The sequence below is a fragment of the Somniosus microcephalus genome, chromosome 8, assembly GCF_052327205.1.
Source record: "Somniosus microcephalus isolate GS21.2 chromosome 8, FLI_Smic_1.0, whole genome shotgun sequence".
NCBI classification, from domain to species: domain Eukaryota; kingdom Metazoa; phylum Chordata; class Chondrichthyes; order Squaliformes; family Somniosidae; genus Somniosus; species Somniosus microcephalus.
The window spans coordinates 237379458-237523636 of record NC_140994.1 but is presented as its reverse complement, the minus strand read 5'-3'; the positions used below and the strand labels follow the sequence as shown (position 1 = coordinate 237523636).

The following is a 144179-nucleotide window of genomic DNA, read 5'->3' as shown; positions in this document are numbered from 1 at the left end:
CCTCACCTTTCACCCCACCAGCCTCCACATTCAAAGGATCCTCCTCCGCCATTTCCACCACCTTCAGCGTGATCCCACCACCAAACACATCTTTCCCTCACCTCCCCTTTCAGCATTCTGAAGGGACTGCTCCCTCCGCCGACACCCTGGTCCACTCCTCTATCACCCCCAACATCCCTTTCCCTTCGCCCGGCACCTTCCCGTGCAAGAGCAAGAGATGCAACACCTGCCCTTTTACCTCCTCCCTTCCCACTGTCCAGGGCCCCAAACACTCCTTCCAGGTGAAACAGCGATTTACTTGTACTTCTTGCAATTTAGTATACTGTATTCACTGCTCATGATGTGGTCTCCTCAACATTGGGGAGACCAAACGCAGATTGGGTGACCTCTTTGCGGAACACCTCCGTTCAGTCTGTAAGGGTGACCCCGAGCTTCCAGTCGCCTGTCACTTTAATTCTCCGCTCCACTCCCACTCTGACCTCTCCATCCTCGGCCTCTTACAATGTTCCAATGAAGCTTAACGTAAGCTCGAGGAACAGCACCTCATCTTTCGATTAGGCATTTTACAGCCTGCCGGACTCAACATCGAGTTCAATAATTACAGACCATAAGCTCTGCCCCTATCTTTTTTTCATTTTTTTTCTCTCTCACATGGCAGCTGTCGATCATTCTGCCAGTGCCATTTACACTTCATCTAGAGTCATCTTTTGTTTCTTAACTTGTCCCATTACCATCTCCTTTTGCCTTGCACCATCATCCCTTTTGTCTCTTAATCTCTCCTGCCTTCCACCCTATCACAGACCTTCCCTTTTGTTCTTTCCTCCCCTCCCCCCTCTCCCTGCCCCTACACTTGCTTAAAAACCTGTTACATCTCCAACATTTTCCAGTTCTGACGAAGGGTCATCGACCTGAAATGTTAGCTCTGTTTCTCTCTCCACCGATGCTGCCTGACCTGCTGAGCATTTCCAGCATTTTCTCTTTTTATTTCAGATTTCCAGCATCTGCAGTATTTTGCTTTTGTATTATTGATGATTTAGGTTATTGCTTGAAGTTCCAATTTTCTCTGAGTCTCAAACGTGCTTCAGAGTCACGCTTTAAGAACATGTAGCCTTTCTCTTTTTAAATTTACAACAATGTGTAATAAATTGTGATGGGAATGGTATCTCCAGTTTGCAGTTAGGCTTTTTAGTTGGTCTTATAAAGAGGGTTTATTTAGCTGAAGTAACTGAGGCTAACATTCAGAGCTTTTGTACGATCCCAGTCAAGCGGCCTTTGTAGTAATTCATTTGAATGGTAAGGAACTGCACTAATGAGGTTTTTCTGTGCGAGGGATTCAGTTCCTCGCATACTTCAGTGCGAAATAGGTAATTGTTTGCAAGCTGTCTACCTCCTCTGCTGCTGCTGGAAGCATTACATCAGAGGAGCATTGCTTTTTACTGTACACCAGTGTCCTCTGTCAGCAGCTGTCTGCCTGCTATCTGTTTATCTGACAGTTTTCATTTGGAGCCATGGGTCCAGGTATAGGTGTGAAGAAGTAACTAGCAGTGCACTTTCTGTGTCTGAATGATTGAACATCTAAAATGCTGCGGAGTGCTCGTCAGGTTTGTGATCTGTGACAATTATTTGGCTGTCTTTAGTCATTGCCTGACACGCAGGAAGTTCTCAATTACCTCCCAATAATAATGTCCAAAACGAGACTAGAGATGTATAGAATATGCAGACAGAATTTTTAACCTGCTCTGGTAAAGAAAAGATTTATTTAGTTGACTGATTGACGTGTGAATTTGGAAATGGGGTGAGATCAACGGTAAATGCTTGTTGTGTATTTAATTTGAACAGGTACAGCACCAGTGAATGTGATGGGATTCAGATCCTGGCACATTTCAGTGCAAATAGTGTCATCAGAACTCCCTTAAAGTAAATGCCAGCACAGCAGCTACAGATATACAGCCACATGTGCAGTGTTACCAGCTGCAGGCACACTGGTACGAGCTGTACACGCATTGTTGGAGGCATATCACCACATATATATGTGCTTAAGATATACTGACAGATGTGCTAGCAAAGGTGTTATTATTTAATCAGAGCTGAGCCCCAGGCCATCAGTTATCAAAGCCAACGAGCTGAGTGCTGGCAGATACAAGACTGCTCCTTTTATACTTTTAATAGTTACGCATTTGTTTACATTTACCTATCCACAGTCCTCTTAAATTAGGAAACTGATTCCCGTCTCAGACAAAACTCAAACCAGTTATACAAGCAAATAGAATGACGAACCATATAATGAAAACAAGTTAGAGAAGCATTGGTTAAAACTGTACACTACTCTGATCAGATCACATCGCAATTGCTCGGTCCAGTACTGGTCACCAAGGGAAACATTGAAGCCCTGGAGGTGACGCAGATGACAGAGGACTGAGTTGTGAGGGAAAGCTGGACAAACTTGGCTTTTTGTCCCCCTTATGCCTGTGAAGTGGCATAGCTAATGATCATCATCATCTCAACAGGTATACAGGATAGTGTGGCAGAGCCACCAAGGGTCTCAGAACAATTATTAATAATCCCTTTAACTACAGTATAGTGCAACCGCGGACTGCACCTTTAAACTGCCTGTTAACTGTAATGTATGGTGTTTTCCTGCACTCCACGTGATGACGTCATGATGCTGCTCACGTGACCACCAGTGGCGCGAAGAACGTGATGACGTCATGACGTCAGCTTCCAGAATCTTTCAGTAGTCGTCGAGTGCCCAGCAAGCTGTATAGACCTGTATACCGTTTCTCCTGTAGTTTCCCTGCTAACTTCGTTGTTCATTAAAACCTGTTGATTTGATTCATCAAGTCGAATACTTTATTCAGCTAGGAACCTCCGTTCCTACATTGGTGACCCCGATCTCGTCGGACAACTTTCGTCGAGGATGAACACGAACGCCGTCTCCCTTAAACTGCCGCAGTTCTGGGAACAGCAGCCAGCAGCATGGTTTTTCCAGGCAGAAGCACAGTTCGCTCTCCGGGAGGTCACAACGGATGCGACCCGTTATTATTACGTGGTTGCCGCTCTCGACAGTGCCACGGCCTCGCGGGTCATCAGCATCCTTGGAAGCCCACCGGAGGAGGGCAAGTACGAAGCGGTTAAAGCCCGTTTGCTACAGGTATTTGATCTTAATAAGTCGGAGCGGGCTCGCAAGCTTATTTCCATGCTCGGCCTCGGGGACTCAAAACCGTCAGAGCTGATGAGTCAAATGCTCACGCTGTTGGGTGCGGAACCCCAATGCTTTTTATTCCGTGAGCTTTTCCTCTGCCAGCTACCCGAACCGGTTCAGGCGGCATTGGCCAACACAGCCATCACAGACGGTGCTGAACTCGCTGCAGAGGCAGACAAGATATTTACTGTTACTCAGCAATGTTGTGCAGCCGCGAGGCGCTTTCCTCCCACGCGAGAGTAAGCCAGCCCGCCCCCAGCAGGATGGTGCGCGTACCACGCCCATTTTGACACCAAAGCTCGATGCTGCCGGCCTCCTTGCAGTTTCCCTCAAGAAAACAAACAAAAAAAAAAACTCCAACAAGCCTGCGTCCTCCCGGACGGATGACAAGGTCTAAAAAGCACAGCAAGTTAGCCATGGCGGCGGGCTCAGCGGGCAAACTCATTTATGTTACGGATTCCGTTACGGGCCGCCTGTTCCTGTGCGACACTGGATCACAGTGCAGCATCCTCCCAGCTTCAAAGCTGGACCTACTATCCAGCAGCCAAGGGCCTTCCCTCGTGGCAGTAAATGGCGCGGCCATGCGTACGTTCGGGAAACGGACGGTAAACTTAACCTTCGCCGGTCAACGTTTTGTCTGCGACTTTATTACAGCCAAGGTCTCACAGGCCATCCTGGGGGCCAATTTTTTCTGCGCCAACGGTCTGCTGGTCGACGTCCAACGCTGCCGGCTCATTAATGCGTCCACATTCCACGCAGTGCCCTGCCACCGCAGCACCGCCGTGTCCTGGTCGGTGGCCTGCACGGTTCCGTCGCAAGACGGCTTTACGCGCCTGCTCGGCGAATTCCCGGAGCTCACCAGGCCCACTTTTTCGGCTTCAAGCACACGGCACGGGGTGGAGCAGCATATCTCCATGACCGGAGCACCAGTTTACGCTCGGGTGCGGCGGTTAGAAGCCGGCAAGCTGGCAGCCGCAAAGGCTGAGTTCCAGACCATGGAGCGCCTCGGGATCATCCGGCGTTCGGACAGCCCTTGGTCTTCCCCACTGCACATAGCCCCCAAACCAGGCGGCAGATGGCGACCTTGCGGGGATTACAGACGCTTAAACGATGCCACGACACCGGACAGATACCCGATTCCCCACACCCAAGATTTTTCGGCTCATCTGGCTGGAAACGCTATATTTCCTAAAGTGGATCTCGTTCGTGGATATCACCAAGTTCCGGTGCACCCTCCAGACGTCCCCAAAACGGCAGTCATCACTCCGTTCGGCCTTTTTGAGTTCCTCCGCATGCCATTCGGTCTGAAAAATGCAGCTCAAGCATTCCAGCGTTTGATGGACTCTGTATTACGGGACCTACCCTTCATTTTTGTCTATTTGGACGACATCCTCATAGCCAGTAAGGATTCGACAGCTCACATGGCCAACTTACGTACACTTTTCGCCCGACTCAGCCAACACGGCCTTATTGTCAATCCAGCCAAATGCACGTTCGGAGTATCCTGCATTGATTTCCTGGGACACAGGATTACCCCAGAAGGCGCCGTTCCACTAGCCACCAAGGTAGAGGCAGTTACCGCACTCCCGCAGCCTCGCACGGTCAAATCCCTGCAAGAGTTCTTGGGGATGATAAATTTTTATCATTGTTTCGTCCCCAAAGCGGCCCGGTTGATGCAACCGCTGTACGAAGCACTAAAGGGAAAGTCGGGCAAGGGTGTTCTCACTTGGACACTGCAAATGGACCAGGCGTTCCGCGATACCAAGGCAGTGTTGGCAGACGCAACTATGCTGGCACACCCACGTCCGGGCGCGACTGTGGCCCTCACTACGGATACCTCCGACTACGCCATCGGAGCAGTTCAAGAGCAATGGGTCGACGGGGGTTGGCAGCCGTTAGCCTTTTTCAGCCGCCAACTGCGCAAGAACGAGCAAAAGTATAGCACTTTTGACAGAGAGCTGCTAGCCCTGTTTTTGGCCATCAGGCATTTCCGATTTCTCCTAGAAGGCCGCCTGTTCACTGCCTTCGTGGACCACAAGCCGCTCACCTTCGCTATGGCCAAAGCGGCGGAGCCTTGGTCAGCTCGGCAGCAGCGCCACCTCACGTTTATATCCGAATTCACGACGGATTTGCGGCACGTGTCGGGCAAGGATAATCTCGTGGCGGATTGCCTTTCCCGGGTCCCAGTCCAGGCAGTCCACCTGGGCATCGATTTCGTCGGACTGGCAGGGGATCAACTGGCAGACCCAGAAGTACAAGCGTTTAGGACCACGCCTTCCAGTTGGCAGGTTGCAGACGTGCCGTTTCAAGAGGCAGGAACCACACTCCTGTGCGACACATCCATGGGAGTGCCCCGGCCCATCGTGCCGGTCGAATGGTGCAAGAAGGTATTCCAGGCAATCCACGGGTTATCTCACCCAGGAATGCGGGCTTCTCAACGGCTAATGTCCCGCAAATTCGTTTGGAAAGGCATGCATCTGGACGTCCGGGACTGGACAAACAATTGCGTCGATTGCCAAAAGTCCAAAGTTCACCGTCACGTCAAGGCCCCGCTGGCAAACTTCCCGGTGCCTGAGCGCCGTTTCAACCATGTTCACGTGGATTTAGTAGGCCCCCTTCCCGGGTCACGTGGATTCACACACCTCCTGACAGTCGTAGACCGGACCACCAGGTGGCCAGAGGCGATTCCATTGGCTGCCACCACCGCAGCAGACGTAGCCAGGGCATTTCTTTCGTCGTGGGTAGCTCGTTTCGGGGTGCCATCGGACATCTCCTCGGACCGTGGTCCGCAATTCACCTCAGAGCTGTGGAACACAGTGGCACAAGGCCTGGGTACCAAGCTGCACCGTAACACCGCGTATCATCCGCAGGCGAATGGCCTGTGCGAAAGGTTTCATCGGCCCCTCAAAGCGTCCCTCCATGCCAGCCTGCGAGGACCCAACTGGGTGGATAGGCTCCCATGGGTGATGCTAGGCCTCCGGACAACACCAAAGGAGGATCTTCAGTCTTCATCGGCTGAGCTGGTTTATGGCCAGACACTCAGAGTGCCAGGTGACTTCCTACCTCCACACACCGAACCATGGTCTGCAACTCAACAGCTCCTACTGCATCAGGAGGCGGCTAGGAATTTCCGGCCCATCCCAACCTCGCAGCACGACCTGCAGAGGCCTCACTTTCCGACAGAGCTCATGAGTTCGGACTATGTCTTTATTCGGCAAGACGGTCACAGAGACCCACTCAAGCCGCCGTATACCGGACCCTTTCGTGTCATCTCATCAGGGGAAAAGTTCTTCACAGTCGAAGTCGGTGGAAAGTCTGATACTGTTTCGGTCGACCGGCTCAAACCAGCCCACCTGGATCGGACTGAGCCTGTCGTGGCTGCCCAGCCGCCTCGCCATGGCCAACCGCCGTTAGCCACCAGACCAGCTGTGCATCAACCCACCGTCGAACAGCCCGATTCGTCCTCCGACGCGCCTGCACCTCTGACCACCGTTTCTGCCTCGCCCAAGACGCCGCTTCTGTCGCAATCCGGCACTGGTTCTTCGAATAACGCCCCGTTTCCGTTGCCTGAGTTTCGCCGCCGTTCGACCAGGATCATTAAGCCTCCTACTCGGTTGACAATGTCTGTTAAAGTGGATTCTGGGGGGGCGCCTGTGGCAGAGCCACCAAGGGTCTCAGAACAATTATTAATAATCCCTTTAACTACAGTATAGTGCAACCGCGGACTGCACCTTTAAACTGCCTGTTAACTGTACTGTATGGTGTTTTCCTGCACTCCACGTGATGACGTCATGACGCTGCTCACGTGACCACCAGTGGCGCGAAGAACGTGATGACATCATGACATCAGCTTCCAGAATCTTCCAGTAGTCGTTGAGTGCCCAGCAAGCTGTATAGACCTGTATACCGTTTCTCCTGTAGTTTCCCTGCTAACTTCGTTGTTCATTAAAACCTGTTGATTTGATTCATCAAGTCGAATACTTTATTCAGCTAGGAGCCTCCGTTCCTACAATAGCAAATATTATAGAAAGCTTGACCTGGAATACGACTTCAAATTAAATCATAAAAAGGACAATGGACCAATGGTTCAAACAAGTGAAATGCAAATTCGGGACTGGTGTCAGGACGTTCTTCAAAGAGTGATCAATGTGGTATAGATTTTCAAGTAAGAAGATAGTGGAGGAAAAATCCTGGGATCATTTAAGAAACCTTAGATAATGTGACGGGGAAATTGTAGGTTCTTTCTGGGTGACCTAAGGTAGGCTGAATGCCTACCTCATCTGAATCTATCTTGTGATCTTGTGACATGGAACAGTCTCCAATGCCATTTGTGGGCATACTAAGCCATTCTAAAGGATATGGAGTACCCCTCAGTACCTTCCACAGCCTGTCTGAGCTCTGATAGAAGGATGTGCAAGTAGTCCACAGTTTATATGAGCTATTGCAGAGACATAACACTGCCACCAGTACGATAGCAAAATACTGCAGATGTTGGAAATCCGAAATAACAACAGAAAATGCTGGAAAAACTCAGCAGGTCAGGCAACATCCATGGAGAGAAATTTGAGTTGATGTTTTGGGTTGGACCCTTCTTCAAAACTTTTGAAGAAGGGTCCAACCCGAAACGTCAACTCAAATTTCTCTCCACGGATGTTGCCTGACCTGCTGAGTTTTTCCAGCATTTTCTGTTGTTATTACTGCCACCAGTACCATCGGCAGTCTACCTGAGTTATTGGACAGGCACATGCACTGCCACCAGTAACACCTGTATCCTCCCTGAGTTATTGGACCGGCACATGCACTGCCCCAGTACCACCTGTATCCTCCCTGAGTTATTGGACAGATCCATGCACTGCCCCAGTACCACCTGTATCCTCCCTGAGTTATTGGACAGATCCATGCACTGCCCCAGTATGACCTGCAGCCTTTCTGAGTTATTGGATAGATACATGAACTATCCCTAATGTCACCTGCAGCCAGTCTGAGCTAAAAACAAGGTTTGTGAACTGATTCCACTGCCACTTGCATGCTGACTGAATCATTGTACGTAGATGTGATGTTGCCCATAGCCATCTGGAGCTAACCTGAGCTATTTCACAGGAATATGAGTAAGCTCACAGGAAAGAGGGCACTGCCCATTGCTTTTCAATCTATTTAGAAAACTAAAATTCAGCCCCCATTTCACTTCTGTTATGTAGTGAATGAAATTACATCTCTGCTGGCAATATAACAGCTATTAGAGACGTGTGCAATAAGGGCACAGCAGTTATCATGGGTGACTTTAATCTACATATAGATTGGGCTAACCAAATTAGTAACAATACCGTGGAGGAGGAATTCCTGGAATGTATACGGGATGGTTTCCTGGACCAATATGTCGAGGAACCAACTAGAGATCAGGCCATCTTAGACTGGGTATTATGTAATGAAAAAGGATTAATTAGCAATATTGTTGTGCGAGGCCCCTTGGGGCGGAGCGATCATAATATGATAGAATTCTTCATTAAGATGGAGAGTGAAGTATTTGACTCAGAGACTAGGGTCCTGAATTTAAATAAAGGAAACTACAATGGTATGAGGTGCGAGTTGGCTAGGATGGATTGGGGAATGTTACTTAAAGGGTTGATGGTGGATAGGCAATGGCAAACATTTAAAGATCGCATGGATGAACTACAAAATTTGTTCATCCCTGTTTGGCATAAAAATAAAACAAAAAAGGTGACTCAACCATGGCTAACAAAGGAAATTAGGGATAGCAAAAGATCCAAGGAGAGGACATATAAATTGGCCAGAAAAAGCAGCAAACCTGAGGATTTGGAGCAGTTTAGGATTCAGCAAAGGAGGACAAAGGGATTAATTAAGAGGGGGGAAATAGAATATGAGAGTAAGCTTTCAGGGAACATAAAAACTGACTGTAAAAGCTTCTATAGATATGTGAAGAGAAAAAGATTGATGAAGTCATGCATAGGTCCCTTGCAGTCAGAATCAGAGGAATTTATAATGGGGAACAAAGAAATGGCAGACCAATTAAATACATATTTTGGTTCTGTCTTCACAAAGGAGGACGCAAATAACCTCCCAGAGATGTCGGGGAACATAAGGTCTAATGAGAGGGAGGAACTGAATGAAATCAGTATTTGTAGGGAAATGGTGTTAGGGAAATTGACGGGATTGAAGGCCGATAAATCCCCAGGGCCTGATAATCTACATCCTAGGGCACTTAAAGAAGTGGCCCTAGAAATAGTAGATGCATTGCTGGCCATCTTCCAAAATTCTATAGACTCTGGAACAGTTCCCATGGATTGGAGGGTAGCTAATGTAACCCCACTATTCAAAAAAGGTGGTAGAGAGAAAATGGGAAATTATAGACCGGTAAGCCTGATATCGGTAGTGGGGAAAATGCTAGAGTCCATTATAAAAGATGTAATAGCAGAACACTTGGAAAACAGTGACAGGATTTATTATGTCTGTGTATAATTGAGACACAGGCTGCAGGAGTTGGTTATAACAGGTCTTTACTGAGTGGAGACAACCTGGAACTACTATGCAAAAGTTACTACACAGGCTTATATACAGGGGTGGTCACTACTGGTACTGCAGTATACAGGGGCTGCAGAATATAGTTCCTTCTGCAAAGTACATACACTACAATTCCTCCCCTTTTAGCTAAACAGTACATAACATTCGATTAATAATTAAATAACATATTTACAGTTACAGTTGCTAGATACATTAGTTGAAGTTAAGCAATTATAAGTTCAGTCTTTGAGGAGGCTTCCTGATTCTGTCTGGATAACGCCACTTTGGGGTATCAGGTTCTTCTGGCAAAGTTGATTCGGGATCAACGTCGTTGTTTGGTTTGTCTGCTTCCAATATCACCGATTCTGAGGCAGATGCAATTGGTACTTTGGTTTCATCACCAGGTGTATCGGATCGTGGTGTGGAATTGACGTTTTCCAGTGACTCTAGAATCTGGTCAGCATGGCGTCTTACAATGCTCTCTCCAATGTCCACGGTATACATTAGAGGTCCTTGCCGTGTACAGATCGTTCCTGGCTACCATTTCTCTGTGCGGTAGTCCCGGGCCAAAACTGGTTGACCTATCTTAAAACTCCTGGTCGGCCTTTCATTCATATTCTGAAACTGCCTGTGCTCCACATCTCTTCTGATGTTTGGCTTAACCAAATCCAAGCGGCATCGTAGTCTTCAATTGAAGAACATCATGGCTGGAGTTTGGTTGGTAACCGCATGTGTCGCATTCCGGTAGGCAAACAAGAAGTTATCCACCTTGTGTTGTAGGGGTATGTCTTCATTACACATTGCCTTGATAGCCTTCTTGAATGTTTGAACGAACCTCTCAGCCAACCCATTGGTGGCTGGATGATATGGGGCGGATGTGTAATGCTTAACACCATTGTTCTTTAAGAACCTCCGGAACTCTTCAGACACAAACTGTGGTCCATTGTCGGAGCAAATCTGTTCAGGCAGCCCATTTCTGGCGAATATGGTTCGTAAGACTGTAATAGTTTTTCTGTGGTGGTTGAGGACATTTTTATTACCTCTGGCCACTTTGAATGTGCATCCACTGCAATTAAAAACATCGAGTCCATAAATGGACCAGCAAAATCAATGTGCACCCTTTGCCATGGAGGGCCACTCCCATGGATGTAGAGGGGCTTGTGGTGGGGCGTTTTGGACCTTCTGGCATCCTGTACAGCTCTTGGTCATCTCTTCAATTTCTCTATCGATCCCTGGCCACCACACAAACGCTCTGGCTAAGTTCTTCATTTTTACCCCTCCCAGATGACCCTCATGAAGCTCATTGAGCACTCTATCCTTCAATTTGGGTGGAATTACTACTCTGGATCCACACATCAAGGTTCCTCTGCACACTGACAGCTGTTCTCTTCTCGGCGAGAATGCTGGCAGCAGTGGTTCGCCATGTGCTGGCCATCCCTTCACCGTTAAATCATAGACCCAGGAGAGTGTCGGGTCATTTCGTGTTTCCTTTTCTATGTTTGCATTCGTCACAGGGAGACTTTCGACTATAGTCGAGTGGAATATCTCCACTGGATCCACTGCAGGTGCTTCTTCCACCGTCGGCAACGGTAGGCGCGACAATCCATCAGCATTCCCATGCTGTTTAGTTCCTTTGTACTCGATGTCATATTGGTGTGCCCCTAGGAAAAGGGACCACCTCTGTAGCTGTTGTGCTGTCATTATCGGTACGCCCTTCTGAGGGTTGAAAATGGAGACAAGAGGTTGATGATCAGTTAGTAGAGTAAATTTCTGACCGTGCAGGTAGTGATTGAACTTCTTCACCCCCCACACCAGGCTGAGGGCCTCTCTGTCAATCTGGGCGTAGTTACGCTCGGCTGAAGTTAACGAGCGTGACGCAAAAGCTATCGGCCTCTCTGAACCATCAAGGAATTTATGTGACAGTACCGCTCCAATGCCGTAGGGAGACGCGTCACACGCCAGTCTTATCGGTAGTGATGGGTTGTAGTGAGCCAATACTTCTCTTGAAGTGATTAGGTCCTTACTCTTCTGAAAGGCCCGCTTACATTCATTGCTCCATTTCCATGCTACTCCAGTTTGTAGTAGGGCGTTCAGTGGGTGCAGAATTGTGGACAAATTTGACAAAAACTTATGGTAGTTATTCACCAATCCGAGGAATGACCTCAGTTGCGACACATTTTCAGGCGCTGGAGCCTTAACTACCGCTTCAATTTTGTCAGGGGACTTATGTAATCCCTCTTCATCAATCACGTGGCCACAATACAATATCTGTTTCTTAAAAAACTCGCACTTGGGGCGATTGGCTCGTAGCCCATGTTCTCTTAGTCTAGTGAGCACCTGCTCTAGGTTGGCAAGGTGTTCACTCTCATCTTCACCTGTCACTAGGATGTCGTCCAAGTAACACTGAGTCCCCGGAATCCCTTGCAGGACTTGTTCCATCGCTCTTTGCCATATCGCCGGAGCTGATGCTACTCCGAATACCAGTCGATTATACTGGTAAAGACCTTTGTGAGTGTTTATCGTGAGATACTTCCTAGAGGATTCTTCAACCTCCATCTGCAAATATGCTTGTGCTAGGTCAATTTTTGTAAAACGCTTCCCTCCAGATAGTGAGGCGAAAATATCTTCTATCCTCGGGAGAGGATATTGTACTGTGTGAAGGACTGGGTTCACCGTCACCTTGAAGTCCCCACAGATGCGAACCTTCCTTGGCTCCTCAGACTTATTGTTTAACGTTTTCTTCATGACAGGAACAATGGGTGTCGCCCACTCGCTCCAGTCTACCTTAGATAACACGCCTGCATTCTCCAGATTCTCCAGCTCTGCCTCGACGGCTGGGTGAATTGCATATGGTACCGGTGTTGCTTTGAAAAACTTGGGAATTGCATTCTCTTCTATTTTTATCGAGGCGGTTACGCCTTTAAGAGTTCCCAGTTCTTGTTGAAATACCTCTTTGGCGTTAGCTAAGATTGTTGACAATCGTCCAGGAGTGACGTCGTCATCCTATTTACCAGCCACTGTCAGTGCCTGAATGGAGTGCCAGTCTAAACTTATCTTTCTGATCCATTCACGTCCCAATAACGGTGGTCCACCATCTTGCAGTATGTACAGATACAATTTCTGTATTTCCTTGCCGTTGTATTCGACAGGCACTCTTATTTTTCCTCTGGGGTATACTTTTTGCCCCGTATACATCTTCAAGACAATGGATGCCTCTTTCAAGGGTATGTGTGAGAATAGCCGCTCGTAGTCTCGTCGATTCATGATGGTCAGAGCTGATCCTGTATCCAATTCCATTTTGACTTGGGACCCTGCTATCGTGAGGGTGACCCAAATGGTTCGGTGATCCTCTTTTGCGATTACGTTGTGAAGTTTGAGACAGCTTAGTCTCTTGTTCCCGGATTCACTATCGCTCATCTGGTCTTCGGAACTACTGTCCGTCATCTTTTGTACTTTCCTGTACTGTTCCTTAGTAGCCTTTTTGTTGTCATTAGTCTTCTTCCCAGACCTGCAAACTCGTGCAATGTGTCCCATCTTTCCGCATTGCCTGCATATTTTGTCCTTGGACCAGCAGTCCTTCTGGTCATGGGTTGTTCTGCCACAGCGATAACATTTTTCAAATCCCCGTGTCATTTCGTGGGTGCCGTATTCCTGTGGCTTTTGCTGTATTTCCGCAGCTCCCCTTGCTGCTGCTTCGTACAATACTGCCATGCTGAAAGCCTTATCTAGCGTCAGCTCTTTCTCTGAGAGTAACCTCTTCTGGGTTCCTTCACTCAGGAGTCCACAGACAAATTTGTCCCATAGGGTATCTGCCAGTCCTGCTCCGAACTGGCAGTGTTTTGATAGCTTGCATAGTTCCGTAAGGTAATCAGCATTGCTCTCATCTTTATGCTGATTTCTCCTGTGGAATTTAAATCTTTCTGCTATCAGCAGCGGTGTAGGATTTAGGTGTTCCTGTAGGATATCAACAATTTCGTTAAAACTCTTCACCTTCGGTTTGGCTGGAGTAATCAGGTTCCGCAATAGGCCGTACGTTCTTGCGCCCATTAAGTTTAGTCGTACCGATGCCTTTTTCTCATCGGCTACTTCGTTTGCCTCGCAATATACCTCGACTCTTTCCACATACGTGGTCTATTGCATTATCGAAGGCAATGATATTGCCAGTCTTCGGCATCTTGGAAATCTAAGATGGCGCCTCCCGCGCTTTGCCTTCTTCCCCGATTTAACAAAATGGCGCCTCCCGTGCTTTGCCTTCTTCCCCGCTGGATTAAGATGGCGCCTCCCGCGCTTTCTGTCTTCTCCGCTGCTGCTAGCGCTGTTGCTGGCGTTTTATGCCTTGATGGTGATGCCCTATGGTCTTCGCGCACTTCCCCCCCGCGCTGCTGCTAACGCCGCTCTCTGCGGTTCCCGTGGCAAGCTGCAGCTCCTCGCGGCTTTCTGCGCTTCTAATTTTAATTATTTCCCCGTCGTCGTAGCAACCCTGCGGGACACTTGCCTCCCTCTTCTCGGGTCTGTACTCTGCCCGGCTTCGTAGCACCGGCCACGCCCTGTGTGCTCCACCCTCTCTCTCTCTCCTCTTCCCGACAACGCTGCTCGGCTCCGTTGAAAAGCAACCTGATCGAGCTCTAGACCGCCGCAGCCCAGGAAGGATCAGTGTACTACCTGCCACCAGCCCGATTAGCTGAAACACCATCGACAGGATAATCAAGCCCCGCTCTCGACAGCCTCTCCTGCAAATCTTCAACTCCGATGAATCAGAGGTGGATGCCCATGGTCGACGCCCGTTTCTTCTGTTCGTTTTATTATTATTATTTTTTTTTTCCTTCTGGCCTCGACCTCTGATAACTTCGCTTCAGGGATGGATCCCCATGAGGTGGTGCAGACTGTAGGTAAGTTCGGATCTGCTCGTCGCCAGTATTATGTCCGTGTATAATTGAGACACGGACTGCAGGAGTTGGTTATAACAGGTCTTTACTGAGTGGAGACAACCTGGAACTACTATGCAAAAGTTACTACACAGGCTTATATACAGGGGTGGTCACTACTGGTACTGCAGTATACAGGGGCTGCAGAATATAGTTCCTTCTGCAAAGTACATACACTACAGGATTGGACAAAGTCAACATGGAATTACAAAAGGTAAATCATGCTTGACTAATCTACTGGAATTTTTCGTGGATGTAACTGGTAGAATAGATAAGGGAGAACCAGTGGATGTGGTGTATTTGGACTTTCAGAAGGCTTTCGATAACGTCCCGCATAAGAGATTAGCGTGTAAATTTATAGCACATGGGATTGGGGGTAAGGTACTGACTTGGATAGAGAACTGGTTGGCAGACAGGAAGCAAAGAGTTGGAATAAACGGCTCTTTTTCCAAGTGGCAGGCAGTGACTAGTGGGGTACCGCAGGGATCAGTGCTAGGACCCCAGCTATTCACAATATATATAAATGATCTAGACGAGGGAACTAGATGTATTATCTTCAAGTTTGCAAATGACACAAAGCTGGGTGGGCGTGTATGCTGTGAGGAGGATGCTGAGAAACTCCAGTATGATTTGGACAGGTTGGGTGATTGGGCAGATGCAGTATAATGTGGATAAATGCGAGGTTATCCACTTTTGGTGGCAAAAACAGGAAGGTGGATTATTATCTGAACAGCAATAGATTGGGAGAAGGGGAAGTGCAACGAGATCTGGGTGTCCTTGTGCACCAGTCGCTGAAGGTAAGCATGTAGGTGCAGCAGGCGGTTAAGAAGCCAAATGGTATGTTGGCCTTCATAGCGAGAGGATTCGAGTACAGGAGCAAGGATGTCTTGCTGCAGTTGTACAGGGCCTTGGTGAGACCACACCTTGAGTATTGTGTGCAGTTTTGGTCGCCTTATCTGAGGAAGGATGTTCTTGCCATGGAGGGAGTGCAGTGAAGATTCACCAGACTGATGCCTGGGATGGCAGGAATGACGTATGAGGAGAGATTGGGTCGATTGGGCTTATATTTGCTGGAGTTTAGAAGAATGAGAGGGGATCTCATTGAAACTTATAAAATTCTAACAGGACTAGACAGACTAGATGCAGGAATGATGTTCCCGATGGCGGGGGAGCCCAGAACCAGGGGTCACAGTCTAAAGATAATGGGTAAGCCAGTTAGGACAGAGATGAGGAGGAATTTCTTCACCCAGAGTGGTGAACCTGTGGAATTCTCTACCACACTTTTGGTGGCGAAAACAGGAAGGTGGATTATTATCTGAACTGCAATAGATTGGGAGAAGGGGAAGTGCAACGAGACCTGGGTGTCCTTGTGCACCAGTCGCTGAAGGTAAGCATGCAGGTGCAGCAGGCGGTTGAGGCCAATTCATTAAATATATTCAAGAAGGAGTTAGATATAGTTCTTAAGGCTAAAGGGATCAAGGGATATGGGGAGAAAGCAGGGACAGGGTACTGAATTTGGATGATCAGCCATGATCTCATTAAATGCCGGAGCAGGCTCGAGGGGCCAAATGGCCTACTCCTGCTCCTATGTTCTATGTTTCTATGTATCTCCAGCCATGCAAACCATAGTCAAATCAGTTGGGCTGTGTTAAAGCTGAACCTCTTGGGAATTTAAATTGACATCAAGACCGATGAAAACCAATGAACACAGTATTAGGACACCTCAGCAAAGCCAAGATGTTGGCCCCAAGTGGAACTTGGGAAGGAACTCCTAAGGATTTGAAGTGACACAAGCTAACTCATAAGAACATAAGAAATAGGGGCAGGAATAGGCCGTTCAACCTCTTGCTCTGCCATTCAATAAGATCATGGCTGACCTTCCTCAACGCCACTTGCCTGCCCTATCCCCATATCCCTTGATTCCCTTAGTGTCCAAAAACCTATCGATCTCTGTCTTCACCCATCACCCCAGTGCTCGCTGACAGTTAAGCAATGCCACAATTTCAAAATTGTCATTCTTGTTTTCAAATCCCTCCATGGCCTCACCCCTTCCTATCTCTGTAATCTCATTCAACCCCACAACACCCCCCCAAGGTATCTGCGCTCCTCTAATTCTGCCCTCTTGAGCATCCCTGATTATGTGGCGTAACTCCTCATCTACAAATACTTGGTAGAGTTCTCATGATATCCTCCTAAATGCAGTAAGTCTCAGTAACTGCAGTTAACTTGGATTTTTATTAAGTTTAACCCATTTCTTTGTCAATTCATGAAGAGTCATTTTTATGTTAAAAATTGTTTATTATATAGTATTTTGAAGGACACATGCCTCCTGTTAGGCCACATTATTGTCTTTCTATCTACTTTTTCTCTTTCACATCATGTAGCTTTTACATTATTGAAGGCAGGGTAGGAAGCCTGCTCCTAGACCATGATCAATGCTGTCCTTGGTTGGCTACCAGCAAGCATGTGAAAGTTTCCTAGTGGGGCTGCCCCCTCCTTAAATGGAAGATGCCTGATGTCCACTTGCTGCTGGAGTTGTCCTACTGGTATGCCACTGAGCCATTACTAGCCTGACCTCCGCTCAGTATCTACCTGCAGCACAGTGGGAACACAGCACTGCCACCTTACACAATTATGTTTCTAATTCCTGATTATGTGGCTGTTCATCGTTACAGAATAGAAATCTTTACCTGGCTGGATTTTAAATATACTGCAGCACAAGCATAATTTCAGACTAATCTCATTCTCAATCTTAGAGCTAAATTTTGAGATAAGGCTGTCTTCATTTTGCATTGAAATTCTTCAAGCCAGTTATCATATTGTCTGAGAGCTGGTTCCGAAAAATAAACAGTGAGTGCTCTTGATAACAATGATAATAAATATCACAAGACTCTTCATTGTGCCTTCTACTCAGCCACTGCCTTACTTTATTATGACTATCACCCTCTCCTGTCTCTTGCAATCCCACTGTACCAGAGTGTGCAGGACAAAATTGTAAAAGAATATAAGGGAAAATTTTAGAGTATGAAAGAAGATTAGCAGGTAACATAAAGTGGAACCCAGAAATCTTTTATCAACATATCTATATATATAAAACAGTATGTCTCTCTGTCTGTCTGTCTGTCTGTCTCTCTGTCTGTTTTTCTGTCTGTCTGCCCGGCTATACAATCAAAAGTTATAGAGCGTACCTACACATATGTTATATCAAAAGAAAGCTTATCATTAGGGGACTCTCATAGGCGTATTTACTTTTTGGTCGGACAAAAATTGTGCCGACGGTATCCAAAAATCGTTCAAAATTCCGCTCATTATCCGCTCATTAGCATCGAGTGACGTGAAGGTTCATTGCGTGTGCGGGCGGGCCATCCTAGAGTCGAGTGACGTGACGATTGACCAATCCTACAGTTCAGTGACCTGACCATTGACCAATCGGTGCATGTGTGGGCGGGCCTAATGCTTCTGAGTTGAGGTGAGTGGCCGCCATCTTGATTCCAAACTCTTCATTTCTTTTTCCCACTTTCTGCGTGTTTCTTTTCAAATCTACATTTCCAGCAAAAAAAAGTTGCTTTTAAAACACAAATTCTTTTTAAAAAAAGTTAATTAATTTGTAAATCTTTTCTCTAACCTCTATAATTTTCCTACCTTTCACCGTTTTTGCAGGTAGGCCTCGAAGCCTGGGCCTCTGTTGCCCAGCGATTCCCGAGCTACGCACCTCCCGTCCCGCTCAACAAGCGGCCCGCGATCGCCGCCATCTTTCTAAAGGCTGGCGGCGCGGGACTGAGGTGAGCGTAGCCTTCACCGCCATCTTAGTAAAGGCGGGCGGGGCGGGAGTCAGCGCGCGCGTCAACGTCGGCCTGGAGCACGATCGAATCGGCGGTCTTGAAGCCGGCTCGGGCGGGGGGCGGGGCTCGGGAGGGCAGGAAGGGGGGGGTAAGGGTTACCCCGGCAACCGGGCCCGGCCCTCTCTCACAGCCTCAAGCCAGCTCATGCCCGTTCCCGGGGCTTGGCTCCAGCGCAGACCCAGCCGCAATCGGAAGTCTTGAAGCTGGCTCGGGAGGGCGGGGCTCGGGAGGGCGGGGAGCGGGGCTCGGGAGGGCGGGGGGCGGGGCTCGGGGGGGCAGGGGGCGGGTTACCCCGGCAACCAGGCCCGGCCGTCTCTCACAGCCTCAAGCCGGCTCACGCCCCTTCCCAGGGCTTGGCTCCATTTGCGGCCGTGGGCCACTCACCCTCTCTCTCTCCTTCCCTCTGTCTCTCTCTCCTCCCCCCCTCCCCACTTCCCCCTCCCCTCTCCCCCCTCCCTCCCCCCTTTCCCCTCCTCCCCCTCCCCCCGTTCCCACTCCCCCCTCTCCCCTCTCCCCCTCTCTCTCCCCCCTGCCTCACCCTCTCTCTCTCCCCCCTGCCTCCCCCTCTCTCTCTCCCCCTCTCTCTCTCCCCCTCTCTCTCTCATCCCGCCCTCCCCCTCTCTCTCTCCCCCCTCCCTCCCCTCTCTCTCCCCCCCTCCCTCCCCTCTCTCTCCCCCCTCCCTCCCTGTCTCTCTCTCCCCCCTCCCTCCCCCTCTCTCTCTCCCCCTCCCCCTCCCTCCCCCTCTCTCTCCCCCTCCCTCTCCCCCTCTCCCCCCTCCCTCCCCCTCTCTCTCTCCTCCCTCCCTCCCCTCTCTCTCTCCCCCTCCCTCCCCCTCTCTCTCTCCCCCTCCCTCCCCCTCTCTCTCTCCCCCTCTCTCTCTGCCCCTCCCTCCCCCTCTCTCCCCCTCCCTCCCCCTCTCTCCCCCCCTCTCTCTGCCCCTCCCTCCCCCTCTCTCTCTGCCCCCTCCCACCCCTTCTCTCCCTGCCCCCTCCCACCCCTTCTCTCCCTGCCCCCTCCCTCCCCGCCCCCTCCCTCCCCCTCTCTCCCGCCCCCTCCCTCCCCCTCTCTCCCCGCCCCCTCCCTCACCCTCTCTCCCTGCCCCCTCCCTCACCCTCTCTCTCTCCCCCTCTCTCTCTGCCCCTCTCTCCCCCTCTCTCTCTGCCCCTCCCTCCGCCTCTCTCTCTGCCCCCTCCCTCCCCCTCTCTCCCGCCCCCTCCCTCCCCCTCTCTCCCCGCCCCCTCCCTCACCCTCTCTCCCTGCCCCCTCCCTCACCCTCTCTCTCTCCCCCTCTCTCTCTGCCCCTCTCTCCCCCTCTCTCTCTGCCCCTCCCTCCGCCTCTCTCTCTGCCCCCTCCCTCCCCCTCTCTCCCCGTCCCCTCCCTCACCCTCTCTCCCCGCCCCCTCCCTCACCCTCTCTCCCTGCCCCCTCCCTCACACACTCTCCCCCTCTCTCTCTCCCCCTCTCTCTGTTCCCTCCCTCCCTCCCTCCTTCCCCCCTCCCTCCCCCTCTCTCTTGCCCCCTCCCTCCCCCTCTCTCTCCCCCTCCCTCCCCCTCTCTCTCTCTCCCCCTCTCTCTCTCCCCCTTTCTCTCTCTCCCCCCTCTCTCTCTCCCCCCAGTCTCTGTCTCCCCCCAGTCTCTCTCTCTCCCCAGTCTCTCTCTCTCTCTCTCCCCCCAGTCTCTCTCTCTCTCCCCCCGTCTCTCTCTCTCTTCTCCCCACAGTCTCTCTCTCTCTTCTCCCCCCAGTTGCTCTCTCTCTTCCCCCCAGTCGCTCTCTCTCTTCCCCCAGTCGCTCTCTCTCTTCCCCCCAGTCGCTCTCTCTCTTCCCCCCAGTCGCTCTCTCTCTTCCCCCAGTCGCTCTCTCTCTTCCCCAGTCGCTCTCTCTCTTCCCCCCAGTCGCTCTCTCTCTTCCCCCCAGTCGCTCTCTCTCTTCCCCCCAGTCGCTCTCTCTCTTCCCCCCGTCGCTCTCTCTCTTCCCCAGTCGCTCTCTCTCTTCCCCCCAGTCGCTCTCTCTCTTCCCCCCAGTCGCTCTCTCTCTTCCCCCCAGTCGCTCTCTCTCTTCCCCCCAGTCGCTCTCTCTCTTCCCCCCAGTCGCTCTCTCTCTCTCTTCCAACAACATGCCCTCAAAAAAGCCTCGGCACCGCCAGGCACTCCAGCTAGTATATTATATAATAACACACTGTGTGTTACTGGGTATAACACTCCTGTATATCTATCTTATATATACACACAGGCACGGTGGCATAGTGGTTAGCACTGTTGCCTCACAGCGCCAGGGACCCGGGTTCAAATCCGGCCTCGGGCGGCTGTCTGTATGGAGTTTGCACATTCTCCCTGTGTCTGCGTGGGTTTTCTCCGGGTGCTCCGGTTTCCTCCCACAGTCCAAAGATGTGCGGGTTAGGTTGATTTGGCTATGATAAATTGACCCTTAGTGTTAGGGGATTAAATACGTGGGGTTACGGGGATAGGGTGGGATATGTGTTGGTGCAGGCTCGATGGGCCGAAATGGCCTCTATCTGCACTGTGGGGATTCTGTGATTCTGTGTGATATAAACCGGTCTGTCTCCCTGTCTGTCTGTCTGTCTGGCTATACAATCAAAAGTTATAGAGCGTACCTACACATATGTTATATCGAAAGAAAGCTTATCATTAGGGGACTCTTGTAGGTGTATTTACTTTTTCGTCAGACAAAAATTGTTTGGACAGTATACAAAAAACTTTCAGAAATCCTCAAAAATCCACACATTAGCGGATGACTAATCCTACCTCTCATTACCGTTGAGTGACGTGCTGCTTCACCAATCCTACAGTTCACTGACCTGATGGTTGACCAATCAGTGCGTCACGGGCGGGTCCTAATCCTCCAGTCTCCCTAAACTTTGCCGCCATTTTTTCCATCCCCACAGGGACAGCAGCAGCAAAAGAAACCCCCACATTGTGCCTCCCGATCCTGCTCCCGCCCCGCCGGAGTGGCAGGTAAGTTAGCCTCACTCGGGCCGTGCCTCGCAACCACTCGGCCCGACACACACAGCGGTCGGGGGACCGGCAGCGGCCGGCCGTCAGCCGCGCGATCCCCGGTGGAGCTCAGCTCGGGTCCGTCTCGGCCCGACATCCCGGCCGCGCCTCAAGCGCTAAGCCCCGCATGGCCGCTATCACAACGGCACTGGGCCTCAGGCGCTAGGCAGGGAGAGGGGAGGGAGGGGGAGGGGAGAGACGGAGAGGACAGCACAGGGAGAGGGGAAGAGGGAGAGAGAGGGGGGACAGACAAGGGCAGGGAGACCGCGCGCCCCAAAATTGCCCTGGCAACGCCAGGCACCACTTGCTAGTAAAAGATAAATGGATAGTTAAAGGAATGGTGAGGCCGTTTAGGGCCAAAAAATAAATCTTCTTGTGGAGGCAGAGGGCATGACTCAGGTACTGAATGAATGCTTTGTATTCACAAAAGGTGATGAAGTTACTGTTGAAGTAGAGGAGAGGGGAGTACAGAAAGTGTGGTGGAATCAGGGTTATGGGGAAAAAGCTGGGGAGTGGGACTCATTGGATAGCTCTTTCAAAGAGCCGGCACAGGCACGACCGATTGAATGGCCTCCTTCTGTGCTGTAGGACAGTGTTTCTCAAACTGGGGTCCGTAGAGACTTTCCAGCGGGGTCCATGGCCAGAGGTAATTTCAAGCCTGCTCCTCTTTATAAAACTGACATCCATTCATTTCTTGTGAATTAATCTCAACAGCTGGGCCCACCTCCACACAGAGGCCCACAGCTCTCACTCGCTTTGCAACGAGCGCTCCCTCCCGGTCGAGCCAATTCCACTCACTGACGCCGCGATCCTGTGCCATCCTCCCAACACGTGATTAGAACGCCTGCGGGGCCCTTCATACGTGTGCCTGAACATGTTCACGCAAACACGTACAATCCCATGGTGCAGCTGTTACAGAACATGCCGGTGGGTCAGTATGGCGATGAGTCGTGCTTCCAGCAGCATCCCAGCACATACATGGGTGCTCGTGCCCTCGCTCACCTTGGCCGGCCTGCTGACAGCTTTAAAAATTGTCCAGCACTGAGTGGCTATTAGTGGTCATCTGCTGCTGCGGAGTACCCAGAATTAGTGTGAGAAGCAGGCACTGTAAGGATTTTCGGGGCTTCTTTTAACTGGTTTAAGGTAATCTACCTGGCCAGCAGTCTTTTTGCTGCTGCACTCTAAACCAATTTTAAAACAGCGGTTTTGAATCGCTACCCCTCCTTGGCCTAGAAATTCAGTCGCGTTTGCGCCCACTTATTGGCTATAGAGTGGTTTGCGCCGGAAGTTTTTTAGCGCCCGAAATTCAGTTGGTCCCTAACATCGGCGTTAGCCGGTAGCGCTGCGCCGGCACCGATGACGTCATCGGTGTGCGCAGCGCCCCGGTTCCAATGCTATTCCGTGCCGATGGCCAAATTCAGTTGCGGCCGCCTCGCCCGTAGCGGCCGCAAACAGCGTTTGAAAAACGGTGCCTTGCAGCTCCGAGAGGCCGGCGCATAAAGGTGGAGGGGCGGCCGGCCGCTTTCCCGGCGGCCACCTGGCCGCACCTCCCTCCCTGGACTCCTGCACCACCCCCCCCGCGGCATTGGTGTCTGCGACTCCCGCGAGCCCGGCACTTCTCCGTGGTGCCGGGCTCATTTGCCGGGGGAATCCAGCGGCGATCTCACGGCTGCAGGCAGCTCCTCCTTAAGAGAAGGAGGAGGCCTGCAGTACCCCAGCCTGCTGCACCGCATCGGGTGCCGCAGCGGCAGCTGGACGCCTGAAACTGACTTTCATCGCCCCAAACGAGGCGGCCAAACCCTGCAATAGCGCCCGCCTCCGTCTTGGGGCGGCGCAACTGAATTTCAGGCGGGCGCTACGGGAATCCGGGCGAGCGCAAAATTTCGGGCACTAAAGACCTGGCGCGGCAATACCGAATTTCTAGGCCCTTTAGTTCTGAGTGGAGGAACTTATAATTAATGATATTAAAACGGAACAAGTGGTTTGGATGAGAGCAAAAAATCAAGCTTTATTAACTAAAAGAAACTATAATCACAATATCAAACTATCCCACACGAACACAGTAAAATTGTAAAACTATATAACAGGGGGGTTGCAGACGGCAAAAACGAGGGATACAATGGCTACAATGTTATTTAAACAATCTTAGCAATTCCCTTAAATCACCATCCCCCCATAACTCCTGCTAGGTTGCCTTGTTGAGGAGCCAGAAACTCTGCTCACATGTGGTCCAGCGAAGAGAGAGAGAGAGAGAGAGAGAGAGAGCTCACCTATGGTCCCAGGAAGTCAAGAGAGCGAGAGCTGGCTTCAGCATCTATCTTTATACCTGGTGAGCCCCTCCCGTCCTGCCTTGCAGGCTGTGTGCAAAATTCCCCAAAGCTGTGATAGGCTAACTCAAAGTGGTTAGATTGAGTTAATGTGATTTTCAGAGCTCCCTGTGCTGAAACAAAAGGGGGATGCACTACTCTATTGTCCAGCGCTGGGTGATTTAAAAATCCATTCAAATCTTGAACGATACCCATTCAAGGTGCAAAAGTCTCTTCTGCAGTTTCCTTTGTATCCACTCGATATACAAACAAATGCTAATAGCATTCAGTTGCTTTGTAAACAAAGCATTGTCCTTTGTCTTCATTGAACCTTACTTCCAGACACAGAAAGCTGCATTCCAAGCCTCTTTTGTCATTCGGCCATGTGGTGTGACAGCCATTTTTATCCCTGGAAATTTAAAAGCACAACGCCCAGGGATTCTTTAATCAAAAAAATGAATCTTCAGAACTGTAAATTATTGCGAATTCTTACAGCACACCCATCTCACTGATATCTGTAAGTAAATACCTGTTTTCTTAAAGGCATTATTAAAACACTCTTTACATGTAGCACTTTCAAATTAAGAGTATTGTACAGTATTATAATTTAGATGGGGAGTTCATGATTACTAATCGATTTGAAAAGGGGTCCTTCAACCAAAAAAGTTTGCGAACCACTGCTGTAAGATTCTATGATTCGACCTTCCCCGGCTTTTCCCTTTCTCTTATCCTCCTAGTGCCCCGTCACCTTACTGCCTTGCTTTTTCCTCCTCCCATCTAGCTGCATGTACTCTTCCCACCCCTCCTCTCCTTTGCACCTGACCTTTCTCCCCTCCGACTCCAGAGACTTGAACACAAAAATCTAGGCTGACACTCCAGTGCAGTGCTGAGGGAGCGCTGCACTGTCGGAGGTGCCGTCTTTCGGATGAGACGTTAAACCGAGGTCCCGTCTGCTCTCTCAGGTGGACATAAAGGATCCCATGGCACTATTCCGAAGAAGAGCAGGGGAGTTATCCCCGGTGTCCTGGCCAATATTTATAGCTCAATCAATATAACAAAAACAGATTATCTGGTCATTATCACATTGCTGTTTGTTGGAGTTAACTGTGCGCAAATTGGCTGCCGCGTTTCCTGCATTACAACAGTGACTACAAAAGTACTTCATTGGCTGTAAAGTGCTTTGCGACGTCCAGTGGTCATGAAAGGTGCTATATAAATGCAAGTCTTTCTTTTCTTTTCCCATCTTGCCAATGACTTGTTTGCTAATATTTCATATTCTCATCCCCACTCTCTTACTTCACCTTCTCTCCCCACACCCACTACACTCTTCATTCCTCTATTCTCTATCACTTCCCGCTGATCACTATATTATTTATCCGAGGACCACCCCCTTGTCTCCTCACTGTCCTCCATAGTTTCTGTGAAGAAGAAAAATTTACTGCGTTGGAGTTAATCATTTTTGAACCCAACCTATTAAAAAATAAATGGAATAAATACAAGATATTGAAGATCTGTAATCAAAATAAAACCACATTTTATTGAATTTAATACAAAATTAAAAGAGAAACACTTTCTGTACAAACACATACAGAGGAAACAATATATTAAACACTGGCCGCACAAATAAAATACACCGTCATTACATTTTACTCAAATGGGGAGAAAGCACAACAGGTCTGCACAACTATAACAGGGAGGAATCTGGATACGCTACAATTTCGGTTTCCAATGTCAAAATCACATTAGAGTGTCGTTATATCATTGCAGTGTTCACACAGATCGGCAACCTTCTGGAAAGTTGTTCATTATACAGCGTGACCCTAGATAAGACTCTCTTTGATGTGCACGATTTGTGCATGAACCCTCACTAACACAGAATTAATTTGAAATCTCCCCTCCATAAGATGTATGACCCTAAAAGACACAGTCACCAAGTTATTTAACCGTGGCCCTTTAGCCCAATAGCCAAGTTTATATGTCACTCTTGGGGCAGAAAGTCATCGCAATCTCAAATGAAGACCGCTTTATACTCAATGCCATTCAACCCCAAGTTGGCCCAATGGTTTGACTGGAACGGAGGATAATGACAGTGAATGGTTCCACACCAGCGTGTCGCACAGTTCTGAGCGCTTGAGAAAGAGTGTACCATTATTACTTCACTGTTACTGACTGTTTGATTGTGGAGGTGTATAACATAACCAAGACTTGGCTCAATGTGTAATAAAACTGAAGATGTTGGTAATGGAACAGGAAACACTTGACAATATAAAATGAGCATTTCTGTTCAATCTGGATTCTAGACAGGATTTTATTTTGAAACGCAACAATGAAATTCTCACCAATAATTCTTCCGGTATTTAGAGAATGAGACCTCACTCTTTTCTCCAGTAATATACTGTTCAAAACATAACAAGAAGCTCATCAAAGAGGCGAGTCCTTGGCCTATAGTCCTCCAAGGTAGCATAAAGGTATTGATCCAGTACTGAGGCTAAAAAGAGGGCTCAGCCAACAAATACCTAGGAACGTGTAAATGCAGCTCGCTCTCCTGGCACAGTGCCAAGGTGGCAATTAGGCAAAGGAGAAAGTATTGCTTGTTTTTTTTTTTGTTTCAGTGTTGGAAAGAATGTTATGTTTAGTAATATTCTGATTAGATTTTTGATGACAAACTACTATTTCCCTTGTATGGGAGAGCTCATTTTAGTCCAGTATGACCCGTGGCAGGTGTGTTTTCTGTGGGACTCCTGTTCTTGGTTTTTCCCTGAACGGATATCAGATTCAGAGCCTCACACTGCCACCAATTCTCACCAGCTCCAGCACGCAGAAATATGCCTGCATTGCCCCAAACTATTGCTCGGAGATGAATTCTTCATGTGAATATAATTCTTTGCTTTAATAAGGACATCTGCCAGATGTCAGAAAACGTTCTTCACGCTGTTCACATTTGCATAAGACACTCGGGAGCCATTTTATAGAAATGGACTTCGGGCACAAAACGGGTTTGCTTCATCAAATCTCTATCCTTTTTAATTGGAAAGCTTGTTATTAAAAGAATTTTTGGGACTTCCCTGTATTTATCGTGCATTGAATAATTAGCGTTTCCGTTTGTGAATTGTGTGCTTAAAGAAATGGGGAATGGAACATTTTCTCTTTCAGGCAACAAATTCATTCCCTGGCCAGGTATAGCACAAGTAGATGTAGAGTAACGCTTATTGACTCTGGCGATGAAGATGGTGTCAGTTCCCATGTAAAATAACATATGAGTAACAGCTGCAATGTTATAAACACCCCTCCCACCCCACAACATGCTGAATTCAAACTGTGTCAGTGAAACATAACAAGTATCACGTTGGTTTTCATGGTATTTTCAGACGTGCATAACCATTAACACCAAATCCATTAGTAAACAGACTGCATACATAATATTGTCCACAGTCTCTCATTAATTCAATACTTTTATGGCTGGGGAGAGTTTACATTTGTGTTACTAAAAAGACTAGATTTTCACAATCTCACTAACATTACAATCATAAAAGTTACAATAATGTTTTTGTTTTCTCAAAGTCTTGCCCGTCTTTACCGTGGCATTTCGTCTGAATTTATCAACAGACATATGTCACCTCAGTGCTGCAGCCTTACTAATGCAATGTCAAAGTGTTGCTGCAGCATTCTTGTAGTGGTAGGGCTGCCAGTCTGGGGCATTGTTAATCAGCCCCGTTGTCCAGAGGGTGCCAAATCGACCATTCCACTTGTACCCACAATGAAATTGTTACAGTGGTCTTAGAGTGGGCATCAAATGGCTGTCAGTGGCCTTGAGCTGTCATAGTAGTGCATGATAGAGACATGAAAAAGTCTTCTCATTAAAACATCACCTCTTCACAGCTGCCATAGTCACTCTCCATCAGATCAGAGTCCTCGTAGCAGGTAGGCATGATGAGATGGGGCACCACAGCTTGCGAGTGCACGGGCCCGCAGTCTGCGTAGGATGGCTGGGCAACACTGAGGCGGACGTGAACCTTCTGGTAGCCGGGCTGCAGGGGAATGCCCGGGACCTGGGCTTTGAGCAGCTCTGCCGGGTAGTAGCTGATGGCAGTGTATTCATTCTGGCAACGAGTCGTCAGTAAAGCCGCCGGATCGCCGTCGGGAAAGTCCTCCAGGACCTGATCGTTGTACTGCGGAGGCAGGGGTGCCCGCTTGTTCCGTGCGGTACAGTGGTCCAGTGGGAACGGGAAGCCGTCGTATATGCTAAAATGTTCGTTGCCCATTGGACGTGGGAGATTCTCTTCCATTCCTTCATAGCGTGGATATTCCTGCATTCTTGGTGACTGGGACTGGGGAGGCCAGACCGGAGGATCGCCATGATAGACTGAAAAAAAAATAAAGTTCAAAGATTTTTGATGCACGATATTCAAACTACGTATAAATAATCAAGAGGCATCTTCGAAAGGAATAAACATGGTTCGTAGTGTTTTTTCTTCAGCTATATATTTTCTCCCTTCTGCTCAGTTTAGATCCAGCAACCCAACCCACCCCGATCCGAGGTTGGTGCTTAGGATGGGGATCCCTCATCAGCACAGTTCACCTCTGGTGGGGTGATCTGCAACCCTGGTGCTAACTTGTCTTTTCCTCCCACCAGTCTCCTGGGCCACTGCAGCCTGCTCCACTATGCCAGCTTTTCCTGCTTCTCCCTCTCCAACATAGCTGACCTGCTTGAACTATTCACACATTCTCTGGGTCTGGCACATGTCTTTTATTTGTCTAATTTCTCTCATCGTGCCTCCTTTTTGTCTTATGCTATTATCACCTCTGCTAGTTAGCCATCTCCTGCTCTCCACCTAATCACTTCGCAGCTCGTTCTTTCTCTTCCCTTGTGTATGCGTTCCTATCCTTCACTCATAGGACCATACTGCCCTCTGCAGGTTGATAACTGATAGTGCCTTCTACGGGGTGCCACCCGACAAGCTCAGACTACCCATCTTAACAGGCCCATAACTATCCGATAATAGTTACAAACTTCAGATCGACACTGTCCGATACATATTGCCAGTTCCCCTCTGAAGGATCTCAGCAAGATTTTTTTTCTCTTATTTTCCTGTTTCCTTTCTTCAATTTTTTAGGATTTCTTTTCATTTCATATTTTTATTTTTTTAGTTTTATGACTTGCCTATCCGTCTGATTTATTTTCTGCTTTATATCTTTTGTTTAATATTCTCCATTTGCTTCTGTCTTTATATTTATTTTTCCACTTCCTTTATTTTCTCCCTTTTGTTTATGCCAATGCTCTTCCATTCAAACAATCCATAAAGGAGGCTCCAATTCACTGGCAGGACCCGACCTGCAAGAAAGGTAACACCAAGCCCTGCGGAGCTAAAGGGAGTGTAATAATGGTGGAGCAACAGCTAAAGAACTGTCAAAAAAAATGCAGGCTGTTGTAAGTGCCCAATGGCTCAATGAGTTTATCATGTCGCTGTATCATACCCGAGGGTCCCGGTTGGACGTCTGGCCTGTCCAAACTTAAGATGATATCAGCTTGGATGGAACATAGGAACTGGAGCAGGCCATTCAGCCCCTCGAGCCTGTTCCGCCATTCGATTAGATCATGGCTGATCTGTATTTTAACTCCATCTACCCGCCTTGGTTCCAGCACCCTTAATACCCTTGCCTAACAAAAATCTATCAATCTCAGTTTCGAAATTTTAATTTGGCCTCGTCTCAATATCATTTTGGGGGAGACTGGTCCAGATTTCCACTACCCTTTGTGCGAAGGAATACTTCCTGACATCACCCCTGAACGGCCTAGCTCTAATTTTGATGTTATGCCTCCTTGTTCTGGACTCTCCCCTCCAGATGATCCAGTTTCTCTCTATCTACCCTATGATCCCCAATGGGAATGGGGTTGCTTGAACTGGCCTCATTATCACTGGTTTAAGGTGAGGAAAATTGGCCAGGGAACCTGCTCCCGATTGCTTTCTCATGACCCCTGGTGATTGTTGGTTAAGGACAATGTCAGGCTTAGTGTAATGCCCTTTTTTTTCAGTCAAACAGCCTACTAACATTCATTGTCAAGGCTCACACATGAATAATGGTTTTTGCGTGCGGTACTAGAGGCTGACTGGCACCTGTAAAATTATGAAAAATAAAAGGAGGATCCCGGCAGTGCTATACCACAGAGGGCTGTGTAGGGCAATAAGGGAAAATCACTCAAACACTGGGATGCACACACAGACAGGCCCCATTTTGTGCATGCACATAGTATTTTTTGTTAAACCCCAACATTTGGAAAAATGAACAACTTCACAATTACTAGGTGGCCGTCCACAAAATATTTAAAGACACAAGAGACAAGGATTAAAAGAAAAGAAACACAACACACCTTCAGTATAGGCCTCCTGAACCAGATTCATTTTTTTTCCTCAATAAAATTCCCCCAACTTACATCACCCAATAGAATAGGTACACGCCAGCAGAGTTCAAGGCGGTCATTTTCAACTTCGCCACCTAGGCGGTAACCTGGAGGAGTGTATTGTCCGCTCGTTGCTGAACGACGACCGGGCGGGTTCTATAATGGGCGGGTGAGCCACATGGTCAGGTTACCCCTCAGGTGGCGAGGTTAAAAATACCCCGTAATCCTTTTGTCCATTACTGGTCTCAAAGGCATTAGATACTCTTTGCCAATAGATACTCTTTGATGTTTAAATGCAGAGAGCAGAGACATGGGAACTGACTGTGATTGAATCCAGTTTTAGGAATCTCTGCTGCAGGTCAGGGCAGGTGTGATCTTCAAGGCTGTCAGGTACAGCAAGCATTTAAGGCCTCCCAGGAATCTAATTATTCTAAGGCACAATATAAAAATCAGAATTTAAAGGGAAACTGCCTTCATGAAAAAAGTATTTGGCAAACTTTTTTATTTGAGCAGAACCAAAAGAGTTGTGCACCATTTTAATCCATATAGATTGATGCATTTTTTTGCAAACAAACAAAAAAAGTTTTTTTCATGAAGTTGCATCCCTCTAATGTTTCTTTTTTTTAAATATTTGTTTTTGGGATGTAGGCACAGCTGGCAAGGCCGCATTTATTGGCCATACCTAGTTATCCTGAGAAATTGGCAGTGTGTCTCCTTCTTGAACCACTGCAGTCCTTGTAGTAATGGTGCTCCAACAATGGCGTTAGGTAGGGAATTCCAGGACATTGACTTAGTGACGATGACGGAATGGCCGTAAACGCCCATTCTATGCCCATTGGGACATTAAGGCCAATTTCAGTACTCTATTGCAGCTCTAGCTGAGATCAGGTAACTCAGCATACACTTGGCACCGAACCTGGAAATGTCCTGATCTGCATGGATCAGCTACAAACTGGATCAACTCTCTGAGCTGTTAGGAGACCCTGGGAAGAAGACTTCTGAAATAAATTTGAAATAATTATGCTGATAACTTGTTTAAGCCTTCACTCAGAGGCTTGTGAATTTTTTCACTCAGGGTTGTGAGTCTTTGGAATTCTCTACCCCAGAGGGCTGTGTCTGCTCAGTCGTTGAGTATATTCAAGGCTGAGATTTTTGGACTCTTAAGGGAATCAAGGGATATGGGGATAGTAGAGTTGGGGTCAAAGATCAGCCATGCTTTCATTAAATAGCGGAGCAGGCCCAAGGGGCCGTTGGCCTACTCCTGCTCCTATTGTTCTTAAGCCTCGATTAAATAAAAAGATCCCAAAGATAGAAAGCATTGATTGTTCTCACCCTCGTACTCGCACTCCCAGGTCGTTTTTGGTATAGATTCATTATCTGAGTTAGATGAGGGAGGAGGAGGAAGGTTTGGTGCCACACTGCACACGACGGTTGGCCTGCACTTACTGTGCGCCGGGCTGAATGTGTTGAGGTCCGGATGTCCCTGTGATCCGAATCCTTGGTAAGAATCTCTGTCCAAGTCATACACGGACCCCTTGAGAATGTTGAGTGGGATGAGTGCAGATGAATGCGTGTCACAGCAACTGTTCTTTGTCATGTCACTCTTCGACAGCTCGTTGCTGCCCAGGATGCTCAGGGGGGATTGTTTCTTCTTTTTGCACATGAACTTACGGAAGACGATGAACAGTGCAACTAAAATGCAGGCCACCAGCACCGCTACTGCTATTTCGATAATTTCATAGTGGCTGATGACTATCGGAGAGCTCCGCAAGTGCTCCTCCGGCAATGTCTCACACAATCTGCCAGTGTGTCCAGGCATGCAACTGCAGTTAAAGGAACCATGGACGTTCTCACAGCTCCCATTGTTCATGCAAGGCTGTGTCAGACATTCGTTGAAATCCTCTTCGCACCTGGGAATTCAAAGCAAACAACTGTTAGAAACGGTAATGGGGGGCGGGGGTCCACCCAATGGTTCAGATTTAAAGTCACTGTGTCTGAGACATACAGACAAAGGAACATCCCTAGTCCGTGCCAACCTCAGCCAGGATGGAGGTGGGCCACCGTGGTTGACGGCAGCTCCCCTAGGTTAGGGAAGGAAAAATGGATCGGGGTCTGTCCTCCTGATTGTTACATAGTGACCTCCGTTGGGTGTCGTGTGAGGACAGGATGATCTCGGCCATGATGTGCTCCACAGTTCAATAGAAACATTAACAGCAAAACCCACCAGAGAATAGCACCAAAGCCACTTGCGAATGGAGCCATCTCCAGATAATCCTGATTTATAAGACGTGTGGATAGAGAGCAAAGGAAATCAAATGAAACAACGGTTCCGGTGTCTTGACCACTCTGGAGGAGCCCTGCAGTACTCCCCCGAGCGAGTCTCGCTTTTCATTGTTGTGTGCTGCATGCTTCACAACCTTGCAATTATGAGGACCCAGCCATTGCCACTAGGGATTGGTGCACCACCTCAGGAGCAGGAAGAGGGAGAGGAGGAGGAGGAAGTGGAGGATGAAGAGGCGAATCAGCAGCAACAACGTGGGAGGGAGGCGCTCAATATAGATAAGGGAGTGAAAGGTTATGGGGAGTGGGCAGGGAAGTGGCTTTGAGCCCAAGATCAGCCAAGATCTTATTGAATGGTGGAGCAGGCTCGAGGGGCCAAGTGGCCTACTCCTGCTCCTATTTCTTATGTTCTTATGTACTTCACAGTAACAAAGTATAAATGAAAGAGTTTCAATTGATTTTCTTGAGTTATAAAGGTACTTATTAAAGGTAAGGAACATCTAGGGGCAGTGTCTTCTGTTCAGAGAATTCCTCCAGCTTTACATGCAAAATTATGTATATGATCAGTATTGAAATAACATTCAATTTTTATTCCTCATTTCTTGTCTGTTTACTTCAGAATCACTCTGGTGACATCAGTGACAATGGGTGTCATTGACGTACCTCCGGTGGGACAGAGATTAAAAGTAATGGATCTATATGAGGCAAAATATATAACATTAAGCACATGTGTGATTTATTATATATACGAGTTGATCTCCCGTTGCACTGTACACGGGGATTCAAGACCAAGTATAGCTTTCAGGAGAAGCAAAGTTAGAAGGCGGAGGCACAGACGTACTTAAATTCCCATTTTAAAGTAGTATATTCTGTCTTTATTTTTGTACAATGATAATTTATTGTTAATTAGCAAAATGTAGGGCAATTTGGGAAGAAGAGAAGTAGATTCTGTTGGAGGATAGGAGTTTCTCTGAAGTACAAGCGGACGAGCAGGGAGAAGGGTATAGGTTGTAATTACAACATGACAAGGTTACATAGGCAATTTTCATTATAAATGTGAACATAGGAATTTAACAACAGGACATATCTGATCTGTCCCTACCCAAAATTCATGTACTGAATCCTGTAGATTAACAAAATTTAGTTTATAGTTCAATGTTTACTCTCCTTTGGTAGTCTCATCATTTAGCACTGCTTTATATTGAATAATAATTTGCCATTTCTCAGTCCAACTTTCAAAACTATCTAGATCCCTCTGCACCTGACCAGCCTGCTAGAATTACAATGGCCCAGAAATTCGGGTCTCCACGGGTGAGTACGCGCGGGGTACTCACCCGTAAGCCCAATGAAAGTGCCGGTTTCCTGCATGCACTGCGCATGCGCGGGAAACCGGCACTTCCATTCCCCTGAACAAAGAGGTTAAGAGGTGGAACGCGTGCGCGGGAGAGGCCGCGCGTGCGCGGGAGAGGCCGCGCGTGCGCATCGACCTTAGTTTTTTTTTTACAGGTTTTCCCAGGAGGGTAAGTCTGCAGAATTTACACATATAAAAAGCAGGCGTAAGGCCTGCTTTTTACAAGGTAAGTGGTGAATTAATTAAAATTAAAACATTTTTTCCACAGGTTTATTATTTTTAAATACTTTAAAGAAAGGTAAGTTTATTTTTAGCCCCGTTAGAAAATAAAATTATTTTTTCCAAAAATTTAAATTATTGTTTAAAATAGTTATTTCATGTAATTTATAGTTTATTTTAAAAATGTGATGTTTTTAAAAAATTTATTTGAAGATTTAGTGATGTTTTGGGGCCTGTAGTATTCTAAGTTTTGACAGCTCTTCCTGTCAAACTTATGAATGGAGCATTCCCTGCTCCGATTGGCTCCCAATGGCCCACGTGATCCCAGGGGACGCATCGAACTAACTGCGCCCCTGGGATATGCAAGCACTGCATGCCGGCAGCTGGAGCAGGCCCAGGATCGGAATTCCACGGGGGCCCACAGCTCAATGGCCGGCGCGCTAGTTAAGTGCAGGTCGGGGGCTTGCACCCGTGGGAAGCCCCCGACCTGAATTTCTGGGCCATTGAATTTACAGCACAGAAACAGGCCATTCGGCCCAACAGGTCTGTGCCGGTGTCCACACAAGCCTCCTCCACCTTAATTTATCCCATCCTATCAACATATCCTTCTATTCCTTTCTCCCTCATGTACTTACCTAGCTTCCCCTTAAATGCATCTATGCTATTCTCCTCAACCACTCCATGTGGCAGCGATGCACATTCTTCCCACTCTGTGTAAAGAAATTTCTCTTAAATTCTTTATTTGATCTGTTGGTAACTATCTTACATTTATGCCTCCTTGTTCTGGACTCACCCTAAAGTGGACACAGTTTCTCCATGTCTGTCCTATTGAACCACTTCTTAATTTTAAAGGCCTCTATCGGGTCTTCACTTAAGTCTTCTCTTTTCCAGACAAAAGAGCCCGACCCTATTTAATTTTTCCTTTCAATTCTGGTAAAACTTGAAGTAATTTTTCAATTGAAGATAACAAATTTTAAAAGGAAAAAAAACGATTTGGTTTGCTGCCTTCTGTTGCAGCTGGTCCATATGAAAATATCTATAATATATTACAAATTTAATGTCTGCACGCACTTCCTGTCTACAAAATCTGATTGAGGTTGATAGGACCAGTAATTTTAAGTAGGTGTAGGACAGGCATTTAGTAAGATAATCAGTTGAGGGATATACGAAGGGAACTTTGCATGCTGAAATGTAGTGCTATGTTTCAAGCAATAAAGCAACAAGTGGCCTCAGACAAAAATGCCGCCTGAAGCCAGTTGCTGTGCGACTTGAACTTGGGTCCACTACAGTTTATGGTCCTTCTCATTGTTAATAAGGAGATGGAAGGAGCAGATGTAGGGAAGTGTGATCAGGTACTGTTTTTTTACCTTAGTCCTGAATATTCCTTTGTGCAGTTGCAGGTGTAGCCACTCTTTTCTGGGATGCAAGACCCATTATTTAAACAGGGACGTGAGAGGCAGGGATGATCGATTAGTTCACAGTGCACGCCAAGGATGTTCGCTGGACACTTGCAAACATATCCTGGATTTAAGACATAAAAGAATAATATTTATGTATTCTGTTATAACCATATACAATAACCTGCGCCATAGTCGCTTTCTCCCCTCCTTTTTCTGCCAATTTTACCTCATCCTTCTCCTCAAAAGTTTGGACTTCTACTAGGATATGGATCCAAAGGCATCACCCAAGCTGCCATTCTTCGTAGGTGAGCCTAGACAATGAATGTCAGCAGTTGATTCAACTAGGGCAGGGGTGTATTACTCACTGGATAAACATGCTGAACTATCAGGTGAATTTAAGAGTTGTCCTTTAACTCTACTGCAGCCAGGGTAAAATGCCCACCCAAAGATTTTGTTTGTGTCTTTTTCTGATGTGCTCATTACTCACCTCCAGATGGACTTTCAGTGCACATTCCCCCATTTTGACATGGTGCTTTCGAACATACTTCAATGAGGGGACAACAGGCTTCGATTCTTACAGATGTTTCAACCTCACTTGTTTCTTCATCTTTTGTGACGTTACCTCTCTGTAATCTAATGGAGCCAAGGCAGCCTTTGAAATCTCTGATGACTCGTCTGTGATTATTGGGTCCCAAGTTGTCCTCTTGAACTTTACCACCGAAGAACACAAAACGATTTCTGCGACATGTCTCTGACAGTGCAGCAGAGGCTATGTGCACTGTGTCTACCACCAGCTTTGCAGATATCTCAGTTACCTCAACTACAACTGAATGCCACAACCCATTGTTGACTGGTATGTTGTTCACTGACAAGACCCTACTCTTTCCATCACAGACATATGTGAACATCAGATCTCCATTGGTAATCTATAAAACATAATCAGAAGAGAGATTTAAAAAAGTGTTCCTGCCACAGTACACTCTACTAGGTTTCTGTAAATAATGATTCTGTCCATTTCTTTTTTGTTAATGTAGTACCTTCCATTCAGCCTCATCAGCCCTTCCCCATTCCATCGCCTAATTTCCAGTCTCATCATTTCCTCTCTTGTTTCAGCAGCGTTGCTCCTACTATCATCTCCTTTCTCACCATTTTCACTCTGCCATCAGTCACTCTCTTCAGTATATTGGTACTGTATTCCTCTCCATCCCTCTCCCTGGTCACTGTCTGAGGCTGAACCAGACAGTTCGCAATCTTGGTGTCCTATTTGACCCTGAGATGAGCTTCCGACCACATATCCGCTCCATCACCAAGACCGCCTACTTCCACCTCCGTAACATCGCCCGTCTCCGCCCCACCTCAGCTCATCTGCTGCGGAAACCCGCATCCATGCCTTTGTTACCTCTAGCCATGACTATTCCACTGCTCTCCTGGCTGCCCTCCCATCTTCCACCCTCCATAAACTTGAGCTTATCAAAAACTCTGTTGCCCGTATCCTAACTCACACCAAGTCCCGTTCACCCATCACCCCCTGTGCTCACTGCCCCGTATCCTAACTCGCACCAAGTCCCGTTCACCCATCACCCCTGTGCTCACTGCCCCGTATCCTAACTCGCACCAAGTCCCGTTCACCCATCACCCCTGTGCTCACTGACCTACCTTCCGGTCCAGCAATGCCTTGATTTTAAAATTCTCATCCTTGTTTTCAAATCCCTCCATGGCCTATCTCTGTTACCACCTCCCATCCTACAACCCCCCAAGAGGTCTGCGCACCTCCAATTCTGGCATCTTGATTTTCATCCCAGAGTTTCACCGCTCCACCATTGGCCGCCATGCCTTCAGCTGCCTAGGCCCTAGGCTCTGAAATTCCCTCCCTAAGCCTCTCCGCCTCTACCTCTCTTTCCTCCTTTAAGATGCTCCTTGAAATCTACCACTTTGACCAAGCTTTTGGTCACCTGTCCTAATATCTCCTTATGTGGCTCAGGACAAAGTTTGTTGGATAACACACCTCTGTAGCGCCATGAGAAGTTTTACTACATTAAAGGCGCTATATAAATGCAAGTTGTTGTTGTTGTGTCAGTCCTTCCCTCAGGTATCAACAACAGTCCTTCCCCAATTGGTCTTGCAGCTTTGATTACCTATTTCCTCCTTGGTTTCGCTGATCTCAGTGGCCCTTCCTGCTTGGTCACCTCAAGTTTGCCTCCAATCTCATTAGTGCACCCCTTCCCCAATAACACACTTAAGCTTCTTGACAGTGTTAATTTTGCTGACAGTAATTACACTGATAGTAACAGGGTTCTCAGGCATCCAATAATATAATTATTGATTATTATGCTATTTTATGTGGACATAGGAAACAATATCTAATTTTAGAATGAGAAAAGCAGACAGTCTGCCATTTGATGATTTATAACCAGCAGTGGGAACAACAATGAATAACCATCCAGTAACCGAGGATGCCACTCAGCCTGTGAAAGATGCTGTGCCACAAAACTAACACACATTTTTCTAGGCCTTGTGTCTGGGAGTGGGCAAGGACATGGCAAATGGAATATAATGTGGAGAAATGTGAAGTTATCCACTGTGGTAGGAAAAATAAAAAAGCAGAGTATTTTTTAAATGGTGAGAGATTGGGAAATGTTGGTGTTCAGAGGGACCTGGGTGTCCTTGTACACAAATCACTGAAAGTTAACTTGCAGGTAATTAGCAAGTTAACAGCAAACAATTAGGAAAGCAAATGGTATGTTGGCCTTTATTGCAAGAGGGTTTGAGTACAAGAGTAACGACGTCTTACTGCAATTATATAGGGCCCTGGTGAGACCACACCTGGAGTATTGTGTACAATTTTGATCTCCTTACCTAAGGAAGGATATACTTGCCATAGAGGGAGTGCAGTGAAGGTTCACCAGACTGATTCCTGGAATGGGGGGATTGTCCTATGAGGAAAGATTGAGTAGACTAGGCCTATATTCTCTAGAGTTTAGAAGAATGAGAGGTGATCTCATTGAAACATACAAAATTCTTACAGGGTTTGACAGGGAAGATGCAGGGAGGATGTTTCCCCTGGCTGGGGAGTCTAGAACCAGGGGTCACAGTCTCAGAATAAGGGGTTGGCCATTTAGGACTGAGATGAGGAGAAATTTCTTCACTCAGAGGGTGGTGAATCTTTGGAATTCTCTACCCCAGAGGGCTGTGGAGGCTCAGTCATTGAGTATATTCAAGACAGAGATCGATATATTTTTGGATATTAAGGGAATCAAGGGATATGGGGATAGTACAGGAAAGTGGAGTTGAGGTAGAAGATCAGCCATGATCTTATTGAATGATGTAGCAGGCTCGAGGGGCCGAATGGCCAACTCCTGCTCCTACTTCTTATGTTCTTATGTTCTTATGAAAGACTTCAGTTGCTACATTGAGTAAGGAGCAACAATCATAAGCATTAATCCCCAGAGTCTTGCCCTATAGTAAACTCAAAAATATAACAAAAATGAACTAAATAACCTGATTGCTACTCTTTATATACTGAACATGATTCAGTATCCATGGTTACAGAGCATCAAGGGGCTGCTGCTGAACCTTTGTACCTTCAATTGATGGAACAAATGTTCCATGAAATATTGTGTTGTGTCCATGTTGTGGTCAGGGTGGTGGCAATACACTCACATATTTTTGTGGTCAGGTGTTCTGTTCACGATGCTGCTTGTGAGGATTTCCTAGTACCTGTTAAACACGTAGCAAAGCCTCAAACCTAAACTAGATAGTTGCTTAATGACTACCTGGTGATTATCCTCTTCAGGAGGGAATGTGTGAGAAGCAGAACCTTGACCGATAGTTGAGATGGCTCTAAGATCACACATCCGTTGATGGATGTTGGAATTGAGTTTGCTCCAAGTGAGGAACTTGGTAATCTGATATCCGACCCAGGCAGATCTGCAGTACTCTTGGACACTGATGTTGAATGATCAGTCAGCCCAGCTCATCAATGGGACATGGAGGGGTAGACATCACCAGGTGTTGAGATTTTTTTCATGTGGCTTTAGATAACCATGCATAACCATGCATAACAGGGTAGAGTAGACCTGGCTGAGCAAATAGCAACAAGCTTAACATTGCTCCGTGTGGTTTATCTGCATGGCCTTTAGCTGGTTAAATATCAGCAGTTTCCCTGAAACACACATAGACTTTGTCCATAAGCTTTCATTCTTGCCAATTTGCACCTAAGTTAGTTGGAATTAGCTAAGTCAGGCATTAGATGGGGTTCTGCATGCATCAGAAACTCAACTGACCAAAACTCCCTATTCTGTCACAAAAAAATCTACAATTCAACTTTGTTGTTTGTCTGGCCTAATGTTTAAATGGTCATTGAATCCTAAGGAGATTGAATAGGTTGTGCTTTTACCTCAAGAAGACTGGAGTCAGTTCCATTGGTGTACATCACTACTGCCTCTGACTGGAGAGTCTGTATTCGGAAGCTGATCGTTGTGCTCACTGGATCTTCTTCACCCAGATAACGATACTTCATGTAGCTGTCACCAGTGAATCTCAGAGAAGAATCTGAAATATTAATAACTTCTTGACGCATCTTCATCTGACTCTGCTTTTAGTTGGTAAAATAACTTCATATCCAATAGCCGCAAATATAGAATACCATGACAACTACTAATCTAATATCTCCTCCAATAGACTTCCAGTCAATAAACTGAAATAAACTGATTCAATTAAATACAGTACATATTTGGCAAATTATGTTTAATTTGGAAAAGTGCAGTGTTATGCATGTGGGCGAGGTGAATGCTCAACATACATATACCCTTCAGGGTAAAACTTTAAAGAAGGTGGAGAAAGAAAGAGATCTAGATCTAGCATTCTAGTGCATACATCTCTAGAGGTACATGAGCAATGCCGTGAAGCGATAGCTAGAGCAAATACGGTGTTGGGGTGCATTCATAGGACAATTGATTATAAGACGAGAAATACTATTTTGTCCTTGTACAAGACTTGGTCAGGCCTCACTTGGAATATGGTTTTGGTCTCCTCACATGGTGGGTGATAGTGAGGCTTTGGAAAGGGTGCAGAGGAGGGCCACTAGACTAATTCAAGTATAAAGCATCTTAGCTATCAAGATAGTCTAAAGAGTTGGGACTCTACATTTTAGGGAAGTGTAGACTTACGGGTGATCTGATTGAGGTTTATAAGATGATGAAGGGAATAGATTGTGTTCTAGTTGACAGTTTATTCCAATTAAATAGGTTAGGGAGGACCACTGGTCACAAATGTAAGTTGTGTAAGGCCAGATCTAGGTTAAATGTCAGGAGCTGGTTCTTTTCCCAGACAGCAGTGGACCTCTGGAACAGGCTGATTCACTGAATTCCTTCAAGTGAGAACTGGACCCGTTTCTGGCTGGGGCGGAGATCACCTCTTACAGAGGTAGGTACTGCAGGGAATTCAGGGCCTTAGTGATCTCCTGGACTAGTTTTGATCGCCTAGATGGGTCGGAGAGGGATTTCCCAGATTCTTTTCCCCAAATTGGCCTGGGATTTTAATCAGATTTTTCACGGGCAACTATCTGCCCACGGAGGCCCTTTTCCCGGGCAGGCAGAGGATCTGTCAAGAGGATGCTTGACAGATTGCAAGTGCCGGTTTTTAGTGCATGCACTTTGCATGCCTGAAACTGGTACTTACGAGGCCCCAACGGGTGCGTACACACCTCGTATCCACCCGTGGGGGTCGGAATATCCAGCCCAATATGTTTCTCCCAAGACACGCTCACCATGGAGGAGTTTAATAAGCTCACACCAATATAATGTAACAAATCTAATTGGTGTTATCCAACACATAATCAACCTGTATTCTCTATCTGTTTCTTGCTTACCCTGGAGCAATCTTGCTGGCTCTATCTCACACTTGAGGTAGTTTCGCAGGCTCTATCTATCTGTATCTCATGCTTCTCTTGCATTAGTTTAATGGGCTTTACCCAAAATATAATTACAGTCTCGTGGGTTCTCTTTTACTCATGTTCACCATGTCTTGCACTACCAGTACAAGGTTAGTCAATCACCAAAACAGTTGAAAACCATGAACAACCTGCTCACATTAACCAACAGGAAATGTGCCTAGTATTACCGTGCTAGGAAACCAAATACGGACTGCAGCGGTTCAAGAAGGCGGCTCATCACCACCTTCTCAAGTGTATTTCGGGATGGGCAATAAATGCTGGCTTTGCCAGCAATGCCCACAACCCGTGAATGACTATTTTAAAAAAATCACAGCCCGATGACTCTAGATGTGTACAGCTTCTGACGAATGATCATGTCAGCTCATTGAAGCTAACAAAAAGATTTCGATCTTCAGTAAACCTCTAATCTGTATTGTTTATTTAGCTCAGGTGACACTTCAGGCTTTCTGACTCATAAGCAGATGAACATGGAATGAGAACGCTATTCTTAACTGTTCGCCAACTGAGAGGGGAGATGAGGAGATTTTTTTTTTACGCAGAGAGTTGTTATGATGTGGAATGCACTGCCTGAAAGGGTGGTGGAAGCAGATTTAATAGTAACTTTCAAAAGCGAATTGGATATAGAGTTGAAAAGGAAAAATCTGCAAAGCTATGGGGAAAGGGCACGGAGTGGGACTAATTTAATAGTTCTTTCAAAGAGCCGGCACAGGCACGATGGATCGAATGACCTCCTTTTGTGTTGTATGATTCTATGATTCTATATTGGAGCAATACAACTCTGAACTGGAAGGCAGTTACAGTACACTGACTGAAGGTTGAGCTGATCCTATAAATCTTTTGCTTTAAGGCTATCAACTAAATATTGCGAAGATCAAAGCCATTATCTTCAGTCCCCGCCATAAACTCCATTCCCTAGCAACTGACTCCATCCCTCTCCTGGGCAGTTGTCTGAGGCTGAACCAGGCTTTTCGCAACCTTGGTGTCATATTGGCCCCGAGATGCACTTCTGACTACACAGCCGCTCCATTACTAAGACCATCTATTTCCACCTCCTTAACATCACCCGACTCCACCCCTGCCTCAGTTCATCTGCTGCTGAAACCCTCACCCATGCCTTTGTTACCTCTAGACTTGACTATTCCAATGCTCTCCTGGCCAGCCTCCCATGTTCTACACTCTGTAAACTTCATGTCATCCAAAGCTCTGCTAGCCATGTCCTAACTCGCAACAAGTCCCGTTCACCCATCACCCATGTGCTAGCTGATCTACTTTGGCTCCCAGTTAAGCAACTCTTCGATTTTAAAATTCTCATCCTTGTATTCAAATCCTGTCATGGCCTCACCCCTCCCTATCTCTGTAATCTCCCTTTGAGATCTCTGTGTTCCTCCAATTCTGGCCTTTTGAGCATCCCCAATTTTAATTGCTCCACCATTGGCAGCCATGCCTTCAGCTGCCAAGGCCCTAAGCTCTGGAATTCCCTCCCTAAACCTCACCACCTCTCTTTCCTCCTTTAAGATGCTCCTTAAAACCTACATCTTTGGGGCCAAGCTTATGGTCATCTGCCCTAATAGGAACATTGGAACAGGAGTAGGCCTTTCAGCCCCTTGAGCTTGTTCCGCCATTCAATGAGATCATGGCTGATCTGTGACCTAACTCCATATATATCTTATGTGCATCTCACCTCCTTCCCATGACCCAGAGAATCAACTAAGATTCTTGTCTTTATCTTCAGATCCCTCCGTCTCCATATACAGGAAATTTTGTGTTATCCGGAGGCTAAATGTCCGGCAAGCTCGAGCCACCGGCAAAAATCAGGAGCCGTTTTGTTAGGTCAGCCTCTGCAAAGTCTCTCTGAAGCTGTTGCTAAGCTACAGAGACGCTACAGAGAGTACGGCTGACTGTTTAGAAGCTGTTGCTAAGCAACAGTGTTTGTTGCCAGATACAGAGCTGAAAAGCTCCGTATGCTTCAACATTAACGCTGGAGTGTCCGGCAGTTTTGAGGGAACGGCAACAGCTCGGTCCCGTCGGTGCCGGATAGCACAAAGGCCTAGAAATTCAGTTTGGGGCGCCCAGCTCGCCTGGGCGCCGGAATTACCGCTGCGCGCGGAGCCACTTGCGCCAGCGGGATATTCAGTTTCAGCGCCCCAAGTGGAAGCCGGCCGCTAAACAAGGGCTTCGGCGCCCCGCTTGGGGCGCTGAAACTGAATATCGGCGTGCAAAGTGCCGCAGCGCCACCCGCTGCGGCACGGCAGCCTGCGGTACTGCAGGCCTTCCTCTCATTCTTAAGGGGGAGGTGCCTGCAACAGCGCGATCCCCACTCGCGAGTGCCGGCAAATGAGCCCGGCACCAAGGAGAAGTGCCGGGCTCTCGGGAAACAGCCGGCAATGCCGCGGGGGGGGGGGGGGTGTAGGAGGCCGGGGACGGAGGTGCGGGCAGGCGGCCACCGAAAAAGCGGCCGGCCGCACCTCCACCTTAACTCGCCCCACTACCGGCACAGGTAGGCCCCTGTGTACCGGTCGCTGTTTGCGGCCGGCACGGAGGAGGCGGCAGCGACCAAATATGGCCAGCGGGGCGATAGCGGGGCGCTGCGCACATCGATGACGTCATCGGTGGCGGCGCAGCGCTACAGGCTAGCGCCCCACTAAATATCGCGGTAGGTTTGGACAGTGGCGCAAAAGCCCTCTTTGGGCGCAAACTGGTGGCGCAGGCCACTGAATTTCTAGGCCAAAGTTTCCTGTATATATATATATATATATATCTCCTTATGTGGCTCGGTGTCAAATTTTGTTTGATAACGCTCCTGTGAAGCACCTTGGGATGTTTTACTATATTAAAGGTGCTATATAAATACAAGTTGTTGTTAGCAGTCAGTATTTGGTTTCCTAGCACGATAACACAAGGGGTACTGGTTAGGCACATTTTCTGTTGGTTAATGTGAGCAGGTTGTTCATGGTTTTCAACTGTTTTGGTGATTGACTAACCTTGTACTGGTAGTGCAAGACATGGTGAACATGAGTAAAAGGGAACCCACGAGACTGTAATTATATTTTGGGTAAAGCCCATTAAACTAATGCAAGAGAAGCATGAGATACAGATAGATAGAGCCTGCGAAACTACCTCGAGTGTGAGATAGAGCCAGCAAGATTGCTATAGGGTAAGCAAGAAACAGATAGAGCAAAAGCAAAATACTGCGGTTGCTGGAAATCTGAAATAAAAACAGAAAATGCTGGAAATACTCAGCCGGTCAAGCAGCATCTATAGAGAGAGAAACAGAGTTAACGTTTCAGGTCGATGACCCTTTGTCAGAACAGATAGAGGATACATGTTGATTATGTTGGATAACACCAATTAGATTTGTTACATTATATTGGTGTGAGTGTAAAATGGAGAAAGCTTATTAAAGTCCTCCATGATGAGCATGTCTTGGGAAAAACTTAATAGACTTCTGCAGGATGAGCAGATAATTTATATAAACAACTTACATTGCTATAGTGCTCATTATGTCTCGGAGAGCTCTACAGGGCGGTGGATAGTGACTAGTGAACGAACTGATAAAGGTGGCAGGAAGGAGAGGGTGGGGAAGAGGGTTGGCACGGATAAAACCACAGTTGAAAAGAAGGGTCTTAAGGAGATATCTGAAGTCAGGGAGGGAGGTGGCAAGATGGATGGAGGGAGTTCCAGAGGACAGGGGCAATGTGGCTGAAGCAGCGGCAACTGATGGCGGAGTGGAGGGAGCAAGAGACAAGAAATAAGCCAGTGTTGAAGGGCCGGAGGTTGTGTTCAGGAACACAGAGCTGTTGGGAGATCATGGAGGTAGGGAGAGACAAGGCCATGGAGGGATTTGAAGATGACGACAAGAATCTTAGTTGATTCTCTGAGTCGCAGGGAATAGGTGAGAGGCAGCTGTTGTTTTAGAGATGTGAATATCACTTGTTTAGATATGCTACATAGCACAGATGGGACTGCGATAGATTGAATTGCACTGCACAACATGTAAAGGCAGTACATTAACCTGCTGATAAGATTAAGCATAAATCACTGATCAAAACCATTTTCAAAGAAGAATTGTGTGTGCACCTCTTGACATAAGGAGTGATATTTAAATTAATTTTGATGTCTGTTTAAATCATGTTAGCCATATTTTAAGATGCTTCTTTTTACTTTTGGGGCTCTCATAATGCTCAGTGGGTAAATACACTGTCTGGTATTGAACGGAATGATACAGATGTCCCAGGATCAGTTCCTGGGATATGCTGAGTTAGCTGCGGTGGTTGTAGAAGTCCTATAATTGACCTCAGGATCTCTGGAATACGGAAGGAACAAATCAATAGGGTTTCCTGCTCCTAATCACCACACAGGGAACCTAGCTACAAGATACATACATGTGTGGATATCAGGTGAGGACAGGCTCAGGCTCAACCATGGTGCCTCCCATGGGGAATATCCGCCTGCCATTCACCATCTGGGCTCATGCATGAGGAATCGCACTTGAGCGGGGTATCAGAGGGCTAACAGTACCTCAGCGCAAGTCGCCACCCAAAGAAAGAACGAACGAACAATCTTGCATTTGTACAACGCCTTTCACAAGCGTTGTATAAATTTGCATCCTAAGGCACTTAACAGCCAATTAAGCACTTTTTAAATTGTGGTCACTGTAATGTAGGCGAGCATGGCAGCCAATTTTCACACGATTCCACAAACAGGTAATCTGTTTTGGTGATGTTGGTCGAGGGATTAATGCCAGCCAGGACACTGGGAGAACTCCCTCAGTACTGCACTGAAGTGCCAGCTTAGATTGTGTGTTCAAGACTATGGAGCGGGGACTGAACCCACAACCTACTGAGCCCAGGCAGACACCTCCAGAAGAGGATCGAGAGAAAACTGGTTAAACACTTTGATTTAATGATCGTACAATGAAATCTTACCATTACATGAGCAGGCCTGATTGTGAATGTACCGGGGAACAATGAAGCTGAGAATAGCGGTGGTGTATGTTAATACATTTCCCATGTCCAGTTGAAATTTCCCTTGGCAGTGCTGTCGGGGACAGTTGTGATCGGAACAGCGGTGAACCGCCCTCTCTATCCGAATTTCATCCCACTTCTCCAAGTCCACAGCAGAGGAGGTGAGCTTCTGCTGCAGAACGTCAGGTTTATAAAAGGAGTCTTCTGATTCCTTTACGACCAGGAGCACGTCTAAGTTCGTGGAGCCTTGCGCTGGCTGCATGCTGATGAGCTCAATGCCTTTCTTGTTAACCTGGAGGAGGCTTGCCAGGGATCTCTGAAAGTTCCGCCAATGGTCGCTGATGAACTTCTCTGGCGTAACCTGCACCAGCTCCACCAGAACGGCATGGTCGAGTATGCCCGGTGTCACGCGCGTGACATGTACTTCCGCATCCACTGTGGTAATGAATTTTCGGTCAGTGACACTGACGTTGAACAGGTAGTGCCCCGCTTCTAAGGCGCGCCGTGCCAACACTTTGCCATCTGCGCTGCCAACGGAAAACACGTCATCTGTCATGAACCCCGGGACTGTGCTATAGGTAAGAGTGTCGTGAAGGTCAAGGTCCGTCGCGTGGATTTTTCCAACAAATCCTCCAGGGAACTTGCTGCTGGAGGTAACAATGAAGACTTGCAGCGGAAGCACAGATGGCGGGTACCGACTTTCCTTGATCACGCGAATGTTTATAAAAGACGAAGATGACAAAGGTGGCCGACCACTGTCTGTGACCTGAAGGAAGCAAAGGTTTTTTTTAAAATTACATTGCGTAACTTCGCGCTATCTTTTCTTTGCTGAAGGTATGCAGACAGGATTTAGTGAGAAAATATGCTGGATAACAGTTCTGGATCTGTTCCAATATGGGACAGTGCCCAAGTCTTTGAGGCTTTCATTTGCTAAGCCAGCAGACGTTTGTAATATCATACACCAGCCTTTAAGCCTCTCCCATTCTCAGTGCCTCAGTCTGTAGCAGTGTAGTTAAATGGATTATTAAAAGTATCAACCAAAGTCTTATTATACTTGTTATTGAAACAAGATGTTTGGAGCAGTTCATATCTGTAGTGTATGGAATAGTGCGCTCTAATGAGATCATTCATTATGCAAAGTTAGGGCAGTTGGTAAGTAGGGAGTCACATTAATGGTGCCATTGTTTGCTAATGTTGTAACAGTGCCAAGTGTCGGATTTGTCTGAACAGGTAGGAGGTATGCTGCTCCCTGCAGCAGAGGGAATTTTCAACTGTATCTTGGAGGATCTAATGGTGTAGGTGAGTAGCACTGCCAGAAGTGGAGATGTGTTGATGTTGACCAATGTTTATTCATCACCAGCAGTGTCAGACCATGAGGGCACATCATACAAGTCCTCCATTCTTAAATGCTGATATGATTAATTGGCACCCAACCTCACGTTCCTAAAGTTTCTTTTTTTACTTAAAAGTCAGTGCCGTAGGAGAGGATTAAGAGGAGCGCAAGGTGTTTTAGAAAGTTTACCTGGACCTGCAGAATGTATTGATCCCTCACTTTCTGTTGGAGGCGAGTCTGCGTTTTCAGCAGTCCCTGTTGGTCGATGTGAAAGTTGCCCCCCTCGTTGCCGGCTGCAATCGTGAAAAGGAATGGCGGCCCATTGGAGGTGGAGTCCCGGTCTATTACCAACAGTTGCAATACACTCGAGCCGATTGCCTCATTCTCCTGAGAAAGGAAAAACTGTTTTTAGTCTCTAAAACATTGACATAAGACTGCAAGGACTGTCCGTGTGGGATTATAAGTCACCATTACTTCAATAGTGATCAAGTTGTCACCCATTTAAAAGGTAACAAATGTGGCCCACTTTGGTCCACTCTCGTTTCACCAGAAATTTGGGGGAAATTTCATGTGCGCGCTGACCTCTGCATCTGATTCTCTGACCTGTGCTCCCATTGAGCAAGTCTGATCACATGGCTTAGTTCAGTGTGAGTTCAATTCTCCACATCCAGCTTACCAATTCCTTTCCCTTTTGATCTTGCCTCCCCATTTAATCTTCCAGTAAAAGAGTGACACTTTAATTCTAATTTATTTCCTGTACACAAGTTAGCTGTAAATTAGGCGCCCAGGTCCGTATTGGCAGACACACACCCTCAGTGTGAGAAGCTCAAAGTGAAGATCAGTTTTGAAACAAAGTGAAATCCAAAATGTCCAATACAGCTTGGAATGGAATTCACATTTGACCGTTTGTTGCTGCCTGTGAGAAGAGATGTTAGACTCTTTCCAAGAGGACTTGAATTGAACCTAGTTGACATCCTACAGGTGAAGAGCAGTAGTGGTCAAAGATGTCATTGTCGCTAACTGAACTGATCTTCTTTGCTCCAAACAAGCTGTGTGACAGCAAGAAAACTCAGCTTCCTACATTAGCCCAGCTTTAAAATGTCTGTGGAAAGCTATATTGTACCTAACATTAACTAGGTCAAATAATACAATTTGGCAACCTACACTGGCTCCTGATCTGGCAACGCCTCGATTTTGAAATTCTCATCCTTGTTTTCAAATTCCTCCATGGCCCTATCTCTGTAACCTCCTTCAGCCTTACAACCCTCTGAAATCTCTGCGCTTCTCCAATTCTGGCGTCTTGCACATCCCCGATTTTCATTGCTCCGCCATTGGTGGCCGTGCCTTCAGCTGCCGAGGCCCTTAGCTCTGGAATTCCCTCCCTAAACCTCTCCACTTCTCTCTACCTCCTTTAAGATGCTCCGTAAAACCTACGTCTTTGTTTAAGCTTTTGGTCACCTGTCCTAATATCTCTTTCTGTGGCTTGGTGTCAAATTTTGTTTGATAATCGCTCCTGTGCAGCGCCTTGGGATGCTTTACTACATTAAAGGTGGTATATAAATGCAAGCTGTTGTTGTTATTAGTATTTTGTTTGCAATAAGACACTTGTGTACACCCTTCTGCAAGGTCATGGCTCTGATCCATTCACACCTACCTGAATAACCACGCTGTAGTTGAACTGAAAGAACATAGGCGGGTTGTCGTTCACATCTAACACCTGGAGGCTCACAGCAGTGTCACTGAAAAGTGGAGGCACGCCATTGTCTGTAGCCCGGACTACCAAGGAGTAACTGGGTATCTGCAGAAGAGACATGGCATACGTCACGGGTCTTACTACAATTATAAAAATGTAACTTTAAGATACTTATATCAGTGTCAGCTGTGGATCAGTGGGTATTACTCTCGCTTCTGAGTCAGAAGGTTGTGGATTCAAGACCCATTCCAGAGACTTGAGCACATAAATCTAGGCTGACACTGCAGTGCAGTGCTGAGGGAGTGCTGCACTGTCAGAGGTGCCGTCTTTCAGTTGAGGCGTTAAACCGAGGCCCCGTCTGCCCTCTCAGCTGGATGTAAAAGATCCCATGGCACTATTTTGAAGAAGAGCAGGGGAGTTATCCCCGGTGTCCTAGCCAATATTTATCCCTCAATCAACATCACTAAAAACAGATTATCTGGTCATTATCACAATGCTGTTTGTGGGAGCTTGCTGTGCACAAATTGGCTGCTGCGTTTCCTACATTACAACAGTGACTACATTTCAAAAGTACTTTATTAGCTGTAAAGCACTCTGGGATGTCTGGTGGTCATGAAAGGCGCTATATAAATGGAATTCTTTCTTTCTTTACTCTTCTTAGGCAATCCCTCAGAACCGAGGATGACTTGCTTCCACATTAAAAATGAGTTCTCAGGTGACTGATGAGTCCAATGCGGGACCTACAGTCTCTGTCACAGGTGGGGCAGATGGTGGTTGAATGGGAGGGTGGGTGGGGTGCTTGGGTTGACGTGCGCTCCTTGCGCTGCCTGTGCTTGGCTTCCGCTTGCTCCCGGCGAAGAGACTCCAGGTGTTCGGCGCCTTCTCGGATGCTTCTTCTCCACTTTGTGCAGTCTTGGGCCAGGGATTCCCTGGTGTCAGTGGGGATGTTGCACTTTTTCAAGGAGGCTTTGAGGGTGTCCTTGAAGTGTTTCCTTTGCCCACCTGGGGCTCTCCTGCCGTGCCGGAGCTCCGAGTAGAGCGCTTGTTTTGGGAGTCTCGTATCGGGCATGCGGACAATGTGACCCGTCCATCAGAGCTGAGCGAGTGTGGTCAAAGCTTCGATGCTGGGGATGTTGGCCTGAGCAAGAACACTGACGTTGGTGCGCCTATCCTGCCAATGAATTTGCAGGATCTTGCGGAGGCAGTGTTGGTGGTACCTCTCCAGGGCTTTGAGGTGCCTGCTGTACATGGTCCATGTCTCTGAGGCATACAGCAGGGCGGGTATCACTGCTGCTCTATAGACCATGAGCTTAGTGCCGGGTTTGATGTCCTGGTCTTCAAACACTCTCTTCCTCAGGCGACCGAAGGCTGCACTGGCACACTGTTGGACTTCGTCATCGACGTCTGCCCTTGTTGACAGTAGGCTCCTGAGGTATGGAAAGTGGTCCATGTTGTCCAAGGCCTTGTCGTGGATTTTGATAATCAGGGGGCAGTACTGTGTGGTGGGGCAGGTTGGTAGAGGACCTTTGTCTTACGGATGTTTAGTGTAAGGCCCATGCTCTCATACGCTTCGGTGAAGGTGTTGACGATGGTTTGGAGTTCGACCTCCGAGTGAGCGCAGACGCAAGCCTACCATACTACCATTCTGCACATGTGACAGCAGATACAAAAAGAATCCTTTGGCGTTCACTGGGTGAATGCACTCTGTAGTGTGGTAATGTATCATATAGATACAGGAAGGTCCCAAGTTTTATCTTAAGTCTGTGCTGAGATAACAGTGGGAGAGGGGACGGATGTTAGAATTGGCCTCAACAACCCTGAGCTAGGGAGAGGAGAAAAAATCATCCAGCGTTCCCGGTCCTGATCCCTATCTGTTGACTACTGCTGGAGAGTGTTCATTTATGGACACTGATCCAGAAGCAAACTGAGCTAGTCTTTGATATTGCCAGCAGTCTAACAGCCTGGCAGCACTCACTGCCTAGGCGATGAAGCATGTGGCAGAACACTGGAGGCCTGCCAGAAACATAACCCTAGCATAAGAGTCCTTTGAGCGAAACATCAGTAAACTCTCCTTATGAATGGCCCGTATTTATTTCTTCCTAAAGTATGTAAACATCTGCTGCCATAATGACTGCAGAAGCCACAACCTTATCCACCCACAACAGTAACAAACGCAGGATGCCTTCAACAAGGACTTGAACAAAATGTCCTATGCATGGGGCTGTGTTCCATATCATGCTATTCTGAAGATATTGTTGGACCATGTCGTATTCTCAGGCAGCTTTAACAGATCCCAATTTTTGCCAACAGTATTTTGCAGCAGTTTTCAGGATGAAGGCTATTCACAAACTGTGGAATTCTGGAAAAGATACTCAGCTGTGCTTTTGCTGAATCATTGTGAACCTTTGAAATGAAGAAATAGAACCCCACCACAAATGACTGAGCAAGTGAGCTGTTCAGTAAACATGATTTTGGAGATCGGAAATCCAGGAACTTCCTACCACTGTTGCCGAACCAGTTCGCCAAAAAGGGACCTCTATCATTTTTGTCTGGTTATCATTTGAACCCAAGTTCTAGAGGTAGAAGAGTTTTCTCATCCACTGCGCTGCCCATTCTGATCAGGAAGGGTAATATACTTATCCACTGTGCCACCCATTGCCCCACTCATTCAATATGCCAATCAATCACCCCTGACAGGACAATGCCATCTATCCTCCTGAAAGGACAACAGTTTATCGACTGTATCTTCCAGTCCTTCTGTCACAGACTTTCTATTTACCTCTTCCCTGTCAAGGTGTTGTGATAACAAAATCTCCCCATTCTTTGAGTTTATAGTAAAATGCTGGTTAGGATCTCCACTCATTATTGAATAATGGATCCGGTTGTTTAGGGGTCCATCTCTGTCAGCAGCTGTCACCTAATGGAAACAGAAGGGAGAGAACAAGATCAGGGAGACATCCTGTCACATCTTATTGAACTAATAAATGATACTGCAGAGTATTCAGGTCTATCGGCCTAATGGCAGATTCTGTCTGGCATTCTAATTCTAACTCAGGCCAACCTGACATGATATCATAATTTTATTATTTAGGACGAGGGTCACAGAGTTTATTTGATTCCACAGTAGAGGGGTAACTTTAACAGAGTTTGAAAGCATTGCCATTGGCACAATAGATTGCCACTTGACCTCTGTGCAGTGAGTAGACGCAGAACATAGTTTTATGGGTTGCTCGTCAGTTCTTACATACCCACGCTGCATATAAGCTTGAGGCAGATGGGGAGGAGACAGTGTCTAACTGATTTATCACCAGGATGAATTGTGTAGCTATAACTTATCACTGATATTTTCAACCGCAGTTTCTTTTTCACTTCCCGGTCTGATTTCTATTTGGATCATAATGGAACAATAAAGGTTTTTCTTACTTACTTTAAGGACCAATTCCCCTAGTGGAGCATCCTCACTGATTTCAGCAGTGTGCACGCTGTGGCTGAACTTGGGCAGGTTATCGTTAACGTCTGTGACATTGATGATCACTGTCGTACTATCACTGAACAACGGTGTCCCTTTCCTGTTGCCATCAACTGACAGATAATACTCCTGGCAGGATTCATAGTCTAGGCTCCCATTCACATACATGGCTCCTACACATAGAGTTGGACATTGGTTTTACAAATGGATTAACTTCAATGGATTGCTTTATTGAAATAATTCAAATCTGTTTCAAGTCCTTTCTCCACTGCCCATCCATGATAAAGAACAAAATAATTTGGACATATAGAGAACCATTTCACATCTCTCAGGACTTCCTAAAGCACTTCAGATACAATGAATTATATCGAAGTGCAGACACTAAACGATGTAAGTGAATGCGGCATCTATTTTACACATGGCAAAGTCTCACAAACAGCAATGAGATAAATGGCCAACGAATCTACTTTTGGAGACCGTGTGAAGGAAGAATATTACCAGGACAACTCAATGTTTTTCTTCAAATAGTGCTATAGGATCATCTTTAATACCTGTTCGCTAATATGTCTAAAAGTTATTGTGGACTGTACAAGGTGGTCAACATGGTCAACTGGGTTATCAACACACATTTACATCCTTGGTTCAGGGTACACTGGTGGTCCACAGATATTATCTCTGTGTTTCTGTGGAATATGTGCCCAAGCCCTTGTTAAGCTATGGCCAATGATATTCTATCACAGCCAGCTCATGGCAGTTTTTCAGTCAAATTTTACGATCTACAGAGGTTACCCCTGGCCATGTTTAAAATCAGCCATCTGATCACTGATGCAATAAGGGCTTGTGCATTTTAATAATGTGTTGGACACACTGCATCTCAATATGACAAAAAAAAAACACTTTTGGTTGGTGCAAGTGTCATTGGAGCCAGTTTGAAAGCCACCCCAGAATCTGGCTTCAAACTTTGTTCTGGCTCAAATGGAAATGGTGGTAAGTGCTAGGAGAGCAAGTTCCTACCTATTGCTGGCACTAGGTTCTGATGCTGAATGTGAACTAACCTGAGATACTCCTTATGAAGCAGTGAACTGCTTCAGTATGCTTAAATATCCTTGTGGTACAGTGACAACCTCTTTAAGCCCATATACCAATCCATATACTTGTATGATACAATGCTCTTCAGTGTACCTGCATACATCGTAACAGAGTGAACTCCTTCTGTATACCCAATTCCCCATGAAATATGCAATCTCTCTATTCCACTGCAGAACTACATATCCATGAGCCCTTCATTTGTAGGTGTCCCTTGGACGTTAACAAGAGCAAATAACAAACTACCAGCAACCACCTGATATATGCCCAGCAAACCCTGTAGTATTTAAACAGTTGCTTTCATAACAGAACAGCAGGTTCGATTGCGGAGTAATAATATAATTCACAATACTGTTGGCTACATTATGACGATCATCAAACAGATTTTAAAACATGTAATTGTTACCTGTTTTGGAATCAATGCGAAACTTGCCATGCTCATTGCCATTCATAATGGTGTAAACAATCTGTGCAGTATTAGTGGCATCTCGTGTCAGTGCTGACACACTCAGTATCTGCAGCCCGTTGCTCACATCCTCTGGGATGGTGGCGACATACTCTCTTTGTATGAAGACAGGGATGAACTCTTCAATGCCTATGACTGAGACTACCACAGTGACAAATGAAGAGAGTCTCTGTGGAAGACCATGATCTGTGGCCTGAACTATGAGGTTAAAAGCTTTCTGCTGCTCCTTGTGTAAAGACTTTGCCAGATATATGACACCAGAGAGCTCATCGATGGAGAAGTGCTCATTCGCCGAGTCCACTAGGGAATACGTGACCTCCGAATTGAGACCTGTTGATGGGGAAAGCACAATTAGAAAAGAACAAGCGAAGCTATCCAGTCACAAAGTTTAAGCCAGGCAGGATATTGGAGAGCTAGGAAATCCCCCCTGTGTTGTGCACTCCATTCTGTACTGTGCACCAGTCGCTGAAGGTAAGCATGCAGGTGCAGCAGGCAGTTAAGAAGGCAAATGGTATGTTGGCCTTCGTAGCAAGAGGGTTCGAGTACAGGAACAAGGATGTCTTGCTGCAGTTGTACAGGGCCTTGGTGAGACCGCACCTTGAGTATTGTGTGCAGTTTTGGTCACCTTACCTGAGGAAGGACGTTCTTGCCATGGAAGGAGTGCAGCGAAGATTCACCAGGCTGATACCTGGGATGGCAGGAATGACGTATGAGGAGAGATTGTGTCGATTGGGCTTATACTCACTGGAGTTTAGAAGATTTAGAGGGGATCTCTTCGAAACCTATAAAATTCTGTCAGGTCTGGACAGACTAGATGCAGGAAGGATGTTTCTGATGGCCGGGGAGTCCAGAACCAGGGGTCATAGTCTAAGGATAAGGGGTAAGCTATTTAGGACTGAAATGAGGAGGAATTTCTTCACCCAGAGAGTGGGGAACCTGTGGAATTCTCTGCCACAGAGGGCGGTGGAGGCCAGTTCATTAATATATTCAAGAAAGAGTTGGATATGTTTCTTGAGGCTGAAGGGATCAAGGGATATGGGGAAAAGGCAGGGACAGGGTACTGAATTTGGATGATCAGCCATGATCACATTGAATGGCGGAGCAGGCTCAAAGGGCCAAATGGCCTACTCCTGCTCCTATCTTCTATGTTTCTATGTAACCCCTCAGAAGGCAAACTACTTCTATGCAACTTTATACTGCAGGGGCAGGGAGTCCACCTAAAGGCTTGAATCACATCCACACCTTCATTCCATGCAGCCAGCAGCTCCAATTCAGCAAATCCATCACATGTCTCCATTTAGGTATTGAACCTGCCACGTATAGCAACAACATATGATTGTAGGTTCAAGTCCCACTCCAGAGACTTGAGCACAAAAATCTAGGCTAATACTCCAGTGCAGTACTGAGGGAGTGCTGCACTGTCACAGGTGCCTGTTATAAATCTCATCATCATGAAGAAACAACTCATGAAATAACACTGGACGGCCAGCTGGTGGTGCCGTCCAAGGAGTATAAATACTCGGGCGTGGCCCAGCTTGCCCAGGGACATTTTGTAAGACAGGAACTAGTGAAGTACAACTAGACCTCCATGTTCTGAAACAAGTTGATTAAAGCCTTGCTTTATACTCGAACCAAGTGCGTAGTAAGTTTTATTATGGCAGTGCCGTCTTTCGGATGAGATGTTAAAGCAAGGCCCTGTCTGCCTTCTCAGATGGATGTAAAAGATCCCATGGCACTATTCGAAGACGAGCAGGGGAGTTATCCCCAGTGTCCTGGCCAATATATATCCCTCAATCAACATCACTAAAAAACAGATTATCTGGTCATTATCACATTGCTGTTTGTGGGAGCTTGCTGTGCACAAATTGGCTGCTGCGTTTCCTACATTACAACAGTGACTACACTTCAAAAAGTACTTCATTGGTTATAAAGTGCTTTGAGACATCCGGTGATCGTGAAAGGCGCTATATAAATGCAAGTCTTTCTTTTTACTTCAGGGGAGAGAAAACCCATACTTACACACCTACCCCAGGAGAAAAGCCTCCCACACATCTGCATACAGTGATAGAAGAACATTAACTCCCTTTTGTCACTAAATCCCTTGGGGAAAGAGATAGTGAACCCTTACCCTGTGCAATAAACCCTTCACACACATGTTTCTATCCCAGTGAATCTTCCCACAAGCTGCAAATCCTGCAAAATTTCAGATCTGGTAGAACACCAGATGGCATAGTGGTTAGCACTGTTGCATAGTGGTATAGTGGCATAGTGCAGCACGGTGGCATAGTGGTTAGCACTGTTGCCTCACAGCGCCAGGGACTCGGGTTCGAATCCGACCTCGGGTGACTGTCTGTGTGGAGTTTGCACATTTTCCCTGTGTTTGCGTGGGTTTTCTCCGGGTGCTCCGGTTTCCTCCCACAGTCCAAAGATGTGCAGGTTAGGTTGATTGGCTATGATAAATTGACCCTTAGTGTTAGGGGGATTAAAATATGTGGGGTTACGGGGATAGGGTGGGATATGTGTTGGTGTAGGGGTTACGGGGATTGGGTGGGATATGTGTCGGTGCAGGCTCGATGGGCCGAAATGGCCTCTATCTGCACTGTGGGGTTTCTGTGATTCTGTGAACATCCACTCCTAATAGTGCAGTCGGATCTTTCTGGGAAATAACATACTGCTTCAACCCCAGAGGCCATAAAGACACTGAAGAGCACTAGTGGTGTCAAATTGAGCTTGGTGTCCAGTGCAATGGAACATAAGCTTAGAATGCAGCTTGCCTAAACACAAGTTTAGATTCTGCACATTCAACCTGGAACCCAGCATGGCTGAATGTGAAATCTGGGGCTTGGCATAGCTGAATACAAGTTTGGGATACAGTGCAACCTAAATGCCATAATGGTATAACACAGCTGAATGTTAAACAATAACAGCAAAAAAATGCTAGAAGCACATAGCAGATCAGTCAGTGGAGAGAAGAGTTACATTTCAGGTGCAGATCCTTCTTTAAGATAGAAAAATAAGAGGTGGACAGGCATAGTAATGCAATCAGAAACATGGGAGGGAAAAATTACATATAAAATATATATGAGGAATCATGAGTGAAGTGATGTAACAGATCATAGGAACAATGACAGGAGGTAAAGACCCGTTGGTACATCGAGCCTGTCCCACACAATTGCTATATCTTGTGTATTACAGCTCCACCCCACCCGAAAACATGTAATCTCCTGGGAGAGGTGAAAAACCAGATAAAAAACCCAGGCAAATTTGGGGAAAAGAATCTGGAAAATTCCTCTTCAACTCATCTAGACGGTTGAAACTAGTCCAGGAGATCACCCTGGCCCTGAATTCTCTGAAGTACCTACCTTCTGTAAGAGGTGATCTCCGCCCCAGCCAGAAACAGGTCCAGCTCTCGCTTGAAGGAATTCAGTGAATCAGCGTCCACTGCACAAGACGGCAGCCTGTTGCAGAGGACCACTATTCTCTGCGGAAAGAACCAGCTCCTGACATCTAGCCTAGATCTGGCCTTATACAACTTAAATTTGTGACCACTGGTCCTCCCTAACCTATTTAATTGAAACAAACTGTCAACTGGAACACAATCTATTCCCTTCATTATCTTATAAACCTCAATCAGATCCCCCCATAGTCTACGCTTCTCTAATGTGTAAAGCCCCAACTCTTTTAGCCAATCTTGATAACTAAGATGCTTTAGACTCGGAATTAGCCTAGATCATCTCAGATCATCATTCCACTCATGATTCTTCTCGGTCTATATTTCTATATTGTGTGTGCATATGTTCAATATGAATGTCTGTCTCTTATTTTTCAACTCTGTAGAATGGTGCATACTTGAAACATTGGCTTGTGTGTTCTCTCCGCAGATGTTGGCCGGCCTGCTGAGTGTTTCTAGCACTTTCTGTGTCGTTTCAGATTTCCAGTATCTACCGTACTTTGCTTCTGTTAGCTGAATGCAAACTATGTGCCCAGGATAGCTAAACACTGGCTTCAAATACTGTACATTTGAATGTCGTGCTGACTTACAAAACCAAAAGTCAACCAAGATCAGTCACTTCTTTCACAAGTCAGTCACTTTCTTCAAAGAGTGACTTGCAGTGGGTGGATATCTGGGACCCTTAATCCAACACCAATACAACAGAAACATCAGACGCACTGCCTAGATTTACACGAAAACCACTACACACCATGGCTGTTTGCAAAATACTTACCAACATCGGGATCCCTGGCATGGACAACCGCCACAGGGGTTTTAACAGTAGTGTTATCAAAGACAGATACAGCATATTGAGATGCGGAGAATTTGGGAGGATTGTCATTCACATCCTGTAATGCAATGCTGATATCTGCCTCACAAAATAGGCCGCTCCCATCAGATGCTTTTGCAACCAGATTATACACAGCTTGACTCTCACGGTCCAAAGTGCCAATTGTCATCAGTTCCCCTGAGGCAGGCAATAAAAACAGGAGTTAGTACAATATAATCTGCCATTCAAATATTTAAACAGCTCCCCTGATGAGTCAAGTGAATTTATCTACTGAGTAGCCAAGCCATGCCAAACAGGAAGGTCCAAGGTTCAATCCCCAGTCGGTGTTGAGTTTAACTAACCACAGTTGGGGTAGTGTTTGGAGTGGTGACAATTGGCCTCAGGGCTCATGGGTTAGTGAGGGGAAACTCATGTCTGGATTCTCACTCCTAATTGCTATCCAGTTATCCTGTGGTTGACAGATAAGAACAGGATTGGGCTCAGTAGTGAGGCCTCTGTGCTTAGAAAGATGTGTAGTGCCAGAGGACTGGCGGATAGCTAACGTAACACTTATATTTAAGAAGGGAGATAGAACATGTCCAGGGAACTATAGGCCAGTCAGCTTAACATCAGTGGTAGGACAAATAATGGAATCCCTACTAAAGGAGAAAATAGAAGAACAACTAGAAGCCAAAAATATAATGGCCCAGAAATTCGAGTCGGGGGCTTGCCGCGCGTGTAAGCCCCCGATCTGCACTTACCCGACGCGCCGGCCGTTGAGCTTCAGGGACGCCTGGAATTGCTGTTTTAAAATGTTGACTCCCGGGCAGCGTCTGACGTCACGCCGCCCAGGAGTGCAGCCAGCGCGAAGCCTGTAGCGCGCTGTGCAACTGAGACACGCCCCTTGAGGTCTCAGTTTAATAGGACACGCCCCCAATGTCTCTCACAAGCTGCTAAGCATTTTTACATGCAAAGCAGCATTTTAAATAGGTTTTTGGTATTTTTATGAAGCTTTTGGTAACTTTTATAAACTTTTAAAAACGTTTACATTATTTTGAAGAATCTGAAGTAGTTTTAAACAGAATTAAAGCAATTTAAAGACTTTTAAAAGCCCTAAAAGAATTTTTTAAATTCCATTTATTTATTTAGCAATGTCGTCACCATACGTGTCTTCACACTGTTCCCTTTGGGGAACTGTATGAAGTGGTGGAAGGATTTATGGCCGTGATTAACGCTCATTCTGTGACCGTAACCATCTTTGAACCAGCCATTAGGGTGGTTAGTCCTATGGCGGGAGGGTTTTACAGGCTCCCACAAGCTATACAAGGAGGGGGGGCCACCCACACCCACGGACGCAAATATCCCACTGGATGTCAACCCAGAATTTAGAGCCGGAGCTCCGACTCCACTTGCCGGGACTGTCTGGAGCGGGGTTCGAAACCCTACCCCGTCTGGCCCAGCGGCGGGGATCCTACCACTACGCCAAAGGCCCAATCCCATTAGCAACGTGAAATGGCTGGAATGAGCACAATTCACGGCATTAAAAGAACTCACAATTGAACTGATGATGACCTCAGCAATCTCCTCAACGAGGTGGAGGCGCAGCGCCTGCTCATCATTGGTAATGAGAAGTCAAAGGCGCCGCAAAAAGGACAGATGATAGCTTGGTCTTTCAAGTGGCAGCATAGGGCTCCAGTCACGGGGAGGGAAAAGGCGCAGGAAACGTATGGGTGTCACCTTTTGCATGGAGTGGGCCTTTTGCGTAGCGGTAAGCATCCCCGCTGCTGGGCCAGAAGGAGTAGGGTTTCGAACCCCGCTCCAGACAGTCCCGGCAAGTGGAGTCGGAGCTCCAACTATAAATTCTGGGTGGACATCCAGCGGGATACTTGCGTCCGCGGGTGTGGGTGCGCCCCCCCCTCAGATGGGCTGTGGGAGCCCGTAAAACCCTCACGCCATAGGACTAACCACCCTAATGGCTGGTATGAAGATGGTTATGGTCACAGAAGGAGTGTTAACGTGGCCAGAAATCCTTCCACCACTTCATACAGTTCCCGAAAGGGAACAGTGTGAGGATACGTACGACGATGACCTCTTGCGCAATGCACCTACTTGGACCCTCAGTCGCAGATGCGAGGGGGCAAATCGTGCAATTGTTAAATTTTTAATTTTATTGACATGTAAAATGTTGGCCCAGTAATTCCCTTCCAAACGCGCGAGTACGGTCGGGGTACTTACGCGTCTGGCCGGAGGAAATGCCGGTTTTCAGCATGCACAGCGCATGCGGGGAAAACCAGCATTTCCTGTCCTCTGAACGAAGGGGTTCAGAGGCAGAACGCGTGCGACTGTACAGGCAGCGCGTGCGCAGTAAAATTCGCCGCTTTCATTCATGCTTTCAGTGAGGTCAAGTCCTTACAACGTACACATGAAAAAAGCATGAGTACAGTTGCTCCAGAGGCTGCGGAGGAAGATATTTCTTATCGTGGAGCTTCTTAAAGGCAATATTTTTGTTTGGGAAAGGGAGGAAAGTTATTTTAAGAAATGCTGAGGTAAGTTTTAAAGTTTATTTTCGTTTTTTAAAACGGGTTTTCAGTACTGTAGGTAGAAGGATCAATTGTGGCTATGTGAATTGAATTTGCTGTGTTTATTAAATGTGAAAATGACTCCAACATTTTTAAGAAAGAAACTTTTCATCAGTAATATATTCTTTTAAGTAATTATGTATGTATGTCTGTATATATTCCTTTGCGTGTATGTATATATTCCTTTGCTTATGTGTATGAATGTATGTATTTAATTATGACTTTCAGAGAAAGTAACTTATTGGAAAATCATAATTAAAAACATACATTCATACACATAAGTAAAGGAATATAAAACATACATACATATACGTAAAGGAATATATGCGGACATACATACATAATTACTTATTACTGATGAAAAGTTTCTTTCTTAAAAGTGTTGGAAATGTTACATTATTCATTTTAGAACACTCATTCTCACATTCAATTCACACAGCCACAATTGCTCCTTCTACCTGCCGTACTGAAAACCCGTTTAAAAAAAAAAATTTAAACTTTAAAACTAACCTCAGCATTTCTTAAAATAATTTTCCTCCCTTTCCCAAACAAAAATATTGCCTTTCAGAAGCTCCATGATAAAATATATCTTCCTCCGCAGCCTTGGAGCAACTTTACACATGCTTTTTTCAAGTGTAACTTGTAAGGACTTACCCTCACTGAATCCATGAATGAAATCGACGAAGTTCACTGTGCACGCGCTGCCTGTGCAGTCGCACGCGCTGTGCCTCTGAACCCCTTCGTTCAGAGGACTGGAAATGCCGGCGTTCCCCGCATGCACGGTGTTTCCTGAACGCCGGCATTTCATCCGGCCAGATGCGTGAGTACCCAGACCGTACTCACGCATTTGGACCCGAATTACTGGGCCATTAATGAATAGTCAACATGGATTTCAAGAAGGGAAAGTCTTCTTTGACCAACCTCACTGAATTTTTTGAAGAGGTAACAGGGAGAATAGACAACGGTAATGCAGTAGATATAATTTATCTAGATTTTCAAAAGGCCTTCGATAAAGTATCACATAATAGATTAATGAATAAGGTCAGAGAATATGGAGTAAGGGGACAAGTAGCAGATTGGATTGCTGGCTGGCTTCAAGACAGAAAGCAGAGAGTGGGAGTAAAGGGCAGCTATTCACAGTGGCAGAAGGTGGGTAGTGGTGTTCCACAAGGATCAATGCTGGGACCTCTGCTGTTCACAATTTATATTAACGATTTAGACTTTGGAATCAAAAACATAATTTCTAACTTTGTGGAGGATACCAAATTGGGGGGATAGTCAATACTGAGGAGGACTGCAACAAATTACAGGAGGACATTAATAAACTTGCAGAATGGACATATAATTGGCAAATGAAATTCAACACAGATAAATGTGAGGTATTACATTTTGGTAGGAAGAATAGGGAGGTCACTTATTACTTGGAGGGTGCGAGTCTGGGTGGGGTAGAGGAGTAAAGGGATCTCGGAGTACAAATACACAAATCACTAAAAGTAGTGATACAGGTTAACAAGGCCATAAAAAAAAGCAAACCAGGCACTAGGGTTTATTTGTAGAGGGACAGAATTGAAAAGTAGTGAAGTTATGCAAAACTTGTACTGAACCTTGGTTAGACCACACTTAGAGTACTGCGTACAATTCTGGTCGCCAAATTATAAAAAGGATATAGAGGCACTGGAGAGAAGATTTACAAGGATGATACCAGAAATGCGAGGGTATACCTTTCAGGAAAGGATGAACAGGCTGGGTCTCTTTTCGCTTGAAAAAAGAAGGCTGAGGGGTGACCTAATTGAGGTCTTTAAAATGATGAAAGGTTTTGATAGAGTAGATAGAGAGAGTGTTTCCACTTGTGGGGAAGAGCATAACTAGAGGCCATCAATATAAGATAGTCACCAAGAAATAAGAGAGAGAATTAGGAAGAAATTTCTTTACCCAGAGAGTGGTGAGAATGTGGAACAGTATAGATGCATTCAAGGGGAGACTAGATAAGCATATGAGGGAGAAGGGAAGAGAGGGTTATGCTGACCGAATTAGATGAGGAAAGACGGGAGGAGGCTCAAGTGGAGCATAAACACCAGCATGGACTGGTTGGGCCTGTTTCTGTGCCGTATATCCTATGTAATCCTATGTAAAAAAAAGCCCACTCAGGCTCACAGTCTAGGCTCACACATGAATAATGGGCACTTGGATGAGGTATCAGAGGGCAACCAGTGCTGTGGAACTATACCCTCGGCCATATTGAAAAGAGCGGAGGAAAGAAAATGGTGGAGAAAACTGGTGATAAACTAGAAGGCAATAACTCTTTAGTTAATTAACTACCACATCTCAGTGTCCAGCCACATTTTTCTTATTAACCAGGTTTTTGCTTGAGGCTTAACTGCCTGAATATTCTTCACTTTGCCCTGACTCTGTTCAGAATCTTTCTCTGTTTCAGTTTAACCATGTGACTGGAATTTTTACTTGCATTTATCCAAATTTTAGATACGCAGGTGACACAACTGGACAGTTCAATGCATTCAGACAGATGTGTGCACATTTGGAAAGAGAATTATTAGCCCTTTCATGCACAACAGGGGTTATTTTCCACAATATGACCACTTTTGATAAGACTTTTCACCAGTTTTGAGAAAAATATTTCAGGTGTATTCTCAGTGACACCATGCCACATGTATTTTTGCTGATGTTTTGCCATTGAAAGTTAAGATGTCCAATCAAAATTCAGGCAGCAGACAAAAATCATGACCACAACACACATAGGAGGAAATTGTAATTCTCCAAAGTGATTTTACGTTTTGTTGTAAAATTATTTGCCAAGTTACAAAGGATGTTCCTAGGCACGCAAACTAGAATACCTCATTAGTCAGGATCATTAATACATTTGAAGCATTGGGAATGATTTTCCACATTTGGAAATTCTTCCTATCGTAGAAACCACATCTGTAAAGTTCCATGCTCCACACGTTCATGCACTGGGAGCAAATATCACAAATGTATAATCTAGTGTTGTGTACAAGTTGGCAAGGTATTAGAAAAACACCAATTAAAGTTATTACTGAAGGTATTAATCCAATTAAGAGGGCCACGTGGCAGTTTCTGCAATTCTTCAGGAGCCTGAAAACCAGTCGCCTATAATTCCACCTCAGTGTCCGCTGAGGGGCTGAAGCTGAGACCCAGCAACCGCACAGCTGTACTGAAGTTTGTCCTGGGGCAGCTGCCATTATCCTGTTAAATTGGGAGTGAATCAAACTCCGTTTGCAAAAATGTCTGATTGCTGCCTATTTCAGTTGAGTAACAGACCCAATTAGAATATAACAGAGTTGAGTAGAACATAATAAAGCAGAATAGAAGCAACCAACAAGTCCATTAGCATTGTATTATGTTACGACCAGGATGGTAGAAGACAAACTAGTTGGACCTTGGTCTTTTTACATCCAGCAATTGCTATGTTCCTATCCCTTGACTTCACTGCTAAGTTGTCTTCTAGCAAGTGCTGTTGAAAACTCTACCCAGTATCTGTTAGCAACTTGAGAACCTTTACAAGCTCCAGGCTGCAGAGTTACATATCACTTATTGTTTGTTATGGTTAAATACCACTGTGCTATTTAAATATAAACTTCAAAACCAACTGTTTATTTCTTACCTGTCTGTGGGTCGAGCCGAAACTTGTTTGCGCCCAGCCCGAGCAGAGTGTAAGTAATTTGAGCATTGATGCCAGCATCTGGGTCCTTTGCAGAAACCTTCAAAATGAACTGGCCCCAAGGTGCACCTTCTGAAATTATCTCAGTGTACATCAGCTGGGAAAAGAAAGTCAAACTTCAAAATAGAACAGGCATAAGTAACCTGACAGCAAGGTCATCGACCTGAAAGGTGACTCTGTTTCTCTCTCCACAGATGCTGCCTGACCTGCTGAGTGTTTCCAGCAGTTTCTGTTTTTATACTGCCTTTACTCAGCATTTATAATCAGTGTGTCAAGAGTGGTAACATAGTGATCTGAGAGATGCGAATTCAAATCCCACCATTTAAATTTAAATTCAGTTAATTAAATAAATCTGGAATAAAAAGCTAGTATCAGTAATGGTGACCATGAAACTATCAGAACCCACCTGGTTAACTAATGCCCTTTAGAAAAGGAAATCTGCCCTCTTTCCTGGTCTGGCCAGCCCTATATGTAACTCCAAATGGCCTAGCAAGCCACTCAGTTGTAAAACACCGGAAAACAATAAGAATAAAACTAGACGGACCGCCCGTCATTGACCTCGGCACCGGCTACGGACACGACAATGGCACACCCAGCCCTGTCGACCCTGCAAAGTCCTCCTCACCAACATCTGGGGACTTGTGCCAAAATTGGGGGAGCTAGTCAAGTAACAGCCTGACATAGTCATACTCACAGAATCATACCTTTCAGCTAATGTCCCAAATGGCTCCATCATCATCCCTGGGTATGTCCTGTCCCACCAGGAGTGGCTATACAGTGGGGAAGGAGTGGCCCTGGGAGTCCTCTGGACCCCATGAAGTCTCATAGCTTCAGGTCAAGCATGGGCAAGTAAACCTGCTGCTAATTACCACCTACCGCCCACCCACAGCTGATGAATTAGTACTCCTCCATGTTGAACACTACTTGGAAGAAGCACAGAGGGTAGCAAGGGCACAGAATGTACTCCGGGTGGGGGACTTCAATGTTCATCACCAAAAGTGGCTCGGTAGCACCACTACTAAGCTGGCTGAGCCCTGAAGGACATAGCTGCCAGTCTGGGCCTGCAACAGGTGGTGAAAGAACCAACAAGAGAGAAAAACCTACTGGAACTCGTCCTCACGTCGCAGATGCATCTGTCCATGACAGCATTGGTAGCAGTGATCACCTCACACACTGCACAGTCATTCTGGAGATGAAGTCCCGTCTTCACACTGAGGACACCCTCCATCGTGTTGTGTGGCACTACCACTGTGCTAAATGGGATAGATTCAGAATAGATGTAGCAGCTCAAAACTGGGCATCCATGAGGCGCTGTGGGCCATCAGCAGCAGCAGAATTGTATTATGTAATGTATGTACCTTTAAGGGGGGAACTACTTTCTACAGCTCATGTATACTGTAGTACCGGCAGTGACCACACCTGTATATAACGCTGAGTAGTAATCTGTTGTTTCAGTTGCAGTTTGAGCCACGTTGAGTAAACACCTATTGTACCGTTCTCCGCAGTCCGTTTCTTATTATACACGGACGTAACATTGGCGATGAGGCAGGTTCGAAACTACCTGCAACTCTGCATCACCTCCCGGGGATTCGTTCCTGGAGATCAGTGGATTGGAGGTCAAGGCCAGAGACTCGGGCGTCGACCATGGGCAACCGCCCAGTCATCCAGCAGAGACTCGAGAATTGCGGGGGAGGCTGTCGAGAGCCAGGCTTGGCTTTCCAGTCGAGGTGGTCCAGCGAAACGGGCTGGCAACAGGTAGTGCGCAGACCCTTCCTGGACGGCGGCGGGTTAGAGCCTGACCGAGCGGCACAGCAAAGGGCCGAGCAGCGTCGACGGGGAGAGAGAGGGCAGAGCGCACAGGGCGCAGCCGGTGTTCAGGGGCCGAGCAGCATCAGAGAGAGGGAGAGAGAGACACGCAGAAACCTACAGGGCGCCGCCATTGCCACGAAAACCGCCGGGAGTGGCATCGGCAGCAGCGGGGGAGGAAGGAAAGCGCGGAGTACGCCATTTTAGGCCATTGGGAGACGCCATTTTAAACCACACCCAAAATGCCGAAGAGTGGCAGTATCACCGCATTTGACAATGAAGTCGAAGATTGGACTACATATGTCGAACGAATAGAGGTGTACTGCAAGGCAAATGAGGTGTTAGATGACAAGAAAGCGTCGGTAGTGTTAAACTTAATGGGTGCAAAGACGTATGGTTTATTACAAAATCTAGTAACCCCAACGAAGCCAATGGAAAAGAGTTTTGAAGACATAGTAACGATACTAAAGGAACATTTAAACCCCACACCGCTGCTGATAGCAGAAAGATTCAAGTTTCACAAACGGAACCAGCATAAGGATGAAAGCAATGCTGATTATTTAACAGAACTGCGCAAACTATCGAAACACTGCCAGTTTGGAACGGGACTAGCAGATACCTTAAGGGACAAGTTTGTGTGTGGGCTTCAAAGTGAAGGAACCCAGAAATGGCTTTTATCTGAAAAGGACATTACGCTGGTAAAGGCTTTCAGCATTGCGGTATCATATGATGCAGCAGCACGGGGCGCTGCAGAGATACAACAGAGACCGTAAGAATATGGCACAAACAAAATGTCATATGGAACAGAGAAGTGCTATCGCTGCGGCAGAACAACACACGACCAGAATGATTGCTGGTTCAAAGACAAAGTGTGCAGACAGTGTGGAAAAGTAGGACACATAGCATGAGTCTGCAGGTCGGGAAAGAAAACCAGCAATAAGAAACCGACCAAAGGGAAGTACAAGAAGGTACATATGATAACGGAGAATAGTTCAGACGAACAAAAGAGCGATAACGATTCCGAACGCAGGGAACTGAGTTGTCTGAAACTACATAATGTGATCACAACGGAGGATCACCGAACCATTTGGGTCACTCTCAAGATAGCAGGAGACCAGGTAAAGATGGAATTGGACACAGGATCAGCTCTAACAGTCATAAACCGACGGGACTATGAGCGGCTATTCTCACACATACCCTTGAGAGACACAAAAATTATTTTGAAGACGTACACGGGGCAAAAAGTCTACCCCAAAGGAAAAATAAGGGTGACCGTTATATATAACGGTAAGGAAACACCAAAACTAGACCTGTATGTATTGCAAGATGGAGGACCACCATTACTGGGATGTGAATGGATCCGGAAAATACAACTGGATTGGCATTCCATACAGGCACTGACTGTGGCTGACAAAAAGGATGGCGACGTCACACCTGGGTGACTGTCAAAGATCCTAACTGATGCGAAAGAAGTGTTCCAGCAAGGACTCGGAACACTAAAAGGCATGACAGCGACGATTAAAATTGAAGAAAACGCAAGCCCAAAATTTTTTACGGCCAGACCTTATGCGATCCGCCCAGCCGTCGAAGCAGAGCTGGAGAGTCTGGAACGTTCAGGTGTACTGTCCAAGGTAGACTGGAGCGAGTGGGCTACACCCATCGTCCCTGTGATGAAAAAGTCATTGAGCAGCACGCCTGGGGAACCAAGGAAGGTTCGCATGTGTGGGGACTTTAAGGTAACAGTGAACCCAGTCCTTCACACCGTACAATATCCACTTCCGCGGATTGAAGATATTTTCGCCTCGCTATCTGGAGGGAAACGCTTCACTAAGATTGATCTGGCCCAGGCGTATCTGCAAATGGAGGTAGAAGAAGCATCAAAAAAATACCTCACAATCAACACCCATAAAGGTCTCTATCAATACAACCGGCTGGTATTTGGGGTAGCATCAACTCCGGCTATTTGGCAGAGGGCAATGGAACAAGTCCTGCAAGGGATCCCAGGGACCCAGTGTTATTTGGACGATATCCTGGTCACGGGCGAAAATGACAGTGATCACCTTGCCAACCTGGAGCAGGTGCTCACTAGATTGCAGGAATATGGGCTCCGAGCTAACCGCCTCAAATGCGAGTTTTTTAGAAAACAGATCTCGTATTGTGGCCAAGTTATCGATAAAGAGGGGTTACATAAGTCCCAAGAGAAGATTGAGGCAGTAGTCAAGGCTCCAGCACCGGAAAATGTGTCACAACTGAGGTCGTTCCTCGGGCTGGTAAACTACTACCATAAGTTCTTGCCAAATTTGTCTACAATACTACACCCACTGAACACCCTACTGCAAACTGGGGTGCCATGGAAGTGGAATGACGAATGTAGATGAGCTTTCCAGAAGAGCAAAACACTAATCACATCGAAAGAGGTATTGGCCCATTACAACCCAGCATTACCAATTTGGTTGGCATGTGATGCATCACCCTATGGCATTGGAGCGGTGCTGTCGCACAAATTCTCGGACGGCTCAGAGAGGCCAATAACCTTTGCGTCATGATCACTAACCTCAGCCGAGCGTAACTACGCCCAGATTGACAGGGAGGCACACAGCCTAGTGTGGGGAGTGAAAAAGTTCAATCGCTATCTGCACGGGCAGAAATTCACCTTGCTGACTGATCACCAGCCTCTTGTCTCCATTTTTAATCCGAAGAAGGGCGTTCCGGTGATGACTGCGCAACGACTACAAAGATGGTCACTTTTTCTAGGGGCGCACCACTATGAGATTGAATAGAAGGGCACGAAACAGCATGGAAATGCTGATGGGCTATCACGTCTGCCACTGCCTACTGCGGAGGAAGCACCAGCAGTGGATCCTGTCGAAATATTCCATTCGACTATAGTTGAATGCCTAGCGGTAACTAACGCTTGTATCGAAAAGGAAACCCGAAATGACCTGACACTGTCCCGGGTATATGATTTGACGGTGAAGGGATGGCCAGCACATGGCGACTCACTGTTGCCAGCATTCTTGACAAGGAGAGAACAGCTGTCAGTGTGCCTGGGGACCTTGATGTGTGGATCCCGAGCGGTAATTCCACCCAAGTTAAGGGATAGAGTGCTCAATGAGCTTCATGAGGGTCATCTGGGAGGGGTAAAAATGAAAAGCCTAGCCAGGGCTTATGTGTGGTGGCCGGGAATTGTTAAACAAATCGAGGACCTGACCAAGAGCTGCTCAGGATGCCAGAAAGTCCAAAATGCACCACCACAGGCCCCTCTACACCCATGGGAGTGGCCCTCATCTCCATGACAATGGGTGCATATTGATTTTGCTGGTCCATTCATGGACTCAATGTTTTTAATAGCCGTGGATGCGCACTCGAAATGGCCTGAGGTCATCAAAATGTCCTCCACCACCACGGAGAAAACTATTGCAGTCCTACGGACCATTTTTGCCAGGAATGGCTTGCCAGAACAGATTTGCTCCGACAACGGACCACAGTTTGTGTCCGAAGAGTTCCGGAGGTTCTTGAAAAAGAATGGGGTAAGGCATTACACATCCGCCCCGTATCATCCAGCCACAAATGGATTGGCTGAGAGGTTTGTACAAACCTTTAAGAAGGCAATAAAGGCTATGTACAATGACAACATTCCACTGCAGCACAAGGTGGACAATTTCCTGTTCGCCTACCGGAATGCGACACATGCAGTCACCAACCAGGCCCCAGCCATGATGTTCTTTAACCGAAGGTTAAGATCTCGCCTGGATTTGCTCAGACCAAACGTACGAAGAGATGTTGAGAGTAAGCAATTCCAGCACATCCATGAGAAGCCAACAAGGAGCTTCAATGTAGGGCAACCAGTCTTGGCCCGCGACTACTGAACAGAGAAATGGCAACCAGGAACGATATGCACACGGCAGGGCCCACTAATGTACACAGTGGACATTGGGGAGAGGATCGTGAGACGCCTTGCTGACCAGATCCTAGAGTCACAGGAACAAGTCAACCCCATGCCTCGCCCATACGTACCTGGTGATGAACCCAACGTACAGGTAGCATCTACCCCAGAAACAGTAGCATCGGAAACTGATGAACCAACCGACGACAGGGGGCCAGAATCGCCTCCGCACCAAGAGCAAGACACTCGGGAAAGGCGCTATCCAGAAAGGATCAGGAAGCCTCCCCAAAGACTGAATTTATAAATAGACTATTTTCAGTTAATGTTGCATGTTAAAAGCGTTAACTGTAATTAGTTTGATATTTAATTGTTGAATGAGTGTTATGGTACTGTTAATCTAAAAGGGGAGGAATTGTAATGTATATACCTTTAAGGGGGGAACTACTTTCTACAGCTCATGTATACTGTAGTACCGGCAGTGACCACACCTGTATATAACGCTGAGTAGTAATCTGTTGTTTCAGTTGCAGTTTGAGCCACGTTGAGTAAACACCTATTGTACCGTTCTCCGCAGTCCGTTTCTTATTATACACGGACGTAACATATTACACCGCAATCTGTAACCTCATGGCCTGGCATATCCCTCACTCTACCATTACCATCAAGCCAGGGGACCAACCCTGGTTTAATTATGAGTGTAGAAAAGCAGCACCAGGTGCACCTAAAAATGCAGTGCCAACCTGGAGAAGCTACAACACAGGACTAAAGCAGCATGCTGTAGACAGGGCTAAACAATACCACAATCAACGGATCAGATCAAATCTCTGCAGTCCTGCCACATCCAGTCGTGAATGGTGGTGGACCATTAAACAACTAACGGGAGGGGGAGGCTCCATGAGTATCCCCATCCTCAATGATGGTGGAGCCCAGCACGTGAGTGCAAAAGACAAAGCTGAAGTGTTTGCAACCATCTTCAGCCAGAAGTGCCGAGTGGATGATACATATTGGCCTCCTTCTGAGGTCCCCACCATCACAGAAGCCAGTCTTCAGCCAATTCGATTCACTCCACGCGATATCAAGAAATGGCTGAGCGCACGGCACACAGCAAAGGTTATGGGCCCCAACAACATCCTGGCTGTCGTGCTAAAGACTTGTGCTCCAGAACTAGCTGCGCCTCTAGCCAAGCTGTTCCAGTACAGCTATAACACTGGCATCTATCCGACAATGTGGAAAACTACCCAGGTATGTCCTGTCCACAAAAAGCAGGACAAATCTAATCCGGCCAATTACCGCCCCATCAGTCTACTCTCAATCATCAGCAAAGTGATGGAAGGTGTGGTCAACAGTGCTATCAAGCGGCACTTACTCACCAATGACCTGCTCCCTGATGCTCAGTTTGGGTTCTGCCAGGATCACTCTGCTCCAGACCTGATTACAGCCTTGGTCCAAACATGGACAAATTAGCTGAATTCCAGAGTTGAGGTAAAAGTGACTGCCCTTGACATCAAGGCATCATTTGACCGAGTGTGGCATCAAAGAGCCCTAGTAAAACTGAAGTCAATGGGAATCGGAGGGAAAACTCTCCACTGGCTGGAGTCATACCTAGCACAAAGGAAGATGGTTGTGGTGGTTGGAGGTTAATCATCACAGCCCCAGGACATCTCTGCAGGGCAGTGTCCTAGGCTCAAACACCTTCAGCTGCTTCATCAATGACCTTCCCTCCATCATAAGGTCAGAAGTGGGGATGTTCGCTGATGACTGCACAGTGTTCAGTGCCATTCACAACTCCTCAGATAATGAAGCAGTCCATGCCCGCATGCAGCAAGGCCTGGACGACATTCAGGCTTGGGCTGAAAAGTGGCAGGTAACATTCGCGCCACACAAGTGCCAGGCAATGACTATCTCCAACAATCGAGAGTCTAACCACCACCCCTTGACATTCAACGGCATTACCATCGCCGAATCCCCCACCATCAACATCCTGGGGGTCACCATTGACCAGAAACTGAACTGGACTGGCCACATTAATACTGTGGCAACAGAGCAGGTCAGAGGCTAGGTATTCTGCGACAAGTGTCTCACCTCTTGACACCCCAAAGCCTTTCCACCATCGACAAGGCACAGGTAAGGAGTGTGATGGAATACTCTTCACTTGCCTGGATGAGTGCAGCTCCAACAACACTCAAGAAGCTCAACACCATCCAGGACAAATCAGCCCGCTTGATTGGCACCCCATCCACCACCTTAAACATTCACTCCCACCACCACCGGCGCACACATCATCCTGACTTAGAAATATATCGCCTTTCCTTCGTCGTCGCTGGGTCAAAATCCTGGAACTCCCTCCCTAACAGCACTGTGGGAATACCTTCACCACACAGACTGCAGCGGTTCAAGAATGCGGCTCACCAGCACCTTCTCAAGGGCAACTAGTGATGGGCAATAAATGCTGGCCTTGCCAGCGACGTCCACACCCCATGAACGAATAAAAAAAAATACATGCTTACTCCAGTATTTCCCTCTTTCAGGACATGAACTGTGTGAAGGCTGAAGGAGGGACATACAACTATTCTCCGCAGGGGGAGGATGACACCCACCGTATTCTCCAGCAGAGCAAGGGCAACTCATGATTTAATTGCTGGCAGATCCTTGCGAGGCTTGGGTGGAATGTCCACTGGTTAATATGTGCCAAATTCCTTGTGCACGTTACTTTTACTTTAAATGGGTTAACAACTGCCTGAAAATAGCGCACAAAGGAATTTTATATAAATAACTTTATCAGAGGAATCTAAACCCTTTGCTGTGCTCTTTGGGGAGCAAGAGGGATAATCGCCAGGAATTGCCATGATTTCTCTCCTACTCCGCCACCATAACATTGGCAGAAGTTCGGTTAGCCGCGTAAACGTTCTTTTTGTTGTAGGATAATTACCTGTTGGCATTGCGGACTGTTGTCATTAATATCATGGACGAGGACCTCGACTGCAGATTCGGCCACGAACTTGCCATCAGTGGCCGTGATATTTAGAATGTATTTCTCTCTCTCCTCTCGGTCCAAAGTTTCCTTTACATAAACTCGCCACTGGTTTTGGACGTTTTCGATAGCAAACTGGCCCAGAAGATCGCCATCTAACAAAACAAATTGGTAATTCACAGCTTCTTGTGCCAAACCTCGTTACTTACATTGTGACACATTCGACACACTGATCATAGAATCATAGAAATTTACAGCACAGAAGGAGGCCAATCGGCCCATCTTGTCCATGCCGGCCGACAAAGAGCTATCCAGCCTAATTCCACTTTCCAGCTCTTGGTCTGTATCCTTGTAGGTTACGACACTTCAAGTGCATATCCAAGTACATTTTAAATGTGATGAGGGTTTCTGCCTTTACCACCCTTTCAGGCAGTGAGTTCCAGACCCCCACCACTCTGAGTGAAAACAATTTCTCCTCAAATCCCCTCTAAATCTCCTACCAATTACTTTAAATCTATGCCCCCTGCTTATTGACCTCTCTGCTAAGGGAAATAGGTCTTTCCTATCCACTCTATCTACACCCATCTTAATTTTATACATGTCAATTAGGTCTCCCCTCAGCCTCCTCTGTTCCAAAGAAAACAACCCCAGCCTATCCCATCTTTCCTCATAGCTAAAATTCCCAGCCCAGGTAACATCCTCGTAAATCTCCTCTGCACCCTCTCTAGTGCAATCCATCCTTCCTGTAATGTGGTGACCAGAACTGTACGCAGTATTCTAGCTGCGGCCTAACTAGTGTTTTATACAGTTCAAGCATAACCTCCCTGCTCTTATATTCTATGCCTCAGCTAATAAAGGCAAGTATCCCGTATGCCTTCTAAACCACCTTATCTACCTGTCCTGCTACCTTCAGGGATCTGTGGACATGCACTCCAAGGTCCCTCTGATCCTCTGCACTTCTCAGTGTCCTACCATTTGTTGTGTATTCCCTTGCCTTGTTAGCCCTCACATTTAACAATCTGATTATTCATTTAGCTTGTAACTCGATCTGACAACAAATTCTATTTACATAGCTTGTTTAATGTAAAAACATGTCCCAAGGCACTTCACAGAGAAAGAGCGTGGAAAAAAGAAGTGGAGTCAGGAAAGGACATCTTGGTTACATTGGTAGTTTAGCACAGCAAAAGACATATTGGGCTGAATTTTCTTCCAATTGGGTGGAATAGCAGAGGAAAATTGGGCGGGGAGTCCTTCTGCAACATCCTCGCTTTACATACATATTCCTCCTCCCTGCCACAGCAGGCAAGGCCACCAGCCACGCCACATGTAAATGACAGGGGTGGTGGCCGGGCAACTTGCCTGATCTCCTGCACCTCCGTGGCTACTGCTGCCAACTTCACAGATTGCCAGGAGAGATGTCCTGGTAAACCTTGGGGCAGCGTATCTGTTTTAGGACTCACCCTAGCTGAGGCCTGAAGAAAAAATCAAACCTTAGATCTTGGGGCTCTTCTGCCCCGACTAAGGGGCTAGCTCTATTTTCCCGGGGCTGCATCTTCCTTCCTCGCAACAGCGGGCTTGTGGCGGAAATCTCACCGGGAATCCGGTGAGACCACACCCTGAGTATTGTGTGCAGTTTTGGTCGCCTTATCTGAGGAAGGATGTTCTTGCCATGGAGGGAGTGCAGCGAAGATTCACCAGACTGATACCTGAGATGGCAGGAATGACGTATGAAGAGAGATTGGGTCGATTAGGCTTATATTCGCTAGGGTTTAGAAGAATGAGAGGGGATCTCATTGAAACTTATAAAATTCTAACAGGACTAGATTGACTAGATGCAGGAAGGATGTTCCCGATGGCAGGGGAGTCCAGAACCAGGGGTCACAGTCTAAGGATAAGGGGTAAGCCATTTAGGACTGAGATGAGGAGGAATTTCTTCACCCAGAGAGAGTGGTGAACCTGTGGAATTCTCTACCACAGAAGGCAGTTGAGGCCAACTTATTAAATATATTCAAGAAGGAGTTAGATATATTTCTTAAGGCTAAAGGGATCAAGGGATATGGGGAGAAGGCAGGGACAGGGTACTGAATTTGGATGATCAGCCATAATCTCATTAAATGGCGGAACAGGCTCGAGGGGCTGAATGGCCTACTCCTGCTCCTATCTTCTATGTTTCTAACCCACCTTGCATGATTTATGATGCTCCCCTCACCAACCCTGGAAACAGGGTCGACATCACGGTGGGGTCAGAACGGTGGGTGGAAGGGCTGCCCTGACCCTCCTCCAGTGGGAGCAGGGCAATCCTGCCTCTAAGTTCTAAGGGGTAACTTTCTTATTTTGAGTTTCCAGTGGGAAGCTTCGCCCACCTGTAGCACATATCAGAAGTTCAGATGCACGCTGCAGCCATGAGGCAAGACTCGCCATTGGCAGCACGCGATCAGAATAATCGCGCACTGATCTAATAAAGAGCGGAAGCACAATGGCGTTCCACAGGGCGAATGGCAAAAATAAGAGAATCAATGAACCCAGAGTGGAGAATACAACCAAAATACCAGGTCACCAAGCTAGGAAGTAATGCTTTTATAATCTTTCCGTTATGTTTCCTTTAATTTACTTCTAACATTGATCATCGGGTATCTGGTTCAATAACAGTAATGGTCTGGGAACAGTTCGGCATCCTGCTCTTTCAGTCAGGGAGTGATGCATAGGAGTAAGAGGTTATATAAAAAGAACACAATTTGGAAAAAAAGTTAGGATAAATAATAAAATTGACCAATAGTCTCGCATGGGGACACTTTCACCTTCACTGCCTGGGCAGTAACTGGCAGAGTGGATCACCCACCTATTGTAGAATCTATCCAATCAATGGGATGGAATTCAGATGGGTTCTACAATGGGCGGGTGTTCTTCTCCCTGCAGGCACTGAATGTGTCTGGTAAGTATATAATTATACTCCTAAATGACAGCAATGTCTAAATGAATGTATTTATACCAGGTTTAGACCTACCTGTAATGTAGCAGGTGGCATGTCTATTGGATTCTGTAATATCAGCATCCATCATACTGAGAACAACAACCACTTCCCCAGGTTTGCTGTCTTCACTGACTGTGCCCTTGTAGATGTCCCTTGTGAATTGTGGGGAATTGTCATTTTCATCAGTGACCTCAACTTCTATGATGGCAGTTGAGGACAGTTGCACTCTTCCTCCATGATCAAATGCCACCACGGCAAGTTTGTACGTGCCCTTTGTTTCGCAGTCCAGTTCCTTCAGTGTAGTGAGCCACCCACTTTCTCCATCAATGGCGAAAACATCTGCAACATCATCAAATTCACTGGACAGACTATAGGTCACATGTCCGTTGGTTCCTGTGTCCTGGTCGTTGGCCGTCACCTGTATGACTGTGGTTCCTGCTGGCATGTTCTCTGGGATGAAGGCTTTGTAAGGATTTGCTTCAAAAATGGGCTGGTTGTCATTGACGTCCTTTACCTGGATGGTGATAGACACTGAAGAAACAGCCTCAAGATCCCCATGGAAACATTGGGCAATAACATCAATTTGGTACCATTTTGTTCTTTCGTGGTCTATGTTCTTACCAATTTTCAACGTTCCAGTGTTTTTATCAAGGGTAAATACTCCACCCTTGTTACTTTCATCTGTGTTCCCCTTCACCAGACTGTAAATAACTGGTTGGTCAGCCTCTGCCTTAATCACACCAATTTCTGACCCAGCTGGGAGATCCTCTGAGGCTGAGAAGGAGTACAGTGGTTCAGAGAATCGTGGAATTGATAGTTCTGGTGGGATAACTTTGACGAGAACGGGAACACAGGAATCCTGTTGCGGAGAGCCCCCATCTTGTGCTTTCACATAGTAAGTAAACGAGTTGTTCTCCAGCCCAATCAGGCTCTCCTTGATTGTGATAAATCCAGTAAGAGGATTGATCTCCAATATTTCCTCAGCCTTGTCTTCACTGGAGGCAACAGAGTAAGTGACATCTGCATTCATTCCTTCATCTGCATCAACAGCCACGATCTGGATTATGGGAGCACCCTTAAGAGTGCTGGCGGGGATATGAATTTTGTATTCAGTAGCTTGGAATTGAGGTGCATTGTCATTCTCATCAGTCAATATAATATTCACAGTACAAAAATCCACTTTACCGCCCCCATCTTTTGCCATTACTTTAATGGCAATGACCTTTTCTGTTGAATTCTCACGATCCAATTTCTGTGCTGTTAGAATACGACCACGGTTGTCTATGCTAAATTTCTCTCTCGCTAACTTATTTATGATTGTATAGTCAATGTTGCCATATGGGCCGGAGTCTGGATCTATAGCTAAGAGTTCAATCACATGTGTTCCCACCTCAGCATTTTCAGCAAGTTCAACCTCGTACATGCTTTGATCGAATACGGGCTTGTATCTATTTGTTTTGGAAGTTCTAATCTGCACTGGTATAGATCGCCTGAAAACCCGATCAGAAACGGACACATTCAAGTGGTAATTTGATTCTAATATTTTCTTGCAAGAATTAGACACGGAAATGATTCCAGATTTTGTTCCAATGGTAAAGTGTCTCTGTTCATTTCCATCCAAGATGATGTACTCCAGGTTATTAATGTCCATACTGTCTGGATCTCTTGCCTGCACCCGTATAACAAAATGACCACAAGTCGCCACTTCACTTATAGTAGTCTCATACTGGTTCTGGCGAAATGTAGGTGGGTTATCATTGAAATCTGAAATGTTCACATTCAGAAGGACATCACTACTTAATGGAGGAATACCATTATCTACAGCCCTAACTGTAAGGCTGTAATGTTGGGTTTGTTCATGGTCCAGTATGCGTGCTGTTGTGACAAGGCCATTAGTAGTGTCAATATGAAAGTATTCTGAACTATTAGTAACAACTGCAAACTGATAGCTGATAACTTTATTCCTTCCGGAATCGGCATCAGTGGCACTGACCTGCACCACAGAGGTACCGACAGCTGAGGCCTCAGATAATGCTGCACCATAGACCTTTTCTGTAAACACAGGAGGGTTGTCATTGACATCTTTAACTTCAATCTCAATAATTGCTTCTGCATAAGATCCAGTCACTGAATCTGTGGCCCTAACAGTCAGCACATACTTTGTCTGGCTTTCATAATCCAAGGAATCAATCACGCTCAGAACCCCAGTCTTGAACTCAATAGAGAATAAGTGCAGTACTCTCTCTGTGGCAATGTTGTAGATCACATGGAATCCTGAAGGGTTGTTGGCATGCACATGGAGAATTGGGGTATAAGGAGAAATGTTTTCAGGTACACTGACCCTGTAGTATGCTTTCTCAAACCTAGGGGTGATTTTATCTCTTACTGTGATAACTACCTCAGTCTGTGCATAAAGTGGAGGATCCCCTCTATCCTGAGCTATAACAGTTAATGTATACTTATCTGATGCATCAGAATCAAGGTGCTCACTGAGTGAAATGTCTCCAAGATAGGGATCAATCCAGAAGTATCCATAGTGATCTACAAGGCTGTAATGGATGATTGCATTGTCTCCAGTGTCCTTATCATCAGCAGTAACTTGATATATGACATCGCCTGGTTCTGCATCATCTTGGACCGTAATTAGATATGGTAAATGGACAAACTCTGGTGCATTGTCATTAATGTCCTCCACAAAGACTTTAACTAATGTATGGGCAACTCTGGGAGGGTTACGCATATCACGGGCCTCAACAACAAATTCATATTCTTCCTGTACTTCACGGTCACATGCCACTCCAGTTGTTTGAAAAGCACCAGATGTGTAGATTATTCTAAACTTTTCATCTGGATTTAATATATAGTAAAAGATGGGTTCGTTCAGCTGATTTCCAGATGCTTTCACAACACCCAAGGTTTCAGCCAGCGTCGTGTTTTCTAACACTGTAAATGAATGTAAGCTCTGGGCAAATGCTAGGCCACTTTCCTTTATACCAGACACTTTTATTTTTACCACTGCAGTGCTTTTGTACATCCCATCAGATGCTTTAACTGTCAGTTCAAAATGATCCTTGAGACTCGCTGTGTCCTTGACAGAAATTAAACCAGTGAAAGAGTCAATAGTGAATGTCTCCTTGTTATTCCCTTCTACTACACTGTACGTAATTTTTGAGAAGCTATCAGAGTCTGCATCTGCTGCTTTAACTGTGAGAACTTCAGTCCCTTTGTGAGCAGGTATCAGCAAAGTCGATTCATACAAGTCTTTCTCGAACCTTGGAGGACAGTCATTAATGTCCGTCACCATTATAGTGACATTTGCTACGTCTGCCGCAAATAGACTTGGATGCCCACGATCATGCACCTGCACCGTGAGATGAAAGATGGAGATGGTTTCATGGTCAATAACAGCAGCTGTGCTGATGGTTCCCATATTGGAATCAATAGCGAAGTATTTCAATATATCAGGTTCCATGATTTGATATACCAACATAGCATTGGCATCTTGGTCTCGATCAGAGGCTTGAATTACGAGAGGTACATTTCTGTCATCTAGCACAATGCTATTGATAGGAGAATTCTCACTGATTCTGCCAACATATTGAGATTGAACAAAGACAGGTGGGTTGTCATTTTCATCTATAATGTCTACTAACACCATTAAGTTGCTATATAGACCAGCCATGTTGGCACCTTGAATCTTTAGTTTGTACGTTGAGATTTTCTCAAAATCCAGCGCCTTATGAATAGATATCACACCTGAATATGAGTTGATATGAAATGTGTCATCTATGTTTCCATCTTTAATTTCATAAGTCACTGCTGATTGGCTGGTTGCAGTTACCATGACAACCGAAGATCCGCTGTCAGTTGCTTCACTGATTTCTGCGTAATACTCCTTCATCAGAAACTTGGGAGGTGAATTATCAGAAACTATAACAATAATATCAACACTGACAAGTGTACTGAGCTGAGGGTAACCTTGATCCTTGGCTTTTACTGTCAACTCGTAGGATTCTTTAACAGCTTGGTCTAGCTTCTTAGCCACGGTTATCTTGCCTGAAACAGGGTCAATAGTGAACATATTGCCACTGTTGCCTGAAAAACACATAGGAGGAAAGTTATTCTTTTACACGTACTGTAAACGTGACTGGCTCGTGGCTTAGGCTGTGGGATCTTTTTGGGACTCTTATATATAATTATCTGCATAATAAGGATCCATAGCTATGGCATTATTGGGCTGCCTATTTCTGAATTTGCTCAATGATTCAATGCCACAGTCATATCAAGCTTTAGCTTAAGTGCGTCACTTTTAGACTTGCAGCTTCTACATATGTTGATCGGTGTGTCATGCAATGAACTGTCAAGGAAAGGAGAGCAGTGACCCAAAGCTTTATTGTAATGCACACAAACAGCAGCCCACTCTTGGCAGTTGACTTGACACATCTTCAACAACTATTACAGTTTTAATGAAAGGGTAAAAATAAATATGCTATAAGATGCTATACATTGTTAAAAGGAACTATACAGTGTAACATGCTATATGGTCTTATATAATGTTAATATTTCACCATGGTCAGACTCCTTGTTGAGTGCTGTGTCCAATTCTAGATACAGAGACAAATAAGGAACCAGTTCAGCCCTGAAAGGCAGTGCAGAGCAAAGTCATGAGAACGATCCCTAGTGTCAGAGAACTGAGGGAAGAATGTAAAAACTTGGGCTTTCCAACTTTGAAAGGAGGCGACAGAGAAGTGATCTTAAAGAGATCCATAAGATACTAAGGGGGCGAAATTGGGTGCCTTTGCACCTCCCGTTAGTGCCCCTGGGGGGCACTAACGGGCCGCAAATGGCTTTGCGACCAGGCGCAGCGCTGGCATCGACTCCTGCCATATTCGCCTTGAGTTTTGCGGCGGCGCTAGTGTTACGTCCCGATCTCCTTCACCCAGAGATCGTGACATCATCGTCGTGTGCATTGCCCCCGTAGCACCCCTGACCTGAAATTGACTTCCGCCCCCTGCAGCAACGCTGGTCGATAACACCGACAGCTGCAGGAGGCGTGCATTGGTCGGCCGGCCGCTTCGGGGGCGATGATTAAAGGCGAGGTAGCCGAGGTATGTAAAAAAAAAACTTACCTTTCTTGTTCCAGTTTTTTTCGTGGGTTCTTGCGCGCGATCGATCAGCCCGGCACTCTGCTTGAGTACCGGGCTGATTGCACTGGATCGCGACTGCTTTGGTGGCCCAGGTAGGTAATTTTTCTATTACAGAGCCTGCAACGATGGCCCTTCCCTTTAAGGGAGTGAAGGAGCCTTTGAACACGGCAGGGCTGCCCGACCCAGTGTGCAGCGCTGCTGAAGTCTCTGCACCGCTTGCTGTCGATTGCGCTCCAAGAAGGAAGTGGACGCTTGATTTGGCGCTCCACTTCCTTCTTGGAGCGCAAAACCGAATTTTTTTAAACTTTTAAAATTTAGCGCCCTGAGCGGGGCTATAATGAATTTCTCCCCCTAAAGGTATAGAAAAAGTCAATTTGGAACATTACTTCAAATTCAATTGTGAAGTAAGACATGGCATCACAGATTCAAGCTAGTGAAAGGCAAATTTAGGATTGATGACAGGAACTTCTTCTTTACACAGAATCAACCCATGTAATGGGTAAAAATAAGTAGAGTGGGTCAGGAAGGGACAGAGAGAGTAACAAAGGTAATAAGGCATCAGTGACTAAGGTGACATCAGGGAAAAAGAGAAATAAGTCAAAGCTAAAGGTACTGGCCCAGAAATTCGGGTCTCCACGGGTGAGTACGCACGGGGTACTCACCCGTAGGCCCAATGGAAGTGCCGGTTTCCTGCATGCACTGCGCATGCGTGGGAAACCGGCACTTCCGTTCCCCTGAAAGCAGGGGTTCAGAGGTTGAACACGTGCGCAGGAGAGGCTGCGCGTGCGCATCGAACGTACGTTTTTTTTTTGCAGGTTTTCCCGGGAGGGTAAGTCTCCAGAAGTTACACTTTTAAAAAGCAGTCGTAAGGCCTGCTTTTTACAAGGTAAGTGGTGAATTAATTAAAATTAAAACATTTTTTCCACAGGTTTATTATTTTTGTAAGTACTTTAAAGAAAGGTAAGTTTATTTTTAGCCCCGTTAGAAAATAAAATTATTTTTTTCAAACATTTTAATTATTGTTTAAAATAGTTATTTCATGTAATTTATAGTTTATTTAAAAAATGTGATTTAAAAAAAAATTATTTGAAGATTTAGTGATGTTTTGGGGCTTATAGTATTTATAAGTTTGACAGCCCTTCCTGTCAAACTTATGAATGAAGCATTCCCTGCTCCGATTGGCTCCCCATGGCCCACGTGATCCCAGGGGATGCATCGAACTAACTGCGCCCCTGGGATACGCAAGCACTGCATGCTTGCAGTTGGAGGAGGCCCAGGATCGCAATTCCACGGGGGCCCAAAGCTCAATGGCTGGCACGCAAGGTAAGTGCAGGTCGGGGGCTTACACCTGCAGGAAGCCCCCGACCCGAATTTCTGGGCCATTAATATATCTGAATGCGTGAAGCATTCGCAACAAAATAGATGAATTAATAGCGCAGATAGAAATTAACAGGTTTGATCTAACAGCCATAACGGAGATGTGGTTGCAAAGTGGCCAAGGTTGGGAACTAAATATTCCAGGATACATAGGCCTAGAAATTCAGTTGCTTGCGCCACCAGTTTGCGCCCAAAGAGGCCACTCAGAGGCTTTAGCGCCTCTGGCCACAACCACCGCGATATTTAGCGGGGCGCTAATGGCGGCGCTAGCCTGTAGCGCTGCGCCGCCACCGATGACGTCATCGGTGTGCGCAGCGCCCCGCTACCGCCCTGAGCGCCATATTAGGTCGCGCCCGCCTCTTCCGCGCCGGCCGCAAATAGCAACCGGTACACAGGGGCCTACCTGTGGCGGTAGTGGGGCGAGTTAAGGTGGAGGTGCGGCCGGCCGCTTTTTCGGCGGCCGCCTGCCCGCAGCTCCGTCCCCGGCCTCCTACACCCCCCCCCCCCCGCGGCATTGCCGGCTGTTTCCCGAGAGCCCGGCACTTCTCCTTGGTGTCGGGCTCATTTGCCGGCACTCGCGAGCGGGGATCGCACTGTTGCAGGCACCTCCCCCTTAACAGTGGGAGGAAGGCCTGCAGTACCGCAGCCTGCAGTGCCGCAGCGGGTGGCGCTGCGGCACTTTGCGCGCCGATATTCAGTTTCAGCACCCCAAGCGGGGCGCCGAAAGCCTTGTTTAGCGGCCGGCTTCCACTTGGGGCGCTGAAACTGAATATCCCGATGGCGCAAGTGGCTCCGCGCGCAGCGGTAATTCCGGCACCCAGGCGAGCTTGGCGCCCCAAACTGAATTTTTAGCCCATAACTTTTAGAAGGGATAGGCAAAATGGAAAAGGAGGAGGGGTAGCCTTGATAATAAAGGATGGGATAAAGACAGTAGAAAGAAAGGATCTTAGCTCTGAAAATCAAGAAGTAGAATCAGTTTGGGTGCAGCTAAGAAACAGCAAGGGGCAGAAAACATTGGTGGGAGGTGTTTATAGGCCCCCAAACAGTAGTTGTAATGTAGGGCAGAGTATAAATCAGGAAATTAGAGGCGCATGTAACAAGGCTAATACAGTAATCATGGGAGACTTTAATCTACATATAGACTGGGCAAACCAAATTTGCAGTAATAGTGTGGAGGACGAATTCATGGAATGTATGCAAGATAGTTTTCTAGATCAGTATGCCCAACTAGGGAACAGGCCATTTTGAATCTAGTATTGTGCAATGAGAAAGGGTTAATTAATAACCTTGTAGTAAAGGGGCCTTTTGGGAAGAGTGACCATAATATGATAGAATATTATATTGAGTTTGAAAGTGAGTAAGGTAAATCCAAAACGAGGATCTTAAATCTAAACAAAGCAAACTATGTAGGTATGAATGGCGAGTTGGCTAAGGTAGATTGGGAAACGACATTAAAAGTTATGACAGTTGACGAGCAATGGCTAGCATTTAAAGAATCAATACATAATTTATAACAAATATGCATTCCTTTAAGGCACAAAAACCCCACAGGAAAAGTGGTCCAACCGTGGCTAACAACAGAAATTAAAGATAGTATTAGATCAAAGGAAGTGGCTTATAATGCTGCCAAAAAGAGTAGTAAGCCTGAGGATTGGGAGGATTTTAGAATTCAGCAATTGATGAAATAGATTAGGAGAGTAAACTAGCGAGAGAAATAAAAAAAAGACTGTAAAAACTTCGATAGGTATGTAAAAAGGAAAAGAATAGCGAAAGTAAATGTGGGTCCCTTACAAGCTGAGACAGGAGAAATTATAATGGGGAATAAGGAAATGGCAGAAAAATTAAACAATCACTTTGAGGGGAATTTTGCCGGTGCTCAGGGGGCGGGTTTGGAGGTGGGACAGGTAGCAAAATTGCAAAGATTGGCAGCGGGTCCCGAACCGCAGTGGGAAGAGAATTATAGGCATTTAACAGCTTGTTAACAGGCAGTTAAGAGGCTTCTTCCAATTTTGACAGGTCTATTATGGGCTTCCCGACATCCGGACACCACGCCAAGGTAAGTGTGGCATGCTGTGGGTCTACTGTAATGTTTCTTCATTGATGACAGCTGCAGAAGTGGTGTGAAGGATCCAATGGTACACTGGTGAGTTTCAGAGGTAAGAAAATGTTGGGAAAATCATTTTTAATGTATTTAGACTTTTCTGTAAGTAACAAGTTTTGAAGTGTTTGTGCAGTCCCACCTCATTGGGAGAACCTCTCTCACCAATGACAGATCGCTTCTGTAAACTCACCTGCAGCTGCCATCTGTTCTAGCCTAAGGAGGGAGTCACTGGAGAGCCTGGGTGCAAGGGCTCACCTTTGTACAGTTATTGTCAGCGTTTGGAGCACCTCAATACTGTCAAACACTGAAAAATCACCTGTCAAAAAAAATTGCGTGTGGCCCCTTTAAGAGAACCGGCAGATGACGTGTCATCAACTGACGTCATCTGACACCGGCTTTCTCTTAATTGGCCAGCAAGCTCACAGGGCAGGCTTAACAAGGCCAATTGACGCAAAATAGCATCTGTGCGTCGGACATCGTTGAGGGCGGGATCGGAACCCGGAAGGCAGCTGTCCTGCCCCCAAGCTGCATCGAACGGTAAAATCCAGCCCTTTGTGTCTGTCTTCACGAAAGAAGACGCAAAAAACCTCCCAGAAATAGTGGAGAACCAAGTGTCCAGCGAGAATGAGGAACTGAAAGAAATTAGTATTAGTAAAAAAAGTAGTACTGGAGAAATGAATGGGACGGAAAGCCACTAAATCCCCTGGCCCTAATGGCCAACATCCTAGGGTTTTGAAAGAGTTGGCTATAGAGATAGTGGATGCATTGGTTGTCATTTTCCAAAATTTCATACATTCGAGAACGGTTCCTGCGGATTGGAAGGTAGCAAATGTAACCACACTATTTAAGAAAGGAGGGAGAGAGAAAACGGCAAACTACAGATCAGTTAGCCTGACATCAGTATTAGGGAAAGTGCTAGAATCTATTATTAAGGACGTGGTAACAGGGCACTTAGAAAATAATAATAGGATTGGGCAGAGTCAACACGGATTTATGAAAGGGAAATTGTGTTTGACAAATAAGAGTTTTTTGAGGTTGTAACTAACAGAATAGATAAGGGGCAACCAGTGGATGTGGCGTATTTGGATTTTCAGAAGGCATTCGGTAAGGTGCCACACAAGAGGTTATTAAACAAAATTACAGCTCATGGGATTGGGGGTAATATACTAGCATAGATTGAGGTTTGGTTAATGGACAGTAAACAGAGAGTAAGAATAAACGGGTCATTTTCAAGTTGGCAGGCTGTAACTAGTGGGGTACCGCAAGGATCAGTGCTTGGGCCTCAACTATTCACAATTTACATCAATGATTTGGATGAGGGGACCAAATGTAATATATCCAATTTTGCTGATGATACAAAGCTGGATGGGAATGTAAGTTGTGAGGAGGATGCAAGGAGGTTTCAAGGGGATATGGACAGGCAAAGTGAGTGGGCAAGAACATGGCAAATGGAATATAATATGGAGAAATATGAAGTTATCCACTTTGGTAGGAAAAATAGAAAAGCAGGGTATTTTTTAAATGGTGAGAGATTGGGAAATGTTGGTGTTCAGAGGGACCTGGGTGTCCTTGTACCAAATCACTGAAAGTTAACATGCAGGTACAGCAAGCAATTAGGAAAGCAAATGGTATGTTGGCCTTTATTACAAGAGGATTTGAGTACAAGAGTAAAGACGTCTTACTGCAATTATATAGGGCCCTGGTGAGACCACACCTGGAGTATTGTGTACAGTTTTGGTCTCCTTACCTAAGGAAGGATATACTTGCCATAGAGGGAGTGCAACCAGACTGGTTCCTGGGATGGGGGGATTGTCCTATGAGGAGAGATTGAGTAGACTAGGCCTATATTCTCTAGAGTTTAAAAGAATGAGAGGTGATCTCATTGAAACATACAAAATTCTTACAAGGCTTGACAGGGTAGATGCAGGGAGGATGTTTCTCCTGGCTGGGGAATCTAGAACCAGGGGTCACAGTCTCAGAATAAGGGGTTGGCCATTTAGGACTGAAATGAGGAGAAATTTCTTCACTCAGAGGGTGGTGAATCTTTGGAATTCTCTACCCCAGAAGGCTGTGGAGGCTCGGTCGTTGAATATATTCAAGATAGAGATCGATAGATTTTTGAATATTAAGGGAATCAAGGGATATGGGGATAGTGCAGGAAAGTGGAGATGAGGTAGAAGATCAGCCATGATCTTATTGAATGGCGGAGCAGGCTCGAATGGCCAAATGGCCTACTCCTGCTCCTATTTCTTATGTTCTTATGGAATGGACATGCTCGGAGGGCAGTGGAGGCAAACAGCCATGATCTCATTGAATGGCGGAGCAGGCTCGAAGGGCCGAATGGCCTACTCCTGCTCCTATCTTCTATGTTTCTATGTTTCAAACAGTATTAATGTTGTAATGAGGGAACGGTAGGGTTTTCTGGGTGAATGAGTTAAAGTAGGTCAAATGGGTTTTCTCATCCATATCTATCTTGTGATCCTATCTATGTTTAACAACTGCAGAATCAGCCTCTTTATTATCTATAAAATATTCTATATTTGATGTTCTTGTTACCTGATTGAATGGAGTACATGATTTCTGCATTAACTCCTGTGTCCTTGTCTAAAGCAGTTACTTGCAGAACTTCAGATCCAAACGTTGCGGTTTCTGTCACACTGCCTTTGTAAGAGGGACTGGTAAACCTGGGCGGATGGTCATTTGAATCCTCCACATTAATAATGACCCGGACAAAATTCCGCTTAACAGGAACTTCCTGATCCCGCACCTGTCACAAAAAATCAGGTCATAACTTCATCAGAATTCTACATGTAGAAAGGTTTTCATTTCATTTTTTTCAACAACAAAAATTTCACATAAAAACTGGGCAAAAAGAAACAGATTAGTCTGTTCTTCTGGTGTATGACCCTTGTTGTATCAGACCACCTAAATAAGACCTATGTATGCTCTAAACCTAACAGACACCAAATGCCATCAGAAATTATTGCACCCTACTTCTGCTTGGATTCAACCCAGTTCCCCGAGTAAAATAGCAATATGCCATAATGCCTAATTAATCTCTAAATCCTTTTGTAGCTGGCACATTGGAAAATGCCATCCAGCTATTAACTATCCTGATCTCACAGAGTGAAATCAATCACTCAAAGGAACAGTAATTATTTAGGTCTGATGTACAAATCACATTCTTCTAAAAATGAAACGCAGCCAATTTTATGATGTCGGCAAAATATCTAACAGCTCTGTTGGAAGCCTGCCATTGTGTCTATCGGAGTCATTATTTATGACCAGAATTATTTTAACTGGCAGGGATGAACAATCAGTAAACACAAGAAACCAGTGATGTTAACCCTTAAAACATAAGTCAGGGCCTTTTTAGTGCTACTGATTCAGCAGAGTAGGGGTTATTTATGGTATAACTGCACAGATCTAAAGCCTTTCTAGTTACCCTAATTAGAATAATTTCAATTACTCATACGAACATATGAATTAGGAGTAGGAGTAGGCCACTCGGCCCCTCGAGCCTGCTCCGCCATTCAATAAGATCAAGGCTGACCTCATTACTCCACATTCCCGCCTACCCCTGATAACCTTTCACCCCCACTTGCTTATCAAGAATCTATCTACCTCTGCCTTAAAAATATTCAAAGACTCTGCTTCCACCACCCTCTGAGGAAGAGAGTTCCAAAGACTCACGACCCTCTGTGAGAAAAAATGTCTCCTCATCTCTGTCTAAAATGGGCGACCCCTTATTTTTAAACAGTGACCTCTAGTTCTAGATTCTCCCACAAGAGGAAACATCCTCTCCACATCCACCCTGTCAAAACCCCTCAGGATCTTATATGGTTCAATCACGTCACCTCTTACTCTTCTAAACTCCAGCAGATACAAGCCTAGCCTGTCCAACCTTTCCTCATAAGACAATGCGCCCATTCCAGGTATTAGTCTAGTAAACCTTCTCTGAACTTCTCTGATACTCTATTATCATAAGTACAGTGAACAAAATTATACAGGAAACTTTGTTATATCCGGCACCGACGGGACCGAGCTGTTGCCGATCTATCATAACTGCCGGACATACAAAGTTAATGTTGAAGCATACGGAGGTTTTCATCTCCGTATCTGACAACAAACACTGTTGCTTAGCAACAGCTTGTAAACAGTCGGCCCGTACCTTGGAAGCGTCTCTGTAGCTTAGCAACAGCTTCAGAGAGACTTTCCAGAGCCTGACTGTTGAAAACAAAGCCACGAGAAGAAAAAGAACCCAACAAAACGGCTCCTGATTTCTGCCGGTAGATCGAGGTTTCCGGACATACAACCTCCGGATAAACCAAAGTTTCCTGTACCAATATTTTATGAGCGATTTGACTTTTTTTTAGACTATGCCAGTGCCACTTACTTGGACTTCTAAATATTTATCTTTACCTCTATACTAATACTTTGTGCAGCTGCAGTGACTGTTACTTTTCTTCTTTCTAATTGGTTATTTTCTTGCTAACTGTAATATAATTAGTGAGAAAACCAAAAAACAACCAATCATATCCCCCCCCCCCACCAAAAATGTCTCCTTTATGACTTTTCTACAAAAAGACAAAACGACCAATCACTTTCTACAAAAAGAGAGAAGCAGCTGCCATGACAGTTCCCTGCCTGATTAAACCTCAGCCTTGGCCACCGATCTACACAGAATGCATAGAGATTTCTTGAATATGAAAGGCAGCCCCCATGACATTGCGTCGGCCTCATCACAGTGCTCGCTCGGAGGGTTGAGCACTAACCACCAGAGGAGCAGAGCTAAGAAACCAACCCATACTAATCCATGAACAATGTCATGGATGTCTTTTGGATGAGACGTTAAACTGAGGCCCCATCTGTCCTTTCAGTTGGACGTAAAAGATCCCATGACACTATTCAAAGAAGAGCAGGGGAGTTCTCCCCGGTGTCTTGGCCAACATTATCCCACAACCAACATCACCAAAACAGATTATCTGGTCATTATCACATTGCTGTTCATGGGAGCTTGCTGTGCACAAATTGGCTACCACATTTCCTACATTACAATAGTGATTATACTTCAAAAGTAATTCATTGGCTGCAAAGTGCTATGAACATAAAAACATAAGAACATAAGAAATAAGAACAGAAGAAATAAGAGCAGGAGTAGGCCATATGGCCCCTCGGGCCTGCTCCGCCATTCAATAAGATCATGGCTGATCATCGACCTCAACTCCACTTTCCCGTCCAATCTCCAAATCCCTTGATTCCCCATGAGTCCAAAAATCTATCTATCTCAGCCTTGAATATACTCAAAGACTCAGCATTCACAGCCCTCTGGGGCAGAGAATTCCAAAGATTCACAACCCTCTGAGTGAAGAAATTCCTCCTCATCTCAATCTTAAATGGCCTACCCCTTATCTATGCCCCCTGGTTCTAGACACTCCAGCCAGGGGAAACAACCTCTCAGCATCTACCCTGTCAATCCCCTTCAGAATCTTGCATGTTTCAATGAGCTCACCTCTCATTCTTCTAAACTCCAGAGAGTAGAGGCCCATTCTACTCAATCTCTCATCACAGGACAGCCCTCTCACCCCAGGAATCAATCTGGTGAACCTATGGGATGTCCTGAAGTCGTGAAAAGTGTAATATACATGCAAGTTCTTTCTTTCTCTCTCTTAAAAGGATATGTGGATTGAAAACTGCTTACAAGATGTCTCCAGTGTTTGGTCAACTAGTCAAATCCTTCCTGTGACATCTTAATTATCAATATATCTGCAATCATATTTGCTGCCTGATTTTGTACTGATATGAATTAATTTACATTTTTAAAACTCATCTTTTGCCATTTCTCTGCCCAGTTGCTGAGTGACTATGGGTCTCGGAAATGCCACTGGTCTCTTGCCTTTGCTTCATCATCCAATATTTGCCATTCCAGCAATAAATGATCTGAACTATATGTGGGATTCACTTGGATATTGTTGATTAATTGGAATTGTTACAAGTGGCATTTACTCTCTGCTTACTATTATCTAACCAACTAACAATTCAATTTGCAAATTCATCTTAAATGCTTTCAGCTTCTACTTTTCCCTAGGTCTCCTGTAAGGGGTCTTATCAAATGCTTTGTGGAAGGCAAAATATATATCTCTCACTTACCTCCTGTGTTACATTTAACAAAAGGGAGGTAATTACTGTAAAAACAATGTGAGATGTCCTTTTCAAAACAAACTCCAGGTGGATGGCAAATGTCAAGATGCTTGAGTCAGGAATGGAAATATCAGCCCTGACTTTAACAGATTGCTCACTCGTGTACCTTAACAGCTGCCACAGAGGAAAGATCACTCCATCGCTCCATTGCATTCAAGCCTACATCTTAGCTTAAAAGGATAGTTAGGTATGCCAGCACATTGTATCACAGTACCCACTGTGCTCAGTGGAATAATCTGTCATCCTGAAGGCTGGGCACGGTGCAACCAGAAGGCTATACAACCAGGAAGCTTGGCAAAGAAAACTATAGAATTATTACTTTCATGACCTTGAATATCAAGGCAAGGTTATCAGTGCTGTGGAAATGAATGCAATTTATCATTTTGAACATTGACAGCAACCATATGGTGGATGGTACAAGTTTGGCACAGTTCAGGGTTTCCCCATATGCTGCCAGGAAAAAGGAAAATTATTTCCAGCTCAATAATAATCTCATCCCCAGCCTCCGCAGAATCAGACTGTGATTCTATCAATGCCACTTTTATGGAATCCAAGTTAAGAGAACTAATCCAAATAATTTCACTTGAATTGGAAATGGCTCTACAGTCCCTCGAAATAGAAAAGCAATGGCTTCAGTACAATGGAAAACATTGTCTAGTGCAGTCTTGGGTTTCCCAGTGCATTGTCTAAACAAGTGTCGATGTCTGAATCCCAGTCCAACTCTTGCCCAATGTGCTATAACACTGTGCGATCCAGCCTTAATTGGGTCCGATATACAATGGGGGAAAAATTGGGTGCCTTTGCGACCTGGCGCAGCGCTGACATCGACTCCCGCCATATTCGGCAGGAGTTTTGCAGGGGCACTACGACGTTGCGCCCCGATCTCCTTCGCCCGGAGATCGTGACGTCATCGCCAGCACATCGCCCCAGTAGCGCCCCAGACCCGAAATTGTCTTTTGCCCCCTGCAGCAGCACCGGTCGAAAACACTGACAGCTGCAGGAGGCGTGCATTGGGCGGTTGGCCGCTTCGGGGGCGATGATTAACGGCGAGGTGGCCGAGGTAAGTAAAAGAATACTTACCTTTCTTGTTTTAGTTTTTTTCATGGGTTCCTGCCCGCGATCGATCAGCCTGGCACTCTGCTTGAGTGCCGGGCTGATCGCGCAGGATCGCGGCTGCCTTTGGTGGTCCAGGTAGGTACTTTTTATATTGCAAGAGCCTGCAGTGATGGCCCTTCCCTTTAAGGGAGGGAAGGAGCCTTTGAACACGGCAGTGCTGCGCGGCCCAGTGTGCAGCGCTGCTGAAGTCTCCACCCTGCCTGCTGCTGATTGTGCTCCAAGAAGGAATGGTGCGCTTGATTTAATGCTCCACTTCCTTCTTGGAGCGTAAATGGTGAATTTTTCAAAAGTTTGAAATCGTGAGCGCCTGAGGCTAGCTTTTCAAACTTAAAAAAATTAGCGCCCCAAACGGGGCGATAGTGAATTTATCCCCCAATGAGTTTGGACAGGGTCAATCCATTTCCCAGTGGGAATGGGCATATACCATATATCTGTACTATTGGAACTAAATTGCCGATCTAACTTAGAGAGGCCACAGGTGGGCTGGCTGTGGAGAACAGAAAAATGTCCTACTGGTGCTGTATGTTTTTTTTTCCGAAGTCAGGGCTGAGGCATATTGTTGGGAGACGGTAGATAGAGGGAGCTTCACTCAACATCTAACTGTGCTAGACTAAACATGGGAGTGCGTGACGCTGGCAATAGAGCCAGGAATTTCCTCGGATCTTCTCCGCCTCCATAACTTTGGCGAAAGTTTGGTGCAACCCCCATTTACGCGTGCAAATGGGGGTTCCACCAAACCTCTGCCGGTGGAGCGGGGAAAGGCCCGAGGAAATTGTCAGCATAGGTGACGAGATAGCACAAAATCCACACAAAAAACAAATTGGATAAGAAGACTTTCTACACAATCCTCTTAAAACGTTAAGACTGCCTAGACTTTGATGGTATGTGTTTAACTTACCATAATGGTGAGTGTGTGCAGGTGTATTGATTCATAATCTAGTTCGTCTGTATTCAGTAGCACTCCAGTGGTAGGGTCCAGATGAAACAGCTTTAGGCTGTCAACATCAACGCTGCTCTGGATCGTATAAATCAGTTTGTTTCTCCCATCCGTGTCTCGGGCACTGATCTGGAGGAGCTCTGTCAAGCGAGGAGTGTCTTCAGGAATCCATAGATCATATTTATCCTCTAAAAATTGTGGCCGATGTTCATTGATGTCAATCACCCTGATGTATGCCTAAAATATAAAAACCAAAGTGATTAGAAAGTGCTGCACCGGAAGTTATTAAGAGTTATTATTGGACATTGCAGAGACAGTGAGCAGGATTTTCCCCTGGAGTTACGCTGGCTCCAGGGCATAAATCAATTGGACCAGGACGGGAAATCAGTCAGGGAGCCGCTCTGCCGACTTCCTGTGCCCCTCCCTCCCATCCCCACCACTTCCAAGATTTTCTACTGCTAGTGATGGGGGAATGTAGAATAACCCTAATACAGGGGGGCACACTGAAATTAAGACACATAACAGGAATAAATGGGAATTGTTACTATTTTGAAGTGCACCAAAGGAATACTGTGGATAGGTGGGCTAGATGGACTGAAGGTCTTCTGCCTCCGAATGCTATTTAACTGTCACTATGTTACACTTCCCACCATTTGTGCCCTAGGAACTCTGGGTGCTAGGAATGCCAGTCTTACAGGGTGGCAATGGCAGGAGGTATTTAAAATTCAACAGTCTGCCTTAGCCACAGTGTGTTCGATTGCATGGGTCACGGCATATATGTATATTATGCCACAGCAGCTGTCCCAAACCTGCCATAGCCATTTTCCAAGCCCTGTTGGTAGCCTGCCGACAGTATGTTAAATAACCTGACCCCAGCTCATCGGATATGATCAAGAGCAGAGCAAGGGGACAGGTGGATGTCCCGTCCCAATGAACGATGCGCTGGGCTTCCACCGGAGAGAAAAAATCCCAGCCGGTGAATTCACCTGTGTAAAGGGAAATAGACCAGCTCGTCGGAATGGACAAACAGTAAACGTATATTCAAGAAGGGGTTAGATATATTTCTTAAGGCTAAAGGGATCAAGGGATATGGGGAGAAGGCAGGAACAGGGTACTGAATTTGGATGATCAGCCATGATCTCATTGAATGGCAGAGCAGGCTCGAGGGGCCGAATGGCCTACTCCTGCTCCTGTCTTCTATGTTTCTATGTTACATATCAAGGTGTAGTATGACAAACTGAATGGGACATAGGAACAGGAACCTTTTCAAACCAAGGGAAGATGATGTAATCATCTAGCTCAATGGAGCAAGTTTCAGCTGGGTCTTTGTAAAGCCCGTGAGGTGGTACCGTGAAAACAAAAATCTGTCAAAGAAAAAATACCCTGTCCAGTGACTCCATATTGTCAGGGATGAGGTTGTTTAACAAATACCAGGACATCTGAAGAATTTTTACTGTTACATTTTCTCTCCTCCTATTCTGAATCAGGGATTCGGGCTGAAGTACAGTCCCTCAGGTGTCATCAGCCTTCTGATACATCGCTCCAGTTTCATTCTCCGTGCTTGAACCCAGACAGTGAACATCAGCAGGTGGGGGAGGGCCATCACTGTCTACCCTATCCCCTACTGATACTCACAAATGTGTACTTAGTTTCCAGCAGAGATCACTGAATTGTAACCAGGTAGAGGAATCCCTGTCTGATTTCTCTCCCCCTCACTAACCTGGCAATAACTGCAGACCCTCCCCCCCGCCCCCACCCACCCCACCACATCTCAGGCCAAATGAGCAAAGACCAAGGATCAAATATGGGATCCTCTTGGTCTGTAAGGGCCAGGGCCATAGCGCATGGGTACATCTACCCATTGGGGATCGCCCATTACCCAGTCTTTAAGTGACACGATGATCTTAACAGAATTGATTAAAAAAGATTAGGACTAAGATCCTCAGTGACTCAATCGATGACTGCAATGCCTGGTGTGGTACTCAGTCATACTGACTAGAAATCACACTCAAGCTAGATGCAAAAGAAACATTTTAGAATAGTTTATAACACAGGTTTGTGCAGGGATTTCATAAGGGCAAGAAAGTTATCTTGTACACTCTCATAATATAGTTTCCTCCTGACTAAGATTGGAGCAATGTCATTTATATCTGATATTGAAAGTATCACCACAAATGGCAATTAACATAGAACTGTGAATGAGATAAAAGTGAGAGCAAACAGTAAATATGTTGTTCATTTGTATAGTGTTTTATAGTGTCATCTTTGTCACATATTTTTCAGTTATAAATTTATTTCATCTATTTACCTATGTAAAAAAGTGCTCCTGTGAATCGCCGTGGGACGTTTTACTATGTTAAAGGCGCTATATAAATACAAGTTGCTGTTAAACTACAGATATCACACTTTAAAGTATTACACCTATATAAAAAAGGAACAATAAAGCCAGCCACTTGCTGCTGGTTTTCTAACCTTGTGCAACCTGACCTCTCCCCAAAAGCAGCAGCCATTTATAAGCAGCTCCCAATCTACAGGAATCCCCCCTCAGCAATGAGCTGCTAATTCACCTCAGGATGGGCTTACTTAAATCACCTCTCCACAGCGGGTTCCTGAGCAGGGACAGACTAAGTTAAATGCGGCTCCATCTTAGCAGCAAAACATCACAGCTGTGTTCCAGACCACCCCCAATAAATTAGCGCTGCAGCTATCTCCAATAAGGAGCAAGCACCTCCCGCTGGCTGAGTTATGAAATGGCTTCGGCAGGTGGTGGCAGTGGCCCATGTGTTACTGGCACACGGAGCCCATTGGGACTGAAGAATGAAATAAATATTCACACTGCTGACATTGATATTTATTTTACCTGAGTTGTGACAGCATTTGTTCCATTGGTCATTTGTACTGTCAAGTTGTAATTTGATGTCCGACTGGCATCTAATGGTTTGGCAATGGTGATGGTGCCAGTGTTCTTCTCAATTTCAAACTCCTCGTTGTCATTCCCACCTGATAGAGAGTAAGAAGAGATGAGTATGCCAGCCTGAAAGACATTTACCCCGGATTCAATACCAGACAAGGAAACCTCTCCCAATAATATACTTTTGTATTGTACATCAAAAATCAAAACAGCCTTTTCAGAACATAAGAAAGCGTAGAACAAGAAAAGGCCATTTTGCTTATTGGGCGTGTGCTTTCCAATGGCCCAAGCACAATTTGTACTGTAGTGGACGCTCTCTAACCAGGTGAAACGTTAAGCCAAGATATTTCTGCCTGTTCTGGTGGAAGGTAAAGGTCTTGTGGATCTATTTGAAGAATGAAGCAGGGAGCTCGCTCAATTCCTTGACCACTATTCCTCCCTAAGCCAAAAAAACCCCCAGATCTCGCTGCTGCTTGTGGGACCTTGTTAATGCAGAATGGCTGTCTCATAGTTTAGTATTTTGACTCCGGCAAGTTTTCTTGTCAGTTTAAATACAATAAAGCACATTCTTATATCTGATTCCATCTTGTACTATATCCTTGTTAGATTATCTAAGGAAAGTGTCTCGCAAACTCACGCTAGTTGTATTATCATTTGACTGAATCTAGCCAGTTCCTCTGAAATGCAAATGGAATTTTCAGTTGAAACGCCCATTATTTAACTGAAATGACAGGAAGCTACCCTTCCTGTGTTATTCATCCACAAATCAGTGCTATTCAGACTCTTGTTTGATCTTAACAGCAGTGCCATAGAAATGATTGTATACTGTTTACAGTCCCTCTAAAACAGCACAGCCAGTAACCTTGTGTTAAACACTTTCATAAAAATATTATTCTCATTTGGGACATTCAGTACTGTGAAAAACGACAAAATAAATTCTTTCCAGCCGACAGCAAAGAAAAAGCAGGTCGCGTGATTAGTTAACGACATAATAAAATGACATCTAAATGTAAACTCTGAGCAACAGGGGACTTATTACATCTATAGCCAAGTGAAAGAACGCACAGTGTGATGAGCAGATGGATTACCCAGTGGGAATGGAGGTCCTGACAGATCCCAGATGGTAACACCATGAATTGAATGACATTGAGAGGGAATAATGGTGTACTCTAGGCTCACGGCAAATGTTCTTCTATCGACCGTCCATACGTTTTCATTTCTGTACACTGAACAGATATATCATTGCTCGCTTTACATCTTGTACACAATTTGTGCCACTGTCTCCTCAGTGTGTGAAGCATCTTCACCAATACAGAGACGCAGTCACTAAACACCCAGTCGACGGAGAGAGCTTGTTGTGCCTCCAATGGCTAATTTGGTAAATGCGCTGCTTAGTTGGAACCAGATGGCACAACCAGGAAGGCACCAGGTTCACGCTCCAGATCGTGCTGAGATGCTACAACTGGCCTCAGCCTGCCGGATTGGGAAACAGCAAAAGTCAGCCGGGGCTCCCGCTCCTGATTGATATTCAGTAACCTCTGCTGGAACGTTTGCATGAGCGGTTGTTCAGTGAGGATTTGATGCTCCCTCCTACAATGTTGGCACTCTTAGCCAATGCCCACTTCCATAGGCTCACATATGGAGAATGACAGCGTAAATCAGTGTTTACAATCGTAGAATCATACTGCACAGAAGGAGGCCATCAGACTATTGTGTCTGTGTCGACTCTTTGAAGGAGCTATCCAATTAGTTCCACGCCCCTCCCCTTTCCCCACAACCTTGCCGATTACTCCTTTTCACGTATATGTCAAATTCCTTTTTGAAAGCTACTACTAAATCTGCTTCCACCACTCTTTCAGGCAGGGCATTCCAGATCGTAACAACACACTGCGCAAAAAAAAAAAATCGCCTCTTTCACCCCCTAGATTTTCTGCCAATTACCTTAAATTGCTTCCAGGAAATGATAGGAGAAAATTGGATAGAGTAAAGTGAGGAAGTCCCTTTGCTTTCCAAAGCCCTGAAATCTCTGCGGCTGGGGCCGGGGTTTTTGGGTACACTGGAAAGGGCTGGAACTTGGAACGGACTCCGGATGCCCCTTTCCGAACCCATCAGAAGTCTCAGGAACTCTCAGGGTTGGGTTAATAACACGCCTGCTGACAAATTGGCAAGCCTTTTATATAACAATATTTAAATGGGAAAAATACATTATACAACATATTGTACTAATTTATGCCCTTGGCAATTCTGGATGCCAAGCTGTGTAGCCTTGGCATACAGCATTGCTCGGGCGGGGCGGGGCAGGAGAGGAGTTTGAAAAACAAGAGCACTACCAGAATGGTTATCAAGAGGAACATCCAGGTTTTAAAGGCACACTTTCATTGCCTGGACAGATCAGAAAGCATTCTGCAGTATGCACCAGATCATGTCACGCATATTTGTAGCCTGCTGTGCCCTTTACAACTTCACCATACAAAAAGGGCTGGAGTTTGACAATACCAGCAAGAAGCTCTGGATCTGTTGCAGTCAGAACTACATGCAGTTGAGCATCACGATCACCTGAATTCTGGAGGACCCCTCAGTGACTGCTGCAAGGGGCATGAAAGCATATTTCATCGCTCAAGTCTTCACTTTTGACACTAGAGCTTTACCTGCTCCTCTGCCACTTTCAAATAAAGGGACATTCATTCAATCTACCACCCATCCTTCAGCATAAGACATCAGCCACCCTTGCCCCTACATGAGTGCCCCAGTGTGCCCCAGTGTTCAGCCATAACTGTCCTTTTAACCAGAATTTTCACGCACCAATTTTACACCAAACCTCCTCTAATATATAGGCAAATGAGCTGACCTAGAAACATAGGAACAGGAGTTGGCCTTTCAGTCTCTCAAGCCCATTCAATTAGATCATGGCTGATCTGTACCTTAACTCCATCTGCCCGCCTTGGTTCAGTATCCCTTAATACCCTTGCCTAACAAAAAATCTATCACTCTCTGTCTTGAAATTTTCAATTGACCCCGCCTCAACAGATTTTTCCTGGAGAGAGTTACAGATTTCCACTACTCTTTGTGTCAAGAAGTGCTTCCTGACATCACCCCTGAATGGCCAGCTCTAATTTTAAGGTTATGCCCTTTTTTTCTGGACTCCCCCACCAGAGGGAATAGTTTCTCACTATCTGCCCAATCAATTCCTTTAATCATTTAAACATCTCAATTAGATCACCCTTAATCTTCTATACTCAAGAGAATACAAGCCTAGTCTTGCAACCTGCCCTCACAATTTAACACATTTAGCCACGGTATCATTCTGGTGAATCTGCGCTGCACCCTCTCCAAGGCCAATATATCCTTCCTGAGGTACGGTGCCCAGAACTGAACACGGTACTCTAAACAGGGTCTAACCAGAGCTTCATATTACTGTAACATATCTTCTACTCTCTTTATATTCCAGCCCCCTTGAGATAACCCCAGGAAACTCTTGAGACCACAAGCAGACGCAAATGCTTTTCCATTGGTGCAAAAGCGGCACAATTTAGCGTTTGGGTGTGTGCAGCATGCTCGTGTAACCATGACGATCATTGGCACACTGCACCGTGGGTACTCCCCGACCCTCTACCACTACATTCAGAATGGGCTGCTGAAGTTTAACAACTCTCTGAGCCCACGTTGTGAGACTGCACCCACACAGATCTTATCGATCTTCAGCGTTCATAACCTGTCATCACCTGGCACGCTATAAATAAATGAGTTGCATGAGAAATATTCAGATCTCAGCACAACTGTAACTAAATTTAATTCAGTTCAGAAAAGAAACAAACATGACTGATGAGCTTCACAAAAACCACAAACAAACAGCACAAACAGTTGCCTAAACACAACAGGAGTGGTGCAACCAATCATAAAATGGAAGATGTTTATCTGCAGGTTCAGTGTATCTGAAAGAAGCAACCTTCATGTTCCTACTTTCAAAGGCAGTAGAAAATTCTTTGTCACTTATTAGGTTGATAACATATTTATACACTGGATCAAGGGAAAATTGATAAGTGTTGACAGAAACTTCCCGCTCAGAATAAGGCACTCGATAGCTCTGTGTGAGTATTTGGTCACAAAAGGTTTCTCTGAGTACAAGAATTGTCCACCTCAAGGTGGGCAGGCAAATGTGGCACTGCTCCCTGGCCCCACCATAGTCCCAAACAAGTCCCTGTGTGCCAGAGTAAATCATATGAAAGAAAGAGAGAGAGAGAAAGAGGAAGAGAAAAAGAGAGAAAGAAAGAGAGAAAGGAAGAAAGAAAGAAAGAGAGAAAGAAAAGAAAGAAAGAGAGAAAGAAAGAAAGAAAGAAAGACTTGCATTTATATAGCGCCTTTCACGACCACCGGACATCCCAAAGCGCTTTACAGCCAATGAAGTACTTTTTGAAGTGCAGTCACTGCTGTAATGTAGGGAAGGCGAGCCCTCCATTCAGTAGGCAGTTTAACTTTAGGCACCACCCTCCCTCAATGCTAACGATGCTAACTCCTGGGGAGGCAAAAAAACAATTTCAGGAAAAACTCGGGGAAATTCTTCCCTGACTTCCTGAGGCAAGCAAGAAAGCTTCAGGAGACCAGGCAACCCATTACGCATCACTAGACATACTAAAATAACCCCCCATCCTCCACAAGACTCAGTTTCCTTTAGAGCATACTGCAATGATAAAACACAGGTATATTTACCCCCCAAAAATCCGCCCAACAAAGACAGGTGGATAAGGTGGTTAAAAAGGCAAATGGGATACTTGCCTTCATTAGCCGAGGCATAGAATATAAGAGCAGGGAGGTTATGATGGAGCTGTACAAAACGCTGGTTAGGCCACAGCTGGAATACTGTGTGCAGTTCTGGTCGCCACACTATAGGAAGGATGTGATTGCTTAGGAGAGGGTGCAGAGGAGATTCACCAGGATGTTACCTGGGCTGGAGCGCTTCAGCTATGAAGGAAGACTGGACAGGCTGGGGTTGTTTTCCTTGGAGCAGAGAAGGCTGAGGGGGGACCTGATTGAGGTGTACAAAATTATGAGGGGCATAGATAGGGTAGATAGAAAGGAACTTTTTCCCTTAGTAGAGGGGTCAATAACAAGGGGGCATAGATTCAAGGTAAGGGGCAGGAGGTTTAGAGGGGATTTGAGGAAGAACTTTTTCACCCAGAGGGTGGTTGGAATCTCGAACTCACTGCCTGAAAGGGTGGTAGAGGCAGGAACCCTCACAACATTCAAGAAGCATTTGGATGAGCACTTGAAATGCCATAGCATACAAGGCTACGGACCAAATGCTGGAAAATGGGATTAGATTAGACAGGGCTTCATGGCCGGCGCGGACGCGATGGGCCGAAGGGCCTCTTTCTGTGCTGTATAACTCTATGGGGGAGAATTTCGGTTGGTTGCGCCACCGATTAACGCCTAAAGAGGCCGAGAAGTGGGGCGTTAGCCAATTTCCGGGCGGGCGCAAGGCGCCTAGCGCCTCGCCCCATATTGAGCATGCATTTAGCGCCGGCGCTAAATCTTAGCGCCCGCTCATGGGCGCAGGCCGATTATGATGTCATTTGAGTGTGCAACGCCTTTTGGGCGCCCTGGACTGGAAATTCAGTGGTGCCCCCCTCCGTAGCACCTGGCGCTAATAGTGACAGCTTACCTGGACCTTACCAAGTCGCTCTTGGGCTGGAGGAGCGTTATTTAAAGGGGACTGGTGTTGTTTAAAAGCGGAAGCCATTTTTGGTGCACATCTTCCTCGAGAGCTACAAAGAGTTGCTGAGCTACACACTGAGAGCCAGTTGACCACTGAGCCAGCACAGGCAGACAATCTTCAGCCTTCTGACCATCACCTTGCTGTTGGCGAGCCTTGACAACGGGGAACCTTCCTGTGGGCACTTATTATGGGGGCTGCATTGGAGGGGAACGTCCTGCTGCTGAATCATCTGGAAAGGGCACTGAGACGCTGGGAGAGGGGGGCGGGCATGGCCAGACGGAGGAGGGCCAACAGACGTCGCCACAGCAGACCTTACGCTGGCAGGGTTTTCCGACAGCAGTTTTCCTACATGAACATGCCGGAGGAGCAGTGTGTCAGAAGGCTGCGATTTAGAAAGGAGGTGGTGACTGAGCTGTGCCAGCTGCTTCAGCCAGATCTGCAGCCTCAGATAAGGTGCAGGACATCTCTGTCGGTGGCTGAGAAGATGCCTGCTGGCCTGAACTTCTACGCGAGCGGCTCTTCACAGGCTGCGCGTCAGAGGCTGATCAGAAGTAGCTTCTAGGCCCCTCTCACGGAATGCTTGCTGCCATTCCAAGAACAGGAATGGAACCGGTCTGATACCCCCAAGCCTGTGAAGGGCAAGATGCATGTAAATAGAAGGCATGGCCATTGTAAATGAAGAAAGTGTTTCATTACACAAAATGTGGTTCCTTCAAACATGAGAAAGCTATGGCAACAGAAAGCAAAACTAATACACTGACACATAACTGCCTCTCACACCCGGGAGACTGTCCAAAACATAAATCATATTGTGACCATCTTCCTTGGCCTTGATTCCACTGTGCCAACCAAAGCATCCAATGCCCCATCAGTGAGGCATTCCGCTCTCTGCCTCACCCTTTCCATTTCTTGCTAGGCTGGTGTGCCACAGGTAGGCTCCCACCGCTTTGAAGGCCTACAAGGCAGTGAGTGTGTCTGGTGATGCCAATTGACCTGCCCCTTTAAGAGCTGGCCGGCGCCAGTGTGTCTCAGGGAAAGTGATTATTGAAAGCACCTGCGCTGCGCCCCGCCGCCGCTAAATTGGGTTGCGCCCCCGGGTTAGCACCTTAAGAGCCTCGTGCAGCGCCTGATTTAGCGCCGCAATCACCCTCAGGGGCGCAACGACCCAATATCGCGCCAGGTGGCGCTAAATCGCAACTGGTGCTAGGCTTTGCGCTTCGCCAGAACTAGCGCCCCAAACGGGGCTATACCGAATTTCTCCCCCTATGACTCTATAAATATTGAAAACTAGAACAAACACTAGGGGGAAAAAAATCAATGAAAATGCCATGGAATGTTGCATTTACCTCACGGTGCTGTCTTTGATGGTAATAGCCAGTAATGCTGTAAGATAAATGAGGCAGTTCTGCTACCCCTGGCAGCACAAAGAACATAAATGGTCACTGATGCCGAGAGGAACTGCTGAAAGGCACCGCCAGCCACGATTTCTTTCTACCCATGAAAGGTTGAACACTCAGCCTGTCACTACAGGCCCATGAATGGCGTTTTCATGTTAGTGGTTTTCTGCACTTCCCAAGGAGATCTCAAGCTAGAAACTGAAAGTTGCCATTGCACCTTTTAAACAGCCATGTATGTACAGTACTTCTATTCTAAGGTGCTAGCATTAGCTCAGTGGCAGCACTGAGTGTTCAAAAATTACAAAAGGGTTTTGACAGAGTAAGTAAGGAGAAACTGTTTCCACTGGCAGGAGGGTTGGTAACCAGAGGACACAGATTTAAGGTAATTGGCAAAAGAACCAGGTGAGGAGACATTTTCTTAAGCAACAAGTTGTTCTGATCTGGAATGCACTGCCTGAAAGGGTGGTGGAAGCAGATTCAATAGTAACTTTCAAAAGGAATTTGTATATATACAGTACTTGAAAAGGAAAAATTTGCAGGGCTATGGGGAAAAAGGAGGGCCGGCGCGGACGCGATGGGCCGAAGGGCCTCTTTCTGTGCTGTATAACTCTATGACAAGTGGGACTAATTGGGTAGCTCTTTCAAAGAGCCAGCAAAGGCACGGTGGGCCGAATAGCCTCATTCTATGCTGCATGATTCTATGATTCACTGTCGCCTCTATCAGAAGGTTCAAATCCCACTCCAGAGACTTGAGCACATAATCTAAGCTGACACCTCAATGCAGCACTGAGGGAGTACTGCACTGTCGGAGGTACCACCTTTCGGATGAAATGTTAAACCAAGGCCCCTTCTGCCCTCTCAGGAGGATGTAAAAGATCCCATGGCACTATTTTGATGAAAAGCAGGGGAGTTCTCTCCGGTGTCCTGGCCAATATTTATCCCTCAACCAACATCACTGGTCATTATCTCATTGCTGTTCGTGGGACCCTGCTGTGTGCAAATTGACTGCCGTGCTTCCTACATTTTAAAGAGTGTCTACACTCCAAAAATACTTCATTGGCTGCAAAGTGCTTTGGGACATTCTGTGGTCGTGAAAGGTGCTATATAAAGTTCCTTCTTTCTTTCTATTTGTACTATAAACTGTGTACTATAAACTCACTCTAATTGTAGCCTCTCACTCTCTCTGAGTGAAATGACATAATTAGTGCTAATTACTGTCAAATTACAGGCAGATTTAACCTTACATCTAAGAGACTGAGGACACTTTCATCACATTGATCAGGCCTGGGTTTAAACATAGTCCTCAGAAGGGGAGATATTCCTCTTCGTGGCAGCTGGGAAATTGTTGTTACATTAACAGACCTGCTGTGCTTTTCCAACATTTTCTGTGTTTAACAGAAAGATGAGCGGGTTTAATTATCAACAGTTTGAGATACAAACCATATGAGGCAACAAAGAATCCTAAATAACCTAAAGAACCTTTACATTTCTTGAAGTATTATTATTGCCTTACCGATAATATCAAACCACAACTGGCTCTTAGTGAGTTCTGTACTGGTCACCCCAACCATATGGTTCACGGGGTCTGTCTCCACGACAGCAAAGTTAAAGTGAGGCTCATCGAAAGCCAGAGGTTCGGTGGATGGCGAAGGTTTCTGAATCCATTCAATGTGTAGACGAACTGTCGCTGATTTCTGGGGACTCCCGCTGTCAGAGGCACGGATCTGAAAGTACAGATTACAGGGTTTAATGTCTTGGATTCCAAAAGTAATTCTCGTCATGCTAGTGTCAGACCATACAATGAATTCCAGCAGAGTATAGAATTTATTGCACAGTCTCACACCTGGGTCTAGTTGTCCTTGTCTTAGTCCTGCTATATATCTGCTGTGTGGATACACTTTATAGCAGCAGTACAAGGCACAAGTAAGGAGTGTGATGGAATACTCTCCACTTGCCTGGATGAGTGCAGCTCCAACAACACTCAAGAAGCTCGACACCATCCAGGACAAAGCAGCCCGCTTGGTTGGCACCCCATCCACCACCTTAAACATTCGCTCCCTCCACCACCGGCGCACCGTGTCTGCAGTGTGTACCATCTACAAGATGCACTGCAGCAACTCACCAAGGCATCTTCGGCAGCACCTCCCAAACCCACGACCTCTTCCACCTAGAAGGACAAGGGCAGCAGGCGCATGGGAGCACCACCACCTCCACTTCCCCTCCAAGTCACACACCATCCTGACTTAGAAGTATATCGCTGATCCTTCATCGTCGCTGGGTCAAATCCTCGAACTCCCTCCCTAACAGCACTGTGGGAGTATCTTCACCACACGGACTGCAGCGGGTTCAAGAAGGTGGCTCACCACCACCTTCTCAAGGGCAATTAGGGATGGGCAATAAATGCTGGCCTTGCCAGTGACGCCCAGATCCCATAAACGAATTTTTTAAAAAGTACAGCATTTTACAGCACCAGCGCCAGACTGACAGGCAGCTGTACGGAGCTGTACATTCTCTCCAGACACAACTCCCAGACGAGAAGGATAACATTTTACTATTGGGTGTCTTTGCAGTACAAGTAAACATGGTGTGAAAATTTCACAAACCCACTGTTATACTCTATTGAAATCCTATGGTAACACTCTAGTCACACCAGTTCCCTGAGCTACTCGCAAGCGAGGCAGCACTTAGATCGAAATGGTCCAAATGTTTATTTTTTTACTATTACTAGTAAATGGCCCATGGCATTTCCCATGGTTAGTTGATGAATATAACTTTTTGAAGACACAGTATGGTGATGGAGTTGGGAGAGAGAGTTTAGATACTTTCTCCACAGCACCATCTACTGACCAGAGTCCACAACTAATCCAAAAGCAAAATACTGCGGATGCTGGAAAACTGAAATAAAAACAGAAAATGCTGGAAATACTCAGCAGGTCAGGCAGCATCTGTGGAGAGAGAAACAGAGTTAACGTTTCAGGTCGATGACCCTTCGTCAAAACTGGAAAAAGCTGGAGATCGAACAGGTTTTTAAGCAAGTGCAGGGGGCAAGGGAGGGAGGAAAGAACAAAAGTGAAGGTCTGTGATAGGATGGAAGGCAGGAGAGATTAAGAGACATTCATAGTCATAGAGCAGTAGAGTTATACAGCAGAGAAAGAGGCCCTTTGGCCCATCGTGTCTGCGCCGGCCATCAAGCCCTATCTCTTCTAATTCCATTTTCCAGCACTTGGTCCGTAGCCTTGTATGCTATGGCATTTCAAGTGCTCATCTAAATGCTTCTTGAATGTTGTGAGGGTTCCTGCCTCTACCACCCTTTCAGGCAGTGAGTTCCAGATTCCAACCACCCTCTGGGTGAAAAAGTTTTTCCTCAAATCCCCTCTAAACCTCCTGCCCCTTACCTTGAAACTATGCCCCCTGGTTATTGACCCCTCTACGAAGGTGAAAAGTTCCTTTCTATCTACCCTATCTATGCCCCTTATAATTTTGTACACCTCAATCAGGTCCCCACTCAGCCTTCTCTGCTCTAAGGAAAACAACCCCAGCCTGTCCAGTCTCTCTTCATAGCTGAAGCGCTCCAGCCCAGGTAACATCCTGGTGAATCTCCTCTGCACCCTCTCCAATGCAATCACATCCTTCCTATAGTGTGGTGACCAGAACTGCACACAGTATTCCAGCTGTGGCCTAACTAGCATTTTGTACAGCTCCATCATAACCTCCCTGCTCTTATATTATATGCCTCGGCTAATGAAGGCAAGTATCCCATATGCCTTCTTAACCGCCTTATCTACCTGTCCTGCTGCCTTCAGGGATATATGTACATGCACACCAAGGTCCCTCTGATCCTCTGTCCTTCCTAGGGTCCTACCATTCATTGTGTATTCCCTTGCCTTGTTAGTCCTCCCAAAATGTATCACCTCACACTTTTCAGGGTTAAATTCCATTTGCCACTGTTCTGCCCATCTGACCAACTCATCTATATTGTCCTGTAGCCTGAGGCTTCCCTCCTTGCTATTTAGCACTCCACCAATTTTTGTGTCATCTGCGAACTTACTGATCATACCTCCTACATTCATATCTAAATCATTAATGTACACTACAAACAGCAAGGGACCCAGCACCGATCCCTGCGGTACACCACTGGACACAGGCTTCCAGTCACAAAAACAACTTTTGACCATCACCCTCTGCCTCCTGCCACTAAGCCAATTTTGGATCCAATGTGCCAAATTGCCCTGGATCCCATGGGCTCTTACCTTCTTGACCAGTCTCCCATGCGGGACATTGTCAAAAGCCTTACTGAAGTCCATGTAGACTACATCAACTGCACTATCCTCATCGACACACCTAGTCACCTCCTCGAAAAATTCAATCAAATTGGTTAGACATGATCTCCCCCTGGCAAAGCCATGCTGACTATCCTTGATTAATCCTTGCCTCTCCAAGCAGAGACTAATTCTGTCCCTCAGAATTTTTTCCAATAATTTCCCTACCACTGATGTTAGGCTCACTGGCCTGTAATTCCCTAGTTTATCCCTACTACCCTTCTTGAATAATGATACTACGTTAGCTGTCCTCCAGTCCTCTGGTACCTCCCTGTGGCCAGAGAGGTTCTGAAAATTTGTGTCAGAGCCCCTGCAATCTCCTCCCTTGCCTCACATATCAGCCTGGGATACATCTTGTCAGGGCCTGGGGATTTATCCACTTTTAAGCCCACTAAAACCGCTAGTACCTCCTCCCTCTCAATACTAATTTGTTCAAGTATATCACAATCCCCCTGCCTGATTTCTACACCTACATCGTCCTTCTCCATAGTGAACACAGATGCAAAATATTCATTTAAAACCTCACCTACATCTTTCCGCTCTAAACCCACCCGTTTTTTTAGGGCAAAATTCCGGCCTATGGTCTCAGCAGAAGAGTATCACTGCCGCTATCAGTGCTGGGATTGTTCTGTCTCCAGCAAGAGCAAACAAGAGCAAGCACCTGAAAGCCCCACAACCTGTAAGGATTAAAGAGGAAAAGACATGAAATGCCGCAAGGAAAAGGGGGAAGAAAATAGACTAAATACGCTTAGCTGTTCCCTGTGGCCCATGTGAGGTATGCAGCCTGCCACTTTTAACTATGTTTATGTTTCTGGTACAAGGTGACGCCTCAGGTATACAGCTTGCAACCAAGAGGCTCATGTCTAGGATCTGTTGATTGTTGACAGCTTTGACTTATCTCCAGAACAATGCATTGATACTTAACGCAATTCTCAGTACAGATATTGGTTAGAGTTCTTTCCATGGTGCAACTGAAATGCAAGGCAAAAAATAAGAATGATTCTGGGGTGGGTTTTAACTCAGAGCGGATTTCCAGCAGGAGACCATTCCGGCGAGTCGATTTCCTGCCCGGCAGAGGCAGTGGGAGGTCAGGTTGATTTTAGCTCCCAGGCCCACCACCCATTTGTCACCTGGAACGGGTACAAAGCGGGTACAGAGCGACTGGCAGCAGGCAATATCAGGCGGTCCTCCCCTTGGCCTCCTTCCAGCTTCCAGGCAAGTGGCGGCGAGCGAGGTGGTTTCTCGGGAAGGTCTTGCGGGCAGAAAGCAGGGGTGGTGGGAAGAGCAGCTCCTCCTGGCCCCACAAAGGAAAGTTTTAGACTTACCAGAAGGACTTCCGCTTTCTTCAGACCAGCTGCAGACTTGCTTCTGCCTCGTGGGAAAGTTAAAATTGCACGGGGGTCCTACTGACCTAATAGGACCCCGATTTGCCTAGATTTATGAGGCTGCTTTAGGCGGGCACCTCATCTGCCTGCAAACTCATATTGAAACGCACCCCTCCCCCAGAAAATCCTGCCCACTCCACTGCTATCCCACTCCCCAGCATTTCATTTTTTCTCAGAAGCTTCGATTCCATCCAAGCAAGAGGCCATTCTTTTCAATTAAGAGCTTTAAGTAGGAAACAATACGTATTCCTACTTACTGTCAGGATATCATAGTCCCCTGCTGTGAATGTCCACATAGATGACACCATCCCAGATTTTGGATTAATATTGAATTTCTCTTCCTCGGGGTTGTCCTCAATGCTGTAGGTGACATCTGCATTAGGACCTACATCTTGGTCAGAAGCGATCACCTTGTAGATGGGTTCAGGCTCTGTGGAGCTGTTGCGTTCCGGCAGCCTAACGTTGTACAGGACCTCTGGGAACTTTGGAGCATTGTCATTTTCATCCACAATTTCCACCACCACCTTTGCCGTGGACTGTCTTGGGGGAACACCATTGTCACTAACAGTCACCTGCGAGGAAGCAGAAAAAGTAGATTTTTCCCCAATACTTTCCCTGCTGTTGTTAAGACACAAATACCCACCTCCGTGCGCTGTCCAGAACCAGTGCTACTTTATGAGCTACTCAGCCAGAAGAATGTACAGGGAAAATGAATGGTAACATACATTAAGTTCAATTCATCGCTCATTCATATGCATTAACGACTGTGTTAAAAAAGCACACAGGTGGATTTGGTATGAGTGCATTAAGCGTTGGTATGGGAACAGTGTTGGTTATGAAATAAACGCGATTGTTTTTGAGTTTGCAGTGAGTACAGTATCGGGGTGAGTCCATGACAAAGTGCTTCCCACAGGAAACTCATAGTTGGGAAAGAGGGAAAATCACACAGCGAATGCCTGTAATTTCCTGGCAAGGAACCGTCACATCACGGAATCACCCCAGAGTAAAAGTACAGGCGGCGGTACAATAATGTTTCTGAGTGGGAATGTTTCAAAGTGTGAGGCCCACACACTATCCGAAGCAGAAGAAAGTAGACAAACTTATCAAAGAATCCAGCTGAAATCTTTCAAAGTAAGGAGACCCAAAGTTCTCCTCATGAGCAGAACTTTCTTTTTTGCAAGATCACAAACCTGATAAGCTTTTGTGCACTATAAGCCTGATTTTGAAAAGACGGCCTAGGCTTTCTGCCTGCCTGTCCCCTCCCCGCTGTCCGGGGAAGGCAGAAAGCACACGGGATGGGCTCTGCTGAGTTCCCATCTCCTCACCATTACCTGTGGGGTGGGTCTGTCAGGGCAAACGGTGCCTGCCCGTACGTGGGCAGGTGCATGGCAAAGACAGGCGAATGAGGAAAACGTGGCAGAGGCCATTTGCACTCTTCGAATGCTGGACGTAGGGGCTGCCTGTTGGACTTGGTGCACAGTGTTCAGAGACAGGCAGAATGGGCCCGAGAGCAAAAACTGAAGGAGGGGGCCTCTGCACAGGTGCAGGTGCTTTCAGAGTGCTGCCAAGCACAAGCCCCGTTAATGATAGAAATTTTGACAGGGAAAGAAAAATTGGATCAGGCCAGCTCTTTTTCCTGCTACGGCAAACACCCCCCTCCCCCCCAAGGCCTGCCGCAGAAAGCCTCCACTCCTCATCTGCCCCACCCCAGACTGCGCAATGTGTTGGCAGAGGCTGGGAGCCTGTCTTCCACATGGAGAATAGCCTGGGGACAAAAATATGGGCGGGGTCAAGGGAGGCATCGCGGGGGCTGGTAAAAGTCCTGTCCCAGCAAAAATGCATGCCAAACAGTGGGAAGGCGGGGCGGAGCAGGGTGTTTTGGAAAGCCTAAGCAGTGATTGTGAAGATTCTGAATCTAGTCTCTGCATTGATGATTACCAGCAAGGTTTGCTATATTTTCCTCATGGAAAGAGTAACTTTTTTTTTAATGAATATCAAAGCAAAAATATAATGCTGCTCCTTTGTGTGTTAAAGCAACTGAGCGAGATTTTCAGCCTGACCATTGTCTTGCCTCTGACTGACACGATGGGCTGGATTTTCATTGGGCCGTGGAGTCGGGATTGGAGGCGTGTGGGGGTTTAACATCCCGAAGTCGGGGGTCCCGACCCCATCCCGCCCCCCAACCCGCCTCCATGCCAGTTTCAAAGGAGGCGGGTGCCCGCCCCGCACTGGGACCCGCCTCCCCGAGGCGGGAAGGGGATTAGTGCCAATTAACTGCCTGTTAACAGGTAGTTAACAGGCAGCTTTTAGCCTAATCCCTATTTTCATTGTTGAAATGTGTGATTCCCGATGGCTCCAAACCACGCCAAGTTAGCGAGGCGGGCCGTCGGGATGATGGGCTTGGAGGGGTTGAGATGTCTGGTGTTCAGGTGAGTGATGGGTGCATGAGTGCAGGTGTAAGTGTGTTTGGTCTGTGTAAAGTGTTTAAAGAAGTTCTACTAATTTTTACTTACCTTTACAGCCTTCTTTCCTTCAGGTCTCAGGAGTCCCTCATCTCACCGGCACAGAAAGCAGAATGGCCGCCAGCTGTCAAAATCTGCAGCCTCTGCTTTCTGTTCCGGGGAGATCTCTAAATCATCCTGAGAGGAAGGAATTAACCTGGAGTACAGATTGTCAGTGTTTGACAGCTTCAAACAGCTGTGAAACACTGATATTTCATCTGTCAAAAGGTCTTGACAGATGAAATTTCAATCTGTGATGTCACCTGTTGCCAGGTGGCCCTTAATTGGCCTGCTGAACCCGCTGGGCGGGCTCAACAAGATCAATCAAGTCTAAATCGCGTGGGTTGGCTAGAACTCAATGGAGGCGGGACTACAACCCCAAAAGTTGTAGTCCCGCCTCCTCAATGAAAATCCAGCCCGATGCCTCAGCATATTGACAGCTAACCTGCTGGCCTTGTTCTACTCACCTCTAGGTTGTGTTCATCTCTCTTTTCACGGTCCAGCTTACGCGCTGTAGTTGTGATGAGACCTAGAATCAAAAAGAAAGCAACTCTTCTGTAAGACATATATTATAAAGACAAAAGCAGAACCCATTTCAGCCAAGGATGCATATTTACAGAAAACACCATGAGATGAAGCACATTTAGTCGAGTTAAATTGACTCCATCTACAATGCCTACTTCCTTATCAACTCTATAGGCTCGATAGAAGATTGATATTAAACCACTTGTCTGACAACATGCCCTGTACTCTTTTCATTGTGACTGAGTGAACGTGCAAAGAAATTTGCATGATAAATTTTGACTTACACTAGCCACATATGGATCCCATATCCCTAGCTGGGTGTAAGGAATTTTCCTACTAAACTAAAATCAAGACAGTCACTGTTTTTTTGTGAAAGTATGAATTTGTGTGTCTGTCTCACTGTCAAAATATAAAGGCCTTAGAATGGGTAAAGAGGAGGTTTACCAGGATGTTACCAGGGATGAGGGACTTCAGTTATGAGGAGAGTTTGAAAAAGACAATTAGGAAGAAAAAGGAACTATGAAATCAAATTATCAAGGAACATTGTTTTAGAAACAATAATCAAGGAAAAAAGGAAGATACTTATTTACCCAGAGAGTGCTGAAGAACTTACAGGGTTAAAGACAAAAAGCGGGGGGTGGAGACGAAGCACGACTGCTCTTTCAAAGAGCTAGCACAGGCATGATGGGCTGAATGGCTGCCTACTGTGCTGTAAGTTTCGATGATTCTATGATAACCAATGTTCCCTCTAATTTTTATTTGTACTGGGCGGGCGACAAATTCCTCTGAGCGTGACTTTTTGTCCAAGGGCAGCTCACAACAACAACAATGCCCTACCCAACAACAGCAGCAACAACAGAAAATTCAGAGCTTTCATTATTTTTGTTCATTGCGCAAATATTTTTTGGGGTCTTTGAAGAGTTAATGATTTGATATCTTCACTTTATCACTTTCTCCCGGCTCCCCTCTTCACATCAAGCAATCCCAGGTCAGGTTCTAATATCTTGAAGCCTTGGCGAGGGTGTAGAGGAGATTTAGGAGAATGGTACCAGGGATGAGGGATTTCAGTTATCTGGAGAGATTAAAGAAGCTGGGGTTGTTCTCCTTAGAGCAGAGAAGGTTAAGTGGAGATTTAATAGAGGTTCAAAATTTTGAGGGGTTTTGATAGAGTAAAGAAGGAGAAACCGTTTCCACTGGCAGGCGGGTCGGTAACCAGAGGACACAGATTTAAGGTGATTTGCAAAAGAACCAGAGGCGAGATGAGCAGATTTTTTTTTTTTTTACACAAGTTGTTATGATCTGGAATGCACTGCCTGAAAGGGCGGCAGAAGCAGATTTAATAATATCTTTCAAAAGCGAATTGGATAAATATTTGAAAAGGAAGAATTTGCAGGGTTAAGGCAAAAGAGCAGGGGAGTGGTACTAATTGGCTAGTTCTACCAAAGAGTCTGCACAGGCATCATAGAATCATAGAAATTTACAGCACAGAAGGAGGCCATTTGGTCCATCTTGTCCGTGCCAGCTGACGAAGAGCTATCCACCCTAATCCCACTTTCCAGCCCTTGGTCCGTAGCCTTGTAGGTTACAGCACTTCAAGTGCACATCCAAGTACTTTTTAAATACGATGAGGGTTTCTGCCTCTACCACCCTTTCAGGCAGTGAGTTCCAGACCCCCACCACCCTCTGGATGAAAAGATTTCTCCTCAAATCCCCTCTAAACCTCCTAACATTTACTTTAAATCTATGCCCCCTGGTTATTGACCCTCCTGCTAAGGGAAATAGGTCCTTCATATCCACTCTCTTTAGGCCCCTCTTAATTTTATACATGTCAATTAGGTCTCCCCTCAGCCTCCTCCGTTCCAAAGAAAACAGTCCCAGCCTCCCAATCTTTCCTCATAGCTAAAATTCCCCAGCCCAGGCAACATCCTCGTAAATCTCCTCTGCACCCTCTCTAGTGCAATCACACCCTTCCTGTTATGTGGTGACCAGAACTGCACGCAGTATTCTAGCTGCGGCCTAACTAGTGTTTTATACAGTTCAAGCATAACCTCCCTGCTCTTATATTCTATGCCTCGGCTAATAAAGGCAAGTATTCCGTATGCCTTCTTAACCACCTTATCTACCTGTCCTGCTACCTTCAGGGATCTGTGGACATGCACGCCAAGGTCCCTCTGATCTTCTGCACTTTTCAGTGTCCTACCACTTATGATTGGTGGAGTGGGCTGTTGGTCAGGACGGGAGAGACCCCGCCCCCTCTCCCTGATCAGATACTTTTCTTGGCCACTGCAACTTTGCTCTGTTTTTAAAGCCCCCCGCTGTTGTGATTCTGAGCGGAGTGAGCGGACGGTTCCTTTCACTGCGCGGCACAGTCAAGCTTGCTGCGCTGCGCGCCCACGCAGCTTATAGGGAACACTGATGATAGACCATCTCTACTGCAATTGGAGTATTCTATGTCACTACCTCTCAGAAAAGGTTTTGCTGTTCCCAACGTTTTGATCTTGGCCTAACCTTGTACAGAAGCCCTGGTACCTAGAATCGGACTTCTCCCACAATCTGCATAAAGCCATGCATTAGAAGCACCCATCTCTCCCCGTCCTGGAATGAAACTTCCCGGTAAGTGGCCTTAAATTAGCCCCACCCCTCACCATAATCACATCTCTGTTGAACTGCCCCTCGATCATGCAATTTTTGGGCTAAGAAGTGAGGTGATATGATTAGCATTGCAATTTTTGTTGAAATAACTTGTATCAAATCACTCTAGAAAGCAAGAGGGACGAAGATTGTCTGCCGGCCAGAGGTAAACCATGTTCCATCAGTTACCATCTTGATAAAACGACGGGAGAAAACAAAAGGGCACACTCAATGTCTAATGCAATCAGAACACTCTATTTGTACCTTTGGCAACTGGACAAACATCTTTCAATTTGGGAAATCTAAGAGAAAAAGAACTTGCATTTATATAGTGCTTTATCACATTCTCAAGACAGCCTAAATCACTGCAAACACATTGAATTACAATGACTGTGGCTGCGTGTGTGAGTGCTGTCGCCATTTTGCACAGAACATGGTCCCACAACGAGCAATGAGTTGGTTGAGGAAAGATAGTTGAACAGGACTTTTAGAAAAATACCTCCTCTTCAAATACTGCCATGAAATCATTAACATCCACCTGAACAGTCAGACGGGGCCTCAGTTTAAGGTCTCATTTGAAAGACAGCATCTCCAGCAATGGCGCATTACTTCTGTAATGCACTGAAATATCAACCCAGATTACGTACTCAGTTCCTGGAACAGGGCTTAAACTCACAACCTTCTGACTCAGGTGAGACTGCGCCCAACTGAACCAAACTAACTCACACTACCACATGAAGCCTAAAAGAAAGACTAGCATTTATATAGCGTGTTTCACGACCTCAGGATGACCCAAAGTGCTTTACAGCCAATGAAGTACTTTTTGAAGTGTAGTCACTGTTGTAATGTAGGAAACCCGGCAGCCAATTTGTGCACAGCAAGCTCCCATAAACAGCAATGTGATAATAACCAGATAATCTGCTTTAGTGGTGTTGGTTGAGAGATAAATATTAGCCAGGGATAACTCCCCTGCTCTTCTTCGAAATAGTGCCATGGGATCTTTTACATCCACCTGAGAGGGCAGACGGCGCCTCGATTTAACATCTCATCTGAAAGAAGTTGCCTCAGTACTGCACTGGAGTGTCAGCCTGGATTTTGTGCTCAAATCACTGGAGTGGGACTTTGAACCCACAACCTTCTGACTCAGAGGCGAGAGTGCTACCAACTGAGGCACGTTTGGCACTATGCAGCCTATGCATGCGGCACATCACAGCTAAAAACCCAGTGAAAAATAGGTTACGCACAATAAAGTGTGCAGATGTGTTTGTTGTTACTGCTACTTGATGCCATTCCCAGTCGTGTCTAAACAGGGTGATGGAAATCAAATTACTGGTTTCTTTTTCCCATGGATTAGTCAGTCCTTGCTTACTACCTCCAGGCAATGTTAACAACACCTACACAAAGCAAAAATTGAAATGGGTAACTGCTGTGTCAGATTGACATGGAATTTGTTTAATGGGCAATAATATGCTGTGGCAGTTTTGAGTTGCTTCTTTTTCTAACTTGAAAGCTGCTTAGCTTACCACAAATCCGTGAGCATATCCTAAAGTTGATCAGATGATCTATTAAATACCAACAAAATACTGAAAATGGAAGTATTCCATACTGGTACAGTTAGCTGTGTTAATGCAAGAAGCTCAACACCATCAGGAGCCCGCTTGATTGGCACCCAATCCAGCACCTTAAACATTCACTCCCTGCACCACTGGTGCACCGTGGCTGCAGTGTGTACCATCGACAAGATGCACTGCAGCAACTCGCCAAGGCTTCTTCGGCAGCACCTCCCAAACCTTCGACCTCTACCACCTAGAAGGACAAGATCAGCAGGCGCATGGGAACACTACCACCTTCAAGTACCCCTCCAAGTCACACACCACCCTGACTTGGAAATATATCGCCGTTCCTTCATCGTCGCTGGGTCAAATTCCTGGAACTCCCTCCCGACCAGCACTGTGGGAGTAACTTCAACAAGCAGACTGCAGTGGTTTAAGAAGGTGGCTCACCACCACATCCCATGAACACATTTTAAAAAAAAATCAGACTTCTGTGATGGAACATAGGAACAGGAATAGGCCATACAACCCCTCAAGCCTATTCTGCCATTAAATTATATCAAGTTAGATCATGGTTGATCTGCATCTTAACTCCATCCACTCACCTTGGTTCAATACCCCTTAATACCCTTGCCTAACACAAATGTATCCATCTGTTTTGAAATTTTCAATTGACCTAGCCTCTAAAGCATTTTGTGGAAGAGAGTTCCAGATTTCCATTATCCTTTGTGTGAAGAAGTTCTTCCAGATATCACCCTGAACGGCCTAACTTTAATTTTAAGGATATGCCCCCTTGTTCTGGACTCCCCCACCAGCTACCCTGTCAATTCCTTTAATCATCTTAAGTACCTCAATTGGATGACCCCTTAATCTTCTATATTCAAGGGAATACAAGCCGAGTCTATGCAACCTGTCCACATAATTTACCCCTTTAGCCCCGGTATCATTGATGGCATTGTGGCTAAAGACACTTCCTAGTGTGTCACTATACCATACAGATCAGGACGCCCTCAGGCTCGATCCTCAATCTGTCCCGACTTAGCTGATTTCAATGGGGCGAACAGTTGGTGATGGTTAAAAATAAATCAACTGTGGCTCCCACTGTTAATTGTTATCCAGTAAACCCTGCTGGAAAGTAAAAGGGCTGGATTTGTCTAAGCCTATCCGAAGAGGGTCGGAGCAGGACTTCCATTCGCTGCCCCGAAGCCAACTCAAAGCCTGTTCCATTTCCTCCTTGGGACTAGTTCTATATGCAGAGTGCGTATCTGGCGGGATTCCCACCATCAAAAGGAAGTCCACTGCTGCAGAAGAGGGAAATGCAATGGTGCTTTGGCGGGACACCCATTGCAGCACCAGAAGAGGCAAAGAAGATCTTCAAGGGATCAGAAGAGACTTGGGCCTAGAAATTCAGTTTTGCCAGTTTTGGGGCGCTAACGTTAGCGCCCGCCCGACTTTAGCGCCCGCCCCAAAGTTGCGCCCCCTTCGCCGAAATTCAGTTGCTTCGCCCTAAGAGGTTGCTGGAGCGCTAAAAGAGGCGTTACACGACTATCTTTAGGCGCTAAGCCGGCGGTGCAGAGGGATAGCGCCGAGGCGGGGCGCAGCGCGGGTGCGGTCATTTTTTGATTGACAGCAGACCCCGTGGCGCCGGCCAGCTCTTAAAGGGGGAAGGGGCGATTTGGTCTGCTGCCACGCCCTGCACACTGCAGCTTTCAAACTAGGCCTCAACACTGCTGCTGAGCCCAAGGAGCCATGGCAACGCATGAGAAGGCCCGTGAGCGTGCCCTGCGCTTCTCAGAGCGTGATCTGGATATCATGCTGACAGCATTGGAGAAGAGGCGCAGGATCTTGTTCCCAGACACTGGCAGGAATCCCACCCACCGCGTCTACACCAAAGCCTGGAGGGAGATCGCCACCAGGGTGTCGTCCTACGGCGATGCCCCCAGGGACAAGGTGCAATGTCGGAAGAAATACAATGACCTGACCAGGATTGTCAGGGTGAGTACCCTTTCCACTCTCCTCCTCATTCTTGCATGTACACCTGACATGATGGGCAAAGGGACCTGAAAGGCCTAATGGGCAGCCCTCAGCCAGCAGCTTTGGGACAGTCATGAGCATCAATTGCACATTCTGCACTTTACACACTGGCCAAGCTATTCCACCATGAGAGGCAGTGCACACTAGATCAGGGCTACACTCTGGCCAAGCTATTCCACCATGGGAGGCAATGCACACTACGTCACGGCTACACACCGTACTTAGAGCCCGTCCTCTCTCTTGCAGGCTAAACTTGCGAATAATCGCAAGCGCCGCGACATCACCGGGGGAGGCCGCGCCAAGTTCCAGAAGCTCACTCCCCTGGAGGAGCGCGTGAGTGGCCTCATGGGAGGCCACGTGATTGTGCCCAGAGCGTGCGGAGAAGCCGACCCTCCGCTGCCCGGCAATGGTAAGGACCTCGCCTTTTGGCCCTCTCTCGTCGCACTTGCGCATCCGAGCTACCTCCTTTGCCACTGTGCCACCAATGCGCTGAATGCCACCAGTCATGACTCCCTCGCTGATGCCCTCTCCTCACTCTGAAGCTACTCTTGTGCCTTCCTGCTTTCAGCTGGTGACGAAGAGCTCCCTGAAGCTGCCAGTGACAGCCCCTCCGAACAGGAGGAGGAGGAGGAGGAGGAGGAGGAAGAGCAACCTGGACCATCAGGGGAGGACTCAGGTCCTGCAGCAGAGGGCGAAGTGTTGGACACGTCTTCCCTGGACGAGAGCCTGGAGCAACTTTCGGAGGGGAGTGCAGCTGCTGGGACCAGTGGCGTCCAGCCACCCAGGAGGGCTGCGGGTGGGCCGCGGCCTTCCCCCCAGAGGGGGGAAGGATCGGAGGGGAGTGCAGTTGCTGCGGACATTCGGCGCCAGCAACGTGCCAAGGGTCGCCTAGCTCGGACCCCTGCTCCCCAGCGGGAGAGTCCCGCCTCCAGTCCAGCCACCTTCACCTCGGAGGAGGTGCTCCAGCTGGACCAAATGGCCGAGGATTCGGACCGCCGCCACACAGAGCTCATGCAGGTGGTGGGACGGATGCCTGAGGCCATCGAGTCGCTGGCGACCAGTGTGCGGGAGTTTGGGGCATCAAATGCCGAGAGTGGCCGAATGATGATGGAGGTAGTGGAACGGATGCCTCCGGCGATGGAGTCGCTGGCTGATGCCGTCAAGTCAGTGGCGGATGTGATGCGGGCGCAGACCAGGGCAACAGGGGCACTCACTGCTGCCACACGCGCTGCCTCAGCCAGGCATCGCCAGGACACCCGCCGCGCTGCAGCAGCACAGCGATCTGCCCTTCGGCTGATTGGTGTGGATCGTGCAGTGCGTGCCCGGGCGAGTGCCAGCGTGCGACATCACCAGCCAGCACCTCCAATACGCCAGCTTGCCCACATTGCGCCATCCGTCGCCGCCACTCCCCCAGTGGAGCGTCAACGGCAAGTGGCTGGAGCTGATGGTGGGCATGCACATGTGCGCCAATCAAAAGCCGGCCCCTCGAGGCCCAAAGCCCGTGTAGGCCGCCCCCCAAGACCATCTGGCGGAAGGACATCTGACCCTCAGGCGCCTTCCCCCAGCCTCGCAGCAGCCACTGGGCAGAGCTTGCGGAGGAGCAGCAGGCCGGGCAGGGGCGCCAGAAGGCTGGACAAGGTCTCGCCCTCGCAAGCCACTAAGTAGAGGGTGTGGCCAGCTTTCATTTTATATGGCGGTGGACATCTTTATTTTGCCCATGGTTGTTTTGTTTATGGGTATGTTTTTTGCGTTAAGGCTGAGGTTGAGGCCTGGTTTGTTCAAATGTGGAGTTACTCCTCCCCAGGTTGTGGGAGTGAGTCGTTTGTTGCACTTTGTGGGGGCCGTTGATTGTTTTTGGGATTCATGTGGGAAGGGGTTTCATTTTTGTCAAATATAAATTTATCTTTATTCAGACAGTGTCCATGGTTGTTCTTGTTAGTCTTTGTTGCCTTCGCCGGCTGAGGGCTTGCGGAGCGGCTGCATTCATCTTGCTTCATGGCCACAAGGCATTCCCTGACAGGGGGCTTAGAAGTTACGTTCAATAAGCTGGCGACAAATTGGGAGACCCGGTGCGGCGAATACTGCAGAGATCCGCCGGAACGATCAAGGCAGCGGAACCGCTGCTTGAGGACCCCAATAGTTTGCTTGATGATGTTTCTGCTCCTTTGATGGCTCTCGTTGTATGCCTCTTCAGCAGTGGTCCTGGGCGCGCGGAGCGGGGTCATGAGCCAGGTACACAAAGGATAGCCTTTGTCCCCGAGTAGCCATCCTCTTGGGGGAGGCTGTGCCTCGAACATGTCATGCACAGTACTCTGCCGCAGGATAAAGGCGTCGTGGCAGCTGCCTGGAAAGCAGGCATTGACAGCCAGGATGCGCTGCTTGTGGTCACACACCAGCTGCACATTGAGAGAATGGTAGCCCTTCCGGTTGCGATACTGCTCGCGATGCTCCAGAGGTGCCCGCAAAGCCACATGCGTACAGTCAATGGCGCCCTGCACCAAGGGGAAGGCCGCGAGTCTAGCAAATCCCACTGCATGCTGATGCTGGCTCTCCAGGGCCATGGGGAAGGAGATGAATTGGCGTCTCCTTCTGAAAAGGGCATCGGTCACCTGGCGGATGCAGCGATGCACGCCGAACTGGGATATGTTAGCTATGTCCCCAACAGTGGATTGGAAGGAGCCGGTGGCATAGAAGTTCAATGCCACCGTCACCTTCACTTCCACCGACAGAGACGTCCTGCACCTGAGCTTTGGACGCAGATCTCTGCGAAGCAGGTGGCAGATCTCTGCAACCACCTCCTTTCGGAATCTCAGCCTTCTTACACATCGCGCGCCACTCATGGTGAGGTAGGAGCGCTGCTGGCGGTATAGCCTGACTGGGTAAGGCCTATGTTGCCGACGCCTGTTGCCCCCTCTGCCTCTAGCCAGGGCTGCCCCTCTGACCCCGCGTCTGCGAGCCCTACGCACATGGCGCTGAAACTCCGCGTTGGCACCCCATGCAACCCCCATCAAATGCTGGCAAACAGTCAAATTTCCAACAGGGCACTTGCAGTGCTTTGGCCTGAGTCCAAAAATACCTGAGCTATTGCTGCACGAAACCAGTTAGCTCTCCTCCTGGTTGTGTGTCCAAAAATCCGTTGCACAAGAGTGTTTGCTGCAAAATGGCTGCCCTTTATACTGCAGGGTACGTGCCCTTTAATTTGCGCTCCCCGGGGCCCGCGTCGGCTGTGTTGCGTTCCATTTTACAAACGCTCTGGCCGCCAGCCGCACAATGGGGCGGTCCGACTGAAGTTTGGAATCGGGGCGCGCAAAGGGCGTTGCACGAGGATGTGACGTCATTTTCTGCGCGCGCAGCCGGGCGGGCGCTAAACTTTGCGCCGGCGCTAAGGGTCAACTTAATTTGGGGCGAGGCGCAAACTGCGCTGCGCCCGGGCGCTACACGCATAGCGCCCGAAATTCACTTCTCTTAAGGCGCTAACTGCTGGCGCAACCAACTGAATTTCTAGGCCTTGAAGATTTTGTAAACTTTTTGTTTTAAACTGAAGATTTTGGACTGATCGAGACCGTTAGCAGGTTAACTATCTAGGGCCATTATTGAAGAAGCATAGGCCACTACTAGGTCCTTCCACTAACCAACGGCCTGGGAACTTGGCACCACTACCCCGTGGCCTACTGCCAGCCTTCTCCTAGTGTTGGCAAAGACAACAGTGGTAAGAAGGAAAATCAGCCTCCCTGTTGGCATTTACACGTGGCAGGTGGTGAAGGGGCAGCCAGCAGCCTTCTTGGCGGGGGTGGGGAGAGGAAAATTTAAGTCGGGCAGGGCTGAGGGGGTAGGGCTTACCGCCTAATTTTCCCACTGTTTCTGCTGGAGTTGGGGCAGAATAGTGGAGGAAAATCCAAACCCACATGTGTGGATATCAGAATGAAGACTAGGTCAGAGCCGGGACTGAAACCTTCCATGGTTGAGTAACTTGCCAAGACCCACTGGCTAGTCTCACACATGAAGGATGTCCACTTGGCTGAAGTGGAGGGTTGCTGGTGCTAATGGAACAAAGCGCTTTGTAGCCAATGAAGTACTTTTTGGAGTGTAGTCACTATAGTAATGTAGGACAGGTGGCAGCCAAATTTTGCACAGCAAGCTCCCACAAACAGCAATGTGATAATGACCAGATAATCTGTTTTAGTGATGTTGATTGACGGATAAATATTGGGCAGGACACCAGGGATAACTTCCCTGCTCTTAATAGAAATTAAAAAAGCAATTGTGATCCATGAATTTTTGCATCCCTATCAGGACCACAAGTTCATGTTCAGCTGGGGAGTAAAAGAAATGGTTACAAATTCCATCACTTGTTTTTGATATGACCATCAGTCTTGACTGCCCATGACTCACTTGAACACATCTGGCACATTGCTACAGAATGAGGCAAAGGACCACCCCTTCATTCCCAACTAAGTTGTGTTCTCATTGTGGAGAGCCAAAGTTAGGACCAGAGGATTCTCATACTACACTGGAGTAAGGATAAAAGGGACCATAGATTTGGAGTGAGCACACTGAAATTGTCAGTCATCCATGATGTTATTGATTGCAAACATTGTCCTAATCTGAGTAACTTCTTAGGTGGATTTATCTTAATAAAATACCTCAAAAATGACAATGCCTTTGTTTCAACTAACATGATTTCTGAACTTGAAAAAAGCCTAACTGAAGCTACAATGTCATCACCTAAATCTACTTCCTTTATATTGCTACGGTACAGCTTTAAGCCAAAGAAGGTCTGACGACTTACCGGAGATCCGCTATGAAGTATCACTAGATGCATCCAAGCACAACGTGGAGAAAACAATTTTCTTAGTCAAACATTTCATCTAAAAATGAAAATTCTGACAATAAAGAGAAAAATCTCTGATTGTGGCCTGTAATGACGACTGTCTGACCTGATGTAAGACCAATAAACCAGGGATCTTATGAACCCAACTAACAGAAAAGGAGATATAACTGAAGGAAGGGAAGGAAACAATGATTTGGGGAATGACAAAGGGAAAGGGAAGAATTGGAGAAAGGGAGAAGATGGTCATAAAAGGGAAAGGGAAGATGTGGAACCTGATTACATATTCAGATTTGAGCAATTTACTGGAGTTGTGAATTTCACAAGTTTGGTGTTGACAAATTTCTCAACATTTTTGATGTTATCAGCGAATAATATTGTTCATTCATTGGATAATCAGTTAGAATGGGAATTTATCAGCAGTTTTTTTAGCAAATTCTCCAACCTTAGTAAATAAATTAAACCTTAAAACTTCCTGTCTGGAGAAAAAATACTGTTTCTGCTTTCACGGTTTCACTAATTAACTAATTTTCATGTTGATAGTTTTATTGACTCATGCACAGACAAAGACTTCAGCAATTTTGTAAATTATTGTTATTCATAAATCTGATAAGTCATTAAGTTGACATTAAAAATTGGCACGGAATGTTTTTATATAAACAGGTTAGTTTCACAATTAGCCTTATTAATTGATGTAAATTGTTCCAAATGTCAAATTAGAATTTGTTCTTTCATCCCCTCCCCCAATTCCCAGCCCCCAAACTTGCTTTTTAATCTGTTTCATTTCCTGCTTTTTTCTCAGTTCTGACGAAGCGTCTTCGACCTGAAACGTTAACTCTGTTTCTCTCTCCACGGATGTTGCCTGGCCTGCTGAGTTTTTCCAGCGTTTTCTGTTGTTATTAAACAAAGTGACTGTTGTTATTGAGGCAAACAGTGGGGATAAATTGTTGGCTTGAATGAAAGAAGTAGAAGCTGTTTGACTAGATTTAGCTGGGGAGCAAATTAATGTTGCTCTGGACAAAGAGGTACAAACATACGAAAATTACGGGCAGGAAAAGACCAGTTGGTCCATCAAGCCTGCCCCACACTCATGATGGCTGGAGCATCATGACTAGGTGCTTCCTACCCCCCATTCCTCAGCCACGTAATCTCTGATAGTTACTGTAGGTTTATGATAAAAGGTGAATAAGATCAGCCTCTTTGCTGTAATACTAGGTCACGCAGATCAGAGGATCAGAAAATCCAGGTTTGATTCTCTATCTCAGCAGAATTATCGGATCACAGCCAGGACAGCAATTGGAACCCAATATTTTGCCTCAAGGGAAAGCAATTTTTCTATCTCTAGTTCGGCTTAAGACTTGTCAGTTTTGTGTTTATATCCCTCTACACCCACAAGCACAAATAACTTGTTCATTATCATATTATTCATTCTTTTCACCATTTTAAAAGATCACAAGCTAATTATGGATGAGGAAGGCCATGCAGCCCATCTTGATTAATCCATCCAGAGAGGTCCTAACACCCGCCCTCCCTCCACCCGCCCCCCCCCCGCCCCCCCACCCACCAGCCACCCGCATTGCAGCATCCAATTATTCTTTAAATAATTCCAGGACATTTGCCTCCACTACTCTATCTGGAATTTTATTTCACATGTTATTCACTCATTTTGCAAAGAAAAATTTCCTGATATCTATCTTGAATGTACCCATCTCTAGCTTGAACCTGTGTCCCAAAGGCTTAATTTTTTCTATACCTTTAACGATCATATATACAGTCCCCACCACTTAAAACGTCCACCTTTCAAATGGGTAGTCGCTTATATCGGCCAAAAAACTATAACCATTATCCATATGCACTAACGTCAATATGAAAGTTGCCGGTTATAGAGTCACAAGGGGTCTGTTTATTATGGGCAGAAACTGACTGCAGTTTTAATAAAGCTGAGAGCGCCTGATACCTTTCAGTGTTTAGAAATCGCCTTGATCCAAAGTCACAGCAGAGTTTGTGTGATGGGAGGAATCCAAGAATCTGAGGGGAGCTGCTAACAGTTATTGGACCTGGAGAAACTGATAGGGAGCTGAAAAATGCCTACAGTATTGGCTCAGTACAGACCCAAGAAACAAGCCACAGCAAACCGTTCAATAAATTTAACTTGCTGCCTCTCTGCAGACCAGCCCTTTCACTGATACACTGGGCGGCTCTGAAAAGAGCGAACTGCACTGGATTCATTCTTGGCGGCTTTACTTGCTCCTAGTGCTCCCAGCACATTGTCCGTCAGCTCCACGGTCTCAACAGTCAAGGTACTCAAGAACAGCAGCCAGATAGACAGGAGGTTCTACCCTTGTACAATATCCAGTGAATATGACCAACACGGAACAGAAGAGCCGCTCTCATGTCTTTTCTCAATTGCCGTAGAAATCTGGTGTTCACCAACCAGAACAGGATGCACTGTGCACGTTGCCGCACCACTTAGGGACTCGAAAAAGCGGACACCCGCTATAAGAGGTGAGTGCTGTACCTCTATAAGATCACCTTTCAGATGTCTTCTTTCCAGGCTGAAAAGTCTGAGTCTCAGACCCTTGACACTGGGGATTGGCCTTGTGGATCTCTTGTTTCTTGGCGATTAGATCTGGAGGCAGCATTCATGATGCAGTGTGCCAAGAGCACGATAAGGTTTGATCATCACCTGCCCAGACTTACATTCTATTGCCTTGGCTGTGTCGTTCAACATTTTATTGGCTTTGTTGATTGTTGCTCTGCATTGGTTGGGCATGTTTCGCTTCAGGTCTGTCTACTAAGGCTCCTAGATTTCTTTAATCTCATCCATAGCTATTTCAACACCATTCATGGAGTATGCTTGTCGCCTACTTTTTCTTTCTATGTGTAAGGCTTCACATTTTCTGCCCGCTTAAATATTCAATGGAAATAAAAATAGGGAGAGACGTAACATGGGCTGCCGATTAGTTATCACCCAATACAAGGTCAACATTACCCCCTCCCCCCACCTCCAATGTTTAGCTGCTATGGTGGCGTTTTGTTTAACCTATCTCTTTAAGACAACTGCTTAAGTACTCCCGGTGGGGGAAGTGGTCTAAATAAACACGTTAAGGTCACTTGTTGAAAAATGATTTTGTAGATGGAGAACAGCTTGTAAATTACTGGTTCACAGCCTCAGGGAAAGACCGGGTTACACAAAGTCAGAAGAACAGGAGCAAATAACTGGCTTGCTTTCTATATTTTTGAAGCGTGAGGCAAGAATTCTCCCATGCTTTCGCACATGGGGAATCAAAGACCAAGTGTAATATTCAGGTGAAGTAGGGTTAGAGGGCTCAGGACAATTGGTCCAAGATGTACATACTTCAGTCCCCATTTCAAAGTCATACATTCTATCCTTATTTTTGGATTTATATTATAAATTCTTATGTCCACGTAACTGTCTATATTACCAGCACTTTCACTGATGGGAGGGTGTCATTACAATGTGGCCAGCTTACATAGTCAATTTCCATTATAAATGTGGACAATGGAATTTACGCAGCTGTAAATTCAGTAAATGTATTATATACTAGCAGGAGTGCCCGGCGGTGCCGAGGGTTTTTTGAGGGCATGTTGTTGTTGGAAGAGAGAGAGAGACTGGGGGGAAGGGAGAGAGAGAGATTGGGGGGAAGAGAGAGAGAGAGACGGGGGGGGGAGAAGAGAGAGATGGGGGAGAAGAGAGAGACGTGGGGGAAGAGAGAGACAGGGGGGAAGAGAGAGAGAGAGAGACTTAGGGGAGAAGAGAGAGACGAGGTGGAAGAGAGAGACGTGGGGGAAGAAAGAGACGGGGGGAAGAGAGAGAGAGAGAGACTTGGGGGGGAAGAGAGAGAGAGAGACTGCTGGATTTAGTTCGGGATTAGCCTGGAGAGAGAGGGGGGAAGGAGCGCCTCAGGCCTGGCCCGATGGACCCCTGCGAAGGAAGGAAGGAAAGAAGAAGGCGAGCTCTTACTCCCTGTCCCACCCCCTCACTCTTTCCCTCCCTCACCCTCTCTCTCTCCCTGCCCCTGTCTCTCCCTGCTTTACTCTCTCTCCCTCCCTCCCCTCTCCTCTCCCTCCCTGCCCCTCTCCTCACCCCTTGCCCTCCCTCTCCCTCCCTCCCCCTGTCTCTCCCTCCCTCCCTCCCCCTGTCTCTCCCTCCCTCCCTCCCCCTGTCTCTCCCTCCCCCCCCCCTGTCTCTCCCTCCTTTCCGGTACCAGAATGGAGTCAGTCCGACATCGGGAGGCTGGGTGCCCATCGCTCCGAAGCGAGCCCGGGGTTCCTCATCATTAACGCGGCGGGCCTTTGGACCCGGTTGGCTGGGCGGCAGACAAACGCCTTTCGCTGCGGTGGGGGGGTGAGAGAGACGCCGCCGCTCACCTGCTCGCTTCCCTCTTCCCCCGGGCTTTCGGGCTGCGCGGGGAAGAGAGAGTGAGACGCCGCCGCTCACCTGCTCGCTTCCCTCTTCCCCCGGGCTTTCGGGCTGCGCGGGGAAGAGAGAGTGAGACGCCGCCGCTCACCTGCTCGCTTCCCTCTTCCCCCGGGCTTTCGGGCTGCGCGGGGAAGAGAGAGAGAGAGACTGGGGGGGAGAGTGAGACGCCGTCGCTCACCTGCTCGCTTCCCTCTTCCCCCGGGCTTTCAGGCTGCGCGGGGAAGAGAGAGAGAGAGACTGGGGGGGAGAGTGAGACGCCGCCGGTTGCCGAGGTAACCCTCCTCCCTGAGTGGCTACAGGCTGTGAGAGAGGCCCGGGCCCGGTTGCCGGGGAAAACCTTCTTCTCCCCACCCCCGCCCTCCTGAGGGGCTACAGGCTGTGAGAGAGGACCGGGCCCGGTTGCCGGGGAAATCCTTCCCCACCTCAACTCGCTCCCAAAATCCCCTCCACACACATACAAAGTGGGAAAAATAAATCAAGAGTTAGGAATCAAGATGGCCGCCACCGGGGAAACCCTTCCCCACCTCAACTCGCTCCCAAAATCCCCTCCACACACACACAAAGTGGGAAAAATAAATCAAGAGTTAGGAATCAAGATGGCTGCCACTCACCTCAGCTCAGAAGGATTAGGCCCGCCCACACACACAATGAAACGCCCCCCATGACCCACCAATTGGTCAACCATCAGGTTAATCCCCTGTACAATTGGTCAACCATCACGTCACTCAACGCTAATGAGCGGAATGTTGCCGTTTTTAAAAATCTTTTTTGTATACTGTCGGAACAATTTTTGTCTGACCAAAAAGTAAATACACCTATTAGACTCCCCTAATGATAAGCTTTCTTTTGATATAACATATGTGTAGGTACGCTCTCTTTTGATTGTATAGCCGGACAGACAGACAGAAAGAGAGACAAACCGCTTTATATATATAGATAGCTGAGAGTTCAATCTGCTTTTTAGTAATTTCTTCTGAATAATCAAAAACTGCATTAACTGTGTCACAGACAAAACCAAAGAACGCCATTATATCAAAGAACAGATTGTATGCGCCTGTTATAAATGACAAAGAATGCTATGATTTGATGCATTTTTCAAGTATCAGTTGCAGCTGGGTGTTACAACCTGGAGGTAGAGAAACTACGGCCGAGATTTTGCGGGGGGTTAGCGGGCGGAATCTGTAGCGAGTCGGGTGGGAAAATGTTTTTTTTTGACAGTGGGTCGGGAACCAGAGAGTGTTGAAAAGAAAGGTTTCAATGTTTGACAGCACATTAACAGAAACTTTACATTAAAATTGGATAAATCACCCAAGTGGCTACCCTTGTGTGTTGTTAGTTTGTATGATTGCACTAGGATGGGGGTGAGTATGAGGGGTGGCTGGTGAGATCGGAATGTGATAATGTAGATAGAGAGAGAGGGATGGGTGGAGGTGTAAGGTAAGTTGGTGTGAGTAAGGATGTGCAGGAGTAGGGTAGGGAAGGCAGAATGATGGGGATGTGATAAGAGGCACAACAGGATGAAGGTGAGTGTGGCTTTGTACTAACATTTCATGATCTACTGAGATCATTGAAAGGTTTGCGCCACTGCACCCAGGTCCTCCTGACAACATTCCTGCTTGTGACCTCCTGTGCAATGTGCAACCAGGCTGTGTTGATCTCCTGGGGAAGTCTCTTCCGCCCATGGGATGGGAAGAGAGCCTCCCTCTGTGCTGTGACTCCCTCCATAAGCATATGGAGGGAGTCATGGGAGAAACTGGGTGCAGCCCTGCACCTCTGTGCAATGATTGTCAGTGTTTGCAGCACTTCAATGCTGCAGAACACCGACAGCACAAACGTCAAAAGAAAGGTGGACATGGTCCCTTTAAGGAAACCGGCTCAAGTCACGTCATGAATGACGTCACCAGACCCGCTTCCTTCTAATAGGGCCAGGTAATGCGCTGGGCGGACTTACCAAGCCCCATTGAGGTAAGTTCATTTTAGGCAGCAGGATGGAGCCAGCAGTAAGGTCTCGACCTGCCACCGACATCGCTTGCCCCGGACCGCCAAGGTGAGCAAAATCTCGACCTACATGCCTTTGCAGCAAGGAGAACAACTACATAACTAATAAAAGCAAACAAGGAACAACATCGAACAGCCTTGCATCTGCTCAACTAATCTTTAAGGATTTAAACTATTTCAGTCTTGGTCAAATCTAATCATCAATTGGCCAAAGTTCAATTGAAAGGAGTTTTAAATATTGCAACTCTAGCTGTCAATTATTTAAAGGTAGTGATGTCAAAAAATGACATGTTCAAGCTCAGCAATAATGTAATGACAAGTTAAATATTGTTGGTAATTTCTCCTTTTTACCAACATAAATTTATATTGCAAGTTGAATAAAGTATCTCCTCGATGCTGTTAACCAGTTTTTTGAACTTGTATTTAAGTGTCAGTTTTGCTTTTGCTTAAGCAACGGTATTCTGCAGCTTTCTATTAATGAAACCTTGGAGAAGGTAACTACAATTTGATAAAAAATGACCGGGAACCAGAAACCCCCCCCCCCAAAATCCGCACTATCCAAGAACAAAACAAAATGCTTTATCCTGCTGACAGATACTGGAATGACCAGAACTGTTGTAGACAGGCAGCAACATCTCCAGGACCCTATCCATTCTAATCCATTCATAAAGAGATTTATGCACCAGCCCGATTTGCACAGGTAGAGGCTTAATCAGAGTCCATCTATGTACAAATTAATGAATCATAACACACTGGGTTAGAGAAGTCTATCAATAACCCTTCAGTGCATTTATCAGTTGTGGCTCAGTTGGTAGCACACTTGCCTCTGAGTCAGAAGGTTGTAGGTTCAAGTCCCACTCCAGGGACTTGAGCACATAAATCTAGGCCAATACTCCAGTGCAGTGCTGAGGGAGTGCTGCACTGTTGGAGGTGCCGTCTTTCGGATGAGGCGTTAAACTGAGAAGGATGGTGTTGTGCTGGCCAATATTTATCCCTCAATCCACGTAACAAAAACAGATTTACCTGGTCATTATCAAATTGCTGTTTGTGGGAGCTGGCTGTGCACAAATTGGCTGCCGCATTTCCCACATTACAAGAGTGACTACACTCCAAAAGTACTTCATTGGCTGTAAAGTGCTTTGAGACGTCTGGTGGTTGTGAAAGGCGCTATATAAATGCAAGTCTTTCTTTCTTATATTTTGTCTATAAACCTGTCGTTCATGAAAACTTTTAACAAATTTGAAATTCCCACCTCCTGTGGGTAAAGGTAATGAGGAATTCATGAAGACATACATTTGGAATAACACTATAGAGGGAAGACAATAGCTACATAAGCAAACAAAACCATGAGGAAATACTGAACATTTAAAAAGTAAGGGTTTCAGACAATATTAACATACCAGTATTTGGGTCAATAGCAAAGAATCCTCTTGGGTTTTCACTAGTGATCCTGTAGGTCAGCCGGCCCTGTGAACTGGAATCAGGGTCATCAGCATCAATGCGAAGGACTGACTTATCTTTCGGGGAGTTTTCAATGATTGAGGTATAGTAAACGGGCGCTGTGGTCTGAGGAGGATTATCATTAACATCTATAATTTTGATGAAGACTTCGGTTGAAGTGACCAGAGGGGTGGCACCTAAATCCGTTGCAAGAACTGTCAACCAGTAGTGGGGGTATCTTTCACGATCAAGGAGCTCTGCAGTCTGTATTATTCCTGTAATCAAAAGGAAACACATTTATCTTTAATGACTGATTTTTCCTTTTATCATGTGACTATACATGTTTCCTTTATCCTGAGGAACAGGCAAGCAACTCAGGTTTTATGTAATGTAGAAGACAATTAGAGGGTAATTTTAAATTAATTCACTGGGGGGGGGACCCATGGGATCGGGGCAATGCTGGTTTTACGCTTTGCCTGATTTTACTCCCCATTGAAGTCAGCGGAGAATAATATCGGGCGGGTTGTAAATCCAACGTTCCACCCGATCCCGTTGGTTTCCCAATGGGCAGGTTATGTTAAAACTGCCCTTTTAATATTGCTCCAGAGATACCAGCCCTGAGGAGGCAGGTTTGGAGGTGGGACTGCTGGCAAAATCAAAAAGAATGGGAGCGGGTCGCGAACCCGCTCCCAACCCGTCTCCAAACAGGGACCCGAATCCTAGTGGCGGGAAGAGGATTATAGCCACTTAACTGCCTGTTAACAGGTAGTTAACAGGCAGTTAAGAATCTTTTTCCCATTTTGAGACTTCTGCTGCAGGCTTCCTGATGCCGAGGAACCCGCCAGGGTAAGTGAGGCGTGCTGTGGGTCTGTTGTAATGTTTGTGTAGATGACAGCTGCAGAAGTGGTGTGAAGGATCCAATGGGACACTGGTGAGTATCAGAGGTAAGGAGATGTGGGGAAAGTCATTTTTTATGTGTTTAGAATTTTCTGTAGGCGACAAGCTTTGAAGTGTTTGTGTGGCCTCACCTCATTGGGAGAAGTGACAGATGGCTTCTGTAACCTCACCTGCAGCTGCCATCTGTTTTATCCTAAGGAGAGAGTAACTGGAGTGTCTGGGTGCAAGGGCTCACCTTTGGACAGTGGTTGTCAGTGTTTGATAGCACCTCAGTGTCCCTTTAAGAAAACTGGCAGATGAAGCATCATCAACTGATGTCATCTGACACCGGCTTTCCCTTAATTAGCCGGCAAGCCCACAGGGCGGGCTTAACAAGGCCAATCAGGGAAAATAGTGTCTGTGTGTCAGGCGTCTCTGGGGGCGGGACTAGAACCCAGGTGGAGGCAGTCCCGCCCCCAACTCGTCTCGGCAGGTAAAATCCAGCCCGTCAGTATCTTGCCAGAAGTGTTCCCATGTTCCCATGAAATGCACTAGATGAGTCATGTATAGAATGAGGAGGTGGATATATAAACCTTACAGAGTTAGCAAATATGCAAGAGCACTGGCAATGGCTCCCCCAGGTGACCAAGTGGGGTAAGCGGTGTGGTTCTACTCTCACAAGTCCCACAGTTGACTGATTTCAGTTCTCACAGTGCAGGTGGAGGAGGAGATGTAGGTATGTCCACACAAATCAGGTAGGAATAGAATCGGTTTCAGCAATGATACGCCCAGAATTGAATAGCTTTGTGTCATCTTTTCAAAGAAATACCCATTTAACTGAATTGAAAGCAAATTATTGACCTGGTTAGGAGTTTGGTTAGGCAGTAGAAGACAGAGTGTAGGGATAATGGGTATGTCATAGAGTCATAACGGCACAGAAGGAGGCCATTCGGCCGATCGATTCCATGCTGGCTCACTGCAGAGCAGTCCAGTCAGTCTCACTCCCCTGCTGTATCCTTGTAGTTTATTTCCCTCAAGTGCCTATCCAGTCTCCCCTTGAAAACATTGTCTCAAATTGGAAAGAAAAGCTATTTAATTCTGGGAGTATCATTGCTGAAACCGATTCTATTCCTACCTGATTTGTGGGGCCTCAACTAATCACTATATTTATTAATGACTTAGGTAACACAATAGAGAGCCATTTATCCAAATTTGCTGAAGACATTGGTGGCATAGTAAGTAGTGTAGATGGGAGCATACAATTACAGAGACATTGATAGATTAAGTGAGTGGGCAGAACTGTGGTAGATGGATTTCAACACATGGTAAGTGTGAGGTCATCCGTTTTTGACCAAAAAAGGATAGATCCGAGTATTTTTTAAATGGTGAAAAGCTACGAACAGTGGAGGTCCAAAGAGATGTAGGGGTTAATGCACACAGATCACTAAGATGTAGTAGTCAGGTACAAAAACTATACGAAAAGTCTAATGGAATGTTGCCCCTTTAAATCTAGAGGACTAGAAATTTTGCTACAGCTATACAAAGCATTGGTTAGACCAGATCTGAAGTACTGTACAGTTCTGGGAACCCCACCTTATATAAATCTAAGTTGTTGTTGCTATTGTTGTAGACAGGATATATTGGCGTTGGCAGGAGTGCAGCGCAGATTCACCAGAATGTTACCAGGGCTCCAAGGGTTAGATTATGAGGAGAGATTACATACACTAGGCATTTATTCCCTGGAATATCCCCGGGTGATCTGACTGAGGTTTTTAGGATTTTGAAAGGAATTGATAGGGTAGAGAGAAGCCTTTTTCACGGGTGGCGGAGTCTAGGACAAGGGGACATAACCTTAAAATGAGAGCCAGGCCATTCAGGAGAGAAGTTAGGAAACACTTCTTCACGCGAAGGGTGGTAGAAGTGTAGAACTCTCTCCTACAATAAGTAGTAGATGCCAGCTCAATGAGTAATTTTAAATCTGAGATCGATAGATTTTTGCTAGCCAAGGGTATTAATGGATCTGGAGCCAAGGCGGGTACACGGAGTTTGTATACAGATCAGCCATGATCTTATTGAATGGCGGAACAGGCTTGAGGGGTTGAATGGCCTACTTCTGTTTCTATGCTCCTATGTACTGATAGGCTACTGTTACATGCAGGATTCATCATCTTCAGGAAACAAGGGAGGACTGTTGACAAAAACACTAAAAACAGTGGCCTTTAGATTTACCCTCTTGCAAATAAACTAAAACTCAAAATGAATGACAAAATGTTCAGGCCATTTATCGTGTTCATTTCTGGTACGCAACACATTTTCATTTACAATATTCATCCAGTTCCAAAAATGTTCAAGCTATGCAGCAAGCCTTTGTGCAAATGGTATTTTCAAATCTCAGGGCTGTTTCCATACAGAATGGGTGCACCTCCTTAACTTCAATACAATTTTCAAACCACAAATCCAACTGACAGATTTTCAAATGTTTTAACATGCAGAGCCACACAGATTTCTTACATAGGTAATGGTGTGTTCCCCCTTAAACCGTGTTTAGTATAAAGAAACATTCTGTAATTTCTGTTATTCCTGTAGTTTGAGGGTCTGGGGGTCATTTTGATTTTGGGTGATAACATAAAACGGGCGTTAGCGATTCAGCCGCCCATTATACATCTCTCTCAATTTTCAAAGATTTCCAAGCTATTGACTCCAATCTACTGATATTTCCCATGAAGACTCAATAAGATTAACACATATTCCAACTCAGTGATAGTTCCATCAGGCCAATCAGGAATACTGTTCTATGTGGCACTGCACTGTGTGTTTGTTTATGGATCATTCAGAATTAATACCAAGACCTCATTATCATAACTTTATTTTCTAATCTTACCTGAAGCTCCAGTGCAGCTGGTAAAGGAAACTGAACTAGTTTACATTCATCCCTGATAAGAACTGCTTTTTTAATCCTTCAATTTGTAATGAGGTTTGACTTTATTTTGTAAAATGACAATACATTTTAGACGACTTGCAAGTCTTTAGAAAAGCTCAATCCTCAAACATTCAGTAATAATACTTATTTTTCAGAGATTATTGTGAAATCAGATCAATATGACATTCACTCAAATTAGTGTGATCAGGTAGCCTAAGTGGTTGTCTATTCTTGTTCAGCATTTGTGCTCATGTTCTTACCTGTTTCTTCATTAATGGTGAAGACTCCAAGACCTGTTCCACCCTTGATCAAATATCGTATCTCACCATCCTTCCCTTTGTCTTCATCCTGAGCAGTGAGTGTCATCACTGACGTTCCCACATGTACCCCTTCACTGACAGAGTCTTTGAACACAAAGGAGGAGAAGTGTGGTCGATGCAGGTTTTCATTGACATCAATCACTTCAATTTCCACATAACAGGTGGAGCTCAGAGGATAGGGTTTTCCACTGTCAGCAGCATGAGCTGTTAGATTATAAAAATTCTTAGTTTCAAAGTCTAATTGCTTATTGATACGGATAGCTCCTACTATTTTGTCAATTCTGAATGTATTTTCTCTAGTTGTTATCAGGTTGTAGCGCACTTCACCTCCTTGTCCTAGATCTGGATCATAGGCCTCAAGCCACACTATGACAGTCCCTACTGGAATATCTTCAGGAACTCTCACCCTGTAGTAGGATGGGACAAACTGAGGTGGATTATCATTGACATCTTCTAAGACTACTGTTAGATCAATGGTTGAAAATAGCTGGGGGTCCAGTTGAGGCTGATCTTTGGCTTCGATTTTCAAAACATATACTGGATGAAGCTCTCGATCTAATTTGCCAGTGACACGCACTATACCTGAAGTTTTGTCAATGGAAAATGTTTTGGTATCAGTCAGAAGTGAGTATTTTATTTTTCCGTTTTCTCCCAGGTCATTATCTTTAGCCTTTACCTGGGCTATAGTCCTTCCAAGCTCTGCATTTTCATGCACTATTACTGAATAACTATCTTGCAAGAATATTGGCTTATTATCATTTGCATCCAGCACATGCACTGTTAACAGCCTCCAAGAGGATTTCTGAGGCCTTCCAAGATCATAAATTGTAATGTTTAAAGTATAAAGATTTATTTTTTCGTAATCTAAGGGTAACACAACTTTCAGCTCTCCAGTCTCCATCTCTGCAATGAAGCAGCTGTCTTCATTTCCATCTGAGATCACATAGACCAGCTTGCCATTGAAACCAGAGTCAGGATCAGTTGCACGAATATTCAAGATGGTTGAATAGACTGGGATGTTCTCTCTTATGTCAATGGAGCTTGGGAAATTAATATCAAATTGTGGAGTGTGAGCATTGACAATGTGGATATAAGAGAATGAATCTTCTTCATGAGGTTGATGATGTGGTTTAACAGAAAGCAGCAGAGTCTCTGCTAACATTTTAATTGCTCCAGTGTCTTTGCAATGCATGCTGACCATTTTCAGGCTATCTGTAACAGTGAGGTTAACATCTATAGTGGAAGCATAGTTCTCCCCATCTGTGGCTGCGATTTTAAGATTTAAAAATGACATCTTATTGGCAGGACTGTAAGAGAAGGGGTTCTTCAACGTTAGTGCACCAGAAATTGGATTGAGATCAAAGAAATCTAGTTCATTACCAGACAAAAGCTCATATCTGATCCCTTGCAGTTCATCTGCGTCTACTGCTGAGACAGTGGTGATGAGGTGTCCAACAGTGAGATTTCTTGAAACATTACCATGGCAATTGTCCTTCTCAAACAGTGGCTTGTTGTCATTCACATTCTTCAAGTAAATTGTGACAGGAACTTCCATTTCATAGTCATATGGTGATCCCCAGTCCGAGGCCCAAACTCGTAAATGGTACACTCGCTGCATGAGTTCATAGTCCAGGTCCTCAGATGTCACAATGGTCCCAGTGAAAGGATGAATGTTGAAAGGAACAGGGGCTACATTGGCAATGCTGTATGTCACATAGCCATTTTCACCTTGGTCTTTGTCAGTTGCATTGACTGTTAAGATACTTGTTCCAATTTGGACATTTTCATCAATACTCCCCTGGTATGAAGAAGCTCTGAACTCTGGAGCATTATTATTGGTGTCTATGAGATCAATAATAATACTGGTTGAGATCTGACCAACACTGGTCTTTACTTTCAATTCAAAATGGTCTTGTTCCAAGAAATTCAGTGCAGCAGTAGTGGTAATGAGACCAGTTTGACGATTTATCCTAAATTTTGTACTGTCATGACTGCGCACCAGATAATATGCCTGATTTGGAAGTTTAGGCTGAGCTTTAACCATTACAACAGGACTATTTGGTGGTGCAAACTCACACAATCTAACCTCATAAAGATCTTCCTCAAACTTTAAGGCTTCAGGCTGCTTTGCTGGTATGTGAATGACTTTTATTGGTGAATAGTTAGTTGGGTTGCTTTTATCTCTGGCTTGCAGAGACAAATTATAGCCAAGGGAATTGCTCGCCCAGTTTGCCTCTCTGTTATATATTAGCTTGAACTCCCTACTGCCTTGGTAGAATGGTGCCACTCTGAAATGGTGCGATGAATCCCCTTCCACAATGTCCACTGCATCTACTCCTTCTTCTGCAGTGATAATAGCATGTGTAGTATCATGGTCAGTTCCAGGAGAGATGAGACGTACAGAGAGAATTCCTGGCACTCTCATACCAGCTTGCTCTACATTGACAGTCAGCTTCGCCACACTGCCAATCCCACTGCCTCCATACAGCTTCATCATGCGGTCCACTGCCAAGATTTCTAGGTTATACCGCTTTAGAGTTGTGTAATTCAGGCTTCCTGCCAGCATGACAATGCCACTACTGGGATGAATGGCAAACACATCGGTCCTGTCTTTGAAAGCATAATAAAACTCTGCATTACTTCCGACGTCTGCATCTGTTGCAGTGACTCTGGCAACACTGGATCTCAATGGGGTATCCTCTGTTATGGAGACAGTGTATGACAGTGGTGAAAAAAGGGGACGCAAGTCATTTTTATCAAGGATTTGGATCATCACCTTGGTCCACACTTCATGTTGGAATGTTCTGTCAGATGCCTGGACTGTCAGTAGATAATGATCCTTTACTTCTCTGTTCAAAACAGCCATGTTGGAACTTCTGGTCCTTATGCGCAAAAAGCAGAAATCGCCTACCAAGTATTCCTCGGCTTTGAACACATTCATATTGTCTCCAGAAACAATTTTGTATTTAATGTTCCCGACAGCCTCTGTGATTTGAATGCCCATTTTTACATTGCTTTCGATGTAGGTCTTGGGGGAGGAATTTTCATAGATAGTAGCATTGTAAACATGGTGGGTGAATTGGAAAGGTGAGGTGTGTGGTTTCTCCAGATTCACTTCAGAAATGCCAACCATCACCAAAAGTGCAACGAGTCGTAAGCTTTTTGCTGCCATGGTTCGGCGCATTGGTGCCCTTCTTAAAATCTGCAGGAAGACAATTGAAAGTGATTAGCTCCTTAGGACCACAAGATCCGAATATTACAAAACCAGCAAATCTAGAGATAAAACTCTTCACTCCCATTTAAAGTTCAAACTCATCTTTGACTCTAGTTTGAATCTGGATATCCTGGTGTGCCAGTGTCATGGAGGCTTCCCACTGTCTGGCCTCAGCAAATCCGGCAAATGTATATTGGGTTGCCATCAGCTATCACAGCAGGGAATCACAGTGGTAACATCCTCTAAGTTCAGTGTATAGGTTTCTCACCAGCACACATTAAAAATAAGTAAACACCATTGCCCACTTTTTCCCCCATCACTTAAGAACCAGGATCCTCCTGTCACAGTGTGGTATATTGATATAGGTATCCCCAAGAAGCACAGTAAGAAGAGGCAAAGTTTGAATCCTAGAAGTTAATCCATTAGGAAAAATAATCTATAATGTTACTAAGTCATTCTTAAGTTATTGTCCAGTCCACTCCATGGCTTCTGATTCTCTCCTCCCGTATGCTTCTTAAGAACATAAGAAATAGGAGCAGGAGTAGGCCATACGGCCCCTCGAGCCTGCTCCGCCATTCAATAAGATCATGGCTGATCATTGACCTTAACTTCACTTTCCCGCCCAATCTCCATGCCCTTGATTCCCTTAAAGTCCAAAACGCTATCTATCTCAGCCTTGAATATACTCAAAGACTCAGCATTCACAGCCCTCTGGGGCAGAGAATTCCAAAGATTCACAACCCTCTGAGTGAAGAAATTCCTCCTCATCTTGGTCTTAAATGGCCTGAGAATATGCCCCCTAGTTCTAAACACTCCAGCCAGGGGAAACAACCGCTCAGCATCTACCCTGTCAATCCCCTTCAGAATCTTGTATGTTTCAATGAGATCACCTCTCATTCTTCTAAACTCCAGAGAGTATAGGCCCATTCTACACAATCTCTCATCATAAGACAGCCCTCTCATCCCAGGAATCAATCTAGTGAACCTTCGTTGCACCGCCTCCAAGGCAAGTATATCCTTCCTTGGATAAGGAGACTAAAACTGTGCACAGTACTCCAGGTGTGGTCTCACCAAGGCCCTGTACAATTGTAGAAAGACTTTCTTACTCTTACACTCCAACCCCCTTGCAATAAAAGCCAACATGCCATTTGCCTTCCTTATTGCTTGCTGTACGTGCATGCTAACTTTCTGTGTTTCTTGCACGAGGCCACCCAAATCTCTCTGAACACCAACATTTAAAAGTTTCTCACCATTTAAAAAATATTCTGTATTTCTATTCTTCCTACCAAAGTGAATAACCTCCTTTAGGTCACTCTGCTTCACTCTACACGTACTCAGTCTTCTATTCTTTCCTCCATGCCTGCTTCTGTTCTCCATGCACTTCTGAGTTCCCTCCTTGCATAAGTTGTCTCCTATACATTGGTATACATCTGTATAGCATCTTCCTCCTGGTCACATTCCAACCAGCAAGATATTCAGGCAATTCATATGGGAACTGGGGCAGGTCCAGCTTTCCCTGTGGTCTGAAGCTATTCTGTTCTCTACAATTGCAATATACTGATTTTAGAGCATAGGGAGAGTCTGGGATGCCCCCAAACTCTCGAAATTATTCTGAAATCTCTTTTGTTAAAAGTGCCAGAGCAGGAGTATACTCACATTTACATGGAGCCCAATTGGAAAGAGATGAGATTCTGATCAGACAAGGGAACAAGGACAATTTTATAAAAAATAAGCTTACAGGAGGAGAAACAGGAAGGTTAAATCTCCAGATGGTGAAATGCATAGCATCTTCGTGTTAAGTGGGGGGGCGGTGGTCATGATGCACGCAGGGGCCAACCGGAGGAGTCAGTGTGGGGTCCGATGGATTTCAGTCCTAGGCTCACATTATACTGTAATGTGGTCAGTTAACTGCCAGCATGAAATAGTGAAAAAATAGGGCAGTAATAGTAGGGGATTTCAACTTCCCTAATATTAACTGGGATAAAATTAGTGTGAAAGATATAGAGGGAGCAGAATTCTTAAAATGTATTCAGGAGAACTTTTTTAGCCAGTACGTAGCAAGCCCAACAAGAGAGGGGGTGGTTCTTGACCTAGATTTAGGGAATGAAGCTGGGCAGGTGGAAAGGGTATCAGTGGGAGAGCATTGTGGTAAACCACTGTCATACCTGTCTGTGTCTGTATGTGTATTCCACTAGGTACAGGTCTGGACTTGCCTCGGCTGACTCCTCCCACTATTCCAGGTATATCAGTGACTACCTCCCAGTCCCTTAGTATTCTGGACGGGTCGACCACTCGAGACAAGACCTTCATTCTTTAGTTAATAAAAGCCTGATTGTTACTCGCTCAACCTCAGTCTTTTGAGTAATTGATGGCGCATCAAGCATATTGATGGTAGTGATCACAATTCAGTTAGATTTAGGGTAGTTATGGAAAAGGACAAGGAGAGACCAGGAATAAAATTTCTCAATTGGGGAAAAGCTAATTTTACTAAGCTGAGAGCTGATTTAGCCAAAGTGGACTGGAGACAGAAACTTGAAGGTAAATCAGTGTCAGAGCAGTGGGAGGCATTCAAGGGGGAGATAGTGATGGCTCAGAGCAAGTATGTTCCCTTAAAGAAAAAGGGTGGGACTAACAAATCTAGAGCTCCCTAGATGTCAAGGGACATACAGAGTAGGATAAAGAAAAAAAGGGAAGCTTATGACAGATACCGAGGGCTCAATACTGCAGAAAGCCGAGAGGAGTATAGAAAGTGCAGGGGTGAAATTAAAAAGGAAATTAGGAAAGCAAAGAGAGGGCATGAAAAAATATTGGCTAATAAAATCAAGGAAAACACAAAGATGTTTTATAAATACATTATGAGCAAGAGGATAACTAAAGTAAGAGTAGGGCCTATTAGGGACCATAAAGGTAACCTGTGTGTGGAGGCGGAAGACATGGGTATGGTTCTTAATGAATACTTTGCGTCTGTTTTCACAAAAGAGAGGGATGATGCAGACATTGCAATCAGGGAGGAGGAGTGTGAAATATTAGATGAAATAAATATAGTGAAAGAGGAAGTATTAAGGGGTTTAGCATCTTTGAAAGTGGACAAATCCCCAGGCCCAGATGAAATGTATCCCAGATTGTTAAGAGAAGTAAGAGAGGAAATAGCAGAGGCTCTGACCATCATTTTCCAATCCTCTCTGGCTACAGGTGTTGTGCCAGAGGACTGGAGGACTGCTAACATGGTACAGTTGTTTAAAAAGGGAGAAAGGGATAGACCGAGTACTTATAGGCCAGTCGGGAGTGGTTAAGGCGATGGTCTTGAAAGCCATTGGGATTTCCCCATGTAGGTTTGAAACACGGCACGGACATGATGGGCAGAAATGTAACTTTCTATGATTCTAAATATCTGACTAAATTGATTGAATTTTTTGAGGAGGCAACAAGGAGGGTCGATGAGGGTAGTGCGTTTGATGTAGTCTATATGGATTTTAGCAAGGCTTTTGATAAGGTCCCGCATGGCAGACTGGTCACGAAAGTAAAAGCCCATGGGATCCAAGGCAAAGTGGCAAGTTGGATCCAAAATTGGCTCAGAGGCAGGAAACAAAGGGTAATGGTTGAAGGGTGTTTTTGTGACTGGAAGGCTGTTTCCAGTGGGGTTCCGCAGGGCTCAGTACTGGGTCCTCTGCTTTTGTGGTATATATCAATGATTTTGACTTGAATGTAAGAAGTTTGCAGATGATACAAAAATTGGCCGTGTGGTTGATAATGGAAGAAGAAAGCTGCAGACTGCAGGAAGATATCAATGGACTAGTCTTGCTAACAAGGCAAGGGAATACACTATAAATGGTAAGACACTGAGAAGTGCAGAAGATCAGAGGGACCTTGGAGTGCAAGTGCTGGAAAGTGGGATTAGGGTGGATAGCTCTCTGTCGGCCGGCGCGGACAAGATGGGCCAAATGGCCTCCTTCTGTGCTGTAAATTTCTATGATTCTATGAAATGCTCTCCCTAATACGCAGCTCGCCAATCTGGAGATGGGATAGTGTGAAGGGTGGTCATTTGTGAAGGGGTCTGCAGCAGCACCTTAAAGGTAAGATTTACTTAGCGTTGGGAATACAAATAAGCAGGACTTTGGAGCAGCAAGTATTGTGCGTGAGAAACCTACAGCAGCAAGTACATAATATTTCAAAGCCTTTAAAGGTACAAAACCCATGGGTAACCTCCATAGAATGGTTTCTCAAACCTCCATCCAGCCTTCCCTGACAGCAGCAGCCCTTTAATCATTGCTGGAAATGGCTGCCTCCCAACTTGCAGGAACCGGTGGTAGTCGAAAATGGCATCGGGGTCTTAACTGCAACGTTGGACCCTGATTTTTGCAGATCTGTATGAGGCTCTCGCCTGTGTCCGATGGGAGTTCTGGCCACCAGGATGCAGGCCCACCTAGCAATCACGGCGGACATCGGCACAGTGGTAAGTTGGCACGAGTACCTGCCAATTAACTGTGGCCCTGTTCACGCCCCTTGTTTAAAGTGCAAATGGGTGCGGTATCGATGCACACATCAGGCCATAATTACAATATCAGCAGTGAAGCTTGTGAGGGTCGCAGGATGCCAGTGAAACAATCCTGGATATGGGGGTAGAAATTTGCCTTGGACGATAGCGCAGATCAGGCAGCAACTTTCCCCCTGTGCGGCGCGCGGTTGCGCACCGATCGGGAGGTCCCGCGCAGGCTGCTCAACAGCTGTCCCGCTGGAAAAAATATCGCGCATGCGTGGGCGCGCAGCAAATTTAAAGGGACCGCGCACAACAAAAAAATTAGAGGGAACATTATCGGGCAGTATCGCTTTTGTTGCCCGTTATACACTCTGACCAGATATTCAGCTCCATTGACATCAATGGAATTAAATATCGGGTGAGGCGTATAGCAGGCAGCTGATGTGATATTATGCCCATTTTGCACTACCGCTCAAGGCGCGTTTCTACCCTATTGCATCTAAGCCATGCTAAATATTCCCTTTTTAAATATTTGACACATGGATATAAAAACAATGACATTTATGGCATTTAAGAGAGAGTCAATTTGAGAATCGGTCAGGTAACAATAATAAGGGCCACAGGTATTCTAACTATTTAGACCTAGTACAACACCACTGCACAGCACAGCACAGGTTTATCTTTCAAAGCAAATACTTTAAGCAGGTTCCTGTGATTCAGCGTTGTTGCTACATGTCAGAAATTTAATAGCACACTGCTTTTCGCTCTAATGTTCAACCTCAGAGGTCAAGTGTGCAGATAGCAGTTGTTTATAAAAGCTTTACCCTCATGCCCAAACTAATCTGAACGTGTACCATTAGGAATGGAATACATTAACTCCTATTCTATGTGCCCTTTAAAATAGCTCAGGAGACCTGAAGCAAAGTTAGCCAATCATACAGGATGTAATAGAATGTTCATTATTTCCTGACAATTATACAGCGGTGCAGTACATCTCGTTCCTGAAGCTTCCTTTGACTCATGCGGATTACAGATCAATCATCTGATTCAGTGGTGCTCGTCACGGGGCCTGGGTGCATGTTGAGGCCCACCTCCCCTTCGTTTATGGCCCTTGGCAGACATAGGTTTCTCTGGGCCTCCAATCATGGCCTGCCTAGCTGCTCAATGTTGCCAGAGCTGGCAATCAGCTTTGTTCCCTCTCCTTTTCTTACCAGCAACAAA

At 46.2% G+C, this 144179-nt stretch overlaps 1 protein-coding gene across 1 annotated transcript; it reads right to left on the bottom strand.

The window, feature by feature from the left end:
• Positions 1–25310: 25310 nt before the first annotated feature.
• On the bottom strand, positions 25311–138439 carry fat2 (FAT atypical cadherin 2). The gene is made up of 23 exons (XM_085995815.1): positions 135208–138439; positions 131112–131426; positions 112166–112227; positions 109455–109769; positions 105007–105217; positions 96333–96472; positions 93434–93709; positions 87775–87985; positions 76627–80688; positions 73581–73777; positions 64903–65056; positions 58648–58881; positions 54362–54751; positions 52828–53042; positions 52180–52317; positions 49362–49505; positions 47897–48094; positions 46336–47140; positions 39854–40008; positions 35945–36383; positions 35425–35578; positions 31540–32117; positions 25311–28170 (listed from the first exon to the last, which is right to left on the bottom strand). The coding sequence occupies exons 1-23, from the start codon at positions 138437–138439 to the stop codon at positions 27665–27667; spliced, it is 13131 nt and encodes a 4376-aa protein (XP_085851941.1). The 3' UTR covers positions 25311–27664.
• Between the last annotated feature and the right edge of the window lie 5740 nt (positions 138440–144179).

What these genes read in the sequence shown, in the direction of transcription:
- fat2 (XM_085995815.1), bottom strand. Translation starts at nt 138,439, where the DNA reads ATGGCAGCAAAAAGCTTACGACTCGTTGCACTTTTGGTGATGGTTGGC. An exon ending in CAAATGCTGTCACAACTCAG is followed by an intron (nt 93,710 to 96,332) that starts GTAAAATAAATA and finishes TTTATATTTTAG; the next exon opens with GCATACATCAGGGTGATTGA. An exon ending in ACAGTCCGCAATGCCAACAG is followed by an intron (nt 65,057 to 73,580) that starts GTAATTATCCTA and finishes TTCTTTTCCCAG; the next exon opens with CTGATGTACACTGAGATAAT.